This window comes from Aotus nancymaae, unplaced genomic scaffold, assembly GCF_030222135.1.
Source record: "Aotus nancymaae isolate 86718 unplaced genomic scaffold, 86718_ANA_hifiasm-v0.15.2.pri h1tg000010l, whole genome shotgun sequence".
In the NCBI taxonomy this organism is placed as follows: Eukaryota; Metazoa; Chordata; class Mammalia; order Primates; family Aotidae; genus Aotus; species Aotus nancymaae.
The window spans coordinates 80055931-80196246 of record NW_026988421.1 but is presented as its reverse complement, the minus strand read 5'-3'; the positions used below and the strand labels follow the sequence as shown (position 1 = coordinate 80196246).

The 140316-nt window shown below is 46.1% G+C and overlaps 1 protein-coding gene and 1 pseudogene across 1 annotated transcript; both read right to left on the bottom strand.

Annotated features, from left to right (window-relative positions):
• Positions 1 to 22928: 22928 nt before the first annotated feature.
• Positions 22929 to 109153, bottom strand: LOC135274024 (wings apart-like protein homolog). The gene is made up of 19 exons (XM_064374422.1): positions 109041 to 109153; positions 108733 to 108912; positions 104110 to 104630; positions 83887 to 84912; positions 81407 to 81525; positions 58009 to 58104; positions 56775 to 56927; positions 56376 to 56512; positions 54475 to 54586; positions 50699 to 50930; positions 44352 to 44463; positions 43577 to 43674; positions 41365 to 41440; positions 37749 to 37924; positions 36855 to 37434; positions 36549 to 36713; positions 31517 to 31685; positions 23443 to 29570; positions 22929 to 23302 (listed from the first exon to the last, which is right to left on the bottom strand). Exons 1-10 carry the CDS (start codon positions 109100 to 109102, stop codon positions 50763 to 50765), a joined length of 2574 nt encoding a protein of 857 aa, XP_064230492.1. The 5' UTR covers positions 109103 to 109153; the 3' UTR covers positions 22929 to 23302; positions 23443 to 29570; positions 31517 to 31685; positions 36549 to 36713; positions 36855 to 37434; positions 37749 to 37924; positions 41365 to 41440; positions 43577 to 43674; positions 44352 to 44463; positions 50699 to 50762.
• Positions 35695 to 35791, bottom strand: LOC135274056 (U6 spliceosomal RNA; annotated as a pseudogene).
• Positions 109154 to 140316: the final 31163 nt, after the last annotated feature.

The following is a 140316-nucleotide window of genomic DNA, read 5'->3' as shown; positions in this document are numbered from 1 at the left end:
CTGCTCAGGGTTACTTGTGACACTTGATGAGTCACCGGTGAGCCAATTCACCCCAAGCACAAGCCCTTCTCCCAGGCACCGGCATGTCCAGGTCCCTCAGCAGCAAAGGCACATGTGGGGGCCTCTCATCTGAGGGTCTCTTCAGGCCTTTTTCACACCCCACAAGTGGCATATTCATACATTGACTCATTCCTTTGTATGTGCGTTCATTTACTAAATCCTTGGTGAGTACATTCACTCATTCATTCATTTGTGAGCATTCATTCATTCACTCTTTGTTGTGTGCATGCATTCCTTTATGTGTATTCATTCATTCCTCTGTGTGTGCATTCATTCACTCATTTCTTGGTTTGGGCATTCATTCACTCACTCCTTTGTATGCGCAGTCATTCACTGCCCCCTTCCTCCCTCCCTCCCTTCCTCCCTGCCTCCCTGCCTCCCTCTTTCCCTCCTGTGCTTCCTTCCCTCCATTCCCTCCTTTCCTCCCTCCCTCCCTCCCTTTCTTCCTCACACACTTTTGACCCCTCAGGGCTATGCTCATTCCATGTGCTTACTGGCTCCCATCTAGGTCGTACTGGGTAAGAACAGAGAGAGGACAGTTCTGCCAGGCCATCGGCTGGGACCTAGTCCAAGGCAGTGAGCTGTAAGTGGGAAAGGGCCACCATGCAAGAGCTCAGCAGGAGCTGGAGGCCTGACAAGGCTGGGGGGTGGGAGGAACACATCCTGGGTACCTTCCCCAGCCTCCCCCCCCCCCACCCCTACTCATTCACTCAACACCTACCAGGGGGCTGCTCGGGGCCTGGCCCCAACTGCCCTCCTGCAGCTCGCAGGGCCAGGGTGCCCAGAGAGAATTACAGGACCAGGTTGGGTGCGGTGGTTCATGCCTATAATCCCAGTACCTTGGGAGGCCAAAGCGGGTGAATCACTTGAGGTCAGGAGTTTGAGACCAGCCTGGCCAACATGGTAAAAACCTGTCTCTATTAAAAACACCAAAAATTAGCTTGGCGTGGTGGTGCATACCTGTACCCCAGCTACTAGGGAGGTTGAGGCAGGAGAATGACTTGAACCTGGGAGTTGGAGATTGCAGTGAGCTGAGATCATGCCACTGCATTCAAGCATGGGTGAAAGAGCAAGACTCCATCTTAAAAATAAAAGAGAGGCTGGGCGAGGTGACTCAAGCCTGTAATCCCAGCACTTTGGGAGGCTGAGGCAGGCAGATCACGAGGTCAGGAGATAGAGACCATCTTGGCTAACACAGTGAAACCCCATCTCTACTACAGACACAAAAAAATTAGTGGGTCATGGTGGCAGGCTCAGGCAGCAGAATCGCTTGAACCCAGGAGGCAGAGGTTGCAGTGAGCCGAGATCTCACCACTGCACTCCAGCCTGGCAACAGAGCAAGACTCCATCTCAAACAAACACACAAAAAAAGAATTACAAGAGCATGAAAGGACAAGCAGAGAAGCTCACTCAGGCACAGAGTCTGACACTGGGCAAAGGGGTTGCCTACATTTTACTTAAATGTTTTATTTAATTAGTTTTGGGGGAGGAGGGGCCTGACAGACAAGGCTCTCCTGAGTTGAGGACTGTTGAGGTGGATTTTGAAGAGTGAATAGGAGTTCTCTGAATACACGAGTAGAATGATAATACTGTTGTTTCCATGGAGAGAAGCAAAGGGAACAAACTTGGCTTAGAGAGACACAACCTTTGCTCTACGAGTAAAGAGAAGTTTTGGGCAGAATCAACGGAATAAAGAGGCAGCCCACAATATGGGAGAAAATATCTGCAAACAGTGTATCTCATAAGGATTAATATCCGGGATATGCAGACACCTTCTAAGAGTCAACAACAAAGACTGGCGAAGTGACTCTCACTCGTGATCGCAGCTAGTTCCCCCAGCCCTTCTATAAGGCACTAATCTGTAGGTTCATGCTCTCTTGACCTAATTACTTCCCAAATACAAGACATTAGCTAGGAGTGGTGGTGGGCACCTGTAATTCCAGCTACTCAGGAAGCAAAGACAGAAAAGTGCTTGAATCCAGGAGGCAAAGGTTGCAGTGAGCCGAGATTGTGCCACTGCGCGCCAGCCTAGGCAACAGAGCAAGATTCTGTCTCACGAAAAAGAAAAAAAGAAAAAGAAAAAAAAGAAAGAAAAATGAAATGGAAGGAGATGAAAAGGAATATATGTAACATAGGCAAGGACTTCATGACTAAAACACCAAAATCGCTGGCAACAAAAGCCAAAATACACAACTGGGACCTAATTAAACTCCAGAGCTCCTGTACAGCAAAAGAAACAATCAACAGAGTGAACCAGCAACCAACAGAATGGGACAAAATTTTGCAATCTACCCATCTGACAAAGGGCTAATAGCCAGAATCTACAAAGAACTAACTGAAACAGATTTACGAGAAAAAAGCAAAAGTGGTAGAAAGATACGAACAGACACTTTTCAAAAGAAGGCATATATGAGGCCAACAAACATATGAAAAAGTGCTCATCATCACTGGTCATTAGAGAAATGCAAACCGAAACCACATTGCGGGACCATCTCACGTCAGTTAGAATGGCGGTCATTACAAAATCTGGAGACAACAGACGCTGGAGAGGATGTGGAGATATAGAACACCTTTACGCTGTTGGTGGGAGTGTAAACTAGTTCAACCATTGTGGAAGACAGTGTGGCAATTCCTCAAGGACCTAGAAATAGACATTCCATTTGATCCAGCAATCCCAATACTGGGTAATATACCCAAAGGATTATAAATCACTCTATTAGAAGGACACACGCACACGTACGTTCATAACGGCGCTGTTTACGATAGCAAAGACCCGGAACCGACCCAAATGCCCATCGACGATAGACCGGACAAGGAAAATACGGCACATATGCACCATGGAATACCATGCAGCCCTAAGAAACGATGGGTTCATGTCGTTTGTAGGGACGTGGATGAATCTGGAAACCAGCATTCTCAGCAAACTGACACAAGAACAGAAAATCAAACACCACACGCTCTCACTCATAGGCAGGCGTTGAACAATGAGAACACGTGGACACAGGGAGGGGAACATCACACACTGGGGTCTGTTGCAAGGGCCGAGGGAGGGACAGTGGGGGACGGTGGGGAGGTTGGGGAGGGGTAACATGGGGAGAAATGCCAGATGTGGGTGACGGGGAGATGGAGGCAGCAAACCACATTCCCATGTGTGTACCTATGCAACAATCCTGCATGACCTGCAAATGTAACCCAGAACCTAAAGTACAATTTAAAAAAAAAAAAAAAAAAAAAGATTTGCAAGGAATCAAAAAGCATTTAAGTATCCACATGAAGATATTTATCAGCAAGACTGATACTGCAAAAAAAAGAAAATCAAATCAGTGATTTCAAGACTACGTTGGAGAAGTTCTCCAAGAACATAGAGGAAAAGGATAACTGAATCAAAGTGATGAGAAGGAGAGCTCTGTGAAACCCAATTTTAAAACTCCAATATTAATATAATAAAATTTTCAGAATAGAGTAGAACAACAAGCTAATGAAAAACAACAACAACAACAACAACAACAACAACAACAACAAAGAGAACACTTTTTCTTGACCTTTAAAAAAATCATGTTCTATAAAAAGAAATCCTCACATAGACATATCCTGGCAGAATATGTATTGAAATGCTGGAAAACTTTAAACCATTCCAGGATCTGAGACAAGTACCTAGAAATGAATGCAAATCAGACTGACCCTGGCTTTTCCTCTGTGATAGAAAATTCAGGGAAACACTAGAATACCATCTACATAGTTGAGGGGAAGGGTTAGAAACCCAAGTAACCAGAGATTTTGAAAACACAAAATCTCTGAGCAGACGCCCGCCTCTGCCTTCCCAAGCACAGGGTCTAGGGCTGGAGAGGGCTTTATGCTCCTGGGGGCAGTTCCAGAGACAAATGCACATGACAGAGACGTGCTGTGAGACAGCGTGGGTCTGGGAAGGGACAGTGTGCAGCCTGAAGCTGGGGGCTGGGGCTTGGGAGGTGCAGGGACTGGGTGGGAATCCCAGCTCTGCCTGAGGCGCACCCCACAGTCACGTTGTTTGCGCACTGCAGGGGTCCCCACCACAACATGCTGTGGTTGCACTGGTCCCGTGTCCAGCCTGGGCTTCCCTTGGGGGTCTGTTCAGCATCCATGGCCTGGCTGTGCCCCCCACCCCCCGGAGTCTGACTTGAGATGGATCAACATGCAATCAAAGCTATAGCTCTGTATGCTAGACAGAAGCCCAGAGGTGTGTGGGGAACTCTGAATGAAAGGGTCAAGGGGGCTTCTGCACGAGGAGGTAGGGGCTGTCCTTACTCCCCGGGCCCCAAGGCAGCTCAGGGCCAGAATTGAAAGCTGAATCCTCAGTGCAAAGAAAAACCCTCCATACGTCACGAGAAGCTACCGAAGTAAAAATTCCATTTCTAATGATCTGAGACAGTGAAGCTTAGAAGCCAACCTCCCCATTCCAAGCTAGGTCAGAAAGCTGCTTTGGAAACTTCCCCGGGCCTTGGGGACCAGTCAGCTGCTATGATCCCAGTCAGACCTCCACGAGGCGGCCAGCCTCAGGGCCACAAGTTCAACAGCACCAACGATCACAAGGCCAAAGCCATCACCTCAGGTCCCTCTGTGGGGTGTGCAGAGGGGGACCCGGGCTATGGGAGCTGTGATGACGACGACGTGTGTGTGGAGGGACCTCCCCAACACTCCAACGTATGAATGGAGGTAAATTTCATCAGCCTAGCGTTCACACGCACGGCCCAGTTCCCCTAAGTCCACTCCCCCAGGGGCGTCAAAGGTCTCAGCCTTGCACGAGAGATTTCCCGACTTCCCAAACTTTCAAGTTTGGAAAGCCTTCGAGGTTTGTCTTCCTGGGTGGGTTTCTGCTGTGCCTGAGAGGTGGCCCAGGGCCACGTGACGGGGGGAGAAACTAGCCCAGCAGGCCTGGGTTCGCCTACCACTCTGCCTCTCACCTGCTGTGTGACCTGAGGTAAGTTACCAGACCTCTCTGAATATGTTTTCCTAGCGGAGCTTTTGATAGCTGGCTGGTGTGGGGCGTGCGGTCAGGAAATGCTGTTTCCCTGCCACTTTTCAAGGTTTCCTCTTCTCGGCCAACATTTAAAACAGTTCCCACAGGCTGGGCGCAGTGGCTCACACCTGTAATCCCAGCACTTTGGGAGGCCAAGCAGTAAGTGCCCCACGGGCAACAGATGTGCTGCCTGGGGTGGGGGTGGTTTGCTGTTGGGTCTGGGAACCGGAAGAAGGGGCCAGGGAGGAAGCACCCTGGAGCTGTCTGGGAAGCAATGCTGGAGGCTGTGCCCGCCTGGGCAGATGGTCAAGATGAGGCGCCCAGCCGCAGACAAAGCTGCTGAGGCTGTCGGGCTCTGTGCCTCTGTGCCTGCCTGGCACAAGATATGGAGCCAGGACTGAGTGGGCCTCTCTGTGCTCTGGGCTAACCAAGGATGAGACTGGGGCATGCTGGAGAGAGAGCTGACTCCTGACAACTTGGGCTTTGTGTGGAGCAGGTAAGGGAGCCCCCTCCACTCGTCTCCCCATGCCAGTGGTGCAGTGCCCAGAGCCTGCAATCCTCACTCTGGGCGTGGGCCAAGAAAGAACGGACCCTTTGGCTGGTGCACTAGGCGACCTTCAGGCTATCTGGGACCAGCTCTGACAGCCTCTGCTCTGGGATCAGCTGCCGCAGCAGCCTACACATGCCATGGGGCAGCAGCGGTGGCATCCCTGGACACTGGCCCCAGTAGCATGGAACCCAGGAACAGATACTGCCACAGTCAGCCCGCAGATGCAGGAGGGCAGGAGGTGCTCAGTCACAACTCTGTGTCTACTACAGTGCCCAGCGCCTGCAAACCTGTGCTCTGGGCCAGGCCCAAGGAAAAGTGGACCCTAGGGTGGGGGATGGCGCGGTACACTCCACGGCCCTCAACGCCCTCGGGGAGCAGCCCTGCCAGAATCTGCCAGGGGCTCAGCTACAGCTCCCACCTGGAGACGGCGCAAGTCACTATCGGTGGCAACCCCTGGCCCTGTCCTCCCCCACCAGCAGCAGGAAACCCGGGACCGGATGTCACCACGGCGCCTAATCTAGGTTGTCGGCGGCACAGCTGCAAGGTGATGGAAACCGGTGCTCAGCCTCATCGTGGGTGCTGCAGTGGGCCCAGAGCCCGCGACCCCACACTCTGGGCTTGGGCCAAGGATGCACGGGTCGTAGGGTTAGGGGGAGGTGCCTTGGGCGACCCCCAGGCTGTCTGAGACCAGCCCTGCAGCCTCCCGTGCGTTCTGCTGCACCTGCCACTTATAGATGGCATTCAGCAGTGTGGTGGCAACCCAGGATCCTGCCCGCCTCCAGCAGCAACGCGGACCCAAGGGCCAGACCCTGCTGCGGTGCCTAAATCAGGCCTCGAAGCAGGAGGAGGACTGGAACTGGCATCCAGCCCCATCTCAGTGGCTGTAGGGTACGCAGCACCTGTGACCAGCACCCTGAACCAGGGTCGAAAAGGAAAAGGAGGAGGGCGGGAACAGGCACTGCCACCCTCTGCCACGGGCTCAACCGTAGCTGCCACCTGCACACGACGCGGCAGAAGCGGTGGCAGCCCCAGCTCTGCCTGCAGTAACCAGCAGGGGGAGACCCGGGGACTGAGGCCGCCTCAGAGGCTGCCACCTGGCCACCTCTGCACCCCTGTCCCTGCCCCGGTGGCAGCCAGCCACGCTCCTACCTCTCCGGCGCTCTGCAGTCTCCGTCGCTGCCACCCACCGCAGCGAGGCGAGCCGTGGTGCCACAGGCTCCAGGCTCCAGCCTCCAGCATGCAGCAGATGGATCTGCCTTCTCCTGGCATGGAGCAGCTGGGCGGGCAAAGCCAGAAAAGCCTAGAACGGGACACGGAGAGTGGTAGCGTTAGACCCCCACCTTGTCCTGCTGGCCACTGGGTGGCACGGGCCAGTTTCAGTGAAGGCACTCACACCCACCCTCCACAGTCCACAGCATCTCCTTTTGGCCCAAACTGGCTAGGGAGTGGAGACTGGAGACACGATGGGGCCTGGGCTTCCCGCTCCACAGGAACCACCGGGACCACCCAGGCTGTGCTCGGGAAGCAGGAGCAGCAGAAACTCAGACCCAGCCAGCCCTCCCCACCAATGTGCCGGTTCCCACTCCTGAGACCTCCACCCACAGGGCCCTGTCACCCCACGGTGTCTGCTACTGCATGCCTGGGCATCCCTGGCAGGCTCTGCAGCACAGAATGTGAGGGCTCAGGCCTGGGAACCATGATGGGTCTGGGTGCCCTGCTGTGATCAGGATTTTCACAGAAACATGTGCCCGCCCCGCGGGAGGAGATGGTCCTTTAGAGTTGAGAGTCCGGGGAGAGCAGGACCACTCCTCTCTCAGAGACCACCGCTGTCACCGAAACCTCCACGCCTGCCACTGGTAGTGCAGCTTCCGACAGAGCCCCTAATCCGCTGCCACCGGCAGCGTAGCCCCAGGATAGTGTCAAAACCCCATCCCCCACCACCAGCAGTGTAGCCCCAAGACAGTGCCAACACCCCATCCCCCACCACCAGCAGTGTAGCACACGATGGCAGCCCCTAACCTGCCCCCGCCCCTGCCTTAGACACTGCAGCACTCGATGGCACCCGCAAACCAACCCCCTGCCACGGGCAGCACAGCCCGGGAGAGCGCCCCAACAGGCTCCCTGGGGTGGGCAGTGTAGCCACAGATAGGGTCCCCAAGCAGACCCCCACCGCAGGCAGTGATGCCCCCATATGGCACCCAAACCACCCCCCACTGCGGGCACTGCAACCCTGAACAGTGGGTGCCCTAACTCACTCCCCGTCGGGACCAGTGCGGCCCTGGATAGAGCCCCCAACCAACCCCCTGCCTTGGGCAGTGCAGCCACAGACAGCACTCCAAACTCCCTCTCCACCTTGGGAAGTACCACCATGGATAGCTCAGGTAGCCCGACAGTGCACCCAACCTGCCCCTGTCACAACCCACGCAGCCTGAAATAGCACACTCACCCACTCTTTGCCAGGCAGTGCAGATCCCTGGGAGCACCTGACCCACCCGCCGCCTCTCCACCACTCGGGCTGTGTATCCGGCCCCCACAGTTCCCCCACCAACCCTCTACCCCCCTCCACAGGCAGTCCAACCCTGTGTAGCTCTCCCAACAAGCCCCCCAACCTCTGTCTCAGTGTAGTCCCCATGGCGCCTTTAACACCACCCCTCCACCCCACCGGAACCCTAACCCATCCTCCACCGCCAGCACTGCGGCCCCGGATAGTGCCCCCAACCTGCTCCCCGTGTGGGCAATGCAGCCTTGGATGGTGCCCCCAAACAGCTCCCAGACACAGGCAACGATGTCCTGGATAGCACACCCCCCACCCACTGGGGGCAATGTAACACCTGATAACACCCCCAACCCATCCCTCACCGCTGGCAGTGTTGCACCCCACAGTGCCACCAACCCATCCCAGACGAGGGCATTGCAGCACCTGATAGCTCCTCCAACTCACCCCCTACCTAGGGCAGTACATCCCTGGACAGTGCCCACAAGATACCCCATTGCTGCTGACAGTACCGCTTGGGACAGGCCCCACCCCAGCCCCCAGCAATGGGCAGCACATCCCAGGAAAGGGCCCCCAACCCTCTCCCCTATGCGGGCAGTGGCGCCTCAAATAACCCCCCAACCAGCCCCCGCAACACCAGCAGCGACACCCTGGATAGTGCCCACTGCCCATGGCAGGGCACCCGCAAGCCGTCCCCCATGCCTCAGGCTGTGCGGGCCAGGACGGCGAACCTATCCCACCATCTTTTTACCTTTCCAGCTGCGCTGTAGTCTCCGTCACCGCCACCAACCGCAACCGCAACAGCGAGGCGAGGCGAGGGGATACTGCAGACTCCAGGCTCCAGCCTCCAGCATGGGCAGCTACTACTCCTTCAACTCTAAGCCGGCTCGGAGCAGGTAGGCCCACGTACTCAGAAGGATCTGAAACGGTGAGACCAACGTGTACACACACACAGAAAAACACTACCAAGTAGCAGAAAAATCCAATCTAGAACCTGACCAGGCAATCCTGCAGACATAAAATCGAAAAACAGGTAAGAGATTACGTCCTCAAAATGAGCTATTCATTAGGAAAACGTAATTCGCCCGGCAAGGTGGCTCACGCCTGTGATCCCAGCACTTTGGGAGGTCTAGTTGGGCGGATTATCTGAGGTCAGGAGTTTGAAACCAGCCTGACCAATATGGTGAAACCCCACCTCTACTAAAAACACAAATAGTAGCCAGGCGTCATCGTGGTGGGTGTCTGTAGTCCCAGCTACTCAGGAGGCTGAGACAGAACTGCCTGAACCCGGGAGGTGAAGCTTTCAGTGAGCTGAGATTGCGGCACTGCACTCCGGCCTGGGTGACAAGAGCCAGACTCAGTCTCTTAAAAAAAAAAAAAAAAAAAAAAAAGAGGAGGAATGCAGGTGTGGTTTTAGAAAAAAGGAACTCATACACTGTAGGTAGGATACTCCAGCTCAGAGGGCCGTGGGGCTCGGAGGGATCCAGGTCCCAGACTTCACCATGGCTCAGGGCCTGTGCACTCCTAGACACTGGATGCAGGTCTAGGATGCATGGACACAGCCTTCCCGGCAGGGTTGTGGACGCTGTCACAGCCAGTACCCTACAACCGCCCCCACACGGACGACTGGGGCCCAAATGCCCACAAAGAAGTCAGGACTGGAAAGCACGGAGCCGCGGAGAAGGAGCAGGGAGGTCGGGAGGATTCCCGGTGGGGTACAAGTCCCCGCCACTTACCGCAGAGATGTGTGTAGTCCTCAACCATCACGTGGAAGCCACCACGGCTTCTGCAAAGAAACTCGCTCTGACCGCGCCGCGGCCTCTGCTGACTACTTCTGGCCAGGCCGGGCTGCCGCCTCCGCTGACTCCCTCCGGCCGGGCCGGGCCGGGCCGGGCCGGGCCGGGCCGGACTGCCGCCTCCGCTGACTCCTTCCGGTCGGGTCGGGTTGCCGCCTCCGGTGACTCCCTCCGGCCGGGTCGGGCAAGGCTGCCGCCTCCGGTGACTCCCTCCGGCCGGGTCGGGCAAGGCTGCCGCCTCCGGTGACTCCCTCCGGCCGGGCCGGGCCGGGCCGGGCCGGGCCGCCGCCGCCTCCGCTGACTCCTTGCGGTCGGGTCGGGTCGGGTCGGGTCGCCGCCTCCGCTGACTCCCTCCGGACGGGCCGGGCCGGGCCGGGCCGGGCCGGGACACCACCTCCGCTGACTCCCTCCGGTCGGGCGCCGCCTCCTCTACTTCCGGGCGGGGCGGGGCGGGGCGGGGCGGGGCGGGGCGGGCCGCCGCCTCCACTGATTCCCTGAACCCGGAAGGCGTTCATCGCAGTGATCTGCGATTGTGCCATTGCACTCCAGCCTGGGCGACGGAGCAAGATCGTGCCTTTAAAAATAAAAGCTTTTAGGCCGGGCGCGGTGGCTCAAGCCTGTAATCCCAGCACTTTGGGAGGCCGAGGCGGGTGGATCACGAGGTCAAGAGATCGAGACCATCCTGGTCAACATTGTGAAACCCCGTCTCTACTAATACAAAAAAATTAGCTGGGCATGGTGGCGCGTGCCTGTAATCCCAGCTACTCAGGAGGCTGAGGCAGGAGAATTGCCTGAACCCAGGAGGCGGAGGTTGCGGTGAGCCGAGATCGCGCCATTGCACTCCAGCCTGGGTAACAAGAGCGAAACTCCGTCTCAAAAAAAAAAAAAAAAATAAATAAATAAATAAATAAATAAATAAAAGCTTTTAAAAAGGAAGTATGACTGTGTGTCTGTGTCACAGCATGCAAATTCGACAAGTATGTGTGTATGAGAGAGCAACACACACACACACACACACACACACACGATGGAAAGAATGAGGACAGTTAAAGGAAGGACACACACACACACACACACACACGGCCTCGGCCAGAGTGGCACTGAGAGGCCTGGCCCACCGGCTGGGGAGGCTCAGTTGTTTGAAGTGGCTTGGGTTGAACCAAATAAACAAATGTCACAGCTCTAGAACTGGCACACCCATCACCCCATTGAATTTTCATTTTTGTTTTTTTAACAAAACAGGGTCTCACTGTTTCCCAGGCTAGTCTCAAACTCCTGGGCTCAAGTGATCTAATCGCCTTGGCCTCCCAAAGTGCTGGGATTACAGGTGTGAGCCACCAAGTTTCATCCACTGAATTTTCAGAAAAGCGCCATGAGGTCGTTCTTCTAACCCATGTTACATCTGGTGGGGCTAAGGCTCGGGAGGGGAAGCCTGCTGCTCAGGGTTACTTGTGACACTTGATGAGTCACCGGTGAGCCAATTCACCCCAAGCACAAGCCCTTCTCCCAGGCACCGGCATGTCCAGGTCCCTCAGCAGCAAAGGCACATGTGGGGGCCTCTCATCTGAGGGTCTCTTCAGGCCTTTTTCACACCCCACAAGTGGCATATTCATACATTGACTCATTCCTTTGTATGTGCGTTCATTTACTAAATCCTTGGTGAGTACATTCACTCATTCATTCATTTGTGAGCATTCATTCATTCACTCTTTGTTGTGTGCATGCATTCCTTTATGTGTATTCATTCATTCCTCTGTGTGTGCATTCATTCACTCATTTCTTGGTTTGGGCATTCATTCACTCACTCCTTTGTATGCGCAGTCATTCACTGCCCCCTTCCTCCCTCCCTCCCTTCCTCCCTGCCTCCCTGCCTCCCTCTTTCCCTCCTGTGCTTCCTTCCCTCCATTCCCTCCTTTCCTCCCTCCCTCCCTCCCTTTCTTCCTCACACACTTTTGACCCCTCAGGGCTATGCTCATTCCATGTGCTTACTGGCTCCCATCTAGGTCGTACTGGGTAAGAACAGAGAGAGGACAGTTCTGCCAGGCCATCGGCTGGGACCTAGTCCAAGGCAGTGAGCTGTAAGTGGGAAAGGGCCACCATGCAAGAGCTCAGCAGGAGCTGGAGGCCTGACAAGGCTGGGGGGTGGGAGGAACACATCCTGGGTACCTTCCCCAGCCTCCCCCCTCCCCACCCCTACTCATTCACTCAACACCTACCAGGGGGCTGCTCGGGGCCTGGCCCCAACTGCCCTCCTGCAGCTCGCAGGGCCAGGGTGCCCAGAGAGAATTACAGGACCAGGTTGGGTGCGGTGGTTCATGCCTATAATCCCAGTACCTTGGGAGGCCAAAGCGGGTGAATCACTTGAGGTCAGGAGTTTGAGACCAGCCTGGCCAACATGGTAAAAACCTGTCTCTATTAAAAACACCAAAAATTAGCTTGGCGTGGTGGTGCATACCTGTACCCCAGCTACTAGGGAGGTTGAGGCAGGAGAATGACTTGAACCTGGGAGTTGGAGATTGCAGTGAGCTGAGATCATGCCACTGCATTCAAGCATGGGTGAAAGAGCAAGACTCCATCTTAAAAATAAAAGAGAGGTTGGGCGAGGTGACTCAAGCCTGTAATCCCAGCACTTTGGGAGGCTGAGGCAGGCAGATCACGAGGTCAGGAGATAGAGACCATCTTGGCTAACACAGTGAAACCCCATCTCTACTACAGACACAAAAAAATTAGTGGGTCATGGTGGCAGGCTCAGGCAGCAGAATCGCTTGAACCCAGGAGGCAGAGGTTGCAGTGAGCCGAGATCTCACCACTGCACTCCAGCCTGGCAACAGAGCAAGACTCCATCTCAAACAAACACACAAAAAAAGAATTACAAGAGCATGAAAGGACAAGCAGAGAAGCTCACTCAGGCACAGAGTCTGACACTGGGCAAAGGGGTTGCCTACATTTTACTTAAATGTTTTATTTAATTAGTTTTGGGGGAGGAGGGGCCTGACAGACAAGGCTCTCCTGAGTTGAGGACTGTTGAGGTGGATTTTGAAGAGTGAATAGGAGTTCTCTGAATACACGAGTAGAATGATAATACTGTTGTTTCCATGGAGAGAAGCAAAGGGAACAAACTTGGCTTAGAGAGACACAACCTTTGCTCTACGAGTAAAGAGAAGTTTTGGGCAGAATCAACGGAATAAAGAGGCAGCCCACAATATGGGAGAAAATATCTGCAAACAGTGTATCTCATAAGGATTAATATCCGGGATATGCAGACACCTTCTAAGAGTCAACAACAAAGACTGGCGAAGTGACTCTCACTCGTGATCGCAGCTAGTTCCCCCAGCCCTTCTATAAGGCACTAATCTGTAGGTTCATGCTCTCTTGACCTAATTACTTCCCAAATACAAGACATTAGCTAGGAGTGGTGGTGGGCACCTGTAATTCCAGCTACTCAGGAAGCAAAGACAGAAAAGTGCTTGAATCCAGGAGGCAAAGGTTGCAGTGAGCCGAGATTGTGCCACTGCGCGCCAGCCTAGGCAACAGAGCAAGATTCTGTCTCACGAAAAAGAAAAAAAGAAAAAGAAAAAAAAGAAAGAAAAATGAAATGGAAGGAGATGAAAAGGAATATATGTAACATAGGCAAGGACTTCATGACTAAAACACCAAAATCGCTGGCAACAAAAGCCAAAATACACAACTGGGACCTAATTAAACTCCAGAGCTCCTGTACAGCAAAAGAAACAATCAACAGAGTGAACCAGCAACCAACAGAATGGGACAAAATTTTGCAATCTACCCATCTGACAAAGGGCTAATAGCCAGAATCTACAAAGAACTAACTGAAACAGATTTACGAGAAAAAAGCAAAAGTGGTAGAAAGATACGAACAGACACTTTTCAAAAGAAGGCATATATGAGGCCAACAAACATATGAAAAAGTGCTCATCATCACTGGTCATTAGAGAAATGCAAACCGAAACCACATTGCGGGACCATCTCACGTCAGTTAGAATGGCGGTCATTACAAAATCTGGAGACAACAGACGCTGGAGAGGATGTGGAGATATAGAACACCTTTACGCTGTTGGTGGGAGTGTAAACTAGTTCAACCATTGTGGAAGACAGTGTGGCAATTCCTCAAGGACCTAGAAATAGACATTCCATTTGATCCAGCAATCCCAATACTGGGTAATATACCCAAAGGATTATAAATCACTCTATTAGAAGGACACACGCACACGTACGTTCATAACGGCGCTGTTTACGATAGCAAAGACCCGGAACCGACCCAAATGCCCATCGACGATAGACCGGACAAGGAAAATACGGCACATATGCACCATGGAATACCATGCAGCCCTAAGAAACGATGGGTTCATGTCGTTTGTAGGGACGTGGATGAATCTGGAAACCAGCATTCTCAGCAAACTGACACAAGAACAGAAAATCAAACACCACACGCTCTCACTCATAGGCAGGCGTTGAACAATGAGAACACGTGGACACAGGGAGGGGAACATCACACACTGGGGTCTGTTGCAAGGGCCGAGGGAGGGACAGTGGGGGACGGTGGGGAGGTTGGGGAGGGGTAACATGGGGAGAAATGCCAGATGTGGGTGACGGGGAGATGGAGGCAGCAAACCACATTCCCATGTGTGTACCTATGCAACAATCCTGCATGACCTGCAAATGTAACCCAGAACCTAAAGTACAATTTAAAAAAAAAAAAAAAAAAAAAGATTTGCAAGGAATCAAAAAGCATTTAAGTATCCACATGAAGATATTTATCAGCAAGACTGATACTGCAAAAAAAAGAAAATCAAATCAGTGATTTCAAGACTACGTTGGAGAAGTTCTCCAAGAACATAGAGGAAAAGGATAACTGAATCAAAGTGATGAGAAGGAGAGCTCTGTGAAACCCAATTTTAAAACTCCAATATTAATATAATAAAATTTTCAGAATAGAGTAGAACAACAAGCTAATGAAAAACAACAACAACAACAACAACAACAACAACAACAACAACAAAGAGAACACTTTTTCTTGACCTTTAAAAAAATCATGTTCTATAAAAAGAAATCCTCACATAGACATATCCTGGCAGAATATGTATTGAAATGCTGGAAAACTTTAAACCATTCCAGGATCTGAGACAAGTACCTAGAAATGAATGCAAATCAGACTGACCCTGGCTTTTCCTCTGTGATAGAAAATTCAGGGAAACACTAGAATACCATCTACATAGTTGAGGGGAAGGGTTAGAAACCCAAGTAACCAGAGATTTTGAAAACACAAAATCTCTGAGCAGACGCCCGCCTCTGCCTTCCCAAGCACAGGGTCTAGGGCTGGAGAGGGCTTTATGCTCCTGGGGGCAGTTCCAGAGACAAATGCACATGACAGAGACGTGCTGTGAGACAGCGTGGGTCTGGGAAGGGACAGTGTGCAGCCTGAAGCTGGGGGCTGGGGCTTGGGAGGTGCAGGGACTGGGTGGGAATCCCAGCTCTGCCTGAGGCGCACCCCACAGTCACGTTGTTTGCGCACTGCAGGGGTCCCCACCACAACATGCTGTGGTTGCACTGGTCCCGTGTCCAGCCTGGGCTTCCCTTGGGGGTCTGTTCAGCATCCATGGCCTGGCTGTGCCCCCCACCCCCCGGAGTCTGACTTGAGATGGATCAACATGCAATCAAAGCTATAGCTCTGTATGCTAGACAGAAGCCCAGAGGTGTGTGGGGAACGCTGAATGAAAGGGTCAAGGGGGCTTCTGCACGAGGAGGTAGGGGCTGTCCTTACTCCCCGGGCCCCAAGGCAGCTCAGGGCCAGAATTGAAAGCTGAATCCTCAGTGCAAAGAAAAACCCTCCATACGTCACGAGAAGCTACCGAAGTAAAAATTCCATTTCTAATGATCTGAGACAGTGAAGCTTAGAAGCCAACCTCCCCATTCCAAGCTAGGTCAGAAAGCTGCTTTGGAAACTTCCCCGGGCCTTGGGGACCAGTCAGCTGCTATGATCCCAGTCAGACCTCCACGAGGCGGCCAGCCTCAGGGCCACAAGTTCAACAGCACCAACGATCACAAGGCCAAAGCCATCACCTCAGGTCCCTCTGTGGGGTGTGCAGAGGGGGACCCGGGCTATGGGAGCTGTGATGACGACGACGTGTGTGTGGAGGGACCTCCCCAACACTCCAACGTATGAATGGAGGTAAATTTCATCAGCCTAGCGTTCACACGCACGGCCCAGTTCCCCTAAGTCCACTCCCCCAGGGGCGTCAAAGGTCTCAGCCTTGCACGAGAGATTTCCCGACTTCCCAAACTTTCAAGTTTGGAAAGCCTTCGAGGTTTGTCTTCCTGGGTGGGTTTCTGCTGTGCCTGAGAGGTGGCCCAGGGCCACGTGACGGGGGGAGAAACTAGCCCAGCAGGCCTGGGTTCGCCTACCACTCTGCCTCTCACCTGCTGTGTGACCTGAGGTAAGTTACCAGACCTCTCTGAATATGTTTTCCTAGCGGAGCTTTTGATAGCTGGCTGGTGTGGGGCGTGCGGTCAGGAAATGCTGTTTCCCTGCCACTTTTCAAGGTTTCCTCTTCTCGGCCAACATTTAAAACAGTTCCCACAGGCTGGGCGCAGTGGCTCACACCTGTAATCCCAGCACTTTGGGAGGCCAAGCAGTAAGTGCCCCACGGGCAACAGATGTGCTGCCTGGGGTGGGGGTGGTTTGCTGTTGGGTCTGGGAACCGGAAGAAGGGGCCAGGGAGGAAGCACCCTGGAGCTGTCTGGGAAGCAATGCTGGAGGCTGTGCCCGCCTGGGCAGATGGTCAAGATGAGGCGCCCAGCCGCAGACAAAGCTGCTGAGGCTGTCGGGCTCTGTGCCTCTGTGCCTGCCTGGCACAAGATATGGAGCCAGGACTGAGTGGGCCTCTCTGTGCTCTGGGCTAACCAAGGATGAGACTGGGGCATGCTGGAGAGAGAGCTGACTCCTGACAACTTGGGCTTTGTGTGGAGCAGGTAAGGGAGCCCCCTCCACTCGTCTCCCCATGCCAGTGGTGCAGTGCCCAGAGCCTGCAATCCTCACTCTGGGCGTGGGCCAAGAAAGAACGGACCCTTTGGCTGGTGCACTAGGCGACCTTCAGGCTATCTGGGACCAGCTCTGACAGCCTCTGCTCTGGGATCAGCTGCCGCAGCAGCCTACACATGCCATGGGGCAGCAGCGGTGGCATCCCTGGACACTGGCCCCAGTAGCATGGAACCCAGGAACAGATACTGCCACAGTCAGCCCGCAGATGCAGGAGGGCAGGAGGTGCTCAGTCACAACTCTGTGTCTACTACAGTGCCCAGCGCCTGCAAACCTGTGCTCTGGGCCAGGCCCAAGGAAAAGTGGACCCTAGGGTGGGGGATGGCGCGGTACACTCCACGGCCCTCAACGCCCTCGGGGAGCAGCCCTGCCAGAATCTGCCAGGGGCTCAGCTACAGCTCCCACCTGGAGACGGCGCAAGTCACTATCGGTGGCAACCCCTGGCCCTGTCCTCCCCCACCAGCAGCAGGAAACCCGGGACCGGATGTCACCACGGCGCCTAATCTAGGTTGTCGGCGGCACAGCTGCAAGGTGATGGAAACCGGTGCTCAGCCTCATCGTGGGTGCTGCAGTGGGCCCAGAGCCCGCGACCCCACACTCTGGGCTTGGGCCAAGGATGCACGGGTCGTAGGGTTAGGGGGAGGTGCCTTGGGCGACCCCCAGGCTGTCTGAGACCAGCCCTGCAGCCTCCCGTGCGTTCTGCTGCACCTGCCACTTATAGATGGCATTCAGCAGTGTGGTGGCAACCCAGGATCCTGCCCGCCTCCAGCAGCAACGCGGACCCAAGGGCCAGACCCTGCTGCGGTGCCTAAATCAGGCCTCGAAGCAGGAGGAGGACTGGAACTGGCATCCAGCCCCATCTCAGTGGCTGTAGGGTACGCAGCACCTGTGACCAGCACCCTGAACCAGGGTCGAAAAGGAAAAGGAGGAGGGCGGGAACAGGCACTGCCACCCTCTGCCACGGGCTCAACCGTAGCTGCCACCTGCACACGACGCGGCAGAAGCGGTGGCAGCCCCAGCTCTGCCTGCAGTAACCAGCAGGGGGAGACCCGGGGACTGAGGCCGCCTCAGAGGCTGCCACCTGGCCACCTCTGCACCCCTGTCCCTGCCCCGGTGGCAGCCAGCCACGCTCCTACCTCTCCGGCGCTCTGCAGTCTCCGTCGCTGCCACCCACCGCAGCGAGGCGAGCCGTGGTGCCACAGGCTCCAGGCTCCAGCCTCCAGCATGCAGCAGATGGATCTGCCTTCTCCTGGCATGGAGCAGCTGGGCGGGCAAAGCCAGAAAAGCCTAGAACGGGACACGGAGAGTGGTAGCGTTAGACCCCCACCTTGTCCTGCTGGCCACTGGGTGGCACGGGCCAGTTTCAGTGAAGGCACTCACACCCACCCTCCACAGTCCACAGCATCTCCTTTTGGCCCAAACTGGCTAGGGAGTGGAGACTGGAGACACGATGGGGCCTGGGCTTCCCGCTCCACAGGAACCACCGGGACCACCCAGGCTGTGCTCGGGAAGCAGGAGCAGCAGAAACTCAGACCCAGCCAGCCCTCCCCACCAATGTGCCGGTTCCCACTCCTGAGACCTCCACCCACAGGGCCCTGTCACCCCATGGTGTCTGCTACTGCATGCCTGGGCATCCCTGGCAGGCTCTGCAGCACAGAATGTGAGGGCTCAGGCCTGGGAACCATGATGGGTCTGGGTGCCCTGCTGTGATCAGGATTTTCACAGAAACATGTGCCCGCCCCGCGGGAGGAGATGGTCCTTTAGAGTTGAGAGTCCGGGGAGAGCAGGACCACTCCTCTCTCAGAGACCACCGCTGTCACCGAAACCTCCATCGCCTGCCACTGGTAGTGCAGCTTCCGACAGAGCCCCTAATCCGCTGCCACCGGCAGCGTAGCCCCAGGATAGTGTCAAAACCCCATCCCCCACCACCAGCAGTGTAGCCCCAAGACAGTGCCAACACCCCATCCCCCACCACCAGCAGTGTAGCACACGATGGCAGCCCCTAACCTGCCCCCGCCCCTGCCTTAGACACTGCAGCACTCGATGGCACCCGCAAACCAACCCCCTGCCACGGGCAGCACAGCCCGGGAGAGCGCCCCAACAGGCTCCCTGGGGTGGGCAGTGTAGCCACAGATAGGGTCCCCAAGCAGACCCCCACCGCAGGCAGTGATGCCCCCATATGGCACCCAAACCACCCCCCACTGCGGGCACTGCAACCCTGAACAGTGGGTGCCCTAACTCACTCCCCGTCGGGACCAGTGCGGCCCTGGATAGAGCCCCCAACCAACCCCCTGCCTTGGGCAGTGCAGCCACAGACAGCACTCCAAACTCCCTCTCCACCTTGGGAAGTACCACCATGGATAGCTCAGGTAGCCCGACAGTGCACCCAACCTGCCCCTGTCACAACCCACGCAGCCTGAAATAGCACACTCACCCACTCTTTGCCAGGCAGTGCAGATCCCTGGGAGCACCTGACCCACCCGCCGCCTCTCCACCACTCGGGCTGTGTATCCGGCCCCCACAGTTCCCCCACCAACCCTCTACCCCCCTCCACAGGCAGTCCAACCCTGTGTAGCTCTCCCAACAAGCCCCCCAACCTCTGTCTCAGTGTAGTCCCCATGGCGCCTTTAACACCACCCCTCCACCCCACCGGAACCCTAACCCATCCTCCACCGCCAGCACTGCGGCCCCGGATAGTGCCCCCAACCTGCTCCCCGTGTGGGCAATGCAGCCTTGGATGGTGCCCCCAAACAGCTCCCAGACACAGGCAACGATGTCCTGGATAGCACACCCCCCACCCACTGGGGGCAATGTAACACCTGATAACACCCCCAACCCATCCCTCACCGCTGGCAGTGTTGCACCCCACAGTGCCACCAACCCATCCCAGACGAGGGCATTGCAGCACCTGATAGCTCCTCCAACTCACCCCCTACCTAGGGCAGTACATCCCTGGACAGTGCCCACAAGATACCCCATTGCTGCTGACAGTACCGCTTGGGACAGGCCCCACCCCAGCCCCCAGCAATGGGCAGCACATCCCAGGAAAGGGCCCCCAACCCTCTCCCCTATGCGGGCAGTGGCGCCTCAAATAACCCCCCAACCAGCCCCCGCAACACCAGCAGCGACACCCTGGATAGTGCCCACTGCCCATGGCAGGGCACCCGCAAGCCGTCCCCCATGCCTCAGGCTGTGCGGGCCAGGACGGCGAACCTATCCCACCATCTTTTTACCTTTCCAGCTGCGCTGTAGTCTCCGTCACCGCCACCAACCGCAACCGCAACAGCGAGGCGAGGCGAGGGGATACTGCAGACTCCAGGCTCCAGCCTCCAGCATGGGCAGCTACTACTCCTTCAACTCTAAGCCGGCTCGGAGCAGGTAGGCCCACGTACTCAGAAGGATCTGAAACGGTGAGACCAACGTGTACACACACACAGAAAAACACTACCAAGTAGCAGAAAAATCCAATCTAGAACCTGACCAGGCAATCCTGCAGACATAAAATCGAAAAACAGGTAAGAGATTACGTCCTCAAAATGAGCTATTCATTAGGAAAACGTAATTCGCCCGGCAAGGTGGCTCACGCCTGTGATCCCAGCACTTTGGGAGGTCTAGTTGGGCGGATTATCTGAGGTCAGGAGTTTGAAACCAGCCTGACCAATATGGTGAAACCCCACCTCTACTAAAAACACAAATAGTAGCCAGGCGTCATCGTGGTGGGTGTCTGTAGTCCCAGCTACTCAGGAGGCTGAGACAGAACTGCCTGAACCCGGGAGGTGAAGCTTTCAGTGAGCTGAGATTGCGGCACTGCACTCCGGCCTGGGTGACAAGAGCCAGACTCAGTCTCTTAAAAAAAAAAAAAAAAAAAAAAAAGAGGAGGAATGCAGGTGTGGTTTTAGAAAAAAGGAACTCATACACTGTAGGTAGGATACTCCAGCTCAGAGGGCCGTGGGGCTCGGAGGGATCCAGGTCCCAGACTTCACCATGGCTCAGGGCCTGTGCACTCCTAGACACTGGATGCAGGTCTAGGATGCATGGACACAGCCTTCCCGGCAGGGTTGTGGACGCTGTCACAGCCAGTACCCTACAACCGCCCCCACACGGACGACTGGGGCCCAAATGCCCACAAAGAAGTCAGGACTGGAAAGCACGGAGCCGCGGAGAAGGAGCAGGGAGGTCGGGAGGATTCCCGGTGGGGTACAAGTCCCCGCCACTTACCGCAGAGATGTGTGTAGTCCTCAACCATCACGTGGAAGCCACCACGGCTTCTGCAAAGAAACTCGCTCTGACCGCGCCGCGGCCTCTGCTGACTACTTCTGGCCAGGCCGGGCTGCCGCCTCCGCTGACTCCCTCCGGCCGGGCCGGGCCGGGCCGGGCCGGGCCGGGCCGGGCCGGACTGCCGCCTCCGCTGACTCCTTCCGGTCGGGTCGGGTTGCCGCCTCCGGTGACTCCCTCCGGCCGGGTCGGGCAAGGCTGCCGCCTCCGGTGACTCCCTCCGGCCGGGTCGGGCAAGGCTGCCGCCTCCGGCGGCCGGGCCGGGCCGGGCCGGGCCGGGCCGCCGCCGCCTCCGCTGACTCCTTGCGGTCGGGTCGGGTCGGGTCGGGTCGCCGCCTCCGCTGACTCCCTCCGGACGGGCCGGGCCGGGCCGGGCCGGGCCGGGACACCACCTCCGCTGACTCCCTCCGGTCGGGCGCCGCCTCCTCTACTTCCGGGCGGGGCGGGGCGGGGCGGGGCGGGGCGGGGCGGGCCGCCGCCTCCACTGATTCCCTGAACCCGGAAGGCGTTCATCGCAGTGATCTGCGATTGTGCCATTGCACTCCAGCCTGGGCGACGGAGCAAGATCGTGCCTTTAAAAATAAAAGCTTTTAGGCCGGGCGCGGTGGCTCAAGCCTGTAATCCCAGCACTTTGGGAGGCCGAGGCGGGTGGATCACGAGGTCAAGAGATCGAGACCATCCTGGTCAACATTGTGAAACCCCGTCTCTACTAATACAAAAAAATTAGCTGGGCATGGTGGCGCGTGCCTGTAATCCCAGCTACTCAGGAGGCTGAGGCAGGAGAATTGCCTGAACCCAGGAGGCGGAGGTTGCGGTGAGCCGAGATCGCGCCATTGCACTCCAGCCTGGGTAACAAGAGCGAAACTCCGTCTCAAAAAAAAAAAAAAAAATAAATAAATAAATAAATAAATAAATAAAAGCTTTTAAAAAGGAAGTATGACTGTGTGTCTGTGTCACAGCATGCAAATTCGACAAGTATGTGTGTATGAGAGAGCAACACACACACACACACACACACACACACGATGGAAAGAATGAGGACAGTTAAAGGAAGGACACACACACACACACACACACACGGCCTCGGCCAGAGTGGCACTGAGAGGCCTGGCCCACCGGCTGGGGAGGCTCAGTTGTTTGAAGTGGCTTGGGTTGAACCAAATAAACAAATGTCACAGCTCTAGAACTGGCACACCCATCACCCCATTGAATTTTCATTTTTGTTTTTTTAACAAAACAGGGTCTCACTGTTTCCCAGGCTAGTCTCAAACTCCTGGGCTCAAGTGATCTAATCGCCTTGGCCTCCCAAAGTGCTGGGATTACAGGTGTGAGCCACCAAGTTTCATCCACTGAATTTTCAGAAAAGCGCCATGAGGTCGTTCTTCTAACCCATGTTACATCTGGTGGGGCTAAGGCTCGGGAGGGGAAGCCTGCTGCTCAGGGTTACTTGTGACACTTGATGAGTCACCGGTGAGCCAATTCACCCCAAGCACAAGCCCTTCTCCCAGGCACCGGCATGTCCAGGTCCCTCAGCAGCAAAGGCACATGTGGGGGCCTCTCATCTGAGGGTCTCTTCAGGCCTTTTTCACACCCCACAAGTGGCATATTCATACATTGACTCATTCCTTTGTATGTGCGTTCATTTACTAAATCCTTGGTGAGTACATTCACTCATTCATTCATTTGTGAGCATTCATTCATTCACTCTTTGTTGTGTGCATGCATTCCTTTATGTGTATTCATTCATTCCTCTGTGTGTGCATTCATTCACTCATTTCTTGGTTTGGGCATTCATTCACTCACTCCTTTGTATGCGCAGTCATTCACTGCCCCCTTCCTCCCTCCCTCCCTTCCTCCCTGCCTCCCTGCCTCCCTCTTTCCCTCCTGTGCTTCCTTCCCTCCATTCCCTCCTTTCCTCCCTCCCTCCCTCCCTTTCTTCCTCACACACTTTTGACCCCTCAGGGCTATGCTCATTCCATGTGCTTACTGGCTCCCATCTAGGTCGTACTGGGTAAGAACAGAGAGAGGACAGTTCTGCCAGGCCATCGGCTGGGACCTAGTCCAAGGCAGTGAGCTGTAAGTGGGAAAGGGCCACCATGCAAGAGCTCAGCAGGAGCTGGAGGCCTGACAAGGCTGGGGGGTGGGAGGAACACATCCTGGGTACCTTCCCCAGCCTCCCCCCTCCCCACCCCTACTCATTCACTCAACACCTACCAGGGGGCTGCTCGGGGCCTGGCCCCAACTGCCCTCCTGCAGCTCGCAGGGCCAGGGTGCCCAGAGAGAATTACAGGACCAGGTTGGGTGCGGTGGTTCATGCCTATAATCCCAGTACCTTGGGAGGCCAAAGCGGGTGAATCACTTGAGGTCAGGAGTTTGAGACCAGCCTGGCCAACATGGTAAAAACCTGTCTCTATTAAAAACACCAAAAATTAGCTTGGCGTGGTGGTGCATACCTGTACCCCAGCTACTAGGGAGGTTGAGGCAGGAGAATGACTTGAACCTGGGAGTTGGAGATTGCAGTGAGCTGAGATCATGCCACTGCATTCAAGCATGGGTGAAAGAGCAAGACTCCATCTTAAAAATAAAAGAGAGGTTGGGCGAGGTGACTCAAGCCTGTAATCCCAGCACTTTGGGAGGCTGAGGCAGGCAGATCACGAGGTCAGGAGATAGAGACCATCTTGGCTAACACAGTGAAACCCCATCTCTACTACAGACACAAAAAAATTAGTGGGTCATGGTGGCAGGCTCAGGCAGCAGAATCGCTTGAACCCAGGAGGCAGAGGTTGCAGTGAGCCGAGATCTCACCACTGCACTCCAGCCTGGCAACAGAGCAAGACTCCATCTCAAACAAACACACAAAAAAAGAATTACAAGAGCATGAAAGGACAAGCAGAGAAGCTCACTCAGGCACAGAGTCTGACACTGGGCAAAGGGGTTGCCTACATTTTACTTAAATGTTTTATTTAATTAGTTTTGGGGGAGGAGGGGCCTGACAGACAAGGCTCTCCTGAGTTGAGGACTGTTGAGGTGGATTTTGAAGAGTGAATAGGAGTTCTCTGAATACACGAGTAGAATGATAATACTGTTGTTTCCATGGAGAGAAGCAAAGGGAACAAACTTGGCTTAGAGAGACACAACCTTTGCTCTACGAGTAAAGAGAAGTTTTGGGCAGAATCAACGGAATAAAGAGGCAGCCCACAATATGGGAGAAAATATCTGCAAACAGTGTATCTCATAAGGATTAATATCCGGGATATGCAGACACCTTCTAAGAGTCAACAACAAAGACTGGCGAAGTGACTCTCACTCGTGATCGCAGCTAGTTCCCCCAGCCCTTCTATAAGGCACTAATCTGTAGGTTCATGCTCTCTTGACCTAATTACTTCCCAAATACAAGACATTAGCTAGGAGTGGTGGTGGGCACCTGTAATTCCAGCTACTCAGGAAGCAAAGACAGAAAAGTGCTTGAATCCAGGAGGCAAAGGTTGCAGTGAGCCGAGATTGTGCCACTGCGCGCCAGCCTAGGCAACAGAGCAAGATTCTGTCTCACGAAAAAGAAAAAAAGAAAAAGAAAAAAAAGAAAGAAAAATGAAATGGAAGGAGATGAAAAGGAATATATGTAACATAGGCAAGGACTTCATGACTAAAACACCAAAATCGCTGGCAACAAAAGCCAAAATACACAACTGGGACCTAATTAAACTCCAGAGCTCCTGTACAGCAAAAGAAACAATCAACAGAGTGAACCAGCAACCAACAGAATGGGACAAAATTTTGCAATCTACCCATCTGACAAAGGGCTAATAGCCAGAATCTACAAAGAACTAACTGAAACAGATTTACGAGAAAAAAGCAAAAGTGGTAGAAAGATACGAACAGACACTTTTCAAAAGAAGGCATATATGAGGCCAACAAACATATGAAAAAGTGCTCATCATCACTGGTCATTAGAGAAATGCAAACCGAAACCACATTGCGGGACCATCTCACGTCAGTTAGAATGGCGGTCATTACAAAATCTGGAGACAACAGACGCTGGAGAGGATGTGGAGATATAGAACACCTTTACGCTGTTGGTGGGAGTGTAAACTAGTTCAACCATTGTGGAAGACAGTGTGGCAATTCCTCAAGGACCTAGAAATAGACATTCCATTTGATCCAGCAATCCCAATACTGGGTAATATACCCAAAGGATTATAAATCACTCTATTAGAAGGACACACGCACACGTACGTTCATAACGGCGCTGTTTACGATAGCAAAGACCCGGAACCGACCCAAATGCCCATCGACGATAGACCGGACAAGGAAAATACGGCACATATGCACCATGGAATACCATGCAGCCCTAAGAAACGATGGGTTCATGTCGTTTGTAGGGACGTGGATGAATCTGGAAACCAGCATTCTCAGCAAACTGACACAAGAACAGAAAATCAAACACCACACGCTCTCACTCATAGGCAGGCGTTGAACAATGAGAACACGTGGACACAGGGAGGGGAACATCACACACTGGGGTCTGTTGCAAGGGCCGAGGGAGGGACAGTGGGGGACGGTGGGGAGGTTGGGGAGGGGTAACATGGGGAGAAATGCCAGATGTGGGTGACGGGGAGATGGAGGCAGCAAACCACATTCCCATGTGTGTACCTATGCAACAATCCTGCATGACCTGCAAATGTAACCCAGAACCTAAAGTACAATTTAAAAAAAAAAAAAAAAAAAAAGATTTGCAAGGAATCAAAAAGCATTTAAGTATCCACATGAAGATATTTATCAGCAAGACTGATACTGCAAAAAAAAGAAAATCAAATCAGTGATTTCAAGACTACGTTGGAGAAGTTCTCCAAGAACATAGAGGAAAAGGATAACTGAATCAAAGTGATGAGAAGGAGAGCTCTGTGAAACCCAATTTTAAAACTCCAATATTAATATAATAAAATTTTCAGAATAGAGTAGAACAACAAGCTAATGAAAAACAACAACAACAACAACAACAACAACAACAACAACAACAAAGAGAACACTTTTTCTTGACCTTTAAAAAAATCATGTTCTATAAAAAGAAATCCTCACATAGACATATCCTGGCAGAATATGTATTGAAATGCTGGAAAACTTTAAACCATTCCAGGATCTGAGACAAGTACCTAGAAATGAATGCAAATCAGACTGACCCTGGCTTTTCCTCTGTGATAGAAAATTCAGGGAAACACTAGAATACCATCTACATAGTTGAGGGGAAGGGTTAGAAACCCAAGTAACCAGAGATTTTGAAAACACAAAATCTCTGAGCAGACGCCCGCCTCTGCCTTCCCAAGCACAGGGTCTAGGGCTGGAGAGGGCTTTATGCTCCTGGGGGCAGTTCCAGAGACAAATGCACATGACAGAGACGTGCTGTGAGACAGCGTGGGTCTGGGAAGGGACAGTGTGCAGCCTGAAGCTGGGGGCTGGGGCTTGGGAGGTGCAGGGACTGGGTGGGAATCCCAGCTCTGCCTGAGGCGCACCCCACAGTCACGTTGTTTGCGCACTGCAGGGGTCCCCACCACAACATGCTGTGGTTGCACTGGTCCCGTGTCCAGCCTGGGCTTCCCTTGGGGGTCTGTTCAGCATCCATGGCCTGGCTGTGCCCCCCACCCCCCGGAGTCTGACTTGAGATGGATCAACATGCAATCAAAGCTATAGCTCTGTATGCTAGACAGAAGCCCAGAGGTGTGTGGGGAACGCTGAATGAAAGGGTCAAGGGGGCTTCTGCACGAGGAGGTAGGGGCTGTCCTTACTCCCCGGGCCCCAAGGCAGCTCAGGGCCAGAATTGAAAGCTGAATCCTCAGTGCAAAGAAAAACCCTCCATACGTCACGAGAAGCTACCGAAGTAAAAATTCCATTTCTAATGATCTGAGACAGTGAAGCTTAGAAGCCAACCTCCCCATTCCAAGCTAGGTCAGAAAGCTGCTTTGGAAACTTCCCCGGGCCTTGGGGACCAGTCAGCTGCTATGATCCCAGTCAGACCTCCACGAGGCGGCCAGCCTCAGGGCCACAAGTTCAACAGCACCAACGATCACAAGGCCAAAGCCATCACCTCAGGTCCCTCTGTGGGGTGTGCAGAGGGGGACCCGGGCTATGGGAGCTGTGATGACGACGACGTGTGTGTGGAGGGACCTCCCCAACACTCCAACGTATGAATGGAGGTAAATTTCATCAGCCTAGCGTTCACACGCACGGCCCAGTTCCCCTAAGTCCACTCCCCCAGGGGCGTCAAAGGTCTCAGCCTTGCACGAGAGATTTCCCGACTTCCCAAACTTTCAAGTTTGGAAAGCCTTCGAGGTTTGTCTTCCTGGGTGGGTTTCTGCTGTGCCTGAGAGGTGGCCCAGGGCCACGTGACGGGGGGAGAAACTAGCCCAGCAGGCCTGGGTTCGCCTACCACTCTGCCTCTCACCTGCTGTGTGACCTGAGGTAAGTTACCAGACCTCTCTGAATATGTTTTCCTAGCGGAGCTTTTGATAGCTGGCTGGTGTGGGGCGTGCGGTCAGGAAATGCTGTTTCCCTGCCACTTTTCAAGGTTTCCTCTTCTCGGCCAACATTTAAAACAGTTCCCACAGGCTGGGCGCAGTGGCTCACACCTGTAATCCCAGCACTTTGGGAGGCCAAGCAGTAAGTGCCCCACGGGCAACAGATGTGCTGCCTGGGGTGGGGGTGGTTTGCTGTTGGGTCTGGGAACCGGAAGAAGGGGCCAGGGAGGAAGCACCCTGGAGCTGTCTGGGAAGCAATGCTGGAGGCTGTGCCCGCCTGGGCAGATGGTCAAGATGAGGCGCCCAGCCGCAGACAAAGCTGCTGAGGCTGTCGGGCTCTGTGCCTCTGTGCCTGCCTGGCACAAGATATGGAGCCAGGACTGAGTGGGCCTCTCTGTGCTCTGGGCTAACCAAGGATGAGACTGGGGCATGCTGGAGAGAGAGCTGACTCCTGACAACTTGGGCTTTGTGTGGAGCAGGTAAGGGAGCCCCCTCCACTCGTCTCCCCATGCCAGTGGTGCAGTGCCCAGAGCCTGCAATCCTCACTCTGGGCGTGGGCCAAGAAAGAACGGACCCTTTGGCTGGTGCACTAGGCGACCTTCAGGCTATCTGGGACCAGCTCTGACAGCCTCTGCTCTGGGATCAGCTGCCGCAGCAGCCTACACATGCCATGGGGCAGCAGCGGTGGCATCCCTGGACACTGGCCCCAGTAGCATGGAACCCAGGAACAGATACTGCCACAGTCAGCCCGCAGATGCAGGAGGGCAGGAGGTGCTCAGTCACAACTCTGTGTCTACTACAGTGCCCAGCGCCTGCAAACCTGTGCTCTGGGCCAGGCCCAAGGAAAAGTGGACCCTAGGGTGGGGGATGGCGCGGTACACTCCACGGCCCTCAACGCCCTCGGGGAGCAGCCCTGCCAGAATCTGCCAGGGGCTCAGCTACAGCTCCCACCTGGAGACGGCGCAAGTCACTATCGGTGGCAACCCCTGGCCCTGTCCTCCCCCACCAGCAGCAGGAAACCCGGGACCGGATGTCACCACGGCGCCTAATCTAGGTTGTCGGCGGCACAGCTGCAAGGTGATGGAAACCGGTGCTCAGCCTCATCGTGGGTGCTGCAGTGGGCCCAGAGCCCGCGACCCCACACTCTGGGCTTGGGCCAAGGATGCACGGGTCGTAGGGTTAGGGGGAGGTGCCTTGGGCGACCCCCAGGCTGTCTGAGACCAGCCCTGCAGCCTCCCGTGCGTTCTGCTGCACCTGCCACTTATAGATGGCATTCAGCAGTGTGGTGGCAACCCAGGATCCTGCCCGCCTCCAGCAGCAACGCGGACCCAAGGGCCAGACCCTGCTGCGGTGCCTAAATCAGGCCTCGAAGCAGGAGGAGGACTGGAACTGGCATCCAGCCCCATCTCAGTGGCTGTAGGGTACGCAGCACCTGTGACCAGCACCCTGAACCAGGGTCGAAAAGGAAAAGGAGGAGGGCGGGAACAGGCACTGCCACCCTCTGCCACGGGCTCAACCGTAGCTGCCACCTGCACACGACGCGGCAGAAGCGGTGGCAGCCCCAGCTCTGCCTGCAGTAACCAGCAGGGGGAGACCCGGGGACTGAGGCCGCCTCAGAGGCTGCCACCTGGCCACCTCTGCACCCCTGTCCCTGCCCCGGTGGCAGCCAGCCACGCTCCTACCTCTCCGGCGCTCTGCAGTCTCCGTCGCTGCCACCCACCGCAGCGAGGCGAGCCGTGGTGCCACAGGCTCCAGGCTCCAGCCTCCAGCATGCAGCAGATGGATCTGCCTTCTCCTGGCATGGAGCAGCTGGGCGGGCAAAGCCAGAAAAGCCTAGAACGGGACACGGAGAGTGGTAGCGTTAGACCCCCACCTTGTCCTGCTGGCCACTGGGTGGCACGGGCCAGTTTCAGTGAAGGCACTCACACCCACCCTCCACAGTCCACAGCATCTCCTTTTGGCCCAAACTGGCTAGGGAGTGGAGACTGGAGACACGATGGGGCCTGGGCTTCCCGCTCCACAGGAACCACCGGGACCACCCAGGCTGTGCTCGGGAAGCAGGAGCAGCAGAAACTCAGACCCAGCCAGCCCTCCCCACCAATGTGCCGGTTCCCACTCCTGAGACCTCCACCCACAGGGCCCTGTCACCCCACGGTGTCTGCTACTGCATGCCTGGGCATCCCTGGCAGGCTCTGCAGCACAGAATGTGAGGGCTCAGGCCTGGGAACCATGATGGGTCTGGGTGCCCTGCTGTGATCAGGATTTTCACAGAAACATGTGCCCGCCCCGCGGGAGGAGATGGTCCTTTAGAGTTGAGAGTCCGGGGAGAGCAGGACCACTCCTCTCTCAGAGACCACCGCTGTCACCGAAACCTCCATCGCCTGCCACTGGTAGTGCAGCTTCCGACAGAGCCCCTAATCCGCTGCCACCGGCAGCGTAGCCCCAGGATAGTGTCAAAACCCCATCCCCCACCACCAGCAGTGTAGCCCCAAGACAGTGCCAACACCCCATCCCCCACCACCAGCAGTGTAGCACACGATGGCAGCCCCTAACCTGCCCCCGCCCCTGCCTTAGACACTGCAGCACTCGATGGCACCCGCAAACCAACCCCCTGCCACGGGCAGCACAGCCCGGGAGAGCGCCCCAACAGGCTCCCTGGGGTGGGCAGTGTAGCCACAGATAGGGTCCCCAAGCAGACCCCCACCGCAGGCAGTGATGCCCCCATATGGCACCCAAACCACCCCCCACTGCGGGCACTGCAACCCTGAACAGTGGGTGCCCTAACTCACTCCCCGTCGGGACCAGTGCGGCCCTGGATAGAGCCCCCAACCAACCCCCTGCCTTGGGCAGTGCAGCCACAGACAGCACTCCAAACTCCCTCTCCACCTTGGGAAGTACCACCATGGATAGCTCAGGTAGCCCGACAGTGCACCCAACCTGCCCCTGTCACAACCCACGCAGCCTGAAATAGCACACTCACCCACTCTTTGCCAGGCAGTGCAGATCCCTGGGAGCACCTGACCCACCCGCCGCCTCTCCACCACTCGGGCTGTGTATCCGGCCCCCACAGTTCCCCCACCAACCCTCTACCCCCCTCCACAGGCAGTCCAACCCTGTGTAGCTCTCCCAACAAGCCCCCCAACCTCTGTCTCAGTGTAGTCCCCATGGCGCCTTTAACACCACCCCTCCACCCCACCGGAACCCTAACCCATCCTCCACCGCCAGCACTGCGGCCCCGGATAGTGCCCCCAACCTGCTCCCCGTGTGGGCAATGCAGCCTTGGATGGTGCCCCCAAACAGCTCCCAGACACAGGCAACGATGTCCTGGATAGCACACCCCCCACCCACTGGGGGCAATGTAACACCTGATAACACCCCCAACCCATCCCTCACCGCTGGCAGTGTTGCACCCCACAGTGCCACCAACCCATCCCAGACGAGGGCATTGCAGCACCTGATAGCTCCTCCAACTCACCCCCTACCTAGGGCAGTACATCCCTGGACAGTGCCCACAAGATACCCCATTGCTGCTGACAGTACCGCTTGGGACAGGCCCCACCCCAGCCCCCAGCAATGGGCAGCACATCCCAGGAAAGGGCCCCCAACCCTCTCCCCTATGCGGGCAGTGGCGCCTCAAATAACCCCCCAACCAGCCCCCGCAACACCAGCAGCGACACCCTGGATAGTGCCCACTGCCCATGGCAGGGCACCCGCAAGCCGTCCCCCATGCCTCAGGCTGTGCGGGCCAGGACGGCGAACCTATCCCACCATCTTTTTACCTTTCCAGCTGCGCTGTAGTCTCCGTCACCGCCACCAACCGCAACCGCAACAGCGAGGCGAGGCGAGGGGATACTGCAGACTCCAGGCTCCAGCCTCCAGCATGGGCAGCTACTACTCCTTCAACTCTAAGCCGGCTCGGAGCAGGTAGGCCCACGTACTCAGAAGGATCTGAAACGGTGAGACCAACGTGTACACACACACAGAAAAACACTACCAAGTAGCAGAAAAATCCAATCTAGAACCTGACCAGGCAATCCTGCAGACATAAAATCGAAAAACAGGTAAGAGATTACGTCCTCAAAATGAGCTATTCATTAGGAAAACGTAATTCGCCCGGCAAGGTGGCTCACGCCTGTGATCCCAGCACTTTGGGAGGTCTAGTTGGGCGGATTATCTGAGGTCAGGAGTTTGAAACCAGCCTGACCAATATGGTGAAACCCCACCTCTACTAAAAACACAAATAGTAGCCAGGCGTCATCGTGGTGGGTGTCTGTAGTCCCAGCTACTCAGGAGGCTGAGACAGAACTGCCTGAACCCGGGAGGTGAAGCTTTCAGTGAGCTGAGATTGCGGCACTGCACTCCGGCCTGGGTGACAAGAGCCAGACTCAGTCTCTTAAAAAAAAAAAAAAAAAAAAAAAGAGGAGGAATGCAGGTGTGGTTTTAGAAAAAAGGAACTCATACACTGTAGGTAGGATACTCCAGCTCAGAGGGCCGTGGGGCTCGGAGGGATCCAGGTCCCAGACTTCACCATGGCTCAGGGCCTGTGCACTCCTAGACACTGGATGCAGGTCTAGGATGCATGGACACAGCCTTCCCGGCAGGGTTGTGGACGCTGTCACAGCCAGTACCCTACAACCGCCCCCACACGGACGACTGGGGCCCAAATGCCCACAAAGAAGTCAGGACTGGAAAGCACGGAGCCGCGGAGAAGGAGCAGGGAGGTCGGGAGGATTCCCGGTGGGGTACAAGTCCCCGCCACTTACCGCAGAGATGTGTGTAGTCCTCAACCATCACGTGGAAGCCACCACGGCTTCTGCAAAGAAACTCGCTCTGACCGCGCCGCGGCCTCTGCTGACTACTTCTGGCCAGGCCGGGCTGCCGCCTCCGCTGACTCCCTCCGGCCGGGCCGGACTGCCGCCTCCGCTGACTCCTTCCGGTCGGGTCGGGTTGCCGCCTCCGGTGACTCCCTCCGGCCGGGTCGGGCAAGGCTGCCGCCTCCGGTGACTCCCTCCGGCCGGGTCGGGCAAGGCTGCCGCCTCCGGTGACTCCCTCCGGCCGGGTCGGGCCGGGCCGCAGCCTCTGCTGACTAACCCCGGCCGGGCTCGGCCGGGCCGACGCCTCTGCTAAATCCCTCCGGCCGGGCTGGGCCGGGCAAGGCCGGACTGCCGCCTCCGCTGACCCCTTCCGGTGGAGTCGGGTTGCGCCTGCAGTGATTCCCTCCGGCTGGGCTGGGCCGCCGCCTCCGCTGACTCCTTCTGGTCGGGTCGGGTTGCCGCCTCCGGTGACTCCCTCCGGCTGGGCCGTGCCGCCGCCTCCACTGACTCCTTCCGGTCGGGTCGGGTCGGCTTGTCGCCTCCGCTGACTCCCTCCGGCCGGGCCGGGCCAGGACACCACCTCCGCTGACTCCCTTCGGCCGGGCTGGGCCGCCGCCTCCGCTGACTCCCTCCGCCCGGGCCGGGCCGCCGCCTCCGCTGGCTCCCTCTGGCCGGGCCGGGCCAGGCCGCCGCCTCTGCTGACTCCTTCCGGTCGGGTCGGGTCGCCGCCTCCGGTGACTCCCTGCAGCCGGTCCGGGCCGGGACGCGACGCCGGGACGCGACGCCGCCTCCGCTGACTTCCTCCGGCCGAGCCAGGCCTGGACGCCGCCTCCGCTGACTCCCTCCGGTCTGGCGCCACCTCCTCTACTTCTGGGCGCGCCGGGCCGCCGCCTCCACTGACTCCTTCCGGTCGGGTCGCCGCCTCCGGCAAAGAGTCTCACTCTTTTAGCCCAGGCTGGAGTGAAGTGGTGCGTTCTCGGCTCATTGCACCCTCCTCCCCTAACCCCCAGGTTCAAGCAATTCTCCTGCCTCAGCCTCCCAAGTAGCTGAGATTACAGGTGCCTGCCAACAAGCCTGACTACATTTTTGTATTTTTAGTAGAGACGGGGTTTTGCCATGTTGGCCAGGCTGGTCTTTGAACTCCTGAACTCAAGTGATCCACCCACTTCGGCTTCCCAAAGTGCTAGGATTCCAGGCATGAGCCACAGCTCCTGGCCCATGCTCACACCTTTAAGAACCTCTTCATGACACCCAAGTAGCTGGGATTACAGGCACGCGCCACTGTGCCCAGCTAATTTTTTGTATTTTTTAGTATAGATGGGGTTTCACCATGTTGACCAGGATGGTCTCGATCACTTGACCTCGTGATCCACCCGCCTCGGCCTCCCAAAGTGCTGGGATTACAGGCGTGACCCACCGCGCCCGACCCTAATTTTCTATTATTATTATTATTCTTTTTTTTTTTTTTTTTGAGGCAGGGCCTCTCTCTTTCACCTCTTGGGTTCAGGTGATCTGCCCCACTCAGCCTTTCAAGTAGCTGGGACTATAGGCGAGTGCCACCATACCTGACTAATTTTGTATTTTTCATAGAGATAGGGTTTCACCATGTTGCCCAGGATGGCCTTGAACTCCTGGGCTAAAGTGATCCACCTTCCTTGGCCTCCCTAAAGTGCTGAGATTACAGATGTGAGCCACTGAGCCCAGCCTAGTTCTAATTTAAAAAATAATAATTATGGCCAGGTGCTGTGGCTCACACCTGTAATCTCAGGAGTTTGGGAGGCTGAGGTGGGCAGATCACTAGGGCAGGAGTTCAAGACCATCTTGGCCAACATGTTGAAACCCCATCACTACTAAAAATACAAAAATTAACCAGGCGTGATGGCATGCGCCTGTAATCCCAGCTACTCAGGAGGCTTGTTATTCGCGTCCAACGGTACCGAATATTAAACACATTTAATAAAGAGATCTTCCAAACAGGCTTTGTGTGGGCGACAAGGCCGTTTTGTTTTTGTTTTTGTTTTTGTTTTGAGACGGAGTTTCGCTCTTGTTACACAGACTGGAGTGCAATGGCACGATCTCGGCTCACCGCAACCTCCGCCTCCTGGGATCAAGCAATTCTCCTGCCTCAGCCTCCAGAGTAGCTGGGACTACAGGGGCGTACCACCATGACCAGCTAATTTTTGTATTTTTACTAGAGACAGGGTTTCACCTTGTTGACCAGGATGGTCTCCATCTCTTGACCTCGTGATCCACCCGCCTCAGCCTCCCAAAGTGCTGGGATTATAGGCGTCAGCCACTGCGCCCAGCCAATTTTTTGTATTTTTAGTAGAGATGGAGTTTCACCATGTTGACCAGGATGGTCTCGATCTCTTGACCTCGTGATCCACCCGCCTCGGATTTTTTATAAAGACAGGGTTTCACCATGTTGGTCAGGCTGGTCTTGAATTCCTGACCTCAGGTGATCTGCCTGCCTTGGCCTCCAAGGTGCTTGGACTACAGGCGTGAGCCACCACGCCCGGCCTATTATTTTTATTTTTAGTAGAGACAGGGTTTTACCTTGTTAGCCAGGATGGTCTCAATCTACTGACCTCATGATGCGCCTGCCTCAGACTCCCAAAGTGCTGGGATTACAGATGTGAGCCACGACGCCCAGCCCTAACCCCAGCTAATTTGTGTGTGTGTTATATAAAGACAGGGTTTTGCACCGGGTGCGGTGGCTCACGCCTGTAATCCCAGCACGTAGGGAGGCCGAAGCAGGTGGATCACGAGGTCAAGAGATCGAGAGCATCCTGGCCAACATGGTGAAACCCTGTCTCTACTAAATAATACAAAAAATTAGCCGGGCATGGTGGCGCATGCCTGTAATCCCAGCTACTTGGGTGGCTGAGGCAGAAGAATCGCCTGAACCCATGAGGCGGAGGTTGCAGTGAGCCAAGATCGCGCCTTTGCATCCAGCCTGGGTAACAAGAGCGAAACTCCGTCTCAAAAAAAAAAAAAAAGACAGGGTTTTGCTATGTTGCCCAGGCTGGTCCTGAACTCCTGGGGTCAAGTGATCCATCTGCCCGGCCTCACAAAGTGCTGGGATTCCAGGCAAGAGCCACCATGCTCAGCACCATGACTTTTGATATTTTTATTTTCTTTTTATTTATTTATTTATTTTTTTAATAAATTTGCACAGGGGCCATGCTAATCTTCTCTGTATCGTTCCAATTTTAGTACATGTGCTGCCAAAGCGAGCACGATATTTTTATTTTCATTATCATCCAGTTCTAATTTATTTTTAAATTAAATTATTTATTTATTTTTTTTTTTTGAGATGGAGTTTCGCTCTTGTTACCTAGGCTGGAGTGCAATGACGTGATCTTCGCTCACCGCAACCTCCGCCTCCTGGGTTCAGGCAATTCTTCTTTCTCAGCCTCCTGAGTAGCTGGGATTACAGGCACGCACCACCATGCCCCAGCTAATTTTTTGTATTTTTAGTAGAGACAGGGTTTCACCATGTTGACCAGGATGGTCTCAATCTCTTGACCCAGTGATCCACCCGCCTCGGCCTCCCAAAGTGCTGGGATTACAGGCGTAAGGCACCGCGCGCGTCTATTTTTGTATTTTTAATAGAGATGGGGTTTCATCATATTGGTCAGGCTGGTCTTAAACCGTGACCTCAAGTGATCCACCCACCTCGGCCTCTCAAAGTGCTAGGATTACAGGCATGAGCCACCGCACCTGGCCTGTACCACATTTTTAATTGGTTACAAATTCTGATTTAAAATGAGCTTTTTCCCTTGAAGGCACAAATATTTAAATATTGGTCAGGAACAGTCCCTTTCCACCCCTGCAGAGACATGCTTCAGGAGTTCTAACTAAGAAGGCCGGGGAAGGACTGGAGGGGGCCAGCAGTGGAAGGGCAAGACAAAGGGGTAAAAGGTGCAAATGACAAAGAAATTGGACAAATGCAACAAACTGTAGTTATGAGTTTGTTTTTAAAGTGGTTGCTTACCTGCACTAAAGCCTGGACAGCATGAACTTGTCCAGCTATCCTTAAGCGATCATCCCCTTCTCCAGTTCAGATGGAAGAATCAAAAGAACACGATGTTTCCATGTTGACAAGGCAGTGCAGATTCCGAGCACTATACGCCACTAGATTTATCAGCAGACCTAAGCCCTTCAAAAATTTTAAGAGACACGTATAATCAAGATGAGTACTTAAAACAAATGAACACAATATATGTAATTTTTATTGGCAGCGAAAAAGCTGAAAATCAGTGTTCTACCATCTACGAAATGGCTAAAAAACATTACGTACGAAAGGTCAAAAAATAAAGACCAAAAAGGAAAAAAAGGCCAGGCGCAGTGGCTCATGACTGTAATCCCAGCACTTTGGGAGGCCGGAGCAGGCAGATCACGTGAGTCCAGGAGTTTGAGACCAGCCTGGGCAACACGGCGAAACCCCATCTGTACTAAAAATACAAAAATTAGCTGGGTGTGGTGGCACAAGCCTGTAGTCCCAGCATCTGGAAGGCTGAGGCAGGAGAATCACTTGAAGCAGGAATCGAGAGGTTGCAGTGAGCCAAGATGGTGCCACTGCACTCCAGCCTGGGTGACAGGATGACAATCTGTCTCAAAAAAAAAAAAAAAGAAGTGTTCATCAGGAAATTCACGAAAACGACCACAATATTAAAGGGTTGGTTCTTAAATCCAAACTAAGGTGAACATTTTGCACACCTTACTAGATACAATACTCTTCCTGAAAACGTCATTTCAACTTAACAGCACTCAAACATCAAATCTCTGCTCCTGAGGTAGGTACTATGGAGCCTGAAGCACACAGTTTAGCGCTGTGCCTATGAGACCGTCCTGCTCTCCTGTTTTGGTGCTACCCCACTCTGAAATAAGAAATGGATACAGGAAAATTGTTACTGATTCTTCCTTAGGACACTAATAACAGATTTATTAACATGGATATTAACTTAGGATTGTACAGTCATTCCTCTATTGAAACATAGTGTTGATACTTCCAGGTCAAGCTACTAGGCTTATAGAAATATCAACTCTTGAAAGCAATTTTTAAACCTACACATAAGTACATTAAGACAAATCAAAAAATCACTACACCAAGAAAAGGAGAAACAAAACAAAAAACTTGTTTTCACATGCAATATACATCTTTCAATGAGAAAAAAATGGAAAAAAATCTTACCATTATCGTTAGTTAAATTGAGCAACACCCCAATGATGGCCCTCATGCAGTCCTCCACTGCTTTGCCCACATGGTTAGTTACATTCTGGTGAGGCAGAGGCTTACTGTCAGCTAAGCATATGCTGTCCTCGGCACGACTGTACTGCTGAATCAGTTCTTCACAATGTTGTAATGCTCTTAAAAGAAAATAAAATACAGACTATGATAGTAAATAGTAGGTACACAACATATTTCTATTTACTTGAACCTAAAGGCTATCAGATAAAACTTCACTTTATTTTGGAAAAACCTGATACCTTAAAAAAACTACCCAAGGAATGTTAAAAATTAAACACTAATGGCAGAAGTTTATATCTGTACTACCTACACTTACCCTAGTAATCTCTTTATTTCCAAGTTGTCTCGCATGTTATTCATCTCTCCAACAGACAGACCACAACCCTTTCTCAAACAGGGAAAATGGTTAAGAGCTAATGTTGAACACTTCTGAGGTAGTAAATGTTATTGCCAATATTACATAACAAATGTTAAAGGAAAGACAAGTATGAAATACTTCATATGCATTAGAGCAAATAATTTTTATTATCTTAACTACCAACGTGACAGTATAATCATTATTTTTTAATTTAAGGACAAACTGACATGTCTCCTTGACAGTTATCCAAGGGATGAGCTACATCCAAGTAGTCTCAAGATACTACCCAAATTAACAAGGAAATATAATCCCTAAACGGGTCTAGTATTTCTAAAGACAGTGTTTAAATCACCAAGTCCACTATTTTTAAGTTCAATACAAATCAAGTAAGCTCCCTCTGTCAGTTGATTCTTCATGCATTATGTAAAAGGACACAAGATTCTTAAAGAAATCATATCTAATCTACGCCTAGTTGCCCTTTAAAACATACTGAGGAAATTCTGTAAAGGTTTCCTAATATTTTATAACCCTTCGGTCAGGAAGGTGTTCCTCATGTGTAACCTAAAACAATTTGTACTTCTGGTATTGAATGCTGGTCAGGATTACGATACTGTCATTGGTAACTCAACTGTTTTTAGACTGAGCTAAACTAGGGCTTCGAAGATAAAAGGAGGTTCAGCATATGTTATTTAATCTTTCTGTATGCTACCCCTGCATTGATCATGGTTTCTGCTGAAAAGCTTAAAAATCTAGAGATGATTGCTGTTTTATAAACAATTCTGACCTCTACCGTCACTACCAAGACATTTGGCCTAAACTTCCTAATCACAACAAAAGAGCTAAAATGAGTCATATTAAATACTTCCATTGACAAGGCACTTGTGGGAGGTAATGAAGTATACAAAAGAGATATTTTTAAATCAGAAACAACATACATCATTTTTGTCAATTTAAAAAAGAAAATGAAATCAGAAACATTTAACTTCAGTAATCTTTGGTAAGAAAGGGTAAAACATGGTAGCAAACAAGCAGAATGCATGTGGTAAGAGCACTAACTATATAGGCAGGGCACAGTAGTTCATGCCTATAATCCCTACACTTTGGGAGTTCAGGGTGGGAGGATCACTTGAGCCCAGGAGTTTGAGAACAGCCTGGGCAACACAGCAAGACCCTGTATCTATTTTTTTAAAAAAGAATGCTGAAGGCCGGGCGCGGTGGCTCACGCCTGTAATCCCAGCATTTTGGGAGGCCGAGGCGGGTGGATCATGAGGTCATGAGATTGAGACCATCCTGGTCAACATGGTGAAACCCCGTCTCTACTAAAAGTACAAAAATTAGCTGGGCATGATGGCACGTGCCTGTAATGCCAGCTACTCAGGAGGCTGAGGCAGGAGAATTGCCTGAACCCAGGAGGTGGAGGTTGCAGTGAGCCGAGATAGTGCCATTGCACTCCAGCCTGGGTAACAAGAGCGAAACTCCGTCTCAAAAAAAAAAAAAAAAAAAAAAATGCTAAATATATATAGAATAGGCCAGGTACGCCTATAATCCCAGCACTCTAGAAGGCTGAGGAGGGTGGCATCACCTGAGGTCAGGACTTTGAGACCAGCCTGGCCAACACGGTGAAACCCCATCTCTAATAAAAATACAAAAATTAGCTGGGTGTGGTGCGCATACCTGCTGTCCCAGCTACTCAGGAGGCTGAGGCAGAATAGCTTTAACCCAGGGGGTGCAAACTGTAGTGAGCCGAGATCATGCCACTGCACTCCAGCCTGGGCAACAGAGACTCCATCTCAGAAAAATAAAAATAAATAAAAGTAAAATATACCATTGAAAGATACAAAATGTACAAATGCAATCAAGTCCACAAATGTTCTGAAGGAAGACAAAAAAAATGTACAAATGCAAGACAAAAAAAGGAGATTTAAAAAACCTACAGATTAAGAAAATCTATTGAGACTAGAAATTTGAGATTACTGAAAATTAGAATATTGACTAAACATAAAATAGTAAGCAACTAGATAATCAGTGGTATGAAAATGGTATTGGGTTATATTTTTTAAAAGAGTCACTTTCTTTCAGACATTGTATACTTAAGTATTTATGGATGAAATGATAATATCTGGATTTGTTTCAAATAATACAAGAGGGGGAATGGATGGGGTTATAGATGAAAACCAGACAGGCCATGATCGATAATGTGTACATTACAGTTTATTACACTACTTATATTTGAAATCCTCCAAAATAAGAGGTTAAAAAACAGATAAATCAGAATAAGACTGCAATGGGCCTTTGATAAGGCTGACTTCCTTTAATAAGAAAGTTGCATATATATCCAAAGACAATAAGCAATCAGAGATTTGGGGAATTAAAATTATTTTTCAAAGCAGAGATTTGGAGAAAGTTAACTTCATGTGTTACTGTTCTAGGCTAAAGGCCAGAGAAGTAGGGCAGATATTAAGAACTAGGACAGAGATATCACGAAGAGGCTGCCGTAGTAAGATAGAACCAGGACTGGAGACATACTTGGGAATTTTACCTGCACGGAGGTGACAGCATTAGCCTAATTGTGATGAAATGTGTGTGGGAAGAAAGAATGTGGAATAGGAGAAGTTACATACAGATATGGAAAAACAAGTCTAAATAAAGTGCACAAGAAGAGGGTTAGAAATGTCCATTGAAAACAAGAATGAGGACAAATGCTCAGTATTTATTATATGCCAAGTACTGTTCTAGGCTTTGCATATTAACTAATTTAACTCATTAACACGTGTCATACATAATATACAAAAGATACTTTTTAAATAATTTAAATTTTAAAAATGTTTTTATATATATTTTTAATATACACATATTTTAAAGTATCTACTAAGAATATATTTCTTACAAACATACAAATTAACTCATTTTATTGTAATAACAATCCTAGGTGGGTTAAATACAATTATTATCCCCTTTGAAAAGAGCTTGATTTGTACATTACAAAGTTCTACAGCTGAAATTATTAAGCTGGAATCCATAGTCATTTTGTGTCCAAAATCTGTACTCTTAAAGCTTTAGTTACACAATGTGCACCAATTCATAGAACTCAATAGAGCATTTCATAAAGGAAGCTAATCCAAATTTCTTTCATTTGTGGTCAATCCAAATGTCTAAAATAAGTAACAATGTTAGTTGTTAGCTAATAAACAAAAAACTTACTTAGCTGATGAAACAATAAGTTGGGAATCTTTATATGCTATCAAGTAGCTTTGATTTCAGGATTATGCACAGTTACCTAAAAGGGAAGAATATAAAATAATTGTGGCAATCCAAAACTTTCATTCATTCACATAACGTCACACTCTGCCTGGTCCCTAAAAGATACAAAGAGGAAAAAACAGTCCTTGTTGTCTAAGGGAATAATTTCACAACCCACAGGTTCCAGATGTAAAATAAGAAAGCTAATGTTTCATGAAAAAATTAAGACATCATTGTTATCATTCATTCATAATTTACACTATATATTTACTGTAACGAACTGCCAAACACATTGAATGTCAGAATAGTGCAGTCCTTACCTTACAAATAGCAAACAAATAACATAAAGCTCTTAAGTAGATTCATTTAGAATACATTTTGACAAAGAAATATCTGTTATCTACTGTTCCCAAAGAACTGTAGAAGACATACGAAATAATTACCATTTAATCTATGCCATAAGTTTTTAATTTATACTACACTATTTTCCCCACATGTTTTTAAAATAAGCTGGTGAACAAATCTATGCATTCTGAAGTTTGCTGGCAACATAAATTCTAATCTATATGGAACTGGGTTAAAGTCCTTCATAAGAGTCTAAGAACAAAATATACTTACTGCAGTTCAACAGTATCATTTTCCAAAGCCAAATATTATGGCAAGCCGTGCTTATAAACAATCTGACTCAGGCCAGGTGTGGTGGCTCACGCCTGTAATCCAAGCACTTTCAAGGCCAAGGCGGGCGGATCACCTGAGGTTGGGAGTTCAAGACCAGCCTGACCAACATGGTGAAACCCCGTCAAAAAAGAAAAGAATTTTGAAGGAAAAAAAGAAAAAAACAATCTGACTCAAATAAAAGTCAAATAAACCAAATGCTAATAATAATTTAAAAATAAAACCTGACCGCATTTAGCGATTGTTATCTGCAAACAATGTAGTCAAGCAGAAACTCACATTAAGGAAAAAACAATAAAGACTGGAGGGGCCCGGCAAGGTGGGTCATGCCTGTAATCCCAACACTCTGGGAGGCCGAAGCCGGCAGTCCACTTGAAGCTAGGAGTTTTGAGACCAGCCTGTCCAACACGGCAAAACCCCAACACTAATAAAAATACAAAAATTAGTAAGGCATCGTGGCACACACCTGTAATCTCAGCTAGAGAGGCTGAGGCATGAAAATTGCTTGAAACCAAGTGGAGGTTGTAGTGAGTCAAGATCATGCCACTGCAGTCTAGCCTGGGTGACAGAGCGACACTGTGGCTCAAAAAATAATAAAATCTTAAAAAAAAAGATTGGTATATATAAACGATCCTGACATTTCATTTGCAGCAATAATACAGGCACTCTTAAAAAACTGCTCATTTAACTTGTTTATTAACAACTGGTTGCTAAAAAAATGTACTGCAATTTCTATCTGGATTAACAGAAGTGAATCCCACAGGAGTATATAAAATATCTGGCAGTCTCTCTCTTTTTTTTTTTTTGAGATGGAGTTTCGCTCTTGGTACCCAGGCTGGAGTGCAATGGCGCGATCTCGGCTCCCCGAAACCCCCGCCTCCTGGGTTCAGGCAATTCTCCTGCCTCAGCCTCCTGAGTAGCTGGGATTACAGGCACGCACCACCACGCCCAGCTGATTTTTTGTATTTTTAGTAGAGACGGGGTTTCACCATGTTGATCAGGATGGTCTCGATCTCTTGACCTCGTGATCCACCCGCCTCCGATTCCCAAAGTGCTGGGATTACAGGTGTGAGCCACCGCGCCCGGCCTGGCACTCTGTCTCTTACACACACATTCACAATTAAGACTGAATACTTGGCCGGGCGCGGTGGCTCAAGCCTGTAATCCCAGCACTTTGGGAGGCCGAGGCGGGTGGATCACGAGGTCGAGAGATCGAGACCATCCTGGTCAACATTGTGAAACCCCGTCTCTACTAATACAAAAAAATTAGCTGGGCACGGTGGCGCGTACCTGTAATCCCAGTTACTCAGGAGGCTGAGGCAGGAGAATTGCCTGAACCCAGGAGGCGGAGGTTGCGGTGAGCCGAGATCGCGCCATTGCACTCCAGCCTGGGTAACAAGAGCGAGACTCCGTCTCAAAAAAAAAAAAAAAAAAAAAAAAAAAAAAAAAAAAAAAAAAAAGACTGAATACTTTTTGCCAAATTGTCATCCATACTTACACTTTCTAAAACTCGTAAACATCTCTCTGCTCCCCATAGTGAGGCTACCAGTTTCTCTTCATCCTCATCTCTAATTAAATGATCCACACATTCTTTTACTAGGTGAAAAGAAACAAATGTAAGTTAATATTTATCATCGATACTTACCAATACAATACTTTTAGCTAACATTAAAAGCCATCTGTACACATGCTATGAACATGCTGGAATCTCTCGGAACATTTTTTATTCTAGATTTCATACTTCGAGATTTTGAAATGTATCATACTCTGTAATTATTTCGTTTCCATAATCCCACAATATAAAAATGTTAACAGTCTTTTTATTTTTTTATTTTTTTGAGACAGAGTTTTGCTCGTTCTCCCAGGCTGGAGTACAATGGTGCAATCTCGGCTCACCACAACCTCCTCCTCCCAGGTTCAAGCGATTCTCCTGCCTCAGCCTCCCAAGTAGCTGGGATTAAACACATGTGCCACTACGTCCAGCTAATTTTGTATTTTTGGTGCAGATGGGGTTTCTCCATGTTGGTCAGGCCAATCTTGAGCTCCTGACCTCAGGTGATTCGCCCGCCTTGGCCTCCCAGAGTGCTGGGATTACAGGCATGAACCACCATGCCTGGCCCAGCCTCTTCTTTAAATGTTACAAATTTGCAGGATACTACTTGAAAAAACAGACATTTCCAAACTGATACAATAACTTTTTGAAATATGTCAATGGAGTATTTTCTTCAGGCTTTAAATAATATACAAAAACATTAAACATGTGAATATCATACCTTGATCTACAATATGATCCAGACCACCCAAAAGTCGGAGTTCTTCCTTAAACCAGTCTCCTGCTCGTTTAGAAGTAAGGGACAATAATGTCTCCATAGCTAAATGCCCAGTCTAAAAACCAGAAGCATCATTAATGAATATTTACTTTTAGCAATTCTAAAAATTGTTTCTCTTTGCAAAAATTTACTGCATGCTATCAGTACAGTTTAACATTATATTTACACATAAAATTGAACTAATTTCCAATTTTATCAGAACAGTCTACATTTAACAAAGTTTTAAAACTAGCTTTTCAAAGAGAAAATGTGCTATTTCAGTCTTCTATCACTTGTCAGTTTACTATTACACATACATATAGGTACTCATTTCTATAGTACAAAGGCCAAGTGTCAGACTGCTAAGTCAAAGGGTACATGTATTTTTTAATTGTTAATCAATATTAATTTGCCACAAAGGATTTAACAAGTAACACTCTCAGGAGCAAACTGTGGGAGTGCCAGTTGCCCTGAATCTTCAAAAGCACAAGTTATCACTTAACATTTTTGTCTGAGGGTACAAAATGGTAACATACTGCTTTTGGTTGTATTTTTATAACTACAGTACACTTGACCAGTTTTTCACATATTAATTAACTCTATTTCTAGTATGAGATTCCTGTTCATTATTCTTTCCATATTTTCCTGCAAGACTGATTGTCTTTCCTTATTGTTCGGTGTATTGTGTCTATTCCGCATACAAATCCTTTGCTCACTTTAGTACTGCAAACTGACTAGCTTTAAACTGACTACTGCAGGTTTAGCAGCTCAGGTATTCATGTGGCCATGATGACAAAACTATTCAAATAATGCTTTAGGATCACCACCAGAAGAGTACAAAAGCTAAGAGCCACATTTACAATCAAAGTAAAGTTTGTCTTTCTCTTTATTTCACTTTAGCTGTTGTTTTTCTATTTAAAGCATACAGCCACCTCCCAAGAAACAGCAATTTGGTTTCCGTTGTAATAAAGGAACTTCGGCATAACAAAAGAAATGCTTTAATTAGCAAAGATTGACAAGACCTAGTTTTTCTCCCAGTTTCTCCCCTTCAAAAGATGATAGGTCCTTCAGGCCTATTTGAAAACTGCACATAAACTAGAGATTTAGAAATTCAAACAACAGGTATTACCAGTATTGCACATTTAGGAGAGATATAGAAGATTTTTAATCTACTTCTTTTAAAACAGTTGTTCTTGGCTGAGTATGGTTGGTAGCTCACGCTTGTAATCCCAGCACTTCGGGAGGCTGAGGTAGGTGGATCACCTCAGGTCAGGAGTTCAAGACCATCCTGGCCAATATGGTGAAACCCGTCTCTAGTAAAAACACAAAAATTAGCCGGGCATGGTAGTGGGCACCTGTAATCCCAGCTACTCAGGAGGCTGAGGCAGGGAGAATTGCTTGAATCCAGGAGGCGGAGGTTGCAGTCAGCCAAGATCATGGCACTGCACTCTGGCCTGGGCAACAGAACAAGACTCTGCCTCAAAGAAAACAAAAGAAAAAAAAAAAAAAAAGGTTGTTCTTCAAGGTGACAAATGTAGAACTAAAACCCAATACTACAAAAACAGATTCAATTCTGTCCATTTCTCATTCTGTCCCTCAAAGAATAATTTAGATTGGTTAGGTGTATTAATTCATGAGTCATACTGGAAAAGCTGAAGACTAATGAGGCATTATTTGTTTACGAAGAAAGGTGATGGTAATTTGATATTAATAATTAAAACTCGTGCCTTTTTATGCTTAAAAGGGAGTTTCATTTTTGTTTCTACTGGCATAAAAAGGATTCTTTAATGTTTTAGGCTATATTAAGTATACTGCAAGCTAGCATTTCAAAATTGCCTATTATTCAAGCATGTTATTTAAAAACTTGTATAGTCCTCAGAGTTAAAGCACAGCCAAATCATTAACCAGAAAATAAGAGGATTAGGCTGTGAAGTGGCTAACACCTGTAACCCCAGCACTCTGGGACGCTGAGGCACAGGATCACTTAAGCCTGGGAGACGGATGTTGCAGTGAGACCAGATCACATTAGTGTATTCCAGCCTGGGTGACAGAGTCAGTCTCAAGGGGGAAAAAAGAAAAAAAACACCCTGAGACAGGTCCTTCAGGAGGCATTCCAGGACAAGACATTGCTATCACGGGAGATGACATCTCCATTCATGTTTTTCTGTCCCTAAAACCTTCCAATGGGACAAGATGTGGAGGTGGAAGACAGCCATATTGATAATCCTGATCCTGTGTGGACCTAGGTTAACATGTGTCTTCATTTTTAAGAAAAAAACGTTTTAAAAGTTAAAAAAATAATTAATTTTGAAAGAAGAAAAAAGCTTATAGAATATTTTTGTACAGTATACAATGTTTTAAGCTAAGTGTTATTACAAAAGAGTCAAGAGTTAAACAGTGTAGCCAGAGTGTACAGTGTTTATCAAGTCTACGGTGCTGTGCAATAATGTCCTAGGCCTTCACATTCACTCATCACTCACTCACTGACTGTACTGACACAGAGCAACTTCCAGCCCTGCAAGCTCTACTCATGGTAAGTGTCCATATAGGTTTATCTGTTTAAATCTTTTATACCGTACTTTTACTGTACAGTTTTTGTGTTTAGGTGCACAAATTTTGCCGCCACTGTGTTGCAGTTGCCTGCAGTGTTCAATGTAGTAACACGCTGTACAGGTTTGTACCCTAAAAGCAACAGGCTGTAGCACATGTAGTACGGCCTGTTGCTTTTAGGGTGCAAACCTGTACAGTCTAGATGTGTAGTAGGCCATAACTTTTAGGTCTGTGCAAGTACACTCTGATGCTCATACAACAACAAAATCACCTAATGATTCATTTTCAGAACACATCTGTCATTGAGCAAAGCATGACTATACTACTATTTTAAATTATCTTTTCATGGCACATCAGCAATACCAATATATTCAAGAAATTAAGCAACTAGTAACAATACTAATGTGTAGAAGATATTCATTGTACAAAACAATATAGTAAATCTACCGTACAATTTAAAACAAACAATACTCAACAACAGTTAACGTCAGGGGGAAAAAAGAGGAATCCTAAAATGGACATCTGTGCTCTGGCTTAATCGTATGAATAAAAAAGTTGTTTTATCTAATACAGTAAAGTTTTTATTCTGGTATTTATCATCCTAATAAATTCAACAAAACATAAGACAAATTAAATTATCAAGTTTATCATGTTATTTAACAGCATACCTGAAATGAATCTAAATGTTGAACACAGGAGACAAAAAAATAAAGGCACATTCACCCAACTATGTAGGCAATTAAAAATTATAGGCTCAAATTCATTCTTTTATAGTATGAAAAAATGAGTAGACATTGTAAAAATGGTATAAATAAATAAAAATTACAAATGTTTTGGCCAGGCGCAGCGGCTCACATCTGTAATCCCAGGAAGGCCGAGGTGGGCAGATCACCTTAGTTCAGGAGTTCAAGACCAGCTTGGCCAACATGGCAAAGCCCTGTCTCTACTAAAAATACAAAAAAAAAAAAATACCTGGGTATGGTGGCATACACCTGTAATCCCAACTATCTGGGAGGCTGAGGCATGAGAATACCTTGATATCGGGAGGCGGAGGCTGCAGTGAGCAGAGATCACACCACTGGACTCCAGCCTGGGTGACAGAGTAAGACTTCATCTCAAAAAAGAAAAAGCTAAAAAGTTTTAAATGTAGTATACAGATGGTATGATGACACGGAGGATCACAGATTTGCCATCTGAGTGCAACATCTCTCTCCACAATCTTATAAAGTGAAAAGTACTGAATACAGTTTTGTATCTTGCTGTGTAAAGTTAAACTGCTCTCCCATCCTCCACCTTAACCAGAATCTATTATCACCTCTACCCTAATTAAAACAGAATAGAGCAAGAGCCTTAAGTCACATCTGGCTAGCACAAAGCGTTCTATACATTTTTGTGGCAAATGCTGCAGTTTTCAGTTAAGTAATGGGGAGACATTGGCTTTTTTTTAGAAATAGTCTTACTCTGTCACCCAGGATGGACTTCAGTCGCGCCAATCTTGGCTCACTGCAACCTCTACCTCGCCTCCTAGGTTCCAGGTCCAAGTAATTCTTGTGCCTTCACCTCCCCAAGTAGCTGGGAATACAGACACCCGCCACCAGGTCCAGCTATAATTTTTATATTTTTAGTAGAGATGGGGTTTCACCATGTTGGCAGAACTCCTGGTCTCAGGTGATCCGCCCACCTCGGACTCCCAAAGTACTGGGATTACAGCTGTGAGTCACATCACCTGGCCTGAGATCTGATTAACATCTGTTCTGGGAAAGCCTCTAAAATTTCTGGTTTACCCATTGTTCCTTGTGTAAAATCAGGTACTTACTGTATATCCTAACCTGAGGTCAAACAACTTGATGTACTTCAATGGCCCTACACAGCTATTCTGAATTATACTTTTCCTATGGCTTATAAACCCTGGATGTGGGGGTAATAGCATGGGGATCCCAAGACACAGACACGGCTTTTGATTAGAAGTCCCTACTAAATGATTCTTTCTGAAAAACTGGATTTGTCACTCTTCAGTTTCTCAGCTTCCCTGGACTTTGGGGGTACGTTTGCATAGACAATAATAAATGTTTATTATGGTTTTGATGTTGGAAATGTCTGAAAAACCAGGTTATTAGGTAATAAACACTCTTATTTTTTTCCAAAATCACAAGCCAATTATCTTCTACTGGCCTAGAAACCATTGGAACATTATTGATTCTATAAGCAAAAAAGCCAGAAGAAAGCAGAACTGAAATAAAGCAAATATGGCATAGCCATCTCACACATGGTGCGTTGTGATAAGAGCAGCTACTGGCCATGACTGTATTATAAGGAACACCACACCTCAGGGGAGGTGAGGTGCCTAAGAGTCTTCGTTAAGGTGTCTTCAGGGTCCTTCAGGTCCCGTGAAACAGACACCCTGAGGTACATTGGAACAAATACATGCCTACTCATTGAAAATGGCAGTTGTGGCAGGAGCGGTGGCTCACACCTGTAATTCCAACACTTTGGAGGCTGAGGTGACATCGCTTGAGCCCAGGAGTTCAAAACCAGCCTGGGCAACGTGGCGAAAACCCCATCTCTACTAAAAATACAAAAGTTAGCCAGATACGGTGGAATACACCTATAGTCCTAGCTACTTGGGGGGCTGAGGTGGGAGGATCACTTGAGCCCAAGGGCTTGAGGCTACAGTGAGCCATGACTGTACCACTGCATTCCAGCCTGGGTGACATAGCAAGACCCTGTCTCCAAAAATAATCATTATTATAAATTAAAAAAGAAAATGGCGGCCGAGTGTGGTGGCTCACGCCTATAATCCCAGTACCTTGGGAGATCGAGGTGGGTAGATCACAAGGTCAAGAGATCGAGACCATCCTGGTCAACAATGTGAAAGCACATCTCTACTAAAAATACAAAAATTAGCTGGGCATGGTGGCGCACGCCTGCAGTCCCAGCTACTCAGGAGGCTGAGGCAGGAGAATTGCTTGAACCCAGGAGGTGGAGGTTGCGTGAGCCAAAATCGCGCCATTGCACTCCAGCCTGGGTAACAAGAGCTAAACTCCGTCTCAAAAAAAAAAAAAAAAATGCCAGAGGTAAATCTTCTGAAGGTTTTATTCCTGAAATGCATGGAGAATAAGAATTCAAATTCCTAATAGCCTAAATATAGTTCTACCTTTTTTTTTCTTTCTTTCTTTCTTTTTTTTGAGATGGTCTTGCTCCGTCACCGAGGCTGGAGTGCAGTGGTACAACCCTGGCTTACTGTACCCTCAAACTCCCTGGGCTCAGGAGATCCCCCAACCTAAGCCTCCTGAGTAGCTGGGACTATAGGTGCACACCACCATGTCCAGCTAATTTCTTTTGTATTTTCTGTAGAGATGGGAGTTTTGCCATGTTGCCCAGGCTAGAACCAAACTCCTAGGTTCAAGAAATCCACCTGCCTTGGCCTCTCAAACACTGATATTGTAGGCATGAGCCACTGCACCTGGCCCCCTTTTTTTTTTTTTTCTTAAAAAATGAAATAGAAAATAAAGAGAGAAGGATTAGGCAAAATCCAACAGAAAATGTGCAACAATTTACTGGGCAAAAAACCTAAAAGCACATAAACTAGTTTAGGAAGTTCAGGCAAGGAATGAAATTATACTCAGAGTTAACCCTGAGAATTTGCCAAACTGTAAATCAAGGTTAGAAGTTAAATAATTTGCCCACAGTCACCCAGCTATTGCAACTAACTAAAGACTTTCTGAAACTAATTCTCATCTTAGAAAGAAGAAGGAACCTACCGTTATATTTTCTAGATCAAGATGCTTGTTGTGTACAGTTTCACAGAGCCTTCGGATTTTTTCTTTAATTTTGTTCATGTCTTTTTCGTTCGTTCAGTAGCTTGGCCGATGAAGCATCTTGTTCCAGTTCCAAAAGTCGAATCATGAGATCTAAGCTAGCTCTATCAAGATCCATGTTCAAACGATCTCTACTCAGTATATACATGAGGGCAGCTGTACAGAGGGACAGATTCTTCAACAGACCAAAAAAAGAAAAAGAAAAAAGTTCATGTGAGCAACTTCTGACAATCTCAGGAAGTAAGACTGTTAATGACTTTTGCTTACAAGTTAAAATGCCTAAAACTTGCATTACTGACCATGTTGGAAACTTTAAAAATGTTTTATTCGGTGGTCCCTCTAAAAATATTCTGAAGAAACATGCTTAAAAAATGAAATGCTGTTGCTTAAAATTATCCTTTCAATGGACCCTCCATACATGAATGGCTGAAAGCTGTAAGACTATAAGCTGAGTTACATATTTCTTTGGCTATTCTGTGCTAAATGAAGAGTTTATAGGACATTTTTACAGACCTGTGTGTGTGTGTATGCGTATAAATTCTATTATGATATACCTCACTTTTTTTCTGAGACAGGGTTTCACTTTGTAACCCAGGCTGAAGTGCAGTGGCACGATCTCAGCTCACCGTCGCCTTGACCTTCTGGACTCAAGCAATCTTCCCCGCCTCAGCCTCACAAGTAGCTGAGACAACTGGCATGCGCCACCATGCCCAGCTGACTTTTTTGTATTTTTGTAGATGGGGTTTCACTACGTTGCCCAGGCTGGTCCTAAATACCTGAAGTCAAGTGATTCACCCACCTTGGCCTCCCAAATTGCTAAGATTATAGGCATGAGCCACCATGCCCAGCCTATTCTTTATGATATAGTAGAAAGTCATATTTCAGTTTAAAATCAATAACTGAAGGCCGGGTGCGGTGGCTCACACCTGTAATCCCAGCACTTTGGGAGGCTGAGGCGGGCAGATCACGAGGTCAAGAGATGGAGACCATCCTGGACAACATGGTGAAACTCCATCTCTACTAAAAATACAAAAATTAGCTGGGCATGGTGGTGCATGCCTGTAGTTCCAGCTACTCAGGAGGCTGAGGCAGGAGAATTGCTTGAACCCAGGAGGTGGAGGTTGCAGTGAACCGTGATGGCACCACTGCACTCCAGCTTGGCACCTGGCAATGGAGCGAGACTCTGTCTCAAAAAAAAAAAAAAAAAAAAAAAATCAATAACTGAAATAACAATTTTAAATCTGTGTCAAACCCTTAACATTTTTTTCTCCTGTAAAACACAGCTGTGTTTACATCTGTATGTAAACCCAGGACGCTGAACGACACATATTTGCATTTCTTTAAAATAAACCAATTGCCAGGTCTGGTGGCTCATGCCTGTAATTCCAGCACTTTGGAAGGCCAAGGCGGGTGGACCACCTGAGGTCAGGAGTTCAAGATCCGCCTGGCCAACATGATGAAACCTCATCTCTAGTAAAAACACACAAAAAATTAGCTGGGCATGGTGATGCACGTCTGTAATCCCAGCCACTCCGGAGGCTGAGGCAGAAGCATTGGTTGAACCCAGGAGGCAGAGGTGCAGTGAGCCAAGATTGCACCGCTGCACTACAGCCTGGGTGACAGAGCGAGACTCTGTCTCAAAAAATAAATAAAATAAAATAAAACATCGGGGAAGGATAATGTTAGGAGAAATACCTAATAAAGGTGACGGGGACATGGAGGCGGCAAACCACCATGGCATGTGTATACCTATGTAACAATCCTGCAAGATCTGCACAAGTAACCCAGAACTTAAAGTATAATAAAATAAATAAAACAAAATAAAATACAAAAATTAGCCAGGTGTGGTGGCAGGTGTCTGTAGTCCCAGTTACTGGAGAGGCTGAGTTGTGAGGATTGCTTGAAAAAAGAAAATAAACCAATCAAGTCTGGGTGAACCAAATAATTTTTTAAATCATTAATAAAATGTACCAAAATCACTCAGATCAGGTAGTTAAGTTAGCACATTCTACATATTTTTATTTATTTATTTATTTATCTATTTATTTTGAAAACAAGTCTCACTCTGTCACTGAGGCTGCAGTGCAGAGGACAATCTCGGCTCACTGCAACCTCTGCCTCTGGGGTTCCAGCAATTCTTGTGCCTCAGCGTCCTGAGTAGCTAACATTACAAGCACGCACCACCACGCCTGGCTAGGTTTTTGTATTTTTAGTAGAGATGAGGTTTCACCATGTTGCCCAGGCTGGTCTTGAACTCCTGCGCTCAGGCAATCTGCCCACCTTGACCTCCCAAAGTGTTAGGATTACAGGCATGAGCCGCCACACTTGGCCAGCACACTCTACTTATACAATCTAAACGTACAATCTAAAAATGCAGAAAGTGAAGTATTTTAGATAAATGTTAATATAAAAAAAGGTCTTACATTTGGGATATTCCAACACTTGAGATACTCTGTTCTTACACTTATTTCAACATACAGAAAATACAACTATCTAAAGATTTAAACTTTGAGCCCCTAGAAGTATAGAAGCGTCAGACCAGGTGTCTGATTAAATGTTTATACAGCAAATTATTTTTGGAAAATAGGATGCCATAGTAAAGGCCATGGGGAACCCACTGCCCTTAAATTACATACTGTAATGCCTTAGTCCCCTGTTAACTACATAATAAAACAAACAAAGTCTCTTTTTTGTTTGTTTTTAAGAGATGAGCTCTCACTAGGTTTCCCAGAATGGATCTGAACTCCTGGGCTCAAGAAATCCTCCCACCTTCGTCTCCAGAGTAGCTGGGACTCCTTGTCCAGCAACTAACTACTTTTTGTTTGTTTTTTTTCTTTTTTTGATACAGAGTGTCTGTCTCCCAGGCTGGAGTGCAGTGGCAAGATCTTGCATCATTGCAACCTCTGACTCCCAGGTTCAAGTGATTCTCCTGCTTCTGCCTCTTGAGTAGCTGAGACTGCAGGTGCATGTCACCATGTTGACCAGGCTCATCTCAAACTCTTGACCTGAGGTGATCCGCCCACTTTGGTCTCCCAAAGTGCTGGGATTACAGGCATGAGCCAAGACGCCTGGCCCAGAAGATGCAGTATTAAATTAATTCTGTATCACCTAATCCATTTTTAGAACATAATTTCTTTAACAAAAATATTGCAAGGCCATCTCAAAATACTACTAATGATAATAATTAGTAATGATGGTTACTTTCTTCTAATTTTGGAAAATATAAACCTAATTACTTTTGTTATGTTTGCTTATTAAGCAAAAACATCAAAGGCAAGGAAAATGAAGAATGCATTCCTTATCACAATGAGGCTATGTTCCAGAGTCAACAATGAACAAAAATGTTTCTAAAAAAGTTAAAGCTACATTTCCAAACCAGTTTTTTTTTTCCATGCATTAGTATCAAATAATACTAACAGATCCTTCTCAGCACTTTCTGATTATTGGGGAAATCATGCTTACAAAATTCAGTATCGGTATGCTACATTAGCCAAGATAACAAAATAAAATTTTAATAGTATAAAATGACAAATTAAGAAAAAACGTTTTCATGAGAAAATAAGTATTAAGCAAAAACTTCTGACCATAAGCACTACAAATTTAGCAAACAAAATGAACTCAATCTATAATTAGGATATATTTGTAGAATATCCAGTGAAGACATTTTTTGATAGCCAAACAGACTAGTAGTTTTCTCAATCTCAGAAAGTTAAAAATACCTGATGGTGCTGGGAATCATCCAAGGTTTTAAAGACCATTGCTACCATCCCATGTGCTCTCAGGTGCATTCGAAAACTGGGCATGGCACATTCAGTAGCCAAGCTAATAACACTAGAAGAAAATAGAGTAGGTTAGGGGAACTGGAAACAGCTAGTACATTAGTTTTTAGTTCGTGTAATACCATAACCAGCAAATAGGAAGGGGGTAAAAGGGTCAAAGCATTGCCCATACATCATCACAATATAAAAACCAGAGACAAAACACATTATTAAAACTATACTGGTGCCTAGTATGTGACTAGGTACACTATATTTTTGAAAAATAACATAATTGTCTTTAGTGCATTCTTTACATTACTACTATCATTAAAAGCTAACCTCAGAGTTACCTTTCATAATACTTCTAATAAAAATTAGAATTAATTACATTTGATTGAATATACTCCAAACCACTCAAAAATTCAATCAGAATTACGGTATTCAATCAATTCATTAGGGAATACAAAAGATCATCTTTTTATTTTGAGCATTTGGGTGTAAATGTAAGCTCTCAGACCACAACATGCTTAAATAAATCTAATTTATTACTTGAACATCAAAGGTAAAAATAACTTAAAAGATTCTTTTTTAAAAATTATGTATCTTCTTTCTGGTATTTTTTTCTTCCTTTTTCTGGAGACAGAGCCTCACCTCACTCTATCATCCAGGTCAAGCCATCCTGCCACGTCAGCCTCCCAAGGAGCTGAAACTACAGGCACATGCCACCATGACGCACTTGTTATTTTTTATTTTTATTTATTTATTTTTTTTGAGACGGAGTTTCGCTCTTGCTACCCAGACTGGAGTGCAATGGCGTGATCTCGGCTCACCGCAACCTCCGCCTCCTGGGTTCAGGCAATTCTCCTGCCTCAGCCTCCTGAGTAGCTGGGATTACAGGCACGCGCCACTGTGCCCAGCTAATTTTTTGTATTTTTAGGAGAGACGGGGTTTCACCATGTTGACCAGGATGGTCTCGATCAATTCACCTCGTGATCCACCCGCCTCGGCCTCCCAAAGTGCTGAGATTACAGGCGTGAGCCACCGCGCCCGGCCACTTTTTATTCTTTATAGACATAGGGTCACATTATGTTGCCCAAGGTGGTCTCGAACTCTTAGGCACATGCAATCCTCCATACTTGGCCTCCCAAAATGCTGGGATTATAGGTATGAGCCACTATACCGGGCAAAAAGATGCTTTAGCATGTTGTTCTTGTTTGTTAACCACTTAAAAACTGAAGCCTATGCTATGCTAAAAAGGCTGTGATCACCCAACTTTCCCTCTATCATGTAGAACCAAATTCTTTATAAAGAAATGGATAGCTCTGGCCGGACGAGGTGACTCACGCCTGTAATCCCAGTACTTTGGGAGATTGAGCAGGTGGATCACAAGGTCAGGAGTTCAAAACCAGCCTGACCAACATAGTGAAAGCTCATCTCTACTAAAACTACAAAAAAGTAGCTGGGCGCAGTGGCTCGTGCCTGTAATCCCAGCTAACCAGCTACTCGGGAGGCTGAGGCAAGACAATCACCTGAACCCAGGAGGTGGAGGTTGCTGCAAGTGGAGATTGTACCACTGCACTCCAGCGGGGGTGACAGTGTGAGAAACGAGAAAAGAGAGGACAGGAAAGAAAAGGAAAGGAAAGGAAGACAGACAGGAAGGAAGGAAGGAAGAAAGGGAGGGAGGGAGGGAGGGAGGGAGGCAGGGAGTGAGGGAGGGCGGGCAGGCGGGCATTTTAACATATCACTGGCTATATATACTATACACATCATAACAAAATTAAAAATGTCTGGCTTTTTGGACAACACATAGTTGAGAAAATTTAATACAGCATGTATATAATTGTAAAATATAAAAGTCTTACCTAAGGCAACGTGTGTTTAGAGGCTGAGTGCTCTTTAAGCCACTTAACAAGTACTCAATGTCATCAGTGAACTCTTGATTTTCACCAAATTCTACGACATCATTGAAGTGCTTCACGTGCTGAACAACAGTATATAACTGCCAAGAAAAAAAAAGTTCACCCCTTTTTATCTATGAACTATTTAAATCTGTGGGCTCACTGTACTTTATCTAAGTGCATAAAATAGTTTGTTAGATGGCAACAAAAATATTTTTAGAACAATGACGATGGTAGGACAAAAGAAGTTTGTGGTTCAAAACTGAGTATCAGTATACTGATATTTGTTGAAGATATTAAAAGGCTAAGCGTTACATACAAAAATCTATCAACATGCAGTAAACACTGTATATGGCTGCTTACTTCTTTGTCTTCTCGTCTGCATTTCAGTGCAGTAACTATATCTTGGTAGGGCTGAGTAGGTATTGTCACAGTTTTTATCACTTTGGATGGTGGCGCAGGAGCCTTAAAAACTCCATCATCTTTTTGATTTGGTTCCTTTGAAGACAGCCTCACCTATTAATAAAGGTATTAAATTAGTTGTTCTAAATAAATATACAAAAATAGGAACATCTCATCTATCTGGCAAATTCAGCTTCAAAAAAGTAAATAAAGCTTTTTTTAAAAAAAGGGGGAATGGGGAGGCCTCTCAAAGGTCTTTAGGAATATTTTCAATTCCATGCACTAACAGGTAAGACATACAGAAGAACCACTCAAGGATTCTTTCTGGTCTTTTTAAAACTTTTTATTTCACACAATTTGTTGTCTCTAGTACCATGAGAAAGACTACAGAACCACAACTGCATGCAAAAATAGCTTTCCTAAGCAGAAACGGACAGGACAGAAAAACTAGAGTCAAAAGAATTTTAACATCACAAGAGTGTGAAATAGTTTAGGGCAGAAACAAATAGCTGTAACAGGAGCATGATATATTACTACTAATATACAAAATGATTTCTTTATACTATCAAAAGGAGTCTAATCAGTTTACGAAGACAGGGAACTGTACATTATGTATTAGAAAAACTTCTATCCCCAAATTATTTGTTGCTATAAAGAACTAATTTACCTGATAACCCCAGATGACTGAAGCTTTACTGTTAACCTAGAAATCATGTATGATACTATCAGTCATTCTGGAGAAAACAAGTTGCTAAGAATCTTTTCCCTAATGTTTTGGATTGAAAAGTATTACTGGAATACAGAAAGAAATTTGCCTCTGAAAAGCAAATTAAGCACGGAAAGCCACTTAGAAATATATACAGGATGCAATATACAATATACCTCTTATACAAACATCAAATATGGACAATCTTGCTCTTCAGCACTAAATACTATGAATTCCATGAAATGTGGGTCAGGAGGTCTTATTTTTTCTGGCTTTCATTTTTAACCTAGCAGCACTAGAATTTCTGCTATCTTACCGACAACCCTCAGTTTTCCAATGAATTAAACTGAAACTACTGTTTTAGTGAGGAAAGTCAAAATAAACTGTTAAATAGGGAAGTCAAAGATTTACAAATTGTGAATTAAAAGAGTAACTGCTTAATTTATAGCTTATTAAAAAACACAAAATAAGTAAGTACAGTTCACTTACTGTGACACTCTGAGGTTTTACTACTGGTGGCCCAGGCAGTTCTTCTGAATCTGGATGATTCCAATGTCTGGCATTATATACAGCTTTTGTGGGTGACTAGAGAAATGAGAGAAAGATCAACTGCTTCCATCCTTATAAACGACTCTCAATAAACTAAAAATCATAAAGAATAATTTATATGCATAAATGTGTATCCTAGAAACAGAAGGACATAATTCCCATTCCCATGCCATTAGCAAATATAATCACTGTAGGACTAGGTCACAGTATCGGCAATTAGTGCTCTGAGCAACTATGACTGACCAAGAAAAGATGGCACTTGAAAGTAAACCTAGGCAGGGCATGGTGGCTCATGTCTGTAACCCAGTACTTTGGGAAGCCAAGGCGAGTGGATCACTTGAGGTCAGGAGTTTGAGACCAGCCTGGCCAACATGGTGAAACTATCTCTACTAAAAATAACAAAAAAATAGCTGAGCCTGGTGCTGCACGCCTGTAATTCCAGCTACTTGGGAGGCTGAGGCAGGAGAATCACCTGAACCTGGGAGGCAGAGGTTGCAGTAAGCTGACATTGATCCACTGTACTCCAGCCTGGGAGACAGAGTGAGACTCCATCTCAAAAAAAAAAAAAAGTAAGTAAACCTGTTGCTAGGCTTGTCCTGACTAACTATAATCAACACATTTAATTCAACATGGGCTGGGCATGATGGCTCATGCCTGTAACCCCAGCACTTTGGGAGAGTGAGGCAGAAAGATCGCTTGAGTCCAGGAGTTTGAGACCAACCTGGGTGACAAAGCAAGACCCCATCTCAAAAAATTAAAAAAAAAAAAAAAAGTAATGATGATAATAATAGTTCAACATGTTCTTTGGCAAAACTTTATTCTTCATACTACTGATTCATGCCTCACAATCTTCCAATCTTCCAACAACGGGAATCCAGCAGTTTATGACAGATAATGCAGTCATTTAAAGCAAACCACTGCAGCCAGATGGATGCTACCGCTCAAAAGTTCTCAATTCTGTTTAGAATACATATACCACATATTCCAAAAGTACCATGTAATAACATACACGATTTCTGCAGCAAAATGTCACACTAAGCAGGACAAAGATGTAAAGTCTCTCACATCAATTCAGGTTATTGTGCTGCCCTATCAATTTACTTAAACTTATAGGGGGGATTTTCAGTTTTAACACTGAATTTCAGAATTGAGAACAGATGACAGTAAACCTACAAAATCAAATCAAGGAAAAGAACAAAACCCTCACTTTCAATAGAAAATGCAGAATTACAAAGATTGACAAGACAGAAAGGTAACGCCTCATTCTGTCTATCTTCTACAAAAGTGATGTTAAATTATGTTCTGAAGTTCAAATAAATGGTGTGGTCATAAACCATTTCTTTCTTTCATAAACAGATGTTCTTTCATAAATGGAGAAATTTTCTGTTTATGAAACTAATCTTATTTTCAGTACAACACAGAAATAAGTGGAAAAATAGTATTTCAAGACTGTCCATAAATCCACATTAAAAAAGCAGCTATCTCTCCTTACTAGTTGCAGTGAAGCAACACAATTAGCATTAAGCATTAGTGTGACCTAATGGTTAGCTTTTTATATACCATCTTTAAGTAAGGCAGAAAAACCTCATTTGTATTATGTATACAGACCCATCACTCTTATATGCCAGTTTGCATAATATGATGATGCATTAGCAATCCGAAACAATTTATGCAGTCACGCAATGACTCAAACTGGTTTCCTGAGGCACAACACATAACGTGGACACAATTTTATGTGACTAAAACCTACCTCTCTATTCCTTCCACTCTTATCAAAGACCAGCTATATAACGTGTGCGTCTGCTAGCTATGGATCCCTGATTTGAACTACCATTAGTACCGCATGCATACTCAGAGCCCAGGCTTTGGTAACAGCCTTTTGGTAAGAACAAGGGCCTTAAAGCTCAAGCATTTTATTTCTTTTTAGAAAGCATTGACTAGGCCAGATGCACTGGCTGACACCAATAAGTGCAGCACGCCTGTAGTCCTAGGCAGGAAGATCACTTGAAGCCAGTTGTTCAAGACAAGCCTGGGCAACAAAGCAAGACCCTATCTCTAACAAAAAATAAAACAAATAAAATTTAAAAAACAAAAAGAAATTAAAAAAAAAAAAAGCACTGATGGCTCGGTGCTGTGGCTCACACCTGTAATACCAGCACTTTGCGAGGCCGAATCACCTAAGGTCAGGAGTTCAAGACTAGCCTGGCCAACATGGTGAAACCCCGTCTCTAACAAAACAAACGAACAAACAAACAAACAAAACAACCAAAAGCACTGACTACAGGTAATAATCTAGCTACCTAGTTCCATAGCTAACAAAATACTAGGGTGGCTCAAAGTTCTAAATTAAAACACTGTAAGGAATACCTGAAAGAGTATCTGCCTTATAAGTATTGAATACTATTGATAATAATTGTTATTTGATGATGTGCTGCTCAGTTTAAGTCTAATACATTTGTAAGAAAACAGAAATACATAGCCTAACTAACTATTAAAGAATATGATAAACAAATAGGATAACTGATGTGTCTACAATAATAGGATAACTCATCTCAAAACTCCTTGAAGCATAATGGTATATGACTGAATAGCTTATATTAAAAGGTCATATTAAAGGAACATTTGGTTATGCTGTTGAACAAGGCGATTTAGTAACACTATTAGATTTAAAGCTTTTGATGATGCTTTACCATTTTAATACTAATAAGCAATATAAAGGGAAGAAGTCCAATAAGAACTTTTTCTTGACTCTTACTTCAATTACAAGACTAATATAGGACTTACTAAGGGAGGAGGGATACTGGAGACACATCCTTCTAACTAAAAATTAAAATAAGTAATATCTGTATATGGCTAACATACACACATGGCAGAGAGCGGAAGAAACAGGGAAAGAGAAAAAGGAACACTGACTGAGCTTTTTCCATCATTCCAAAACAGTACAATAATTCCACATGCTCATAAGTGAATTGTGTATGTGAAGCACACAACAGTGGTATGTCACATACTAACTTCAGTCAATGAAAGTGATTGTGTGTGTACATGTAAAAATAACATACAGCAATCAACTTTCCATGGAAAATCAAAAATCACCCTTACCATTTAGCAACCTAGCTAAATGTTAACAGCATCATTCTGATTGCATCACCAGGCTTGTCTTTAATCTTGTTAATTTTACTCTGGTTTGAAAAGCCAATACAGGGCCAGGCACAGTGGCTCCAGACTATAATCCGAGCATTTTGGGAGGCTGAGGCAGGTGGATCATTTGAGCTCAGGAGTCAGAGACTAGCCTGACCAACATGGTTAAACCATCTCTACTAAATACATAAACTTGGCCAGGCATGGTGGCGGGTGCCTGTAATGCCAGCTACTTGAGAGGCTGAGGCAGGAGAATCGCTTGAACCCAGAAGGCAGAGGTTGCAGTAAGCCAAGATTGTGCCATTGCACTTCAGCCTGGGCGACAAAAAAGTGGCTCACGATTGTAATCCTAGCATTCTCGGAGGCCACGGCAGGCGGATCACATGAGGTCAGGAGTTCAAAATCAGCCTGGCCAACATTGTGAAACCCCATCTCAAATAAAAATATTTTTAAAGTTAGTGGGGTGTGGTGGTGGGCATCTGTAATCCCAGCTACTCAGGAGGCTGAGGCAGGAGAATTGTTTGAACCACGGAGGCAGAGGTTGCAGTGAACACAGATCCCGCCATTACATTCCAGCCTGGGCAACAAGTGTGAAATTCAATCTCAAAAAAAAAAAAAAAAAAGAAAGAAAGAAAGAACGAAAGAAAAAAAAAAGAGAAGAACAGCAGATACAGCAAATAAACCAGATTCCTAAACTTTTTTTCTGTGTTAAAAAAAAAATCTGTGGCTAGGCGTGCTGGCTCTCACCCGTAATCCCAGCACTGTGGGAGGCCAAGGCAGACAGATGGCTTGAGCCCGGAGTTTGAAACAGCCTGTGTAACATGGTGAAACTCGGTCTCTACAAAAAATAGAAAAATTAGCTTGGCATGGTGGAATGTGCCTGTGGTCCCAGCTACTCTAGAGGCTGAGGTGGGAGGATCACCTCCTGAGTCCAGGAGGTAGAGGCTGCAGTGAGCCAAGATCATACCACAGCACTCCAGCCTGGGGGACAGAGCAAGATCCTGTCTCCACAAAAAAGGGTGGATTATGTTTGCTATACAAATTAGTAAGAAAAATACTTATAACAAAATAAGCAAAAAGTTTGTAAAAAGAACATTCGAAATATTCAGAACCATTTTAGCATACTTCAATACTAGTAATCTTAAATATATTATTCTTTTGTATTCAGTGCTCTGGGGCATGATAAGCAAGAAAAACCTCAAAAGTGACATTCCATTAAAGCTAAGGAAAAAAATATTCCAGTGATAAACTGAAGGGGCATTTCTCCATGAGAGAGAATATAGCTTCTATAAATACAATGGATAAAAATTGGTTTTTATACCACCACCAAGGTTGTGGTTAAAAGACTGGATTGCTGAATCACAACTATAAACCAGAGGAAAAGGCTGGGCACGGTGGCTCATGCCTGTAATCCCAGCACTTTGAGAGGCTGAGGTGAGCAGATCACTTGAGGTCAGGAGTTTGAGACCAGACTGGCCACCATGGTAAAACCCTGTCTCTACTAAAAATACAAAACAATTAGCCAGGCCTGGTGGCACACGTCTGTAACCCCAGCTACCCCGGGAAGGCTCAGGAAGAAGAACTGCTTGAGCCCGGGAGATAGAGGTGGAAGTGAGTTGAGATTGCACTACTGTACTCAGCCTGGGTGACAGAGTGACACACCAGCTCAGAGAGGAGAAAACAAAAACAAGAAAAAAAACACCAGAGGAAAGGAAGCATTCCTTCCTCAAAAGCTAAGAGGAAGTGACAACACGATGTTATCCCCCACTGGACTGCTCATAAAAGGGGGGAAAAAGGAATTTTTTAAGCCATAAATACTTCATAAACAATAAGAGCAAATTTATTTATACATTTTAAAAACTATGTGCTACATGAAGACAAAAATAGTAAGCTGATTAGAATTCATCCAGCCTTACCCACCGAAGGATAACACCAGTAATTCAATCAGCATGAAGTACAACTAAATGAACTCTGAAGAAGTACTGCACGAATAACCGTGTGTGGATGTGTGCACGGTACTTTAGTGGAAATTCAAAAGGGGAAAGAAGAAAACAAAACAATCTCGATTTGGATTTTTAAAAATTTCATTACAGAGGCTGGGCGTAGTGGCTCACACCTGTCATCCCAGTGCTTTGGGAGGCCAAGGCAGGCGGATCACTACATCAAGAGTTCAAGACCAGACCGGCCTGGCTAACGTGGTGAAACCCTGTCTCTCCTAAAAATACAAAACGTAGCCAGGCATGCTGGTGTGTGCCTTCAATCTCAGCTACTCGGGAGGCTGAGGCAGGAGAATTGCTTGAACTGGGACTCAGGAGGTGGAGGCTGCAGTGAGCACAGATCATGCCGAAGCACTCCAGCCTGGGCTACAGAGCAAAACTCCATCTCAAAAAGAAAAAAATTCTTTACAAGTCTTTTATAAAAGACAATTTGAATCAGATGCAGGAGAGGAAAGTCTTACAAAGAATCTTTTAGCTCTCTACAACTCCCTTTTAAGCATAATAATACAATCTCAAATTGTCTTAAACTATAAAAAATGTAACACATGTTAAATATTCCGAGTATTGAATTATTTGAGGGAAGACTAGAGAAATTCCTAAATTAAAGCCAACAGCATCTGTACTATCAAGAACTAGAAATTGTAATATGCAATATGCAACACTGTGTGGAGAATCTAATCCACAGCTAACAGCAAGAAATAAAGCTGCAAAGTACTTCTTCTCTGCCTGAATCAATTACCTACTACAGGTAGTAACAACTTTTAAAAAGACAGCTGCTTTTTTTTTTTTTTTTTTTTTTTTTTTTTGAGATGGAGTTTTGTTCTTGTTGCCCAGGCTGAAGTGCAATGGCGCGATCTCGGATCATCGCAACCTCCACCTCCTGGGTTCAGGCAATTCTCCTGCCTCAGCCTCCCGAGTAGCTGGGACTACAGGCATGTGCCACCATGCCCAGATAATTTTTGTATTTTTAGTAGAAACGGGGTTTCACCATGTTGACCAGGATGGTCTCGATCTCTTGACCTCGTGATCCACCCACCTCGGCCTCCCAAAGTGCTGGCATTATAGGCGTGAGCCACCACGCCAGGCTGACAGCTGCCATTTTTATGAAGAAATTGTCAGTTCCTTTCTTCATGAAGAACAACGCACACCACTACCCTGAGTATAACTTCAAAAGTGTAACTAGTAGCCACAGTTTTATAAAATAAAAGATATAACTTTTACTACATAAAAGTTATAAAAATAAAAACCCAGAAGCTATAAGTATCTTGAGACAACACCTGTGATTAGGGAATATCCATTCTACCCTTCCTTTAAGAACATTTAGCTGGACACACGCTCACAAAGATTTTTCAACATCTTAATGCTTGTATGGGCATGTCACTAAGCTGTAGTCAATGACATGTGAAGAGAAGTGAGGTACACCTTCTGGGTCCTGGCTTCTAGGGAAGGTTCATTGCCTCGCCTTCCAGTTCTATCTTAGTCAAGAGTCTAGAAATGGCAGAACACTACCACACAAGGGATGCCTGGGTCCCCTACACTGCAGCAGTTTGAAAACTGTCCAGATATAAACAACCAGAGTCTGGTAAGCCAGAGAAAAATAAGCTATCTATTAAAAACTATTTTGGGATTTCTTTTACAACATCTGAACTAAATCCTAAGACACCACCTTTGAACAACAGTAAAATTGAGATTACAAACAAATAATAATAGGACATGCTGAAAGTATAAAATTTTGGCAATACTGGATGTGAGTAAACTATGCACATATAACAATAAAAAGAAACAACTTAAAAGATATAATCAGTCAAGGTGTAAGAGAATGAAGAAAGACAGAAACTAAAGGAGAAAATAAAACCTAAAACCAACTTTTTAGAATTATAAAAATATATACTAAGAAAGACCTATATGAACTGATACAAAGTGATTTCCAAGAAATACTATTCAATTTTAAAGGAGAAACAGTGCAAAAGAACACAATAGATGCTACTTTTTATGTAAGAAAAAAAATTTTTTTAATTAAATTTTATTTTTTTTGAGATAGAGTCTCGCTTTGTCACCCAGTCTAGAGTGCAGGGGTGCGATCTCAGCTCACTGAAACCTCTGCTTCCCAGGTTCAAGTGATTCTCCTGCCTCAGCCTCTCAAGTAGCTGGGACTACAGGCGTGTGCCACCACGTCCGGCTAATTTTCTCTACCTTCAGTAGGGAGATGGGGTTTCACCATGTTAGCCAGAATGGTCTCGATCTCCTGACTTCGTCATTCGCACACCTCGGCCTCCCAAAGTGCTGGGATTACAGGCGTGAGCCACTGTGCCCCCCTTTTTTTTATTTTTTTAAGTCAGAGTTTCACTCTTCTTACCCAGGCTGGAGTGCAATGGTGTAATTTTGGCTCACTGCAACCTCTACCTCCCAGGTTCACGCGATTCTCCTGTCTCAGTCTCCTGAGTAAGCTGGGATTACAGGCATGTGCCACCACACCCAGCTAATTTTGAACTTTAGTAGAGACAGAATTTCTCCGTGTTTGTCAGGCTGGTCTCGAACTCCCAACCTCAGGTGATCTGCCCACCTTAGCCTCCCAAAGTGCTGGGATTATAGGCTGAGCCACTGCACCCAGCTGAAAAATTTTAAAGTCTGCTTATTTTTATATAAAATAGAAAAACAGAAATAAAAACAGAAAACAATAAAATTGGTTCTTTACAAGGGTGGATGACAGACTAGAACAGCTCTCAGATGAAGACCTCATTAAACTTACCTTCTTAGTTTTGTCTTTTATAACGTTGTACATTTAAAAAAAAAAAAAAAAAACAGTAAGAATGGAAAGGGAAAACATCACCGTTACGTAAATCAAACCAGAACAAAGAAACCTACTCATATTTCACATGGACAGCAAATACTGTGAAGACAGACAAACCACCCATCTCACTGACCAACCAAGAGGCAGGCAGGCAGAAATAATCCCAAGTAATTTGTGCACACATTATTTGACTTTATACCCTCAATCGTGGCAGGGTGGAGTAGGGCAGGTGCAGAACTGCCAAACAATTCCTAAACATTTTTGTAGAGTTACTTATTATAGTGGAATGGGCGAAGCAATTCTGTACCTATTTAGGTATATTATTAAAGGTTGAGTAAATGTGCTGCTGTTGTTCACTGTGAAAAAGACAGAAGGCAAGAAAGAACCCTGGGTTCTCACTGTGAAAAAGACAGAAGGAAAGAAATCCTGTGAGGATGCATTGATACCGTAGGTATCAGTGTGAATTCATGATTTCTAGATCATTTATGTGCATAGGCATGAATCCACATATATATGTGAAGGTATATTTATATGTGAATATACATGTATGTATGTAATATACGTATACATGCATGTTTCCTATGCCTGTTTGCTAAAAGGGCCAAGAAGCAAAGAGCACACCTAGGGCCCATTATCATAGTCTCCAGTACCACTCTCCACTAAGAGAATGATTACTCCTCAGAGAATGGGCCTGATCCCAAGGCTACAGCTAAGCAGGTAACAAGATAAATCTGTGTTACACCAGGAAGAAAGAAGTTTTCATAGAATGATGGGGACCTGGCAGAGGAATAAAACAGCCAGCTTGATGAGGCTCTACTAGCCAAATGAGGACCAATTTAGGCTCAAAAGAATTAAGTACAGTAAGCCGGGTGTGGGGGCTCACGCCTGTAAATCCCAGCAATTTGGGAGGCAGGCAGATCACCTGAGGTCAGGAGTTTGAGACCAGCCTGACCAACATGGAGAAACCCTGTCTCTACTAAAAGTACAAAATTAGCCGGGCATGGTGGCACATGCCTGTAATCCCAGCTACTTGGGAGGCTGAGGCAGGAGAATTGCTTGAACCCAGGAGGCAGAGGTTGAGGTGAACCAAGATCGCACCATTGCACTCCAGCCTAGGCAACAAGAGCCTTGGTCTCAAATAAAAGAATTTAGTACAGTAATAGATTATAAACCATTGGGGAAAAAGTAGCTATTCACTAAGGAAGTCAAATTCATAGGAACGAGGAATAGAAAGGTGTTTGCCAGGGCTGGCAGGTGGGAAAATGGGATTTTGGTCAAAGGGTAGAAACTTCCCATTATAAAATGATTAGGTTCTGAAGATCTGACTTATAGAACGGTGACTACAGTTAATAATAATGTACTTTATAGAGTCATGAACCACGTAACAAGGTTTTGGTCCATTACAAACTTCATATACAACAGTGGTCCCATAAAATTGTAAGGGAGCTGAAAAATTCCTGTTGCTTAGTGACATCCTAGCACAATGCATTAGGCAAGTGTTTGTGGTGGTGCTTTCATAAACGAACCTACTGAGCTGCCAGTGTTATAAGAGTATAGCACATAGAATTAAGTACAGTATGTAACACTTGACAATGACTAGTAACAGTAACACAGTTACTGGTTTATATATTTATATATATTACTACACTGTACTTTTAACCATTTTTGAGTACACTCCTTCTACATGTCAAAGGAAAAAAGTTCATTGTAAAACAGCTTTAGACAGGTCCTCCAGGTGTTATTCCAGAAGAAGGCTGACATCATAGGAGATGACAGCTCCATTCATGTTATTGCCCTTGAAGACCTTGCAGTAGGGCAAAATATGGAGGTGAAAGACAGTGAGAATGATGACCTCGATCCTGGGAAGGCCTAGGCTAGTGTGGTCTTAGTTTTTAACAAAAAATGATTTTTTTTTTTTTTTGAGACAGTCTTGCTCTGTTGTCCAGGCTGGAATACAGCGGCGTGATCTCAGCTCCTGCCACCATGTCCAGCTAATAGTTGTATTTTTAGCAGAGATGGAGTTTCACCATGTTGGCCAGACTGGTTTCAAACTCCTGACTTCAGGTGATCCACCCGCCTCGACCTCCCAAAGTGCTGGGATTACAGGCATGAGAGCCACCATGCCCAGGCAACAAAGAAGTTTTTAAAGTAAAATTAAAAATAATTTTTAAAAGAGAAAAAAGCTTAAAGATATAAAGAATGAAAATATTTTTGTACATAGTATAGTGTGTTTAAGCTAAATGTTGTAACAATAGCCAAAAAGTGTTAAAGAAATTAAATGTTTATAAAGTTAAAAAGTTACAGTAAGCTGGCTGGCCACAGTGGCTCACGTCTGTAATCCCAGTGCTCTGGGAGGCCAAGTGGTGAGGATCACTTGAACCCATGAGTTTGAGATCAGCCTGGACAGCATGGTGAAACCCCATCTCTACAAGAAATACAAAAATGAGCAGGGTGTGATGTTGTCCACCTGTAGTCCTAGCTACTAGGGAAGTTAAGGTGGGAGGATCAATTGAGCCCAGGAGGTTGAGGCTGCAATGAGCAGTGATCACACCACTGTACTCCAACCTGGGTGACAGACTGTCTCAAAACAAAAAGCAAAAAAAGAAACCAAAACAAAAAAGCCATTACAGTAAGCTGAGGCTAATTATCATTGAATAAAATTATTGTCTTATAACTTTAGTGCAGCATATGTGTACAGTCTATAAAGTCTACAATAGTGTTCTAGGCTTTCACACTCACTGACTCCCCACAGCAACTTGCAATCCTGCAAGCTCCATTCACGGTTAAGTGTCCTATATAAGTATACCATTTTTATTTGTATTTTTACTGTACCTTTTCTATGTTTAGATACACAAATACTTACCATTGGGTTACAACTGCCTACAACATTCAGTACAGCAACATGCCAGGAGCAACAGGCTACCCCATATAGCCCAGGTGAGTGGTAGGCTATCTCATCTAGCTTTGTGTAAGTACACTATTTGCACAACAATGAAATCGCCTAATGATACAGTTCTCAGAACGTATCCCTGTTAAGCAATGCGTGATTGTAGTACAAAATGGAAAAACAAGTGAAATTCCTAAACACCCTAACATACACAAAGGCACACATGCGTGCGCATACTTACACTTTCTCTCTCTCCGACCATCCCCCGCCCCGCCAACTGTCAAAGGGATGCCAGTGCCCTTTTGATAACCTATGGCCACATTTTCTCATTTCAAGCCTCATTTCCTGGGAAATAAGAGTAAAATATTTTGAACTTTGAAACTTTAAAGGAACCTATACTAAAGAAAGTAAGATTAGGCTGGGTGTGGTGGCTTACACCTGTAATCCCAGCACTTCGGGAGGAAGGCAGGTGGATCACTTGAGATCAGGAGTTCAATACCAGCCTGGCCAACATGATAAAACTCCGTCTCTACTAAAAATACAAAAATAGCCGTAGAACATGGTGACACCTGCCTATCGTCTCAGCTACTCAGGAAGCTGAGGCAGTAGAATCACTTGAACCCAAGAGGCAGAGACTCTGCAGTGAGCCAAGATTGCGCCACTGCACTCTAGCTGGGCAACAGAGCGAAACTCTGCATCCAAAAAAAAAAAAAAGAATAGTACTTTCGTTCCATATTAAAATCCTGCCAGAATAAAGTATTAAAAAAAAAAAAAAGCACAAGAATTGGATCACAAAGAGAAAATAAATTACATTTTCCTAAGTCTTTTTGAGTTAGGAAAGTCAAAAAAGGAAGATATATAAGGAAGATAAATGCTTCTGGTTTGGAACAAACACATTGAGGAAATACTAAGAGTGCTCAAAATTCTGGTAGGAAAAACAATTCTGCCTTTTTAAGATACTCTTCTTATTCCTTTTTGTATCCCTAGCACAGTGAAAGTCATGTAATAAACACTAAATAAAAACAAAGATGGAAAAAAGGCTAACTAAAACTAATTCCCTCTCTTCCATACCCAGGCCCAGCCAGAATCTGCTCAGCTTCAACAACTCTTTGGATCACCGACCCAGGAGCTGTAAATGAATGGCAGCATCTATTAACTGCCACAATTTTGCCAGTTTCCCTAACCACCAAGCCAACTGCTACAGTCTTTTTTCAGGCTTCATATCAATTAAGAGCTCAGGTTTCTAGTACTTGAGAATATAGTGGCTCTCACAATACCACATGATGACTGGATCTCAAGATGGTCAGTGAGTCCCCAAACATAGAACAAAGGTAACACTGGGTAAAACTGTTCTGACAGATAGATGCTATTTCATGAGAGTGGGTTCTAACTGCTAAAGGAAGATACTGTGTGAAAGAAACATTGTTTTTGGGTGAGATGTAGGAGCACTTGCCCTTAAAAGTCACTTCAATTGTAAGATTTTCTAGTGAGTTGACAACCTGTATAAACTCATTTTATAAAACAAAAAAATTAAGTTTACCAAACTATGAAGCTATACCCAACTTTAAAATGCAGGTTTATATAATTATAACATTCTAAAACAACTAAATATGTAACCACGATTTATACTGATAAGTTTTAATTGCCCAGATGCCCACTATCCAGTGTCATATTGAAGGACAGATGGGAAGAAAAAATTAAGTCCAAAATGTTCCTTAAAGAGTTAAACAAAAGATAGTGCCAGAAGGACATAGTTTGAAACCATAGGGGAATGATAAAAGTAAAGGTACAGGCTGGGCACCATGGCTTATGCTTGTAATCCCACCACTTGGAAAGCCAACACCAGCAGATGGCTAGAGCTCAGGAACCTGAGACTAGCCTGGGAAAAATGGTGAAATCCCATCTCTACAAAAAATACAAAAAATCAGCCGGTTGCAGTGGCATGCACCTGTAGTCCCAGCTACTCGAAACGCTGAAGCAGGAGAATCACTTAAGCCCAAGAAGTCGAGGCTACAGTGAGACATGATCGCACCACTGTACTCCAGCCTGGGCGAGAGGAGTGAAACCCAGTCTCAACAACAACAAAAAGAAAGAAAGTAAAGGTATAAATATTTGAGAATTGAAACTGAGACTGACGTTGTGGTTAGTTTCATCAATGACCCAGCAGCAGTCTTAAAGGCAAAACAAGATGGCCAACATCCCAGGTAAAACACAACCAATCCTGCAAGCTGAAAACCTGTGTAGTCAGGCTAACTATACAGACAATGAATGCTTACAGGCAGTAGCTGAATAAAAAGGTAGAAATCAAACCATAAGCAAGGCAAGCAGGACACAATCTATCAGCACAAATATGACAGATACAAATAATGGCAAGTAGAGAAACCGAAGCCAGATATCAGAAACCAGATGACATTTCATGAATGAAAGCACCAAGAATTGCTCCATCATCAAAACCTTACCTAGAAACAACAGGTACTTAAATCCAGGTATGTTTCAACACAATCTATCAAATTCTATCTTTATTTTTTCTCACCAGCAAATGACAACTTTTCTGATTCATCATTTCAACTATGTTCTTGCTAGAAGTTTTCTTTACCCTTCTCATCTTCTTTCTGGACATGTATTCCTACAGCCAGCCCTCAATCTGGATATTAACAACTTCTCTATATTCCTGTGAGATGTTAAAGTAAATTCTCACAGACAAGTATGCTTAAGAGCTAATGCTTTCTAACACAAGGTAGAGGGGCAGGGAGAGGGAAGGGGGACCTCTTCGCCAGACTCTGTCAGCAGTACTAAAGTCAGGAAGATGGGCGGCGTAGTCAAGAAATTGGCTATATACATGAGGATTGAGAAAATAAGAACACATGTGGAGGATAAGGGAAACCAGATTTCTCTTGGTAAAGAGAAGTAAAATATGGCAAATGACAAGTCTAGAATAAAACATACTATTGGACTAGAATCAGAAATATTAGTGTGAACTCATGGTTCTAAACATAAGTAGAGGCCGGGTGGGCGGTTCAGGCCTGTAATTCTAGCACTTTGGGAGGCTAAGGTGGGTTAATCACCTGAGGTAAGGAGTACGAGATCAGCCTGGCCAACTTGGCAAAACCCTGTCTCTACTAAAAATACAAAAAAGCCACGCGTGGTGGCACATGCCTGTAATCCCAGCTACTTGGGAAGCTGAGGAAGGAGAATCACTTGAATCCGGGAAGTGGAGGTTGCAGTGAGCCGAGATTGCGCCACTGCACTCCAGCCTTCACGTTGGGAGTGAGACTCCATCTCAAAAAAAAAAAAAATTACATAGAATGATCATGAAATAGGCATGTGTCTGAATATGAAAGAATATATGCATATTTTTACATGTTTCCTGTCTACTCAAAGAGGACCTAGAAGCAATGACACTTCAGAAGAAATAGCCATACCGAGTAGTGAGCAACAACTCTCTGTCGCCAGGCTGGAGTGCAGTGGCACAATCTTGGCTCACTGTAACCTCCGCCTCCCCGGGTCCAAGCAATTCTCCTGCCTCAGCTTCCTGAGTAGCTGGGATTACAGGCACCCACCACCGTGCGTAGCTAATTTTTGTATTTTTTAGTACAGATGGGATTTCGCCACCTTGGCCAAGATGGTCTCGATCTCTTGACCTTGTAATCCGCCTGCCTTGGCCTCCCAAAAGTGCTGGGATTACAGGTCCGAGTCACTGTGCCCAGCCTAAAAATACATATATACATTTTAACATACATGGAGGGGAAGAAAAGATCCACCGTACAATAGAAGGCCAAATACTAGTAACTGTAGAACAAATGCTATAATTAGGACATCACATTTGGCAACCAATGTTGTAAAAACTAACTCAGGCAAGAATCAATGCTAAAACTAGGGGATCAAAGTCTAATCAAGAAAGGTGATGAACCTGGTAAGATACCGTCTTAACCAAGTGATCAGTTAACATTAATAGTAATGGTACAAACAGATATTGAGTACCATCTGATGGGAAACAGCCAGAAAATGGCAGCTCCTCTGTACTGCCATCAAAACTGTGTAACATAAATCAAATCATGAGAAAGTATCAAACACAAACTAAAGGATATTCGACAAAATCACTGGCCTTAACTCTCCCAAAGATGTAAAAGCCATGAAAAGTCCAGGAAACACAGATCCCATGGCAGACTAAGGGAGAGTAGAGACTTGTGACAACTAAACGTAACATGTGATTCTGGATTAGATCATGGGTTCTTTGTTTAGTAGATGTGGGGGTGTGGTTTAGTTGTTTTGCTATAAAGAACATTACTGGGACAACTGCTAAAATTTGAATGGGATTTGTGGACTAGACAATGGATTACATCAATGTTTAATGGGTATGCTGTGGCAATAGAGTGAAGTACTCTTGTTTTTAGAAGGTACAAACGGTATTTAGGAGTAATGGGCATCATATCTGAATTTACTATCAAGTCACACACACATATATATACATCAATGGGAGAAGGACGCATTTCACCCTCCAGGGGACATTCAGCAATGTCTAAAGACATTTTGGGTTGTAACAACTAGGAAAGTCGGGGAGGGGTGCTACTGACAACTAGTGGATAGAGGCCAGGGATGTTGCTGAATATCCTCCAGTATACAGGGCCAGCCTCCAAAACAAGAATTATTCAGTCTAAAATATCAATAGTGCTCAGGCTGAAAAACTATGAGAAAGAAGGAGGAAAACTCTTACCACTCTAAGTCACGGACTACCTCTTTACCACTTGGAAATGGGGACACTGATATCCTTAACTCTAATCAGATTAGAGAGCCAGAAAATCCAGATACTCCCACTGACTACCAACTACATGAGGGTTTTTCTATTATAACAGAGAATGAGCCAGACAAAATGGCTGTTGCCTGCAATTTCAGCACTTCAGAAGGCCGAAGAGAGCAGATCACCTGAGCCCAGGAATTCAAGACCAGCCTGGGCAATATAATGAGACCCCGCTATCTGTACAAAAAATACAAAAATTAGCAAGTGTGGTGTCGTGTGACTGTAGTCCCAGCTACGGGCACCAGCTACCCTCAGGAGGCTGAGATGCAATGAGCCATCATCATGCCACTGCACTCCAGCCTAGGCAACAAAGCAAGACCATGTTTCAAACAAAAACAGGGACTGGAATGACTGCTGAGAACATTTCCTATATCCACCTAACAGGCCTTCTTTTTTTCCTCCTGGTCCGTGAAAGATAACTTATGTAAAACTTCCTTGGAGAACGGAGCTTTCCATGAATCCTAATTTCTCATATATAAACAAATCTGTGTCATCTACATAAGTAAGCCTCTTCGGGGAATAAAATGCTAGGGCTACACCTAAGATCCTGCTCCTGTTAAGTGGTGAAATCAACTGAAGTTGGCTCCTAAAACTTGTGTTTATTCCAGTTTTGTTTGTAAGTAGGTTTTCTGAGAATTCATTTATATTTACTCTATGTCTTTTAAATTAGAAAATATTTGTTGGCCAGGCGCGGTGGCTCATGCCTGTACTCCCAGCAGTTTGGGAGGCTGAGGTGGGTGGATTACTTGAGGCCAGGAGTTCGAGACCAGCCTACCCAACATAGTGAAACCCTGTCTCCACTAAAAACACACACAAAAAAAATTAGCCAGGCGTGGTGGTGGACATCTGTAATCCCAGCCACTTGGGAGGCTGAGGCAGAAGAATCACTTGAACCTGGGAGGCAGAGGTTGCAGTAAGTCAAGATCACACCACTGCACTCCAGCCTGGGCAACAAGAGCAAAAACTCCATTACAAACAAAAATAATAATAAAGAAAATAAAGAAATAAAATATTTTTTATTATGTATGTCCTTTTAGATTTTACCTGCAGTTCATACTTTGAAATGCTCACCCAGTAGTGTCTTATCCAGCATTGTCTAAATCTGAGCACCATACAGTAGAATCAAACTTCAGTAGGAAATCACGAGTTATTAATACATTTTCCATTCAAATACTATTTTCAGAAGAAAACATAAACTATTATTCTTAATAGGGCTAATCTGAATTAATCTGCCTTTATGTTTGGGGAAAAAGTAGCTGAGACATTGCATGAAAGATGTTGTGGGATATATGTTGCTCTTTTGGCCCCATTTGTTAATTACCTATTTGAACACTGTCCTGTTTTATTGTTAGTTTTCCTCACCATTTACTGTATAGTCAACTTTTAAATTTCTGTAATATTAGACCTTTCTCTGTCTTTTAAATTATTGTTATCTAAAATTAATAAATCCAGATTATATGTTTCTTATACTTGGGCAACATTACAATGAATAAAGGCTTTGCCTTGCAAAAAAAAAAAAAAGTTAGGGATACTATGTTAAAACATAGCTTGTTAAGACACAGCTTTGGCTGGATGCGGTGGCTCACCCATGTAATACCGGTACTTTGGAAGGCCAAGGTGGGCAAATCACTTGAGGTCAGCAGTTCAAGACCAGCCTGGAAAACAGGTAAAACCCCATCTCTACTAAAAATATAAAAATTAGCTGGGCATTGTGGTACATGTCTGTAATCCCAGCTACTCAGAAAGCCAAGGCAGAAGAATTGCTTGTACCCAGGAGGCAGAGGTTGCAGTGAGCCGAGATCATGACACTGCACTGCAGCCTGGGGACAGAGTGAGACCCCATCTCAAAAAAGATACAGCTTTACTCATATTACATTTTTCAAATAAACTCAGTCCCATAGCCCTTTTTGTTTTATAAATTAGCAATAATTGTCTTAATTTTCTCTGACACTATCACGTTGCATCCATCAACAGTAAATAGGTCTGCTGCTGACTCAGTTGCCATGACCTGATTTACTTTAGGCCAGACAGATTCCTTTGTAATCAGGTCAAGTACATGTACACTGCTGCCTTCTAAGTTATGTTAGTAACAAAGAAATTACTCCAATATTAAGTTCAAAACTAAAAAAAAAGAACACAAATAGGTACAAATGAACTCAATTGAACACAGAATTAACATAAGGAGACAATATAAAAATCATTTCAACTAATTTTAACATACTACCATGGCTGTTCATCCTAAGTAAACTATAATCTAAAGACAAAACAAATTACAAAGAAATTAAAATTCACTCAATATATTTATTGCTCATATTATTGGAATTATAATTTATATATATATGTATGTTGTAGGATAAAGTAAGTACACAATTCTGTAATGCTAAATTTGAAATAAAACTATCAATAATATAAACTCATGGTTCATTTTTCAACATATTTCCTAACTCTATCTGAAGAGCGAGCCTAGAAATGATGAACACATTCAGCACTCAGATCTTGGTTTCTAAGTACTAATGTCCACAAAAACGACCAAGGTTCCCAGAAAAACAGATGATTCCATAACTTAAACAGGGAATCTACAAGATGAGCCTAAGCCATCTTATGGTACCGAAGGCAAGGGAAGTGCTCAAAGATGATAGGTTATTTCAAAAGGATAAAAGAGACAGTTTGAAATGGTTCACATTGGCCAAATCTGAAACAACTTCAACTTTTTTTTTTTAAAAAAGGCAAAATCAACTATAACACATTTAGTAAATATTTATTTTTATTGCATATATTTAACATATGCAAGATGTTTTGATATACACAGTGATTACTACAAGCAAACAAATTAACGTATTCATCACTTTCCATAGTTCACTCTGTGTGTGTGTTAAAAGCACCTAAATCTTCTCTCATAGCAAATATCCTATATATACTATTAACTACAGGCCTCTTACTATATATTAGATAGCTACAATTATTCATCCTACATAACTGCAAGTATGTACTATCTGACCAACACTGCCCTATTTCCTCCTCCTCCTCATCCCTGGTAACCACCATTCTGTTTCTACGTCTTCAACTATTTTTAGTTTGACACATAAGTGAGGCCATGTAGTTTTTAATATTTTTTGTGAGACCATGTATAATTATGGTCAAAATCTTAATTGGAAAGCAATCTAGGCAGAGGGATATGGGTATTCATTTTACTGCTCTTTCACATTTTCTGCATATTTCAAATCTTCATTTATTTATTTATTTATTTTTAAGAGACAGGGTATCACTCTGTTGCCCAGGCTGGAGTGAAATGCTGTGATCATAATTCACTGCGGCCTTGAACTCCCGGGTTCAACTGATCTTCCTGCCTCAACCTCCCAATTACCTGGGACTACAAACAAGTCACCATGCCCAACTACTATTTTTTTTTTTTAAGAGATGGGGCTGCCAGGCGCAGTGGCTCATGCCTGTAATCTCAGCACTTTGGGAGGCCGAGGTGGGTGGATCAAGAGGTCAGGAGTTTGACACCAGCCTAAACAAGATAGTGAAACCTTGTTTCTACTAAAAATACAAAAATTAGCTGGGTGCAGTGGCAGGTGCCTCCAATCCCAGCTACTCTAGGGGCTAAGGCAGGAGAATTGCTTGAACCTGGGAGGAGGAGGTTACGGTGAGCTGAGATTGCACCACTGCACTCTGTAGCCTGGGCGACAGAGTAAGACTCCATTTCAAAAAAAAAAAAAAAAAATAGGGCCAGGCGCATTGGCTCACGCCTGTAATCCCAACACTTTGGGAGGCCGAGGCAGGCAGATCACCTGACGCCAGGAGTTCGAGACCAGACTGACCAACATGATGAAGCCCCATCTCTACTAAAAATACAAAAAATTAGCCAGGCATGGTGGTGCTCTCCTGTAGTCCCAGCTACTCAGGAGGCTGAGGCAGAATTGCTTGTGCCTGGGAGACAGAGGTTACAACAAACTGAGATCACGCTACTGCACTCCAGCCTGGGCAACAGGGCAAGACTATGTCTCAAAAACTTTTTTACGCCAGGCGCTATGCCTCACGTCTGTAATCCCAGCACTTTAGGAGGTCAAGAAGGGCAGATCATAAGGTCAGGGATCAAGACCATCCTGGCTAACATGGTGAAACCTCATCTCCATTAAAAATACAAAAAATTAGCCAGAGTGGTGGTACACACTTGTAGTCCCAGCTATTCAGGAGGCTGAGGCAGGAAAATCACTTGAACCCGGGAGGGAGAGGTTGCAGTGAGCCAAGATCGCACCACTGCACTCCAGCCTGGGCAACACAGCGAGACTCTGTCTAAAAAAAAAAAAAAAAATTAAAAAAAAATCAAAAGATGTTATTTGGCTTTTTTACTGCACTGACATTTGTATGGATGGGTAAAGTTGCTGGTGCCTTGGCATGAATAAAGGTAGGATCTCTGAACTGCTACATACTGTGTAGCACTCAAAAAGTAAAATGTCAGTTTCACTTAAAACTCTTAATGAAGGAAGAAAAATGATTGATTTTATTAAATCTCTACCGCTGAATATACTAATAATTTCTGTGACAAAACAAGCATGCATAAAACACTGCTGCTGCATGCAAACCATAGTGGCTGTATGGAGGGAAAAAATACCACTATTTAAGTTGCAAGCCAAACTAACTACTTTTTTCTCAAACGTCATTCTTTTTTGAGACAGTCTAACTCCATCATCAGGCTGGAGTGCAGGGGCACGATCTCAGCGCACTGCAACCTCCGCCTCCCGGGTTCAAGCGATTCTCCTGCCTCAGCCTCCTGAGTAGCTGGAACTACAGGCACACACCACCACACCCAGCTAATTTTTTGTATTGTTAGTAGAGAGAGGGTTTCACCATGTTGGCCAGGATGGTTTCAAGCTCTTGACCTCAGGATCCACCTGCCCTGGCCTCCCAAAGTGCTGGGATTACTGGCATGAGCCACCACAGCCGGCCTCAAACATCATTCTTTACTGGAAAGATTGACAAACTATGCTGATTCAAACATGGGAATGTGGCAGGGATTTTCTCAAAAACAAACAGTCAATCTGTCATTTGCCAGTTGTTTTCCTTGAAGTCTTTGCTTCCAATTTAAAAAAAAAATGGAACTTTCAAGCAAAAACGACTTTTAGAGAACTTGTATCTACCACTGTTAACTTCACAGGTTCCCAGTACTTACAAACTTTTCTGAATTCGGCAGTGGTATTAATGTGGTTTTTTTTTGATATTGTATAATGAAATGTGTCATCATTTGAAAGATGTGCATAATTTATTGTTACCAGTATTTTGCAAGTGACCAGTGTACGATGTTACAAAGCATGTATGGGTAAACACCCATTCAAAATGCAAGACCAAGCAACAGATCTTAATATAATGGTATAAAAGGTTACTGGCATGGTTTTAGATTCCAAGTTGCAACTAAGAAAATCCCATTTCTTGAGTTCTGGGGTAGTACTGTATATATAAGAATATCCAAAATTACCTGAAAAGGCTGTTAAAATATAACAACGTATCACCGTGAAGTCATAGAGTTTTCTAGAAATTCAAAGTCTCAGCTAAGCACCCGGGAGTGCAAAAGCATAACACAATTACAGTGAAAAGATCCCCAAAGGGGCTCTTCAGGTAAAAGAAGAAAAATCAAAAATAAGGGCATAAAAATTGAACACATTCATTCTTTAGTTACTTAAAAGCAATTCAATCTACAAGAATAAAAGGTACTGACAACCTCTAATTCTAACTTTAAATAACAAAATCCTAAAACAAGCTCTTTAAGGAATGTTTTACAAAAAAGGTGAAGTCAAACAAATCATTCTCAATACCTATGCTGGACCATATTACACTTTAGGAGGCCAAGGCAAGCAGATAGTCTGAGCCTAGGAGTTGAAGACCAGCCTGGGCAACAAAGTGAAACCCCATCTCTACAAAAAATATAAAAGTTAGCAAGGTGTCGTGGCGCACACTTGTAGTCCCAGTTATTCAGGAGTCTGAGGTAGGAGGATCACCTGAGCCCGAGGAGGTCAAGGCTGCACTGAGCTGTGATCATGCAACTGCACTCCACCCTGAGTGGGAGTGAAACTATCTCAAAGCAATAGAAGAGGGGGAATAAAATTTGCCCTAACCTTATGCCATATACAAAAATTAACTTAAAATAGAACAAAAACCTAAACATAAAGGCCTAAACCTATAAACTCTTGGAAGAAAACATAGACGAAAAGGTATGTATCACTGGATCTGGCAACAATTTCTCAGATATGACAGCAAAAGCACAGACAACAAAAGAAAATTTAAAATCTTTTTACATCAAAGGGCAGTATCAAGACGGTGAAAAACAACTAACAGAATAGCAGAAAATATCTGTAAATCATATAACTGATAAGAATTAACATACTACTACAACTCAATAAAAACAAAAAAACTCAATTCAAAAATGGGCAAACGGCCATACGTGGTGACTCATGCCTGCAATCTCAAAACGTTGGGAGACCAAGGCAGGTGGATCGCCTGAGGTCAGCAGGTCGAGACCCACCTGATGAATATGGTGAAACGCCATATCTACTAAAAACACAAAATTAGCCAGGCATGGTGTCACATGCCTGTAATCCCAGCTACTTGGGAGGCTGAGGCAGGAGAATCGCTTAAACCCGGGAGGAGGAGGGTTGCAGTGAGCCAAGATGGTACCATTGCACTCCTGCCTGGGTAACAAGAGCAAAACTCCATCTCAAAACAAAAAAACAAAATGGGCAAAGGACTTGGACATTTCTTCAAAAATAGCCAATAAGCACATAAAACATGCTCAACATCACTAATCATTAGTGAAGTGCAAATTAAACCACAATGAGATACCACTTCACACCTATTAGGCTATGATCAAAAAACACAAATAGAAGTGTTGGTAAGGATATGAAGAAACTAGAGCCCTCATACACTGCTGGTAGCAGTAAAGCAGTTGCAGCCACCACAGAGGACAGTTTGGCAGCTCCTCAAAAAGTTATAGGCCTACCATATTAATCCAGGAAATCCACTCCTAGGTATATATATCCAGAAGAACTGAAAGCAGAGACTCAGACAGAGATCTGTATGCCAACCTTCACAGCAGCATTATTCACAGTAGTCAAAAGGTGAGAACAATGCAAGTGTCCATCAACAGATGAATAAACAAAATGTGGAAGGTGTAGGGGTGTGGCGGTGTGGGGATGTGTGTCACACACAATGGATTATTATTCATATATATATATAACTCACATACAATGGAATTTTATTCAGCCACAAAAAGGAGTGAAATTTTCACATACAGTAAAAGACAGATGTACCTTAGAAACATTAGGCTTAGTGAAATAAATCAGACACAAAAGGACAAATATTGTATAATTCTACTTACACAAGATAGTTAGAAAAGGCACATTCCTAGAGAGAGAGTAGAATAGTGTTGACTAGGCGTGGGGTGGGTTATTGGTTAATGTGTACAGAGTTTTTGTTGGATATGATAAAAAGGTTTTGGGTATAGATAATTACCATCATGAAAGTAATGCCACTGACTTGTACACTTGAGAATGGTTTAAAAAATATGTGTATTTTACCACAATTTTAAAAAAATTCTCACATTTGAAACAATGACTTACATATATCCTTTGAAAGACAGTTGCTGTTTATTAGTGACTTTCAAGTTAAAAATTAAGAGTTGAGCCCTCCAATAACAAATAAATAATAAAAATCACTGATAGTGCTTTACTTACCCGTTTGGGGCCACTAAAAATCTTTCTGGTATTTTCTTTTGATTTATCTCCTTGTTTATTTATGGGTTTCTTCACACTTTCAGGCACACCAGGCAAGTCCTCTGTAAAATCCAAGTTTTCTGAAATGGTAACCAAAACTATCTAGCTTACTAACATTCCAAATTACCTACCAGACAACCCATGAAGATTAAATATATATGAATGAATGAAAATGGGAATTAAAGAATAAAGGAATCAGAGCACCACAGAGCTGACAAAATACACCCCAGAATAAGAAGTTTCATTCTGCCATTCTTCTCCCTTCCTGCTTGTTCCTTCCATAAGAGAAATCATAAACCTGGTTGCTGTCTATGTGTTCTAGTCCTATTTTGTGTTAAATGGCAAAACTAAATCTTTTCCAAAATAATTTTCTTACTTTCGAGAGGTCACATAACTGCTGGATATCTATGGATACTGACACTGAAATGGTCTAGTTTATATACACACAAAGCGTCATGCGGTATCCACCTGTAGCATTTTTTAGGAACTTTAAATCCACTAAATCATGTTGGCCTTCAAAGAATGCCTGTTGGCAACTATAAAAGCCACATTTAAAACACCAGAAAGGGAGGACAGTTATCCTTGGCAAGAGATTTAAAATGACCTAATACAACAATGTTTAATGATTTGTCGGTCTTCAAACACAAATGACCAAGAATCAGCTTATTTCCCAACTGGTTAAAAATATGTTATCTTTATCTAAGCTAAACAAAAAAAGGAAACTATGAAGACTTTTCTCTATCCTAATGCTTAAAATTTTTTGCTGTTTCACATATGGTATGAAGACTGAAATTTCAATTTTCGGTAGATCAACCAAATGGCCTCTAATTTTGAAATGTCATTTATTATCTACTTTAAGTTTCTCAAAGGGAGTCTAATCTCACATTTTAAAGCTTTAAAAGTTTTACTACCCGAGGTGTAAATTTCAGCCACAGATTTTCAATTGCAGACTAGGATAACTTGCCATCCAAGTCAGAATAAAAGCTAAGTAAACTGCAGCAGGACAAGGGCACCGGTATTGTATAGCAGCATTTATCATTCTCCTGAGGAACCAAACGTCTAGCTATTCTGCCCCCAGATCTCAAGAGACTACAGTAAGGCTGCTGCAAATTTCCATTATCCAGAAAGGATTCAAACATAACACTGGATGTATGCCTATTTTGGGGGGGAGGTGGGGCAGGGGTGAACCCCTAGGGGTACTCCTGTGTATGTCTAATTTTTAAGAATAAATTGAACAAAACTATTTTTAGGCCAAATAAAGCAAAATGGTAGATAATCTCAAGAATGACTTATACTCTACAAGAGAATCTATATTTTAAAATACTATTATAATTCTAATTTACCATAATGACACTTCTGTGGCCCTATCAGGACAAAAGCTTTACTTAATATGTAAACCAATCCAGAAAAACTGTATTTGGTTAGAAACCATGTATCCCAGAGGCTTTCAGAAATTATTCCTCACTAGACAGTCAATCTACTTCATAAAGTCCTTGTAAGGTAACGACTTAATTATAGCAGAGCTAACCTATTTCTTTTGTCTGTCTCTCACAGTGGAGACTGAACTCCCAGAGGACCATTAGTCATTCCTGGGTCTACAATCTCCCACAGATTAAATTTCCACAGCTAAGAGTGAATGCATACTTACCTGGCACTTTTCAATTTTACTGAACCAACTTAAGAGGGTTTGAGGGTATTTTGAATGTTTATTAGTTTTAACTCAACCACAAAGGATTTTTCAATTCTAATCTTGTTATTTCCCTCATTATAACCATCTGTTATCAGGATAGTTCCAAAGGTCCAAAATCTAACCTATGTCTTCACTGCATTTGGATTTGTCAAAGTGAAAACATCACTATGTTTGGTGCCCCTACCCCATATACCTATATACTTTAAAATTCTCAAGTGCTAAAGGTTAAATTAAAACTCAAATATGAAGACTCTCCAATTTACAAACTGGTTCCTTACAACCTAGGACCTGATCATTAACATTTAAAATGCTATACCTCTGGATAAGGTAATTTGTGGTTCTCAACAGGTACTTTTAATATATATAACAAACTAAAATTGAGTATCTAGGAAGAAACTATATAGCTGTTGATTTAAGCCTGAAAAGCACACTTAAAGTAGTCCCCCTGCCAGCAATAGGCGACACATGCCAGTCCCTAGTAGATGCCTAAAACCATGGAATAGTACACCAAAACCTGTGTGTACTATGTTTTTTAATATACATACCTATGATAAAGTTTTAATTTATAAATCAAGCACAGTAAGAGATTAACAATAAGAATAAAACAATCATTATAACAATATGCTATAATAAAAGTTATGTGAATGGGGACTTTATCTTCTTATGCTATACTCACCTATTTTCAGAATGTGGTTGACCTTGGGTATGGGGGGGACTACAGTACTTATTATATATTTCTTTAAATTCTTACCTGCATTATTAGTACCAGACTGACTGTCCTGGGAATTATCATTGCTTTCTAGGGGAGGCTGCAAGGAGGGTGATGGAGCCATTTTAGTTCTTTTTTTGCTTGTCTTTCTTTCCACTTGACAGTCTTCATCTTCATCATCTTCGCTTTCACTGAGATCATCAAAGCCAAAATATTTAATTTTGTAATTAGAACTTCCAGAACCTCCTTCATCACCTCCTGTCTCGTGATCTTCAAAACCAAAAAATTCAAGTTTAACATCCTTTTTGGATTTAGTATTACTAGGTCGAAATCTAGTGGTGGTCTTAGAAGTTGCAATATCTGCCTTTTTTCTGAGACGACCAGCTTCTCCCAAATCTGCAGGAGTGGATGCAGTGAATTCATCCATGCTGCGTTCCATAGTATCCTGTATAGTAACATTACAAACTGACAAGCAAGATGGATGTAAAACAGTATAATCTCTAGTCCGTCCAACTGTCCCTCTAAAACTGGTCCCACAACTTACACCGCCTTTCTTTGCCTGATTCAGGCCATCTTTACTCGATTCACTGTTTGCTTTGGCTAAGGCCTGACTGGTGCCGTCCATCAGCTTATCAAAATTTGATGCTCCTTGGGAAGATTTCGCTTTATTGGCCCTACAGTACGTCCTACAATTGGTTGGCCTAAGAACACTTTGTACGACGTCATCCTCAATGGCTTCATTCAGATTTTCCAATCGATTTTTAAAATCGTCATCCTTCATCTCCAAAAGGGAATCACCATCCAAACTTAAAATACAGTCTTCTGATCTGGTATCTTCAAAATCATTATCCCATTCATATAAACCAGTTCTTACAGATCCCTTGATTGGAGATATTTCTGATGGTGATTCTGGCCTTTTCCCAAACTGGGAGTTCCAAGTATCATTTGTTTCCTTGATTTCAGAAGCCACTGTAGTTTCTGCACTGGGCTTCTTAGTACTGTCGTCAGCATTTTTGTGAATATGGTGACTGTTCTTTTCATGTTCTTCATGAAAATTCTCTACTTTATCTGTAAAAATAAGTCAAAGGATAAAAACATGAGTGGTATCGATATAAAAGTTAATAAATAGCAGATATGTGGTTAATCGATAGTATATGATCAATCTTGAAAGAACTGTAATCAAGTTGTGAAGAAATTAACGTTTAAATATCAGACATTTCCTCTCCTACCTTTTCAGTATATAGCTCTCATGTCTTCTACTGACCTTTCCTCAGCAACCAAGTCCCTTAAAATTGTAAACTCACAAGAAATTTCAGCAGGGTTAAGCAACTGAATCCAATCAGAATGGCATATAAATGACTCAGCCAAATCTTCTTAGGGGTATTATGGGCTTTTCAAATAAAGATGCTTAAATTAAAAAATATTTAGTAAAACCTAAACCAATTGAACAGTTAATAAAAACCTTCCACTAGCGTTTGTATTTATCTGGGATAGGGCTGCCCATAAGGTACCCTGGTTCTATCTAGAAGCCTGTCCACAGGATCAGGTTTCTCTAGCTATTTCTGTTCTTTTTTCTAATCCTAAAAGCCATATAGCCTCAAGGAACTTTTAGCAGTAGTTCTGGTGTATTAGTTAAATGGCTAACAGTGGCTATTTATGCATATCAGCCAGTAATAAATCCTTAGCCTGACTATTCATCTTGTATGTGGAGAATTCATTTTTGTTGCCTTCAATTTTTACTATCAGAAACATTCTTTTAACCTTTCCAAATGAGATACAAATATGATTCCTACTGGTATTATGATTAATTCCCTCAGTACTTATAGAAAAACACTGGCAAATGTATACCCTATGCCAAGCAATAAAATTACTTCCACAAAATACATCTACATTTATGAAAAGCTATTTATAAATCTCAGTATCATCAAATACAGGTGAGAGGGATGCTTTACATGGACAGATTCACTATATACTTTTTAATGCTACCCCAGTAGGTTTTCTTCCCCAAGACAGGGGCTCACTCTGTCACCCATATTGGAATACAGTGGTGTGATCAAGGCTCACTGCAGCCTCTGAGACCTTCAGGCCTCAAGTGATCCTCCCACCTCAACCTCCTGAGTAGCTGGAATTACAGGTATGCACCACCACACCAAGTTTGTTTGTTTATAACAGATGGGGTCTCACTATGGTGCCTAGGCTGCTCCTGAACTCCTGGGCTCAAGAAATCCTCCTGCCTCGACCTCCCAAAGTGCTATCATTACTGGCGTGAGCCACCTCGCCCAGCCTCCTATACGTTTTAATATAATTTAACAGGTTAAGGTTTGGTAATATCTTTTCAAACTAAAAATGTGCATGTGAAAGAAATGGACTTAAGTCTTGAAGCCAGCAGTTTCATTTGTAAGTATTTAGACATAATAAGAAACTCACTACAATACTGTTTCCTGGTTTTTGCTTTCATAAACAATACAAATACCAATCAATAAAGAACTAATTAAATTACCACGTACCCACACACCTGAATACTATGTAGTTGTTAAAAAGAAGAGGCAGTTCTACATTTTTTATGCTGTATTAAGCTGTCTATTCAAAAGCCAAAACATAAAAACTGCCAAAATTACACATTAAATACCGTCAAGTGTATTTTTTGAGGTCTTTATCTGTTAAGTATATTTATGAATGAAATAAAACAGCTAGAATTTGCTTTCGTGAGGACAAAAATAAAACAAGACTGGCCGGACGCATTGGCTCACACCTGTAATCCCAGTACTTTGGGAGGGCGAGGCAGGTAGAATACGAGGTCAAGAGTTTGAGACGAGCCTAATCAACATGGTGAAACCCCGTCTCTACTAAAAATACAAAAATTAGCCAGGCATGATGGTGGGTGCCTATAATTCCAGCTGCTCAGGAGGCTGAGGCAGAAGAATCGCTTGAACCCGAGAGGAGGAGGTTGCAGTGAGCTGAGATCGTTCAACTGCACTCCAACCTGGGTGACAGAGCAAGACTCTGTCTCCAATAAAAAAGAAACAAGACTGGCAATGAACTGATGTTTTTTGAAGCTGGAGATATAAATAGATACAGAGAGAGAGAGAGAGAGAGAGAGGCTTTTTTCTAGACATATACACAAAAATGTATACATCTGTGTGATGTATACCAGGTGTATACACACAAATACATACATACTTCCTTCACCCTTCGTATAAGAAAATGAAGATGGCCGGGCGCGGTGGTTCACACCTGTAATCCAAGCACTTTGGAGGCCAAGGTGGGCGGATCACCTGAGGTCAGGAGTTCAAGACCAGCCTGACCAACATAGTGAAACCCCATCTTTAAAAAAAAAAAAGAAAGAAAGAAAAGAAAATGAAGGTATTTCCTTTGACTACTTACCAAACCAATCATTACACAGATGAGAAAAAGAGACCCAGAGAAGCTAATGACTGCAGAGGTGGCCAATTAAACCAATTAAAAGAGACTCCATAAAAAGACCCATACCAGGCTGTATTACACTACCTCTAGTGGTGGCTGCTAAAAACTGAAATGCTGGGTAGCTCACGCCTGTAATCCCAGCACTTTGGGAGGTTGAGGCAGGCGGGTCACCTGAGATCAGGAGTTCAAGTCCAGCCTGGCCAACATGGTGAAACCCCATCTCTACTAAAAATACAAAAATTAGCCAGGCATGGTGGCAGTTGCCTGTAATCCCAGCTACTCAGGAGGCTGAGGCAGGTGAATCACTTGAACCAAGAGGCAGAGGTTGTAGTGATCCTGGACAAAAGCAAGACTTCGTCTCCAAAACAAAACAAAACACGAATACAAACATAGACATACATGCTGTGCCTATTAAAAACTGTGTAACAAACTGTTAACAATGTTTCTTACAGTGTAAGGGAATTTACTTTTCACTGTTAATAAGGGCATTGGCTAGTCATCAGAGGCACCTAAAAAGCCACAGAGAAAACACGGCACATCTATTTAAGTGAGCAAATCTTTACTCAAAGATTTAAAGGTAAAAATTATTTTTTAAAACACTTAAGGCCAGGTGCTATGGCTCACACCTGTAATCCCAGCACTTTGGGAGGCTGGGATGAGCAGATTACTTGAGGTCAATAGTTTGAGACCAGCCTGGCCAACATGGTGAAACCCCATCCCTACTAACAATACAAAAATTAGCCATGAGTGATGCTGCACACCTGTTATCCCAGCTACTCGGGAGGCTGAGGCAAGAGAATCACTTGAACCCGGAGAGGGAAGAGGCTGCAGTAAGCCGAGAACACACCACCACTGCACTCAGCCTGGGCGACAGAGTGAGACTCCGTCTGGGGGGTGGGGGTGGGAAACCAAAAAACAGTTAAATGTAACCCAAAACATTTTATACTTTATAAGGCATACCTATAAAATACAAAATTTGGGGCCAGGCGCAGTGGCTCACGCCTGTAATCCCAGCACTTTGGGAGGCCGGGGCGGGTGGATCACGAGGTCAAGAGATCGAGACCATCCTGGTCAACAAGGTGAAACCCCGTCTCTACTAAAAATACAAAAAATTAGCTGGGCATGCTGGCACGTGCCTGTAATCCCAGCTACTCAGGAGGCTGAGGCAGGAGAATTGCCAGAACCCAGAAGGCGGAGGTTGCAGTGAGCCAAGATCGCGCCATTGCACTCCAGCCTGGGTAACAAGAGCGAAACTCCGTCTCAAAAAAAAAAAAAAAAAAAATTTGGCCTGGTGTGGTGGCTCACGCCTTTATAATCCCAGCACTTGGGAGGCTGAGGTGGGCAGATCACCTGAGGTCAGGAGTTCAAGACCAGCCTGACCAACATGGTGAAACCCCATCTCTAAAATAAAAAATAAAAATAAAATATAAAATTTCGATGCAATTTTAAAGATAAAACACTAAACTAAAAACAATTTCAAAAGTACTATGCAGTTTGGCCCACTACACAGAACCATCCAAGTTATCACAACCTTCCCCTAACCCCCACCAACACAGACTGTGGGGAGCTTCCCAGCCAACTGCCACAGCTTATCTGCACATCAAGGAACTTGTTTGCTCCCTGGCCTCCTGCTGAAGCTACCCATCTCTGCCCCACCCTTGCAGCACAATAGGAAAGACACCACACACCCCAGCCACTCCTCAACCTTGGGCCTCCCTTAGAGATGGCAATTAACTCTTCAAACTAGAGACACATACCCCCGGAGGTATACAAAGGCCTTCCAAATATAGGTACAACTGCCTTTTAAGGAAACTCACTTCTAAATCCCCAACTTCCAGGTGTATATTATTCCAAAAACTGATGTGCCAACCCACCTGGGATTAACCAATCACTCTTCTCCCAATATGCTATTACAAGTATCAGTAACAGCATATTGCTCTCCTGTCCTTAATCTTATATGGTACATTCCTCCATCCCTTCACATGACCTATAAAGAAATAATGTGATAGATTGTTGGTTTCTGTACTTCATAAATAAGTAAAACTTTCCTGTGTGGGTAACAAATCCCTTGGATGTCAGGTGGTTTCCAATTAATTGCATCTCACAAAATCGAAAAGACCTAACAAATTGATTCATTATTCCAATGAATTTTTATGATTACCACATGCTTTGTGGCACACAGGAATTCAACTAATAGGCCGGGCAAGGTGGTTCATCCTGTAACCCCAGCACTTCGGGAGGCCAAGGCAGGTAGATCACCTGAGGTCAGGAATTCAAGACCATCCTGGACAACATGGTGAAATCCCATCTCTACCAAAAATATGGTGGCAGGCATCAATAATCCCAACTACTCGGGAGGTTGAGGTAGGAAAATTGCTTGAACCCAGAAGGTGGAGGTTGCAGGGAGCTGAGATCGTGCCACTGCACTCCAGCCTGGGTGAAAAGAGCAAAACTCCATCTCAAAAAAAAAACAAACAAACAGAATTCAAATAATAGAAACCGCTATAACGAAACTCTTGCCATTCTTATCTTTATTTTGTTAATTTATGGCTTCTCAACATTCACACATATTAAAAAGTTGAAATAGGAATAATAGGGACATAGTAGTACACACTTGTAGTCCCACCCAGAGCTACCCAGGGCACTGTGGCCAACAGTTCATTTGAGGCCAGGAGTCTGAGGCTGCAGTGTTGTGATCACACTTGTGAGTAGCACACCAGCCTGAGCAACAGCGAGGCTCCATCTCAACAACAATAAACAAAAAATAGGAATAAAATTGATGCCAAAAATATTTTTTCCAAAACCTTTATATATGCTAGCAACAATATTCATTCAGATTCAGATATATATAAACTAATTGGAAAAGGCCCACTCATCTCTTAAAAGGTAAATTTCCAATAAATTTTATCTTTTTTTTTTTTTTGAAACAGTCTCGCTCTGTCACCAGGCTGGATTTCAGTGGTGCGATCTCGGGTCACTGCAACCTCCGTCCCCCAGGTTCAAGTGAGTTTCCTACTTCAATCTCCCAAGTAACTGGGACTACAGAGATGGGGTTTCACCATGTTGGCCAGGATGGTCTCAAACTCCTGACCTCGTGATCCGCCCACCATGGCCTCCCAAAGTGCTGGGATTACAGGAGTGAGCCACCGTGCCCAGCCTAATTTTGTCTTTATATATAGCATTCCGTCAGGCACGGTGGCTCACGCCTGTAATGGGAGGCTGAGGCAGGCGAATCACCTGAAGTCAGGAGTTCAAGGCCAGCCTGGCCAACATGGCGAAATCCTGTCTCTACTAAAAATACAAAACTTAGACAGGCATGGTGGCAGGCGCCTGTAATCCCAGTTACTCGGGAGGCTGAGGCAGGAGAATCGCTTGAACACAGGAGGCAGAGAGGCTGCAATGAGGTGAGATTACACCATTGCACTCCAGCCTAAGCGACAGAGTGAGATTCCGTCTCCAAAATATATATACATATATTTATATATAATTCAAGTTTGATTATAGCATTCAAGCTTGATCAAATATTCTGCTGAGAGAGAGCATTTGATTAACAAAATAAAAGTTTGCACTGATAACTGTGATCATGATGTAGTACAGAATCATTTTTAAAAGTTTATAGCATTAGTCACATAAAATTCCTAAAAGCTGTGGGGTTTTTTTTTGATAGAGACAGGGTCTCCCTATGTTACCCAGGCTGGTCTCAAACTCCTGGACTCAAGCAATCCTCCCATCTCAGCCTCCCAAAGTACTGAGATTACAGGCTTCAGCCACAGTATTTTTTTTTTTTTTTTTTTTGAGAGAGAGTCTAGCTGTCACCCAGGCAGTGGTGCAATCTCCGCCTACCGCGTTCAAGTGATTCTCCTGTCTCAACCTCCTCAGTTGCTGGGACTACAGGCGCGTGCCACCATTCCTGGCTAATTTTTCCATTTTTAGTAGAGATGGGGATTCACCATGTTGGCCAGGCTGGTCTCAAACTCCTGACCTCAAGTGATCTGCCCGCCTCAGGCTCCCAAAGCGCTGGGATTACAAGCATGAGCCACTGTACCCAGCCACAGCTCTTAGAAGTTTGAATTTAAATGCATACACATACTTTTGCACCAAGAATTACAAAAAGGGTGACCACTAAAAGTCTAAACATAAATACTATAATCCATAGGATAAAATTCTGAAGGGGAAGTAGGATAGAAATACAACTTCAAAAAGAACAAGGAACACTACAAATATTCTGGCCATTGAAGAGAATGTTCTATTTTTTTAAACATATGAAAGTGAATACTTTCTGGGGCATAATGGGTGCTTGTAAGAAAGAAAAATTATTAAAGAAAAAATTTTAAAAAGAGAATGAACAGCAAGTAATTATGGCATTTGCAAGCAAGAAATTATAAGCCAGAGCAGTGGTTCATGACAGTAATCCCAACACTTTGGGGAGGCCAAGGTGTGAGGACCGCTTGAGCTCAGGAGTTAAAGACCTCAATCTCTACTAAAATAAAAAAAATTGGCCTGGCATGGTGGCTCACGCCTGTAATCTCAACACTTTGGGAAGCCAGGAGTTCGAGACCAGCTTGACTAACATGGTGAAACCCTGTTTCTACGAAAAATACAAAAATTAGTCGGGCGTGGTGACAGGCCTGTAATCGCAGCTACTCAAAAGGCTGAGGCAGGATAATGGCTTGAACCGGGAGGCGGAGGTTGCAGTGAGATCTCGCTATTGCACTCCAGCCTGGGTGACAGCGAGACTCTATCTCATAAAATAAAATAAAATAGATAAATAAAATAGAATAAAATAAATTAGCTGGCCATAATGGCACACACCTGTGGTCCCAGCTTCTTAGGAGGCTGAGACAGAAGGATCACTTGTGCCCAGAAGATTGAGGCTGCAGTGAAATATGATTGTACAACTGCACTCCATCCTGGGCGACAGGGCAAGAGCCTGTTTCCAGAAAAAAAAAAAAAAAAAAAATAGGATGGCAGCTACTTTGAGAGTGAGGAAGGAGGAAGTGGTGTATGAAAGAGCTTCTAGAGTGGCTGGCACAATTCTATTTCTTAACCTAGGTAATGGTTATGGGAGTGTTCCTCTTCTAGTAATTAATTAAGCTAGACCTCGTGTTTTCTGTATGTTTTAGTTTTATTTTACAATTTAAAAAGTTAAAAGAAATCACTATGATACCTAAACTGAATGTTATATTTTAAAATGTCGGCCGGGCACGGTGGCTCACGCCTGTAATCCCGGCACTCTGGGAGGCCAAGGCGGATGGACCACGAGGGCAAGAGATCGAGACCATACTGGCCAACATGGTGAAACCCCGTCTCTATTATGTATAAGAAATTTTAAAATGTTTTTATTTAAAAAAATAAATAAATAAAATAAAATAAAATGTCAATATTGGCCAGGCGTGGTGGCTCACGCCTGTAATCCCAGCACTGAGGAGGACCAAAGCAGGGGAATCACTTGCATCCAGGAGTCGAAGACCAGCCTAGGCAATAGAGCAAGAATCTGTCTCTACAAAATAATTTTGAAAATCAGCCGGGCATGGTGGCACATTCCTATAGTTCGCTACTCAGGAAGTGCAGGCAGGAGGATCACTTAAGCCCAGGAGTTTAAGGTTGCAGTGAGTTATGATCATGCCACTGCACTCTAGCCTGGGCAACAGAGTAAGACCCTGTTTCTAAAAAAAAATAGGAAGGATACCTGGGGTTCATTCTTTCTACCACTTCCTTGCCCTACACTTGACTAAGGGTGCCTCTTCTCCAGCAGCCCTCCCTACTATTTCAGAGCAGGACAGTTTGGGGACATTGATATGCTGATTCTCCAGAGCCTCTTTATGAAATGATTACTCCTCCACCCAGTTATATAAAAGCCCCTTCTTGGCTTCTTTTTCTTGTGTAACACTAAACAAATAATAATAACAATAGTAATACAACAAAAATAAATGAGGAAATATTATTAAAAAAAAAAAAAAAGAAAAGGCCAGGCACGGTGGCTCATGCCTGTAATCCCAGCACTTTGGGACGCTGAGGCGGGCGGATCACAAGGTCAAGAGATAGAGACCACCCTGGCCGATACAGTGAAATCCCATCTCTTCTAAAAATGCAAAAATTAGCCAGGTATGGTGGCAGGTGCCTGTAATCCCAGCTACTCAGGAGGCTGAGGCAAGAGAATTGCCCGAGCCTGGGAGGTGGAGGTTGCAGTGAGCCAAGATTGTGCCACTGCACTCCAGTATGGGCAACACAGCAAGACTCTGTCTCAAAAAAAAAAAAAAAAAAAGGTAAAGCCCCTTCTTTTGAGGCTTGTATTAGTTACCGTCTAATCTTCCTAATACCTGTCATCCAACAACCTCTTATTCACCCTTAATGTATTTAAGGATTTTACACCAGATTTATAATCTACTCCTTCATACGAATTTTGCTATCACACTGAATTCCACCAAATTCCAACCCTCTGACTTCCCAGTTTAACCTTATCTCATCAACAATCTCCTACATTCCATCTCAGCCACCAGTTCTGTTTCATCCAGAAGCTTGCTGTATGTCCTAAAATGCTTCACTTCTTAAACATTAAAATCAGATAACCCACTTTTTTTTTTTATCACAACCTACCAACCATCCAATTTGCTTGTGCCAGTACACCCATTCGTCATTTTTACTGAAGAAGATTCTCAGTATACTACCCCTCTTCTCCCCTTTCTCCTATTTATTAGCCCTGTCCAAGCACTCAACATTTTAAATTCCACAGTTTATCTTCTCAATCACTCTCTGGGCAATAATACCCTAAATTCTCTTGCTTCTCTATCTCTTCATTCTACATGCTGAGTGACAAAATGTCTATCGAGGCCAATTCTAATAATTTTATCCAATATTCTGTATTCTGTGCAGGTTCCAGATAACGGGGCCTACTAAAGAAGGGGGAAAAACATACTCACACAATAGGCAGATTAGTGACCATGTGATTTTTGTTTTGTTTTTTTGTTCTTCTTGCTGGGTTGCCCAGGCTGGAGTGCAGTGGCACGATCTCAGCTCACTGCAACCTCAGCCTCCCAAGTTCAAGCAATTCTCCTCAGCCTCCCGAGAAGCTGGGACTACAGGTGCATGCCACCATGCTCGGCTAATTATTAGTGACAGCAACTTCAACTAAGGCCTCAATAATGTCCAGAAATTCTACTTTGTCTCTAGACAACACACTCTGCCACTTTTAGTAACATCTATCTGAACTCTTTCCTGTTCCCCTAAACCCCCCAAGTTACCCTGTCTTTCTCCCTTCCAGTAATAACCTCTTTAGTCACTTTATAGGGGGAGGGGAAAACACTTTTAGCTAAAAACCACCTTCTCTTATGTCCTCCCACTAAGCTCATCTTTTTACTCATCTTTCCTCCTTCCAAAACTGCTCTCTTGTGTCTTAGATCCCATGCATTAAACTATCTAGAATCCCTCACATCCCTCTAGCTGCCCTTTTTCTTCTCCTCCCTTCAAACATCTTTAACAAGCTGTAAACACTTATTACCCCTATTTCCACACCCCTTAGATGACTCCAATCCAAGCTGCAAATCCAAGGTCTGCCTTGGAGTCCTCACTTTAGTTCACTGCAGCAGCATTCCGTTTCAGTCAATATTTTCTGAAACACTTTTATGTTGGCTTCTATAATCTATCACTCCCCTGGATTCCCTTAAGCTGCTCTAGTGGCTCCTACTTAATTTCCTTTCTAGTTTCTTCCTCTTCACTCCTTCCATTAGTATTGGAAGTTCTTTACAGCACAGTCTTAATACTTTTTCCTCTTACACTCTCTTTAATGCCTTCGACTAATCCTTTCTTTTCAGATGATATTTATATACTGAATTTCAAATTAATTGTCTCTAGCTAATCAAGGCTTATTTCAGCTCCACTCCAGCAAATCTGCTATTTAAACATATCTTACAAACATTTCAAACCCCATGTGCCCAAAACTGAACTCAAACTTTCTGTCAAAATGTTCCCTATCTCAGTAAATAAATGACACTACCATCTGCTCTGCTGCTCACATTACACAGCTGGGAATCATTCTTGATGTCTCCTTCCTCATCGCTCATGTCACCAAACTCCGCCACTACTATCCTTTCTCAGTCCACCAACAGGTCTCAGGTTAAATGTCAGCCTTGCCTACATATCCGCACCCCCAGGACAAGCAAATAAGCCCAGAGTGCTACACTCCCATAGCACTCTATATTTTTTCCTTAGTTTTCAACACACTTGTGATTGATTCTTTATCTTCCCCAGTACAATGAAAAAATGCAATTGAGTCCATCTTGTGCATACACACTAAAATAGTAGCTGAATAGCTGGAAGGAGGCATCACCTAGACCTTCCTATGATCAAGCTCATTCTCCTCTACCATCGGGGATCTAGGAAAGTGGAAGACCACTTCCTAAAGGCATAAGCGCTAGACAAGAAAAATTCATGAAGTATAATCTGGCTCCAAGTTCTAAAAACACAGAATACTTACGAAAGATGCTCTGAAAAGCATAAAGTATTAATATAAAAGTGTTGACATCATGTTAGAAGCAAGTTCTTATCATGACCAGCAGAAGTCAATAACTCTAAAGTACAGAGAATCTGTTTATAAATTTCATATTTTACCCTATGACTGGTATTCAATCTGGATCCGAGGAGAGCCTTGTTAGTTGTCTCCCATGCTTTTGTTAATACACAAATCTTGAGAATAATATTCCTTTTATTCAGAAAATCTGAGTAAGAAACAAAAGTTCTGCTTTAGAACAAAATTAATTTACTTAAAATATGCCTCTTTCATAATTTGCATAATGTTGATTTTCCATTTGTATATACACACACACACACACACAAAGTAGAAAATATCTATAAAAATGAAGTCAGCATTACTTGGTAAGTATTAAAAATAGTCTGGTCATCATTCTCATTTTGTTTCTGAGATGGTGTATCTTGCTCTTGTTCCCCAGGCTGGGAACCAATCATGGCTCACTGCAGCTTTGAACTCCTGGAAGTGATCTTCAACTCAGTCTCCCAAGCAGCTGGAACTACGGGTGCACCCCAACACATTGGGCTAACTTTTTTTTTCTTTTGTAGAAATGAGATGTCACTATGTTGACCAGGCTGGTTCTGAAGTCCTGGGCTCAACCCATCCTCCCACTTTGGCCTCCCCAAGTGTTGGTATTACAGTTGTGAGACACCACACCCAGCTCATCATTCTTATTAAAAAGAAAACATGCCAGGCACGGTGGCTCACGCCTGTAATCCCAGCACTTTGGGAGCCTAAGGCGGTCAGATCATGAGGTCAGGAGTTCGAGACCAGCCTGGCCAACCAACATAGTGAAACCCGTCTCTACTAAAAACACAAAAAATTAGCCAAATGTGGTGGTGGGCACCTGTAATCCCAACTACTTGGGAGGCTGAGCCAGGAATCACTTGAACCTGGGAATCGAAGGTTGCAATGAGCTGAGAGCACTCCACTGCACTCCAGCCCAGCTGACAGTATAAGACTCCGTCTCAAAAAAAAAAAAAAAAAGAAAGAAAGAAAATTACTGCCGGGTATGGTGGCTCACTCCTATAATCCCAGTGCTTTGGGACGCCGAGGTGGGTGGATAACCAGGTCAGGAGTTTGAGACCAGCCTGGCAAACATGGTGAAACCCCGTCTCTACTAAAATTACAAAAAATTAGCTGGGTGTGGTGGCAGGTGCCTATAATCCCAATTACTGGGGAGGCTGAGGCAGGAGAATCGCTTGAACCCAGGAGGCAGAGGTTGCAGTGAGCCAAGACCATGCCACAGCATCCAGAGCCTGGGTGACAGAGGGAGACTCTGTCTCAAAAATAAAATAAAATAAAATTACTTAAGACAGGCAGCATGCCTGTCATCTCAGCTGCTCAGAAGGCTGGGAGTATCACCTAAGCCCAGGAGTTTGAGGCCAGCCTGGGCAAGATAGTAAGATCCCACCTCTTTAAAAAAATCAAATTTTAAAATTAAAAAAAGCAGAAAATTCCTTAAATGAAGACAAGAGGGAATTCATAATTTGTCCCTCGCAAAATAACTTTATTTCCAACATCAAGATAAAATTGTTTTTACAGTGACAGTCTCTTCTAAATATACAGCTTTGAAGATGACAAAATTAATCTTTCACATCAGAATACAACAGCACTGTATGTAAAGAACACTTTGGATGTTTCCCAGATTTTCCATTTAACAGTTCAAGTTATTCAACCTTTGAACTGTGTCTTACCCTCAATACAATGGAAATAAAACCTCCTGTTTTAAGGGAGGCTTTATTTCCATTGTATTGAGGGTATAGTGATTAAAGGTCAATTGATATGTAAAAGTAGAAATTTAAGAAATAACAGGGCTGGGCACAGTGGGTCACCCCTGTAATCCCAACAATGTGGGAGGCAGAGGTGAGAGGATCACTTAGCCCAGGAGTTCAGGACCAAGTTGGGCAACATACTGAGACACTGTCTCTACAAAAAATTTAGAAATTAGCCCGGTGTAGTGGTGCACTCCTGTACTCCCAACTACTGGAGAGGCCGAGGAGGGAAGATGGTTTCAGCCCAGAAGGTAGAAGCTGTGACAGCCTGGATGACAGAGTGAGACTCTGTCTCCAAAAAATAAAAAGAAAAAAAGAAATAATTGGTCTTATCTACTTCTCTTAAAAATCTGACTTTAGTTGAGCCTTCCATACAAGCAGGCCCAAACAAACAAACAAACAAAAATCTGACTTTAGGTATGATTTAAATATATTCTATACAACAGATACATTCAATAAATAAAGGCAAGTAACTCTTGCTGATACTATCCTTTCAGGGTTTAAAAAATAATAATAGGCCGGGCGCAGTGGCTCACGCCTGTAATCCCAGCACTTTGGGAGGCCGAGGCGGGCGGATCATGAGGTCAAGAGATGGAGACCATCCTGGCCAACATGGTGAAACCCTGTCTCTACTAAAATTACAAAAAAATTAGCTGGGCGTGGTGGCGTGTGCCTGTAGTCCCAGCTACTGGGGAGGCTGAGGCAGGAGAATTGCTTGAACCTGGGAGGCGGAGGTTGCAGTGAACCGAGGTCGCACCACTGCACTCCAGCCTGGCGCCTGGTGACAGAGTGAGACTCTGTCTCAAAAAAAAAAAATAATAATAATAATAATAATCCTCATTAATCACCTGTAGTTTATCCAATGACAATCTCATCTCTGGTCATAAGTTCCTGGCCTATTTCCCTTACCTAAAAATCACCTTCAGTTCTAAATCTAAGTTCAAAATCTCCTGACAATACCATCCCTCTTACACACATACTCATTACAGCTTTAAGCAAATTAAAAAAAAATTTATTGGCTACAAAACCAGTCAGGCAAATTAAGAGCCGACGCTGTAGTTATCTCAATATTTGGCAGGATATGTAGACTGAATCCCAGCTGGCTGGCAAGGAAAGTGTGCCAAGCCGAAATATAAGTCTTTGCACACTTTATTCTAGAGTCCAGATTAAAAACCTGTAGAAGACAGCACAAAGATAGAAGTAGCCTTGCGTAAAAGGCAAGAGAAGCCTTCTTTTACCTCTAATAGACAGCACGGATTCAAACCATTAAGGAATACCTGGAGATCTCTTAGAAGGGTGAACCTCTAGCTCCTGCTAACGTTCATTTTTAATTGTCACACCTGGCTGATAACTCACTGGCTTTAACAGCAATTGCAATCAGAAATTTCTGTTTTCAAAATTAAAGATTAGATACAGAAGTATTTGCAGATAGAAAGATAAATCCTAAATTAGCTTTAAAATCCAGGAAGTAAAGGAGGGGAAGTGGAGAGTAGCGTGCAAAATAGATGAAACAAGATTTGCCAGATACTAACAAGTATCGGAGGTGGACAATCGAGTACATGAGGTTTTTTTTTACTCTTCTATTTTTGTGTGCCTAAAAGTTTCATAATAAACATTTTCTTGTTTAAATTAAGGAATAGGACATTTTAGCAATTCAACCGTTCCCTGCAGTATCTATTCAGTTTGTAATCTTGTTTCTGGTTCCATGCAACTATCTGTCTGGAAAATGGGAACCACTGTGTTTTGTTTTGTTTTGTTTTGTTTTGTTTTGTTTTTTGAGATGGAGTCTTGCTTTGTTGCCCAGGCTGGAGTGCAGTGGCACAATCTCGACTCACTGCAACCACCACCTTCCAGGTTCAGGCAATTTCCAGCTAATTTTTTATATTTTTAGTAGAGATAGGGTTTCACCATGTTGGCCAGGCTGGTCTCAAACTCCTGACCTCAAGTGATCCGCCCACCTCAGCCTCCCAAAGTGCTAGGATTACAGGCATGAGCCACTGCTCCTGGCCCCAATTGTATGTTTTGTTTCGTTTTTTGACAGTCTCGCTCTGTCACCCAGGCTGGAGTGCAGTGGCCCGAACTCGTCTCACTGCAAGCTCTGCTTCCCCGGTTTAGGCCATTCTCGTGCTTCAGACTCCCAAGTAGCTTGGATTAAAGGCACCTGCTGCCACGCCCAGCTAATTTTTGTATTTTTAGAGACAGGGTTTCACCATTTTGGCCAGGCTGGTCTCGAACTCCTGACCTCAAGCGATTCACCCCACCTCAGCCTCCCAAAGTGCTGGATTACAGGCATGAGCCACCACGCCTGGCCACTGTATGTTTTATAGTGAACTACTCAACCTGAGTTTCCTCTTCGGGTGAAACACAATTTTTAAAAGTACTATCTATTATAAAAGTACTTAAAGAATTTTAAGTGTCAAAAAAAAAAAAAAACAACCACATATTCCCCTATAAAGAGACTTAAAAATGTAATGCCAGGACAGATGATACAATAATCCTGAGCCTGGATAAGCCCTTTTCACTGATGTGATACAATTCTACAGCAAAAAATAGTATGAATGAGGAGGGACACTCAACACTCCACTAGAAGGATATAAGGGAACTTTACCGGTGCACTTTGAACAAGCTGTTAAAATTTGCAACCGGTTCTTAAATAAAATGCCTAAACATGACCTGCAAAAGACTGCTAAGATTTCTGAGACCTAAGTAGGTACATGAGTACATGCATGGAGAAAAGAGTTCAAAACTTTATCATTCTCAGAAGGATCCCTAATGCAAAAAAGGTTAGGAACCACTTGAGATTTACAGACCTCTTTTATCAAAAATTTAGGTTTGGGTTTCTAAATTTCTACTAAAATTACAAGGCTTCCTGAGTGAGAGTAAAGGCAATGAAAATTGACAACATAATGCAAGAAAACAGTCTAGGCCCAAGTAAAATGACCAAAGTTTAGAGGGGAGGGACAAAGGAAACGTCACAAAGCACAAAAGCATCCCCACAACTAAAACCAACTTACAAACATACAAACTTATAAATGGTTTATAAGAACAACTAACTTGCACACATTAGAGACAGGATAAGACTACCATGAAAATTAAATGTACTCCCTCAAAGTTCACTTCTTATCCTACAGGGAGCTGCCAAGGTTGTTGTAGCTCTGGATGGCCAAGGGAGAGGAGAAAAAAAGAGAAATATTCATAGTGCAACACCATTGCCTGACCACCAAGAGAGCCTTTGTGAAGGAGGATGGAAGAAGGACAAGATGTTCTTGAACATCTATTTATCTGTATTTTACTATGTATTTTCTCCTCACAAACCAATTTAAATGGAGTTTGGACTCAAGAGTCAGTAGTTCTATCAGCATTAGAACTACAATTTAGCTACATAGACTGGGAAGCAATTATCCCACTTAGCTGCCAACTTCCAACAGAATGAACATAAAGATACATCGTCAGCAAGGCTACATGAACAATTACTTATATGATTAACTTTCACATTCCTTTTCCCCCTTACCTAAACATTCATCTTTATTAATACACTCTGCCATCAGGGCCCCTGCCTGCCAATGATGTCCCATTCCTCAAAAGACCACACACTTAAGGAAGCTGGAATCAACCTTGAGCATTTTCACCACTTCACAGCTTCATCTTACTTCCTCCAGCCTACCCACCCCACAACACTGTAGATTATCTGAAAACAGCAAGAAACGTCAGTAGAAACAACAAACAACACAAGCAGAATAGCGTTTGCAGAGCCTAGTACAGTGGGGTTTGACAAACATTAGGTGCTCAATAATGAGCACCTAATTCGTTGACAATAAACGAATCTCATTCCAATTCTGCCATTATCTGACCTTAGACACTTAACCTCTTTGAGCTTCAGGTATGAGACCTGAGTTAAAATTCACTTTCATTCAAAAAAGGTTGATGGGCTAGGCGCGATGGCTCATGCCTGTAATCCCAGTACTCTGGGAGGCCAAGTCAGGTGGATCACCTGAGGTCCTGAGTTCGAGACCAGCCTGACCAACATGGAGAAACCCCATCTCTATTAAAAGTACAATATTAGGCGGTGGCGCATGCCTGCAATCCCAGTTACTCGGGAAGCTGAGGCAGGAGAATCACTTGAACCCGGGAGGCAGAGGTTACGGTGAGCCGATTGCGCCATTACACTCCAGCCTGGGAAATAAGAGCAAAACTCTGTCTCACAAAAAACAAAACAAAACAAAAAAAACCCTGTCTCTACAAAAATACAGAAATTAGCCGGGCATGATGGCAGGTGCGTGTAAACTCCAGCTACTGGGGAGGCTGAGGCAGGAGAATCACTTGAACCCGAAAGGCGGAGCTGGCAATTAGCTGAGATTATGCCACTGCACTCCAGCCTGGGCAACAGAGCAAGACTCCATCTCAAAAAAAAAAAAAAAAAAAAATGATGATTTTAATACATTTTTAGGAGCTGACCTGGAAACACTTTTTATGCTGGGTTGCTTTTTTTTTTTTTTTTTTGAGATGACATCTCACTCTGTTGCCCAGGCTGCAGTGCAGTGGCACAACCTCGGCTCTTTGCAATCTCCGCCTCCTGGGTTCAAGTGATTCTCCTGCCTCAGCCTCCCCAGTAGCTGGGATTACAGGCGCCCACCACCACGCCCAACTAATTTTTTTATTTTTAGTAGAGATGGGGTTTCACCAGGTTGGCCAGGCTGGTCTTGAACTCCTGACCTCAGGTGATTCACTTGGCCTCCCAAAGTTCTGGGATTACAGACACCTGGCCCTTTTTGCTGCTTTTTAATGCAAATGTAACCTAAACTTGTGAACAATGCCTGAGGAGAAATGTAGGCAAAGCAGTAAGGAAAGCCAAATTAGAATTAACCCTGAGGATCAAGGGAATGACAGTAACAGCTGGCTCATCATCTCATCCAAGAGTGAGAAAAAGAGTGAAAAAAATGCTCAGCATTAAAACTATGCAAGGCCCATCACACTGTACTGTTTCACGTGCCTTACATTAAACCTTCAAAGGACAAACTCCCCTTAAAAATTCAGTAAAGTTTTGTGTTTGTGTTTACTTCCTTTCAAAAGTTGAGATTCTTATAACCTTTCCTTATTGCTAAACTTTGCCAAGAACTAAGGTTTCTTTTCAATTTCAGTATAGTGCCACCCTTATCCTACTGCTGATAGAGTGCTCCCACTTCTCTCCCCCACCTCTTCCCTAACACCCTCAATATTAGCTCTTCAGTCTTTTAGTTAATTGCACCTTTTTCACTTAAGTCTCAAATCCCTTACAGAGGTAGGACAGAACAAACAAAATATTTTGTTTTAGGAGAGAATACTAGATGCTATTTTTACAAATTAGAATTTTAAAAATAAAATCAGTTTTGTGGTTTAAAATCTATCAATACAAATTGCTACTGCCCCCAAACTAATTTCAATTAGGAATCAAGTTCAATTCTTTAACCTCTCCACTCAATACCTCCTTAATCTTTCTGAACTAGTTTTGGAAGAGAGTCTACTATTCTTAACTAATCCTCATTTTAAATATTCATCTCATTTTCATTATCAATAACCATCCAAATCCTCCATAATAATAGAAATGAGATACTCTGTGATCCTAACACAACAAAAAGAGATATTTCTTACTGGAATTGGGGTCAGAAACTTATTGCTGTTCCCAATATGTACACCGAGTTAACAGTCTTTAAACATTAATATCCAAGTTGTTTTATTAAATATTTCAACCTCTAACTGGTTTCTTTAAAGTTGTTAAATGTCTTTTACAAAACTATCATTAGTCCCCATTTAACCTAAGTTCAGAAAAAAACACTATATATATATATTTTTGTTTTGTTTTGTTTATGTGTTTGAGACAGAGTCTCACTCTATCGCTCACGCTCTGTCACCAGGCGCCATGTTGGAGTGCAGTGGCACAATCTCAGCTCACTGCAACCTCCACCTCCCAGGTTCAAGCCATTCTCCTGCCACAGCCTCCTGAGTAGCTGGGATTACAGGTGCGCACTACAACGTCCAGCTATTTTTTGTATTTTTAGTACAGATGGGGTTTGGCCGGGCACGGTGGCTCATGCCTGTAATCCCAGCACTTTGGGAGGCTGAGGTGGGTGGATCACGAGGTCAAGAGATTGAGACCATCCTGGCCAACATGGTGAAACCCCGTCTCTACTAAAAAATACAAAAATTAGCTGCGTGGTGGCGCACGCCTGTAGTCCCAGCTACTCGGGAGGCTGAGGCAGGAGAACTGCTTGAACCTGGGAGATGGAGGTTGCAGTAAGCCGAGATCATGCCACTGCACTCCAGCCTGGCGCCTGGTGACAGAGTGAGACTCTGTCTCAAAGAGAAAAAAAAAAAAAAAAGAGATGGGGTTTCACCATGTTGGTCAGGCTGGTCTCAAACTCCTGACCTCACGATCTGCCCACCTTGGCCTCCCAAAGCACTGGAGCCACCGCATGCGGCCAAACAATATATATTTTAGAATTTAGATCATTTAAATAAATTTCTTGCACAAACCTCTTTTGGCTAATAAAGAAAATCAAAACTTACCTGAAGTTATTAATTTATTACAGCTACTTATGCTTGCATCATCTTCTATGATTCGGTTTGTGCCATTTTCTTTCCCAAGCGAAGTGTCCTCCAAAGGGAAGCATTTATCAGATACAACAGTGTCTTCAACCACCACATGACTAATTTTGCTATTAGTTTCAAGTACTGAAGTGACCTCTTCCAGCTGAGCAGCTTCACTAGATTCTGCATAAGAAGAACCCTTACCCTGGGCTAAATTCTTTGAAGAAACTGGTAGAGACTCATCATCACTATCAAATCCAAAAGGATCTCCAGTATTTTCTTCTTCCACTTTAGGTTTCTTCGGAATTTCTTGGATATCTGGTTTGAAATTGGGCCTCTTCTGCCCTAATTTAGCCATAAATGTGGTCTCTCCCCATTTTGTGCTAAGGGTGGTCCGTTTGTTGGAAAAGACTTCATCAAATTTTGAACTGCCATTTCCACCTTTCCTACTGTATGTTTTCCCAAATCTGGATGTCATTTTGTCACCAGTTTCATATTCTCTGTGAAAAAAAAATTTAAAAAAAAACATAATCATCAAATACTTAACAAGTGTTAAACAGTGCGTACAAAAATAAAAACCTAGGAATTTTCCCCTCATGATTTTGTCACACTCACCATACAGACTTTTAAATAAACAAATATGAGGAAGGGGTATAAAGAAAGGCTGATTTATTACTCTAAATGCTTCCATGTCAATTTTCCTCTACGATGAGTATATTCCTATGCTTTACGAAGTAAAAAAGTTAATTATTAACCAACTTATAATACGGTATCCACAAAGCTAACTTAAAATGAAATGTATTTTTAAGTTCAAAATGAATCAACTTACTATTCTTATAAACATCATTTATACCTTGAAAAAATAATCTATATAGGCTGGGCGCGGTGGTTCACGCCTGTAATCCCAGCACTTTGGGAGGCCAAGGAGAGCACATCAAAAGGTCAGGAGTTCGAGCCCAGCCTGGCCAACATGGTGAAACCCTGTCTCTACTAAAAAAAATACAAAAATTAGCTGGGCGTGGTGGCGCCAGCTACTTGGGAGGCTGAGGCAGGAGAGTTGCTTGAACCTGGGAGACGGAGGTTGCAGTGAGCCAAGATCGCGCCACTGCACTCCAGCCTGGTGCCTGGTGACAAAGCAAGACTTTGTCTCAAAAAAAAAATACAAAATTAGCTGGGCGTGGTGGCGCACACCTGTAGTCCTAGCTACTCGGGAGGCTGAGGCAGGAGAATCACTTGAACCCGGAAGGCAGAGGTTGGTTGCAGTGAGCCGAGATCACGCCACTGCACTCCAGCCTGGCGACACAGCGAGACTCCATCTCAAAAAATAGTAATAACAATGTAGAGGCTAGGTGTTTTATACAGATTACACTCAGACCTGTAATCCTAGTACTTTGGGAGGCCAAAGAGGGCAGATCACTTGAGGTCAGCAGTTTGAGACCAGCCTGGCCAGCATGGTGAAAACCTGTCTCTACTAAAAAGACAAAAATTAGCAGGGCACAGTGGTAGGCGCCTGTAATCCAAGCTACTTGAGAGGCTGGGACAGGAGAATCGCTTGAACCCAAGAGATGGAGGTTGCAGTGAGCCAAGATTGTGCCACTGCACTCTAGCCTAAACGAGTCTTAAAAAAAAAAAAAAAAAACACTTAAAAAAAAATTAGCTGGGAGTGGTGGCACATGCTTGTGATCCCAGCTACTTGGGAGGATGAGGCAGAAGAATTACTTGAAGCTGGGAGATGGAGGTTGCAGGGAGGTGAGATCACACCAATAACTATAATAATATTAATATAATAACCCATATAGAGTAATTACCTCTAATATAAAATCTTAAGCACAGAATGTTAATTTTTTTAGGATCCCAGAAATATCCAATAATTTATTATATTTAGTATTTTGAAATTTCATAGCACTAATTCATGAAAAAAAAGGTCCCCAAAATGGTGCTTTTTCTCATGTTTTACAATCTGCAGCTTTTAACCCAATCTTGAAGACTATGCTTCTTGGGGCAATGTAATTTGGGCTGTGACTTAAAAAAATATTCCTTAGATGGTCACCTCTCTAAGGGAAAGAAACTATCCTTATCCTATCTGCCGTGTCCCGATAGTGCTGTGCTCATTTGCTGAGTTACATTTTCTGGAGCTGGCGAGCTCCAGCATATTACCCTGTTTCATACAGGAATAGAAACATATAACCTTTATTTTACTCTTGAATTTATAAATGACAAATCGATTCACCTGATTTATCTACTTCACAGGACAAAAAAAAAAAAAAACTCTGGGGCAGTAAATCAAGAGTCAAACATTTTTTTAAAACAAGGTACTTGCATTGGTTCTGTGCCCATTAAAAAAAATTACAGTACTTTTTAAACATTATCAATCCTTATCAGTTTCCTACACTTTGACCTTTCTACAGTTCGAACATCAATACATTGAATATAACTTTAAAAACTGAACAAAGCCCTAAGGGCTTGAAAAAACCTTCATTAATTTGAAACCTACAAGAATTTAAATATTTGAACCATACTTCTGAATATGTTTTGACCTATACTTATTTTCCCTTAACTTAAATTCCTACAACTTATAATGAATCAGAGTTTTATATAAAATCAGTAGTGATCTGTGCCCCGCCCCATCCCCTCTTCGTGAGAAGCCAATTTTAATTTGACAAAATAATTTAGTCATCATACATCTGTGTTAAAATAGTGTTCCTGAAGGAGATCTATTTCATCTTCTACTGCAGCTCTAACACTAACAAGTCTTACTGTCTTTCTTGTTAAGTACAGCCTAAAACACAACAGGATACTGTACAACTACCACAGACAACAAAATAAAAGTCAATTATCTTGATTCTTTGAAGAATATAAAGCTGGGCTGGGCACCGTGGCTCATGCCTGTAATCCCAGCACTTTGGGAGGCCAAGGTGGGTAGATCACGAGGTTAGGAGTTCGACACCAGCCTCCTGACCAACATGGTGAAACCCCATCTCTTTAAAAAAAAAAAAAAAAAGGAAAGCTGAGATCCTGCAGGTCTGTAAGTGTACTTACATATACACCAAGGAAGCTAACTAGAATGTTTTGGATACACTTACATGATAATGATCTAAAAATACTGACCAAAGGCCAAACCAAAAACCTAGACTTGAGTTCCTTTATGCCAACATCAGAAAAACTCATTATAAAAATGGTTCTAGAACCACAAAGCATTCACTCCTGAAAGTTTAAAGTCTGCAGATGAATACACAACAGTAAGGACTTAATTATGTGATGAGAAATAATTTTGTGATGGCCCGGCACGGTGGCTCACCCCTGTAATCCCAGCACTCTGGGAGGCCGAAGCGGAAGGATCACCTGAGGTCGGGAGGTCGAGATCAGCCTAAACAACATGGAGAAACCACATCTCTACTAAAAACACAAAATTAGCCAGGCGTGGTGGTGCATGCCTGCAATCCCAGCCAGTCGGGAGGCTGAGGCAGCAGAATCGCTTGAACCTGGGAGGCGGAGGTTGCGGCGAGCCCAGATGGCGCCGCTGCGCTCTAGCCTGGGCAACAACAGCGAAACTCTGTCTCAAAAAATAATAGAAATTCTGTTCTAAAAGACGACGTCTTTTACAAATACATACTGAAATACAGATGAAATAACAACAGCGATTTTCCAACATTAAGGAATGAGAAGTGTATAGATAAATTTAATAGTAGCTGCTGAACCCAAGAAATGGATACAGAAGAGTTCATTATATAATATCTCCTCCTGATTGCCCTTATCGTTTCCCACAATAAAATGTCTTTAAGTCAGCAGACTGTTGCGATGGCATTATCTAAGCGTAAAGCACTATAGATTCCAAAATAAGTGTGCAGACGTCTTTGAAGTAAAAATGTTAAGTGTTTCAAGTACCAATCTTGCTCAACCTTTAAACTCCAAAAACTGTCCTAAAAAGGAAAGAATGATTCACGACTAAGTCTTTTCGGTCGTTGGGCTTTTGCCCTAGCCCAAAATCAGGCCGAATTTTGAGGGAAGCGCGCTGTGATTTAAAAAAAAAAAAAAAAAATTTTACACTTCACTCCCATCCGAATCTAGCGTCCTCCAGGTCCCCAAAGGTCTTAGGGGCTTCCATTAAGGAAGGAAAGAAGACGGGACACAAACCTTACCACCCATAAATTCTCACCTGGGGGCGGCCGGTGCGCCACGGGTAGTGGGCGCGGCGGCCCCCTGTGGCTGGACACTCACTCAACTTTTCTCCTCCCCACCCGCGCCGCCCAGGAAAGGGAGGTCGCTTCCGACGCCCCGGAAGCCTCTGCCACCGAATCCCTAGGGCAGTGCAAGGCCCCAGCGGCAGCCAGGGGCGGATGAAACCTAGAGAAAGGACTCGGGGCTGAAATCAACACAGTTGACTGGGTTTCGGGAGCTAAGTCAATCAGCAGTAACCCGAAAAAGAACTCCGAAAAAGGAAAATACAAGGGGAAAAAGAGTTCTTCAGGTCGTTCCCCTGTCCAACTTCCTCAGCGGCCAGGTGGGCGAGGCAGTGAGACTTCCATCGCCCGCTCCAGCCTCTGCCTCCCCACCCTCCCCGGCGCCCTCCCGGCCCAGGCAGCCGCCCGATACCTCACTTACCCTCGGCGCCTGGCGGGTGCTTTGGCCACGGGCCGCCTCCGCCTCTGCCTCTCCCGCTCCCTACGGCCCGCGGGCAGGCGCGGAACTCCCGCGCGGGAGAGCAGGACCGGCTGGTGAGAGACGAGAGAGGCGAGGGGCTCTGCTTTCGGTAAATAGGGAGCTCGGTGGCGGGGAGGAGCGGCGGCCCCGCAACTTCCCTCCCCGCCTCGAGTGCCGCCGGCCGGGCCCGGGCCTAGCTCTCGCTGGCGGCCGCCGCCGGAGCTGGTGCCGGAGCCCGCTACGTGCCCCCGCTGGGCCGCCGCCGCCTCCTGCGCCGCCGCTTCCTTCGGTGAATGGTCAGCGCTGGAGTTTGAACAGGGCCCTGAACCATCTCAACGCCATTTGCGCTCCCGGCCCGCACCTCCTTCCTCCAACAGCCGCTCGCTCCGTCACCCCGCTTCCCACAGTCCCCGCGCGGCCGCCTGACCCTGCAGCCAATCACGCAGCCGTTTACTCAAACCGCCGCGCAGGCGCTGCGCCCCGCATGCTCCGGCGCCCGCCATTGGCCCGGCCGCGGGGCCCGACGGGATTTGTAGTCCAGGTCCGCGAGGTTGCGGAGCCGAGGTCGAGGCTCGGGCGCAGGAGCTGGAGCGGGCGACAGGCGTGGCCCTTCGGGCTCTGGAACCACTGCTAGCTCCTGGCCCCGCCAGGAGATGCAGGTGCCACGGGGATAGGCGGCCGGGCCGGGGACGCAGTGCAGGCAGCTGTATCAATCGCTTCCCCTCCGGGGACCCGCCGGTGTCTGGGGACCGCGGGTTATGCAGCTGCGCCGGGCCTGCTGGGGCCGTCGCCCGGGAGCGGAGAGACAGGGGGCGCGTGGTCCAGAGCCTCCCTCGATCTGGCCTGGCCGGTCCTGGCTTGCCGCAGGTGACGACAGCGGGGACTGCGAGGCGCCGGACACCCGAGGCGAGCAGTATCGTCCCGCGCTTTTCGCGCCCCTCCAGCCCTGCAGTCCTTCCTCCTGCTCTTAACTCCTTATACCCCTCACCGATTAAAAGTGGCCCCGAGAATATTGGATGGTATTGAGCAATTATCATTAACCTTGCTGGGTGTGGTAACGGTAATGTGGTAATGGTTTTGTTTTTTTTTAAACCTAAAGTGTTGACAGGTAGAGTGATCTGGTGTCAGAACTGTAAAATACGCCTATGGAAACTGGGGGAGAGGAATAAATAAGCTGGCAGGACGTTTTTCATTGTTAACGCTGCCTGATGCGAACACATGCGCTCATCATACAGTGTCTCTACTTGTGTATCGGAAACTTTCCATAATAAAAAGTTTAAAGAAGTGAACTAGTGATGGCCTCTAGGGAGGACAGGGAGGTGGTGGCTGACGGGAGGAAGGAGTATTGATTTTTCGCTGTACACCCTTTTGTGCTGTTTTAGGTTTTTCCCATTCAATGTGTTACCTAATTCAGAAAATTGGGAAGTTTTTTTTTAAGGCAACCATGGGAAAACAGCGTTTTAAAGAGGAGCACAACCAGTTCCCCCTGAGAGGTGCATGATTCATCGGATTCGGACAGCCTTGGTGTTTGTTAGACGGTTAATGGAGACCCACCTGGGAAATTAGAACACTAATTGCTTTCAGTGAAAAGCCCGCCCATCCACAAATGGATGACTTGCTTTTAATGCACCCAGAAGTTATCCAGCTCCCTCCAGTATAATCGGGGAAACTCCAAATAAAGGAAAAAGTAGTTCAGAGACTCTGCAGCCTTTCCCAGTAGGAATTTAAGATGGATTTTAGTGTGGTTGGATTGTTTTGCCTACCTGACTGTTTGCAGAATTTATATTCTGACACTTACAATTTCCCAAATACTGAATCCGTATTTTTCTTGTTTCAAAATAAATCAACTTCTTCTGCAGTTTATATGAATAACAAGTCATGTTTTCCACTGTGGATGGGATCCACGTGACTTTCATTTGGGTCAGTTTTGTCTCTTTTATTTAATTGGCAGTTTAGGAACTTGTTTTTATCATTTTGTTTAAATATCTCTGGCAGAGGTGCAGGTTGCACTTACTGTAATTATTTAGATGACAAGGTGGCGGGTGCTAATTAAAGGGTAATTATCATCAGAGGCAAAAGGTAAGATCAAAAAGCCAGAAGAGGTGAGGAGACAATTGCCAGGATCTTCCTGTAGGAGGGTGTTGTGAACCTCCCAAGACTAAAGGATGTGTCCATTATGCCTGGCCTCTCTAGTGCTGGACACTTGGCAGGGTCAGTGGCTGCAAGAAGCTAAAGTGGAAGGGCTCATTGTCTACGCTGTGTGATGCCTTTTGAGGGCTTTTGTGTGGTGGTTGTGTTAAGTAATGGAACTTAGTGTCAAATTCTTGCCACTCAAAGAATGATCCCCAGTCAGCAGTGTAGCATAACCTGGGAGTCTGTAAGGAATGCATAATTCCTATCCTCACCCAGCTCCACTGAATCAGAACCTGCATTTTAACAGGATTCCCCCAGCTGATTGCGCTGCACATTAAAGTTTGACAAGCACTGATTTAAAGTATACCCGTAGCATGTAACAGCAATCCAGTATTTTTTGTTAGGATAAGGGAGAGGAAGGAAGATGATTAAGAACCTTGTATTCATCAGGTAAGATGCTAGGCTGATCAGGGGCCTTGTGTGCTTCCCAGCCTGTTATCCTATCTTACAGGTAAGGAAATGGGGAGACTTGTATATTATAACTAATGAGGTAGTCAAGCTTTTTCTTAACGGTTGTTTACCCACTAGTACTTGTGGATGTTCTTGAATCTGGTAGAAAGTGGTACATAATTTGAGAAGTAAACTGTGTGTGTGTGTGTGTGTGTGTTTAGTTTGTGGAAGCTTAGTGTGTGTGTGTGTGTATGTTTGTGTATTTAGTCTGTGAAAGCTTATTTTGTGTGTATTTAGTCTGTGGAAGCGTGTGTGTGTGTGTGTGTGTGTGTAATCTGAAAGCTTATTTTGTGTATGTGTATTTAGTCTGGAAGCGTGTGTGTGTGTGTGTGTGTGTGTGTGTGTCTTTAGTCTGTGGAAGCTTGGTATATGAATATTAAGCAGAGCTCTTCTGGGCTCTATACCCTTGTGTGCCTCATACTAAAGAGACCTCTTGGTCCCCTCCTGGAGGGAGTTCAGACTCTGAGCCCTACAGGCTGTACCACCACCTTAACCCCTTACCTCCCCTGCTTCCACTGAGGCAGGCAAATGTCCTGAAGTCATCTCATTCCCTTACCGGGGCCCTGGGTTCCACACCAGAATGAGCAAACAGGACTCCAGTGTGGATAATACATGGCTGAGCAGCTTTTTGTTGTACTGTTTTTGTTTTCCTAGTTCTCTCAACTCAGGCTCCGCCCTCTGCCCATCCACCTGGCCCCCCCTCAACCAGTAGAATGGTTGTCTTCATGAGAATCTTCACACTATCATCAAGTAGCCTATAGGTGCTTTTTGTTTTGCTAGAAAGCCTCTGTGCAAGCTCTCAGATACCTGATTTATTCCCCTCACTAAATGTTGTATTTGTGTCAGAAACTGAAATCATGGATTGGAGCCAAGTTTGTAGTACCCTTAGGAGGGGCTTCTGCCCTCCTGTGTGCTGCCTGCTTGAGGGCAGAACTCCCTACTGCCTGGAGCTCCACTTGAGTGGGCCCATACCTGTACTTTCCTCTGAAAAATGAAAATCCTGGCCCGGCGTGGTGGCTCACACCTGTAATCCCAGCACTTTGGGAGGCCGAGGCGGGCAGATCACGAGGTCGAGATCAAGACCATCCTGGCCAACATGGTGAAACCCTGTCTCTACTAACAGTACAAAAAATTAGCCAGGTGTGGTGGTGCCTGCCTGTAGTCCCAGCTACTCGGGAGGCTGAGGCAGGAGAATCACCTGAACCCAGGAGGCAGAGGTTACAGTGAGCCAAGATCGCCGACACTGCACTCCAGCCTGGCGACAGAGCAAGACTCCACCTCAATTAAAAAAAAAAAAAAGAAAACATCTGTTCTGCCATTGCAGTGCCCTTATTCTAGCCCAGACATGAGAACTGTCAGAATTGGAGTCACTAAACAGAATTTGTTAGTCTTTTTCTCATTATGTTTAGTAAAGTGTATTACAACTTAGAGAATTTGACATAAGGAACTGAAGGTCAGAAAATACCATTTTGGTAGCAGTCAATTTTTCTTTGCCATAGAATGTTGAATAAAATGTTAAATTGTACACTTGGATATTGTTGTGGTTGTGTTACAAAGCTCTACAAGATGTGGGCCAGGCCCTGCCCTTCACTCATGCAGCTCCTACTTTCTGCTCTGCCTACACCTGACTCTTTGCTGTTTCCCCACCTTAGGGCCTTTGCATTTCCTATTCCCTTTGCCCACAACTCCCCGAGATACCAGCCTGCTTCAATTCCTCACCTCCTTTAGGTTTTTACTCAAATAGGACTTTTCAATGAATCTCCCCTGACCAAATTATTTTAAATTGTTGTAACATCCTCACTCCTAAATGTCACTGTCCCTGCTTTACTTTCCTTCAGAGGATTTATCTCCCCATCTAACATCAGGCGTTTTGCATGTTTATCTTACGTGTTGTTAAGGGCAGGGATCTCTGCCTGTCTTGTGAAAACAAGACAAACCTTGCTGCAACCCTAGCACCTAGAAGAGTGCCTGGCACAGAGTAGTGCTCAATAAATATTTGTTGAACAAAGGCACCCATTTATTTCCTTCTTTCATATAAGATTATATACATATATATACACATATGTACATATATGTATGCTACTGCACTCCAGCCTGGGTAATGCAGTGAGACTCTGTCTCAAAAAAAAAAAAAGTATATATATACACACACACACACGCACAAGTACACATACATAGAGTGTATATATATATACTTTTTAATATACATATATATTTATATACATATATATATAGTGTGTGTGTGTGTGTGTATATATATATATATACTTTTTTTTTTTTGAGACAGAGTCTCACTGCATTGCCCAGGCTGGAGTGCAGTAGTACAATCTCTAGTCACTGCAACCTCCACCTCCAGGGCTCAAGCCATCCTTTCACCTCAGCCTCCCAAGTAGTTGGGACTACATGTCTGTGCTACCATGACCTGCTAATTTTTGTATTTTTGTTAGAGGTTTTCACCATGTTGCCCAGGCTGGTCTTGAACTTCTGGGCTCAAGCCATCCACCTACCTTGGCCTCCCAAGTTGCTGGGATTACAGGCATGAGCCCCTGCCCCTGCCTATATCTTGAAAGGAAAGTGACAAAACTATCAAGAGTTTCACATAACCTGGTAGCTCCAATAAAGTGTTGGCTGGGTTTTCACAATGGGGAAGGGTGTGCCTTCTGGAATTACCTTTTGTTCTTGCCTTGGATAGCTTTTCATTCTGAGAATGGAGAAAACGAGTACTCTCGTAATCCCAATTATCTTATTTCCCAGGATAATTGGAATATGTTCTTTGGAGATAGTAACATCCTTTGGGGAATACGCTGCTGTCTAGGTAGATGAAACACAAAGCAAAGGAAATTCTCTAGGAGCACGTTGCCTGACAAGATTGGTACCAGCAACCTCAAAGAAGTCTGGCTTCCTAACCCTTGTCCTGGCAACAGCCCTTTTCTTCCCAGGATCCTCACCCCTAATACTGTATGATAACCTCCTAGTCAAATACCCTCAAGGGTCCTCCTGTCACTAAGACTAAAATCCAAAATTCTTACGGCAAAAAGGCCCTGCATGATCTAGCCCCTGAGTACTCCTATCCCTAGCCGCCTTGCCAAGCCTGTCTACTACTAGAACATGCCAAACCAGCTCCTGCCTGCGGGCCCTCTTCGTACTTACTGTTCCATCTGCTAGTCCTCAGGAGACACACATGACTCATTCCCTCCATGCTTTCAGGTCTTTGCTCAAGTGTCTCTTTCTCAGTAGTGTCTTCCCTGGCCATGCTATTTAAGGCCATCCAGCACCCTGTATCTCCTTTCCCTGCTGCTGCTTTTCTCCATAACATAGTCATTCCATTTGTTTTGTCTATGAATTTGTTTATTATCTATTTCATTTCACAAGAATATCAACTCCGTAAGGATGACGATGGTTGACTTTTGTTCACTTTATATGCCCAGCACACCTAGAGTAGTGCCTCACACACAGAAAGTGTGCTATAAATATTTGTTGACTGAATACCTGAATTAATTCAAGCTTTAAATTGTGTTCAGCTCACACCTGTAATCCCAGCACTTTGGGAGGCTAAAGCAGGTGGATCACCTGAGGTCAGGAGGTTGAGAACAGCCTGGCCAACATGGTGTAACCCTGTTTCTACTCAAAATACAAAAATTAGCCAGGTGGGTGGGAGGCACCTGTAATTCCAGCTGCTTGGGAGGCTGAGGCAGGAGGATCACTTGAATCTGGGAGGTGGAGGTTGCAGTGAGCTGAGACCACACTATTGCACTCCAGCCTGGGCGACAAGAGCAAAACTCCATCTCAAAAATAATAATAAATAATAAATTGTGTGTAACTTTTCTATATCTTTAATATTTTTTCTCTGCTTGACCTATAATTGGAAAACATACATGAAAACCTCTGACTATAAAGTAATATTAGCTAGGCGGAGTGGTTCACACCTGTAATCCCAGCACTTTGGGAGGCTAAGGTGGGTGGATCACCTGAGGTCAGGACTTCGAGACCAGCCTGGCCAACATAGTGAATCCCTGTCTCTACTAAAAATACAAAAAATTAGCTGGGCATGGTGGTGCATGCCTGTGATTCCAGCTACTCTGGAGGCTGAGGTCAGAGAATCACTTGCACCAGGAGGCAGAGGTTGCAGTGAGCTGAGATCGCACCACTGCACACCAGCCTGTGCAACAAGAGCAAAACTCCATCTCAAAAAAAAAAAAAAGTATTCTTGGCCGGTTGCGGTGGCTCACGCCTGTAATCCCAGCACGTTGGGAGGCCGAGGCGGGTGGATCACGAGGTCAAGAGATCGAGACCATCCTGGTCAACATGGTGAAACCCCGTCTCTACTAAAAATACAAAAAATTAGCTGGGCATGGTGGTGCATGCCTGTAATCCCAGCTACTCAGGAGGCTGAGGCAGGAGAATTGCCTGAACCCAGGAGGCGGAGGTTGCGGTGAGCCGAGATTGCGCCATTGCACTCCAGCGAATCAACAAGAGCGAAACTCCGTCTCAAAAAAAAGAAAAAAAAAAAAGTATTCTTATTCATTTCTCCCTGTAGTTCTATTTTTCTTTTTGCATTTTGAGGCTATTTTATTGGGCACATACTGTACACGTTTAGAATTGCTATCGCTTCCTGATAGAATTGAAAGCTTTTAAAGTAATATGGGAGATTAATTGCAAAAATTGCCTAAATTTTCCACTCCTCCCTGTAGCCACACCTTTTGCAATGTGACTTGATAGCTCCTCCCAGAATCTCAGCTGGACTTTAACTCACCTTGGCCAAAAGAAAATGACAGAAGTGATAAAGTCCTGAGCCTGAGCCTTAAGACACCTTGAATGCTTCCACATTCTCTTTGGGATCCCTGCCTCTGCCATGAGAACAGGCCTGGGCTAGTTTGATGGAAGATGAGAAGCCACATGGAAAAAAGCTGAAGTCTTCCCTGACCTGTAACAGCCAGCAGATCCCAAACATGTAAGTCCAGCCAGGAGCAGCATGGCCACCCACCTGATCTGCAGCCACCCAAAGATGAATATGTGAGTTCACCTGGGACTAGAACTGTCCTGATGACCTGTAGACTCATGAATAATAATAGCCAGTTATTATGTTAAGCCTCTGAATTTTACAGTGGTCTGTTATACAGCATTGTAACAACAGATAATTGATAACAAGTAGTGATTTTTCCATGGGTAATGCCTCCTTTTTGGGGTCTCAACCTCCAAAAGGCTTTCCTGACTACGCAGGCAATCTGAAGTAGCTTCCCAGTCTCTATCATAACACTGGTGTATTATTAACACATAATCAATCACTCTCCAAAATTATCTTTTTTTTTCTTTCAGATAGGGTCTCCCTCTATCACCTGGGCTGGAGTATAGTGGTGCAGACATACACAGCTCACTGCAGCCTTGACCTCCCAGGTTCAGCCTCCTGAGGAACTGGGACTACAGGCAAGAACAATGCCCAGTGAAAAATTCAAAAAATGAATTTTTCATTTTTGGTAGAGATGGGGGGGTCTCACTACATTGCCCAGGCTGGTCTTGAACTGCTAGCCTCAAGCAGTCCTCTCACCTGGGCTTCCCAAAGTGCTGCGATTGCAGGTGTGAGCCACCACACCCAGCTTGCTTGCTGCTGCTGCTTTTTTTTTTTTTTTTTTTTGAGACAGGGTCTCACTCTATCGCCCAGACTGGGGTGCAGTGGCGCAATTTTGGCTCACTGCAACCTCTGTCTTCCAGGCTCAAACCATTCTCCTGCCTCAGTCTCCCGAGTAGCTGGGATTACAGGCATATACCACTACCACCTGGCTAATTTTTCTATTTTTAGTAGAGACAGGGGTTCACCATGTTGACCAGGATGGTCTCAAACTCCTGACTTCAAATGATCTACCCATCTCAGCCTCCCAAAGTGCTGGGATTACAGGCAAGAACTGTCACACCGGGCCTACTTTATTATCTGTCTCCCGCATTAGAATGTCAGCTGGGTAAAGGCAGATACCTTGTCCGTTCTGCTCTCTGCTGTATGCTCAGCACCCAGCACAGCCTGTACAGTCCAGTGTGGTAGCCACGAGCTGTGTGTCTACTGAGCACTTGAAATGTAGCTAGTCCAAGCTGAGAAGTGCTGACAATGTAGAACACACACTGGATTTCTTTCCTTTTCTTTTTTCTTTTTTTTGAGATGGAGTCTTACTCTGTTGCCCAGGCTGGAGTGCAATGGCGCGATCTCAGCTCACTGCAACCTCCGCCTCCTAGGTTCAAGCAATTCTCCTGCCTCAGCCTCCCGAGTAGCTGGCATTACAGGCACCTGCCACCATTCCTGGCTAATTTTTGTATTTTAAGTAGAGACGGGGTTTCACCAAGTTGGCTGGGATGGTCTCGATATCTTGACCTTGTGATCCACCCACCTTGGCCTCCCAAAGTGCTGAGATTATACAGGCGTGAGCCACAGCTCTCAATCTCGCACACTGGATTTCAAAGTCTTCCTACAAAAAAAGAAAATTAAGTATCTCAATATTTTGTACACTGATTAATTTTTTTTTCTTTTTTACATTTCTTTTTTATAAAGACGGGGTTTCACCATGTTGGTCAGGCTGGTCTTGAACTCGCGACCTCTGGTGATCCGCCCGCCTTGGCCTCCAAAATGCTTGGATTACAGGCGTGAGCCGCTACGCCCAGCCACTGATTAAATGTTGAAATGATTTTTTTTATCGAGTTATATAGAATATGTTAAAGTTAATTTCACCTGTTTTTACCTTTATTTAACGTGGGTACTAGAAAAAATTAACTTACCTTTGTGGCTTGCATTATATTTATATGGGAAGCACTGATATAGAACCTCAGTAGCTGCGTGCAGTGGCCTATGCTTGTAATCCCAGCATTTTGGGAGCGCAAGGCAGGGTGAATGGCTTGAGCCAATGAGTTTAAGACCAGCCTGGGTGACATGGTGAGACCCTGTCTCTACAAAAAATACAAAAATTAGCCGGATGTGGTGGGGTGCGCCTGTAGTCCCAGCTACTTGGGAGGTTGAGGCAGGAGACTCACTTGAACCTGGGAGGCAGAGGTTGCAGTAAGCTGAGGTCGCACCACTGCACTCCAGTCTGGGTGACAGAGCAGACTCCGTCTCTAAATAAATACATAAAATAATAGAGGAAACTGGGGCAGGGGGTTGGAGAGGGAGGTATATGGGAACACTGTACTATGTGCTCAGTTTTTCTGTGAACCTAAAGTTGTTCTTAAAAAAGTCTATTTTTTAAAAATGAATGTACTCTTCTTGCACAGCTCCCAGAATATTTCTAAAACATACATTTGAGAAATCACTCCCCCCTCCTAAAAAAAAAAAAATCTTTTGCTCCCCACCACCTATGGGAATTAAGTTCATATCCCATAGGCACAAGTAAATTGCATTGGCATTTATTGTTGTGTTCCACCCTGCCATGCCTCTCTCCCTCCTCTCCTGACTAGCTGGACCAGACTACTCGACTCCATGCCCCTCATGCAGTCCCCTCTATCTAGAACTTCCTTCTCCCTCTGCACTTGTGGAGCCTCACACTGATAGAGTCATACACTCTCTCATATATGAATCAATCATCCTCTAGTCTTTGGTTCCATCAGTTCTGTGTTAAAAGAAAATACAGGCCAGGTGCCATGGCTCATGCCTTTAATCCCACACTTTGGGAGGCTGAAGTGGGTGGATCATTTGAGGTCGGCAGTTGGAGACCAGACTGACCAACATAGTGAAACCCTATCTCTACTAAAAATACAAAAAAAATTAGCTAGGTGTAGTAGTGCACACCTGTAGTCCCAGCTACTCGGGGGGCTGAGGCAGGAGAATCGCTTGAACCTGGAAGGCAGAGGTTGCAGTGAGCCGAGATCACGCCACTGCACTCTAGCCTGGGAGTCAGAGTGAGACTCTGTCTCAAAAAAAATAAAAATAAAAAAGGTAGCCAGGTGTGGTGTGGCATGTTTCTATAGTCCCAGTGAGGCAGGAAAATAGGGTTTGGAGGCAGGAAAATAGGGTTTGGAGGCAGGGAACATAAGGCCAATTCACACTTCATCTATAACAGGAAATGCATTTTCCATAGGGCATACACCGTAAATGACTTTGTAACTTTACTTCATCCTCTCCATTTACATAGGGCAGTACCTGAAGTAACCAATGGAATCCTCTAGGGCGTAATTAAACTCCCAAAATTTCTGTGACGGGGTCTTTGAACCTCACTCCAGCCTGCTTTTTTACATTTCTGGGATTACAGGTGCCAGCCACCACGACCAGCTAATTTTTGTTTTTTTAGTACAGACAGTACCGGAGGCTGATTCCCACACTGTGGAGTGTACTTTCATTTTCAGTAAATCCCTTCATTCCTTCCTTGCTTTGTTTGTGCATTTTGTCCAATTCTTTTATTTATTTATTTATTTATTTTGAGACGGAGTTTCGCTCTTTTTACCCAGGCTGGAGTGCAATGGCGCGATCTCGGCTCACCAAAACCTCCGCCTCCTGGGTTCAGGCAATTCTCCTGCCTCAGCCTCCTGAGTAGCTGGGATTATAGGCACGCGCCACCATGCCCAGCTAATTTCTTGTATTTTTAGTAGAGACGGGGTTTCACCATGTTGACCAGGATGGTCTCGATTTCTTGACCTTGTGATCCACCTGCCTCGGACTCCCAAAGTGCTGGGATTACAGGCGTGAGCCACTGCGCCCGGCTTTTGTCCAATTCTTTGTTCAAGACAACAAGAACCTGGACACCCTCCACCGTTAACATAGTTCTGTTAACACCAGCTACTTGGGACACTGAAGTGGGAGATCACTTGAGCCCAGGAGTTCAAGGTTACGGTGAGCTATGATCACCTGAGGACAGGAGTTTGAGACCAGCCTGGCCAATATGGCAAAACCCTGTCTGTACTAAAAAAACAAAAATTAGCTGGTCGTGGTGGCTGGCACCTGTAATCCCAGATACTCAGGAGGCTGAGGCAGGAGAACTGCTTGAACCTGAGAGGCAGAGGTTGCAGTGAGCCAAGATAGCGCTACTGCATTCCAGCCTGGGTGACAAGACTGAAACTCTGTCTCAAAAACAAACAAACAAACAAACAAAAACAAGATGGATATGATGGGTCTATATGTTAATCTTGGAAATTTTGAAAAAGAATCTGGTAGCCGTGGGTGGGTAAGGAATTAATAACCTTGCAATGGAAATAGTAGAAGCAGAACAAGGCTATTGAATGTCAGGGAAGATCTGCTTGGGCTCGCCTCCTAGGTGAGAGGCAGCAGGACACCCAGCTAGGAGCAGAATCCCAGCAGTGAGGCCCTGCTCGCTGACTGCTTGCCCACAATGATGTCAGGAGACAGGCCTCTGGGGTGTCACCTGCTCTGAAAGCCAATCTGCCTCTGAATGCTGCTTGCCCAAGTGAGGATGCCATGACCATACAGTTTCAGGTATTTAACTTCCAGGGCATGACTGAGTGGAGGTAGAGGTAGTAGCAACATTACTGATGTCATGATCTCTACCTCCATACTGTGGAGCCTCAGGAGAGCGTGTGAGAACAAAGGCAAGCTCCAGCTACTCAGGAGACTGAGGCAGGAGGATCTCCTAAGCCCACAAGTTCAAGGTTGCAGTGAGCTATGATCATGCCACTGCACCACCACATGAGTGACAGAGCAAGGTCCTGTCTCTAAAAAAAAATTTTTAAATAAAAGAACAAAGGCAAGCAGCCCCCTAGGTGCTGAGCTGTTCTATTCTTACCTAGGGAGAAGGCTACCATTTCCTGAGCCCTAGTCTTTGCCAGCCACAGTGCAGAATTCCCTGCATTGTAATTTACATTGTTATTTACATTGTCATTGATGCCTCATCTCCTTATCAGGGCTGCATTATCCTACCACTTCTCTGATGGGAAACTTAAGGAATACTGTACAATGGCAAGTGACTTGCCTAAGGTCACCCAGCCGGTTAATGAGACAGAGCCAGGGTTTTAAACCAAAACTGTCCTTCTCCAAAGGCTCCTGGCATGAGGCACATGCTGTGCAGGTCCCAGAATATCAAGCCAGTGGAGAAACCACATCCTTCTGTTGTCCTTTCAAGCCAGAGGCGCAAGCCTAGAGGAGTGAGGATCAAGGTTGAGAACTCAAAGCTGTTTGGAGGAAGAAGCCAAGTTCAAGGAGGAAGGAGGAATGAGGAATGGTAGGTGGAGAGCCTTTGGCCTGGGGGGAGATCAGGTATTTGTGAGCAGCAAAGGTAGGGCAGACAGGCATCTACAAGGCCAGGTTGTTGAAGTCAAGGTCACAGTGCCTTGTCTTAACCAGGCCATGTTTCTTCTTGCCCTGCCCACTTGGTTCTTGACAGCATCCAGATGTATTGCTGGGGCCTGGAGGGAGCTCCTCTACCATAAGCGGCTCTTCCTTCACAGCAATGTCCCACAGCTAGGCCATGGGCTCTGCAACTGGCCCTTGGGCAAAGGGAGGAACTGGTGCAGGGGTGGGAGCTCATGCCTGTAATCCCAGCACTTTGGGAGGCTGAGGCGGGCAGATCACTAGGTCAGGAGTTCAAGACCAACCTGGCCAATATGATGAAACCCCATCTCTACTAAAAATACAAAAATTCCAAAGGTATGGTGGCGCGTGCCTGTAGTCCCAGTTACCTGGGAGGCTGAGGCAGAGGAATCACTTGAACCTGGGAGGCGGAGGTTACAGTAAGTCAAGATTGCACCACTGCACTCCAGCCTGGGCGACAGAGTGAGACTCAGTCTCAAAATAAATAAATAAATAAAAGTAAAACGGAGGAACTGTGCTTTCTGAGAAGTGCTCAGGAATAACCTGGGAGGGGATCTCCTTCTGTGAGGAACTCCAGGCACTGAGTAGGCAGAGGAGCTCTTCAGCTTGCCCCCATTCCTCTGATTCACCCCCAGCCTGGCCCATAGTTTGGGTCGTTTAGGCAGCCCTGCAGATTCCCTGAGCTGAGGGGCCTCTCCCAGGAGAGTGGGAAAGAATTCTGTCCTTTGTGTGACTCCCTTCATTATGTATGAGTGTTGGCTCCCCTGGCTGAAAAATGATCACTTCTCTATTGGGTTCGCCCAGCTTGAGGCGAAAGCTTTTGGAAGCTCAGGCAGTTTGGAAGATTTCGGGCGTTAGAGGACATTGAAGTTGGAGAACTGTAGTGGGGCCTAAAAAATGTTCCAGAATCAGGACGGCGCCTGATGCCCTACCCAGCCCCTCTCCAGCACACAGGAGCCCTGGGACCTTGGCAATCATGTCTCTGCAGCTTGGACCCCATATCCAACAGGTGAGCATGCACCAATTTACTCTCACCCCACCAGGCAAGTGGAGGGCAGGTGACCTGCCAGTTCTCGAAAGAAGCCAGATGACTGACTTTGGTCACCTTATCACAGGTTAATCCATGAGAAGAGCTTGGAACAGCGCCCGGCAGTGTCAGCGCTCCCAAAGTGTGTGTGGGTATAATTACCATCGCCAGCAGCTGAGCTGGGCAAGGGATCTGACTAGATAATTTTGGCAATAACTGACAAACTATCTAATGTGGACAGGGAAGCCCATGCCAAGGTTTTTAAAAAGCACCCGCTGTGACACCCCCTGTGTCCTCCCTGGGCGCAGCGGCCTCCCGGCCAGGGACACCCGACCCCGCGTGGTCAGGGCTACCCAAGGACGTCCCGAGGCGTGGGGGCCACTTGGCGGCGGGGTGCAGGCCGGGCTGCGGCCCAGCAGGGCCTGGGCGAAGCCTGCGGCCCGGGCGGGGCCGGGGTTGGGCTCTGCGGGAGCTGCGCTGCGGGAGCTGCGGGAAGCCCAGGCTTCCCCGCCCCCACCTGTGACCTGGATTCCGTGGTGCCTGCGCGGGGGCGGAGGGCGTCAAGGACGCGCGCAAATAAATGTCTATGGACCGGGGAAACTTCAACTCCCGGAATCGGTGCACCAAGTATATGTTAAGGCGAGGGGTCGGGGCTGTGTAATCATTTACCCGGTTCGTCGCTGTACACCGGCCTCTCTCCCTTATACCAACGCATGTTTTACCAGGTTCGCACCTGAGCCAGAGGCGGTTTATTAATCCCACAGAGGCTTCTGCCTGCCTTCTAGGAGACGGATCTGGGCCAAGAGGAAGCTTCAAAACATTAACATTTCAAATAAATGCCCCCGGAGTTGGGAGCGGGGTGCCTCCGATTGCTTCTCCCCCCAGGACCCCCCTTTGCACTGGGGTCACCCCGGGCATTTACAAGACAGACGCCGCCTGGGCCGCCTTCGTTGAGCAGGTGACCTTCCCGGCCGGGTCGGTGGCCCGGCTGCTCTGCGGGGCTGTTCTGGTTCCGGGAGCGGGCGCGGGGCGCTGAGCCAGGGCAGGCCCGAGATCACCCCGGCTCCGCCGTCAGCTGCTGTATGCGCAGTGCTGTGGCCGCCAGGGACCGGGAGCCACGGCGGATTAGGCCGCTGGCCCCCACCTGGGCTTTGATCTCCTTATCTGAGGCTTGGCAGCGACCGCAGCCGTGGCAGCCCTAACGACGTGGACACCCGTACCTACGAGCCTCCCCCTCCGGAGTACCTACGAGGCCAGGCCTGCGCAGCCCCGGGAAGAGGGGTGGGCGCAAACCCGCGGTGGGGGTCGAGGCCCTCGGGCTGCAAAGTTCCTGCCATCCTCGCTTCGCCCTTTCTCCCGCGCTTGCGCCCTCCGTCCTGCTGAAGCTGATCGACACAGCAAACCCGACAGCCACTGACCTGTGTCCCCTTCTTTCCCTCCTCGCCTCCTCGGCGACACTTGAAAGCACTCAAGTATGAAGTTATAATTGCAGTTATAATTAACTGCGTCCGACATCGGCTTCCCCAAGTCTTGGCTTCCGTTAGGACAGTGTCCTCGGGTCTCCCTCTCTCGGGGAGCCCCAGTTCCCAAGAAATAGTTATGAATGGATGTTTGCATTCGGTACCCAACCTCAGGCTGTGTACTCCTTTCTCCAAGCACAGAGATTCTTCTGGAAGGCCCAGGGACGGTGGAAAGGGAACTAGGCGTGAAGTTCCGAAAAATGACTACAATTATACCAGTCCCCCTCCCCCTCCCCTTCCCAGAAAAGGGATTTAGGAGGCACAAGTGAGGTAGCCACACTCCTGCAGGCTGGTTGATAAGCAGAGGGTCCCAGGCAACCTGGATTTTGTCTTGTGCTGGCCAGAAGCCGCAATGGGTCTCCTGATGCAGAGCCTGTCTGGCAGTGTTGTTACAGTGGGTAGCCGCAGACATGTGAAGGGCAGGAGAGCCCCTCCCAAACCCAGTAATATCAGTTGATGGTCACGCAGTTGTTAAGCTGTCTCTCTCTAAAATGACAATTGGTCACACCCAGTGCCAGAGAAAGGCAGTCTCCCAACAGACAGAAAAACCCAAAACTGGTGACCAGCTTCCCAATTAGATCTCAGGAGCTGAGCGAGTAGGCTCAAGCATGTGAACCAAGAGGCAAAATGGCAGAGTTTAACTGGTATATGAGCTCTCTCCGGGAACATCCAACTGGTAAGAGAAAAACAACTCGTGAGCATGCGCACCACTTCAGTAAACACTGTGCCAGAGGCCCCTCCCAAGTGCTGGCAGCCACCCCAAGGGAAGCATCAGGGGAGAAGGGACGCAACTACCCCCCACAGCCACCAAGCATCCGAACTTATAAGATTCTAAGTCAAAGGTCAAACCGTGCACTTGAATCTCTCAAGTCACCCACTTGGCCCTCTTCCAAGTGTATTTTTACATTTTTCCTGCTCTAAAACTTTTTATTTTATTATTTTATTTTTATTTTGTTTCTGTTTTTGTTTTTTTGAGACAGAGTTTTGCTCTTGTCGCCCAGGATGGAGTGCAATGGCACGATCTCAGCTCACTGCAACCTCCAACTCCTGGGTTAAAGTGATTCTCCTGCCTCAGCCTCCAGAGTAGCTGGGATTAAAGGCATGTACCACCACGCCCGGCTAATTTTTTGTATTTTTAGTAGAGACAGGATTTCTCCATGTTGGTCAGACTGGTCTTGAACTGCCAACCTCAGGTGATTCGCCTGCCTCGGCCTCCCAAAGTTCTGGGATTACAGGCGTGAGCTGCCGTGACTGGCCTATTTTTATTATTATTATTTATTTATTTGAGACAGAGTTTCTCTCTTGTTACCCAGGCTGGAGTGCAATGGCGTGATCTCGGCTCACCACAGCCTCCGCCTCCTGGGTTCAAGCAATTCTTCTGCCTCAGCCTCCCGAGTAACTGGGACTACAGGCGCGCACCACCATGCCCAGCTAATCTTTTTTTTGTATTTTTAGTAGCGACAGGGTTTCACCTTGTTGACCAGGATGGTCTCAATGTCTTGACCTCGTGATCCACCCGCCTCGGCCTCCCAAAATGCTGGGATTATAGGCTTGAGCCACCGCGCCCAGCCTATTTTTATTATTATTATTATTTTGAGACAGTGTCTTTCTCTTTTGCCCAAGCTGGAGTGCAGTGGTGTGTGGGGATCGCTCCAGCGTTGAGACCACTCGGTGTCCCCGCCATAATGGAGCTTGAGCCCGGACATGTTTCTCACCCCCTGGAAGCAGTCGAGACCAGTGAAAGAGAGATTTAATAGAAGTTTGAGTTTGCAGAAGCCTATTTCTGGTCCACTGACCTAAAATGCTGGGTGAAGGCTGTGTGGTTTTACTAGGCATTGTTTCTTGAAGTACCTGCTCTGGGCTTGTTTTATGACTTTGTTTACCCTCTATTGATGGGTCCTGTGCTTGTTCCTGTGACTGCTATTTGCAAAGTTAATGGGTCTATCGCCTCTCTGATGACTTGTATAGATCATTAACATTTTAACTATAGGTTTCCTCACCCTGATAATGAGACCCACCTCCATGACTTGATTGTACCCATTATGTGACTTGATTGTACCCATTGTGTGTTTTCCGCTGCCTAAGCTTGTAGCCGGATGGCTCTCTCTTCCCTTTATCAAGATAATGGCATCTGTTCTGATAATTGAGATGGGACTAAGAATGCTTATGTAAATGAGGTGGGGCAAAGAATGTTCCTGTAAAATGAGGAAGGAAAAGATATATATACTAACTCAGTGTACAATAAAGTTGCTGGTTTTAGGGCCAGCCCTCCAGACTCCAGCTGTCCTGTCTTTTCTTTTCTTCCGCGCACTCTCTCTTCCAGGTATTGGGACCCTCTTGCAGGCCAAGAGACCCCGGCAGACGTGCCGCTCTCACCGGCCCCCGACAGTGGTGTGATCTTGGCTCATGGTAACTTCCACCTCCCAGGTTCAAGAGATTTCCATGCCTCAACCTCCCAAGTAGCTGGGATTACAGGTGTGTACCACCACAACCAAGTAATTTTTGTATTTTTAGTAGAAACAGGATTTCACCATGTTGGCCAGGCTGGTCTTGAACTCCTGACCTCAGGTGATCCACCTGCCTCGGCCTCCCAAAGTGCTGGGATTACAGGTGTGAGCCACTGCACCCGACCATCTATTTTTACTTTCATTCCTGCTCTAAAAGTTTTTGGAAACGGAGTTTCGCTCTCATTACCCAGGGTGGAGTGCAATGGCGCGATCTTGGCTCACCGCAACCTCCGCCTCCTGGGTTCAGGCAATTCTCCTGCCTCAGCCTCCTGAGTAGCTGGGATTATAGGCACGCGCCACCATGCCCAGCTAATTTTTTGTATTTTTAGTAGAGACGGCATTTCACCATGTTGACCAGGATGGTCTCGATCTCTTGACCTCGTGATCCATCCGCCTCGGCCTCCCAAAGTGCTGGGATAACAGGTGTGAGCCACCGCGCCCGGCCCCTCTAAAAGTTTTTAATAAAACTTTCACTTCTGCTCTAAAACTTGCCCCTCTCTCTCCCCCTGTCTTACGCCCCTTGGTGGAGTACTTTCTTCTGAGGAGGGAAGAATTGAGGTTGCTGCAGCCTCTTAAGGATTTGCCACCACTTACAGCCTTTGGTGCCCACATTCCCTGGGGCTAACAGTCTCAACCTTTGAGAAACAGATATGTTTTGTTAAGTCTCCGTGTCCTGAAGGATGCACATGTCCTTCCGATTTTGTGTACACCCTATTTCAGGCTCCCCTGTGAAGTTTGCCCAAGCCCAGGTTTAGGAATCTTGTTCACCTTCCCGATACCCACTTCGCTGCTTATGCCTCTTGCTGGCCTACTTGCTGTTCCCCCAGCAGGCAGCTTGGGCTGTCCAGCTTATTTCTTACCAGCAGTGAGCTTGGCTATGGGAGTACCCACTTCCTCTACACCCACTCCCACCCAAATTCTTTATTTTTATTTTTTTTAAATAAAGATGGGGTTTCACCATGTTGGTCAGGCTGGTTTTGAACTTCCGGCCTCAGGTGATCCACCCGCCTTGGCCTCCAAAGTGCTTGGATTACAGGCATGAGCCACTACGTCTGGCCCACCCAAATTCTTTCCTTTCATCCTTCTCCTCGGCAGCCAGGGGTCCTCACCTCCCAGCCTCACCAAAAGCTTGGTGAGCCTTCCGACCTGGCGCCCACTGCTTAGGGTATCAGTCCTGGTGGCTGACACGCTCCTGGGGCAGGGCCTTGACTTCACTTTCTGTCCTTCTCCCTGCCCCATTAGGCCAGTGGATTCTCAGAATTCATAGCATTACCTTGCTGACTGGGCAGTGCTCCAGGACACCTGTGATGACTTCACTGCCAAGGTAATCCCCTAAATGTTCTTTTGACTGGAGATTCCAACAAGAAATCTCCAGATCTTGGAAGACATGCATAATAAATCTAAGACTCAAAAACCTTGCAGGATTCATCCGCATAAAATAAGTGGAGAAGTACTTTGGGGCTTCCCACATTGAGGGCTCTGCTTATATCCCGTAGGCTGCTCCACAGCAGTGGAGTGAGACGATCACCAGATGCTGATGGAGGCCTTTCATGTACCAGGCAGCAGTTTGGGGGCTGGAGGTCCCCAGAGCAAGTTGGGGTTAGGAGTCTAAAACAGATGGCAGCCATAGTGTCTCCTTTTCAGGAGCACTTCCTGCTCTTCCTGAGCTGCTCTCAAGGCTTAAAACTTATTTCTGAGGCTGGGCATGGTGGCTTACACCTGTAATCCAAGCACTTTGGAGGCCAAGGCAGGTGGATCACCTGAGGTCAGGAGTTCAAGACCAGCCTGACCAACATGGTGAAACCCCGTCTTAAAAAAATAATAATAAAATAAAAAATAAAAAAATAAAAACTTATTTCTGTCCCTCCCAACAATATTAGCTTCTCCTTCCTTTGTGCACCGGTTCTTTCCTCTCTTTGAGCAGTTGTTTCATCAGTGCCCACCTGAGCCAGGCTGGTACCCACCTAAAGAAAGGCCGCCAAACATCCTCTAAGCCTGACTGCAAAAGGAAAGGCAGGAAAGGGATTCTGAGGTTGGACACATGCGAATTGGAGGTGCTTGGTCCTGAGGAATCAACAGCTTTGTTTGTTTGTTTGTTTTGAGATGGAGTCTTGCTCTATCACACAGGCTGGAGTGCAATGACACCATCTCGGCTCACTGCAACCCCCGCCTCTGGGTTCAAGTGATTCTGTCTCAGCCTCACAAGTAAATGGGATGACAGGCGCGTGCCACCACGCCTGGCTAATTTTTTTGTATTTTTGGTAGAGACGGGGTTTCATCATATTGGTCAGGCTGGTCTAGAACTCCTTGCCTCAAGTGATCTGCCTTCCTCTACCTCCCAAAGTGCTGGAATTACAGGCCTGAGCCACCACACCCAGCCTTCAACAGTTTTTAAATTCATTTAAAAACTTACCATTTTTTAATGATCATTTTTACTTTTTAGTGTAGCAAAATATAAAGAATAAAAATTATACCTAGCTCTCAGATCTTGGTTCTAATACCATTCTCTAATAAAAGGAATTAGGGCTCGTAGGAGAAACGGCTGATTCTAGGACTAGGTGTAGGAAATATACAAGATGAGCCTGGAGTATGGTATCTTGCAGTGTCAGAAAGTAAGGAAGTACTAAAAAACAAAAACCTAAAAACCCAATGCTGAGGCTATATCAAAAAAAACAAATGAGGCCGGGCGCGGTGGCTCAAGCCTGTAATCCCAGCACTTTGGGAGGCCGAGGCGGGTGGATCACGAGGTCGAGAGATCGAGACCATCCTGGTCAACATTGTGAAACCCCGTCTCTATTAATACAAAAAAATTAGCTGGGCACGGTGGCGCGTGCCTGTAATCCCAGCTACTCAGGAGGCTGAGGCAGGAGAATTGCCTGAACCCAGGAGGCGGAGGTTGCGGTGAGCCGAGATCGCGCCATTGCACTCCAGCCTGGGTAACAAGAGCGAGACTCCGTCTCAAAAAAAAAAAAAAAAAAAAACAAATGAGCCAGGCGCAGTAGCACACGCCTGTAATCCCAGCACTTTGGGAGGCTGAGGCGGGTGGATTGCTTGAACTCAGGAGTTCAAGACCAATCTGGGCAACGTGGTGAAACCTCATCTCTACAAAAAAGACAAAAATTAGCTGGGCATGGTGGCACATATTTGTGGTGCATGTCTGTAGTCTCTGTTACTCAGGAGGCTGAAGTAGAAGGATCGCTTGAGTCCAGGAGGTTGAAGCTGCAATGAGCCAAGATCATACCACTGCACTCAAGCCAGCGCAACAGAATGAGACCCTGTCTCAAAAACAACAAAGACAAATGGAAAAGAGCATCCAGCGGCCAAAGCAGGAACAATTTAAGTAACAGAATCAATAAAATATTGGATTATGACCCAAAGTGTAAAATAAATATCCATGAGTCTGTACTAATATAAATAAATGATTGAATAGATAAAAGGAGAATTGTAGATAAATCTCCCATGCAGAAGAATCCCAAATAATTTATATGGCTACTGTGCCCTCAGGAGGGGAACATTACTCCACACTCCTTCAGTATAGGTTGTACTTAGTGACTTCCTTCCAAAGAGTTCGTATAGAAAAAGAGAAAAAAAAGACTACATGGAGAAACCTGACAAATACATCCTCAACCAAGTGATCAAGTCATTGATATGTCATGTTGATAAGTCACTCGAGAGTAAAATACAAAAATTAGCTAGGCATGGTAGTGGGCATTTGTAATGCCAGCTACTATGGAGGCTGAGGCAGGAGAATCACTTAAACCTGGGAAGTGGAAGTTGCAGTAAGCTGAGATCACACCACTGTACTGCAGCCTGGGTGACAGAGGTAGACTCCATCTCAAAAAAATAAAAGAGAAAGTATGTACCCTTGATAGGATGTGATGAAAATGGGACTTTACCTTGTAGCCCTACTCCTGAAAATCCACACTCCTGGCTGGGCGTACTGGCTCACGCTTGTAATCCCAGCAATTTGAGAGGCCAAGGCAGGTGGATTAGCTGAGGTCAGTAGATCGAGACCATCCTGGCCAACATGGTAAAACCATGTCTCTACTAAATCTTAGCCAGGCGTGGTGGCATGCGCCTGTAGTACCAGCTACTCAGGAGGCTGAGGCAGGAGAACAGCTTGAACCTGGAGGCAGAGGTTGTAGTGACCTGAGGTAGCGCCATAGCACTCCAGCCTGGGTGACAGAGCAAGACTCCGTTTCAAAAAACACACAAAAAAATCCACACTCCTAGTTCAACCATGTGAAAAACACCAAAGAAATTCTATTAGAGGGATATCCTACAAAGCACTGAACTTGGCTAGGCACAGTGGCTCATGCCTGTAATCCTAGCACTTTAGGAGGCCTAAATGGGTGAATCACTTGAGGTCAGGAGTTCAAAACCAGCCTGACCAACATGGTAAAACTCTGTCTCTACTAAAAATACAAAAAATTAGCCATACATGGTGGCAGATGCCTGTAATCCCAGCTACTCAGGAGGCTGAGGCAGGAGAATCGCTTGAACCAGGAGGCAGAGGTTGTGGTGAGCTGAGATCAAGCCACTGTATGTACTCCAGCCTGGGCAACAAGAACCAAACTTTATCTCAAAAAAAAAAAACAAAACCCCACTGAACTTAAACCCCATAAAGTTGTCATGGTCGGCCAGATGCAGTGGGTGATGCCTGTAATTCCGGCACTGGTGGGAGACTGAGGCAGGTGGATAGTTTGAGCTCAGAAGTTCAAGACGAACCTGAGTAACATGGTGAAACCCCATCTCTACAAAAAATACAAAAACTCAGCCAGGTGTGGTGGTGCACACCTGTTGTCCCAGCTACTTAGGAGGCTGAGGTGGGAGGATGGCTTGAACCCGGGAGGCAGAGGTTGCAACGGGCCAAGATCAGACCACTGTATGCCAGTCTAGGTGACAGAGCCAGACCCTGTCTCAAACAAACAAAAAAAAAATTGTCATGGTCATTAAAATAAGGAAAGTCATCAGGCATGGTTGCTCACGCCTGTAATTTCAGCACTTTGGGAGGCCAAGTAGGGCAGATCATGAGGTCAGGAGTTCAAGACCAGCCTGGCCAACATGGTGAAACACTGTCTCTACTAAAAACACAAAAATTAGCTGGGCATGGTAGCACATGTCTGTAGTCTCGGCTACTCAGGAGGCTGAGGCAGGAGAATTGCTTGAAACTGGAAGGTGGAGGTTGCAGTGAGCTGAGATCATGCCACTCCACTCCAGCCTGGGAAACAAGAGCAAAACTCAAAAAAAAAAAAGGAAAGTCAGAGAAACTGTCCCAGCTAAGAGCAGCTTAAGGGGATGTGACAAGTAAATGTAATATAAATGGATGGACTCCTGCAACATGAGAAGGCTATTAGGTAAAAAATAAGCAGCTGGGAGCAGTGGCTCACACCTGTAATCCCAGCACTTTGGAAGGCTGAGCTGGGTGTATCACCTGAGGTCGGGAGTTTGAGACCAGCTTGACCAACATGGAGAAACCCCTTTCCTACTAAAAATACAAAAAAATTATCTGGGCGTGGTGGTGCGCACCTGTAGTCCCAGCTACTGGAGAGGCTGAAGCAGGAGAATCGCTTGAACTGGGGAGGCGCAGGTTGCGGTGAGCCAGGATTGCACCATTACATACAGCCTGGACAACAAGGGCGAAACTCCATCTCAAAAAAAAAAAAAAATTTAAGAAAAGCTGAATAGCTGAGCTCTGTGGCTCATGCCTGTAATCCCAGCGGTTTGGGAGGCCAAGGCGGGCAGATCGCAAGGTCAGGAATTCAAGACCAGCCTGGCCAATATGGTGAAACCCCTTCTCTACTAAAAATACAAAAATTAGCTGAGCATGGTGGCACATGCCTGTAGTCTTGGCTACTCAGGAGACTGAGGCAGGAGAATCACTTGAACCTGGGAGGCAGAGGTTTCAGTGAGCCAAGGTCTCACCACTGCACTCCAACCTGGACAACAAAAAAAAAAAAAAAAGAAAGAAAGAAAGAAAAAAGAAAAGCTGAATAAAGCATGGACTTCTATGGACTTTAGTGATGCTATTTCAATATTTGTTCATTAATTTTAACAAGTATACCATACTAATGTAAGATATTAATAATAGGGGATATTGGATGCAAGGCATATAGAAATTTTCTGTATTATATTGTTAATTTTTCTGTAAATCTTTTTTTTTTTTTTTTGACATGGAATCTTGCTCTGTTGCCCAGCTGGAGTGCAGTGGTGCAGTCTCAGCTCCTAGCTCACTGCAACCTCTGCCTCCTGGGTTCAAACAATTCTCCTGCCTCACCCTCCTGAGTAGCTGGGGTTACAGGCACCCACCATCACGCCCAGCTAATTTTAAAAATATTTTTAGTAGAGACACAGTTTCACCATGTTGGCTAGGCTGGTCTTGAACTCCTGACCTCAAGTAATCCACCTGCCTTGGCTTCCCAAAGTGCTGGAATTACAGGCATGAGCCACATGCCTGGCCAATTTTTCTGTAAATCGAAAACTGTTCTAAAAATAGTCTATTATTTTAAAAATTATATCTGTCTGCTTGTTTTGGTTTGTTTTTTTGAGACAGAATCTTGCTCTGTCACCTAGGCTGCAGTGCAATTGCACAATCATGACTCACTGCACCACCTGGGCCCAATGAATCCTCCTGCCTCAGCCTTCCAAGTAATAGGGACTACAGGCTTTCATCACCATGCCCAGCTAATTTTTTTTTTTTTTTTTTTTTTGGTAGAGATGGGTCTCACTGTGTTGCCCAGGCTGGCTGGCTATATTTTTCTATTTTCTGTAGAGACAGGGGTCTCACTATGTTGCCCAGGCTGGTCTCAAACTCCTGGACTCAAGCCATTGGCCCACCTCAGCCTCCCAAAATGTTGGGATTACAGGCGTGAGCAACCACACCTGGCCTAAAAACAACATCTGCTTTATTATGAACTACCCTAGTACCCAGCAAGAAGATGGGCTGAGGGGAGGTCCTGCAGGCTGAAGACTCAGGGCATCCACTTCTGTTGGTGCATCCAGTATTCTTGCCATAGAAAGTTCATTTTGGAAAAAGGAATATTATCCTTTTTTTTTTTTCAGACAGGGTCTCGCTCTGTCGCCCAGGCTAGAGTGCAGTGGTGCAATTTTGACTCACTGCAACCTCTGTTCTGCCTCCTGAGTTCAAGTGATTATTATTATTATTTTTTTTTTGAGATGGAGTTTTGCTTTTGTTACCCAGGCTGGAGTGCAATGGCGTGATCTCGGCTCACCGCAACCTCCGCCTCCTGGGTTCAAGCAATTCTCCTGCCTCAGCCTCCTGAGTAGCTGGGACTACAGGCGTGCACCACCATGCCCAGCTAATTTTTGTATTTTTAGGAGAGACGGGGTTTCACCATATTGACCAGGATGGTCTCGATCTCTTGACCTCGTGATCCACCCGCCTCGGCCTCCCAAAGTGCTGGGATTATAGGCATGAGCCACCACGCCCGGCCCCTCAAGCAATTCTTATGACTCAGCCTCCCGAGTAGCTGGCATTACAGGTGCCCACCACCATGCCGGCCTAATAATCCCGTGAGGAATACTATTCCTTTTTAAATGACTGGCAGTTAGAATTGTTTGCTTAGTTTGCAGCAACCATGTGAGGGCAAAGCCACCCACATGGTTTGGAAGGACAGGAACTGGTCCTGTGCCAAGCTGTGCCTTCTCTCTCAGTGGTGGAGGGGGTAGTGGGGCCTGCAGGGAACTAGGCAAACTCAGGCCCTGCCAAAAGGGATGACAGATGCTCCCCTCCAGCTGACAATAGCCATGGGAGAGAGAGGACTCAGAACTGCCAGATCTTTCCATATTTCAAAAGACATGATTAATCTAGCTTTTCTTGTGAAGTCTCCTGATTTTTTTTCTTTTTTTTCCCTCACAGACAAGAAGTCTCTTGATTTTTGAATGTTGCCAACTAATTCTAATTTTATTTAAGCACTGCTCACTGTATAAACAATATACATCCAGGTCACTATACAATACGCATGTGTGGGCCACATCCAGTCAAGCCCTACATAGGTTGCGTTTCTCAAGGGTGGATTCATCTGGTTTTCTTTCTGTGCCCCTCAGGACCTACCACAGCACCTGATGTGTAATTGGTACTCCAAAATATATATGGAATAATGAACAAGATAATAGGGAAATGAGACATACATATATTGACATCATGCACGATGCCAAATTCTGCACACCCGGCCTCCAGTAATAGCACGCTGAATACTGTGGCGGCCCCACCCACAGTGATATCACATGAGATGCAGAATTCCAGAGGGTCTAATGATGTCACCTAAAATGGCTTGATGGCTGGCCCCTAGTGCCATTAGCAGCCCTGCCCCTAAAGATACCTCATGGAATGCCAGAGACTCTGGCTGTACCCCCTATGACAGCACATGGAATGCGCTGGCCCCTGCTAATATCACACCTGACTCCCACCACACCATGTTGGAGGTCCCTGACCCCCATGACATCAAGAGGAGTGCTATGCAGGCCTGGCCTTCAGTGACATCACAGGAAAGTGGAGGCTCTGGACCCCACCCCCAGCAAGCTGTGGCTGGAGGTGTTCCTTGGCTTCGCCTCCCACACATGCCCACCAGCCAGTTCTCTGGATACATCCCAGTCACCTTTCTGGCTACAACCCAAGGACTAAGCCAGTTCCTAGCACTGGCAGAAGCTAGATTCAGGCCAAGGCCTGAGAACCATCCTAGATGGTGCCCAGAGAGGCTCTAGGGACAGCCCCTTGCCCCAGGTGCCAAGTCTGGCTGTGGCTCTGGCCAGGCCCTGGGCTTACAGACATGGATGGAAGTTCCTGCCAGGCCCCTCACAGGGAAGCCCCTTCCAAACCAGGATGCCCTGCAGTCACCAGTCACCAGTGCCCAGCCTACTCCCAGATGGGCTCTGCAGATGCAGCCCAGGAACTGAATTGTTTCTGCATGGCCACATTACCGGTCACAGCAACACTGCCCTACACTATGTGGGTGATAACAGCAAGACCAGGAGAGCCCTCTCCAAATGCTGTTAATCTGCCATTTCACCCTTAGGGGCTATGGTGCCCCCCTGTTTTTTTTTTTTTTTTGAGACATGATTGCACTCTGTCACCCAGGCTGGAGTGCAATGGCGTGATCTCGGCTCACTGCAACTTCTGCCTCCTGGGTTCAAGTGATTCTCCTGCCTCAGTCTCCCAAGCAGCTAGGACCACAAGCGCACACCACCATGCCTGGCTAATTTTTGTATTTTTAGTAGAAATGGGGTTTTACCACGTTGGCCAGGCTGGTCTTGAACTCCTGACCTCAAGTGATCCGCCTGCCTCAGCCTCCCAAAGTGCTGGGATTACAGACATGAGCCAGCGTACCCAGCTTGAGGTGCCCTCTTAAAATACTGGCCACCTTGTGCCCAGAGCACACCTTTCCCAGCCCTGGAATCTGCAGAGACAGGAAAGGACAACACAGAAACAAATGCCTGGACTGCCAGGAAGCCACAGTGTCTGCTTTGCAAAGTCCAGCCTGTCCTCCAGGCGCTGCAGAGGCATCTTAGAGCAACTTGAGATTTCTTAAAATACACGTAGCCCTTGCCCCCAAACTCATTGCCATAGCCTCTGTGAATGACAGGAGTGTGTTGCTGCCTTGAGTGTTGAGGTGAACAAAGGGTAAAAACCAACATCAGAGAAGGAGAATAAAACAGTTTTCTAGACAGAGGGGACTCCTGGGGGCAAGTTGAGCTTCACAGCCAGGCCTGTTCTGCAGAAAATCATCTTTCCCTACTCCTCTATGCGATCCCCAACATTTTATTATAGACATTTTTACAAATTTCTAGGCAGAAAAAGTAGAAAACATTCTAAAGTGCACACCTGAACAGCAGCCACCATGGCTGTACCATAACATTTCACTCACCTTGCTTTATCACACGCCCTCCCTGCACATCCATCAATCCATCTCATTTCCTGGGCATTTCAAAGAAAGCTGCAGGCACCAGAATGCTTCTTTTCAGGGAGAATTTTGCAATGCCTGTTCTGTGCTAGTGAACTGCCCATGGGGCTCCCCCACAGCAGGACACCCCCAGAGCAAGGCTCTCTCATGGCAGGGCACCCCCAAATGTTTCTAACCACCTACAGAGGAGGGGTCATCCCCCTGCAGGGCTGGGCTGCTGCAGACCCCACGCAGAAGGGCGGGGACCTTAGTCACAGAGGAGACGCTACCGGGAAGGATGGGAGTTGTGTCCAGAAGATCATGATGACAGCATGAACAGTGGCACCAGAACGACATACAAAAGAGTCCAGGGCCAGCCAGATCAGCAGGGCCCTCTGCAGGGCATCTGAATGTTCTCCCTCTGGAGCCACCTCAGAGACTTCTTTCTCCCGTAGGTGTGGGCCAGCTGGCACCAGCCCTCCCTTCCAGGTCTCCACACTTCCTTTCACCTGGACCTGTCTGGCTCCCCCTCATCCTCAGGTATGGGCTATGGGGAGGGGATACTTGGTCCTAAGGGAGAGCTCAGCCTACTGGGGTCTGGTCAGTAGCCAAGCCTCTGACCAGAGGGGAGTGGCCAAGCTGGATCCCCTGCCTGGTGCCTCTCCCCTGCAGCTGTATCTGCTTGTCAGAGCTCAGCTGGCCTGGCCTTTGGCTGCCCTGAGCAGGGCCCAACATCCCTCAGGGTCGGGGTTGAAGGTGCTGATATCCTTCTCTAGGGAGGTGCTCCAGGCAGGATGGAGGCAGGAACCCTATGGATGACCAGGAGTCATCGATGCTTTCACCCCATCACAGGAGCAGTCTGCCTGGGTGGGTCGAAAGGGGGCCCCCTCAGACCCTTGCCCAGAGCCCAGGGCTGATGGAGAGTGCAGTCTAGTCATGATGCTTCTGCATCTCTCTTGTCTGATTCCATTCTCCTCTTTCCTTTCTGTGTTTCAGAAAGGGCCCAAAGAACCCACATTCCTGGAGCTATGATTTTATTTTTCTTTTTAATCTTTCGATCTCCTTTTGGGCATTTAAATATCTCCCTTGAATGAGCGTTTCATTCCCTCTTCACATTTCAGTCTTCTCCAGCCAATGGGCCCCTCTAAACCCTGGAAACTCAACCCTGGGCAGAGCCTAGAATGGCCTCGGAGGGGGGCACCCAGCTCCCACCTCCAAAGCTCCCAAGACAGGCTGCAGGTGTTTGGAGGCCAAGATCAGCCCCCTACCCCTAGGAGCTGTTCTGCCTTGCTGAGCCAAGGTCTTAGGGCACCCCCAAGGGCAGCTCAGGGAGAGTAGGTACCACAGCCACCTGTGCATGCTGGGGGCCGGGGGCGGGGAGGCAGCAAAGGAGGAGCACAGGTGCCAGTATGAGCCAGCCCCTGGCTTCGATGCCAGCCTCCAAGCCCTCCAGTGTCAAGAGAGTGACAATGCCTTTCTCGGGATTGTTGTGAGGATTAAGTCGTTAAACAGGGGATTATGTAAGGAGAGTGGAGAGCTGGGAGAGTTTCAGGAAAACTCCAAATCCAGAAAGCACAGTGCTGACCCCATCCGCTACCCCCAGAAGGTGCGAGGCTGGCAGGCTGCATCCCCGGGCTTCACAGGAAACAAGATCCGCAGCTGGCAGAGGGTGGGGCTTGAGGGACCAGCTCTGACTGACCAGTTCCGAGCCAGCCTGCTGGCCCTAGAGGGACCCGGGTGTTAGGGGGAGGGGAGGAAAGTTCTGTCCAGGGTCCAGGTAAAAGGAGGCGCCAGTGGGGCTTGAGACGCACCCATGCCGCCGGCTCCTATTTCCCCAGTTCCCTGGCAGCAGGGAGAGCAGCTGGGCTCTGCAGAAGTTTCTGGCCATCGTTCACCCCCGGTGTTCAAACCAGGCAGGCCCCTGCCTTCCTCCCCTTCTAGATCTGCCAGTGTAGATGTGGTGGGTGGAGGCTGAGGGCAGGCAGCAGATGGGTCGGAAGGGTACGAGCTCCAGCAGCTCCCCTCCACACACTCCCAGACTGCCTGCCTGGGTTGGGGGGCCCAAAGTGCATTTTCATTGTATGATTAAATTACTGTCTTGCCCTGCTCGCTCCCTTCCCATCTGGCCTCCCCTGGGGCTTTGCTCATGCTTACCCTCTCACTGGAACCTTCTATCTCCCCATGGTCCCACTCCCCACCCCCACCCTGGCTGGTAAATAAGCCTCTGCCTGCCTGCCTGCCTCCCTGGGTGGCTCCAACTGGCTCCTGTCATGTCTCCTTTCTGCACCCCCAGACTCCTCTGAGAAGTGACCTGCACATCCTGGCCCCACTGCCACTGCATCCCACCTGCTCACACACAGCCGCCTGCCTTTGGCCCCACTACTCCACGTATATCAACGACCTCCTGTGTCCAAAGGCAGGGATCACTGCCCCCTCTCTAGCTGACCACACCTCTCCTGGCTTTCCTCGAGCGTCTCTTGAGTCTCTCCTGCCTTTCTTCCTCCTGTCCAGGTCCACAGTTCCATCTGTGTCTTGGTTGTGGCCAGTAAAATGTCCTCATGGGCACTGGCTCTCAGGGGCCCCCAGCAAGGTCCATTATTGAGTCCAAGAGTGGTTCCTGGGCAGAGGTGGAGTCTGGCTGAAGCTGTGTTTGGGGGTGAGAGGGCTCGGTGTGGGGGAGGGTCTTTGCAGTTGGGGCAGCCTCTGGATAAGAGGGGACCATATAGAAAAGGAAGAAGACTTAGGGAATTGTGGAGCTAGCCCCTAGACCAGAGGGCTCCCCTGCAGGGCCTGGCCCAGCCTTCCTCAGACAGCCCTGCAGTCCTGACACTGGCTACCCTGCCATGCCTGTAGCCTGCGGAGCCCTGGTGCTGCTCATGCAGTTGCCCTTGCCCTGCGTCCTGGCCTGGGGGTCTCCAGGCGTCTAGTTCATAACCCAGGACGCAGCCAGCCTCGAGTCCTCTCTTTTTGGAGCCCTTGCAGAGTCAGATGCAGTTCTGAGCGGCAGGGAGGACCTGGCCTGGGGGACCTCTAAGAATGCATTCCCCAGCTGTGAGCTTCTGAGCCTCTGGCCGCTTATCTTCCCCTGTTGATAGATGGATGTTGCGGGTAGGCCCCTGCCAGCCCCACAGAAGCCCTCGGAGGCTTGCCTGACCTTCAGTGCAGCTATGAACAGCACGGCCTGTCAGCACTGCTAAGAGCTGCCCAAGAAATAACACTACGTGCTCCAGCAGCCCCGAAAGTCCGGGAATTGCAGGCACAGCTACCCCAGAATAGTCTCAGCCCATCCCCCTTCCTCTCCCAAGAGACCCTCTGTCCTCAGCATGTCCCCATCACAGCTGGGAGAGTCTGATAAATACTGGAACCGAAACCAGCAGAGGAGGAGGAAAGACCTCTGGGCTGATGCTCCAGGTGAGCATGCAGGCAGGGCAGCTGAGGCCCTAGGGACTGAGGGCTTCCATAGAGAGGCGGGCCCCTCCTGGGCCCAGGCTCAGCCCCCGACTTGACCAGCCTCACAACCAGTCCTGGTAGACAACATGTGGAAAGTTTTCACAAGTGCCTGTTAGAGAGAGCTCTCACAGGTGTGGAAGGCACCATTTTATTTTAATTAATTAATTTATTTATTTTTGAGATGGAGTCTCACTCTGTCACCCAGACTGCAGTGCAGTGGCTCTATCTCAGCTCCCTGCAACCTCTGCCTACTGGGTTCAAGCAATTC

Coding starts and splice junctions, on each gene's coding strand:
- LOC135274024 (XM_064374422.1), bottom strand. CDS start 109,102: ATGGTTCAGGGCCCTGTTCAAACTCCAGCGCTGACCATTCACCGAAGG. Junction 81,526..83,886: donor GTCTGGTACTAATAATGCAG/GTAAGAATTTAA, acceptor TTACCATTTCAG/AAAACTTGGATTTTACAGAG. Junction 54,587..56,375: donor CTAAACACACGTTGCCTTAG/GTAAGACTTTTA, acceptor ATTTTCTTCTAG/TGTTATTAGCTTGGCTACTG.